This window comes from Oncorhynchus masou, chromosome 21 (assembly GCF_036934945.1).
Source record: "Oncorhynchus masou masou isolate Uvic2021 chromosome 21, UVic_Omas_1.1, whole genome shotgun sequence".
NCBI classification, from domain to species: Eukaryota; Metazoa; Chordata; class Actinopteri; order Salmoniformes; family Salmonidae; genus Oncorhynchus; species Oncorhynchus masou.
In genome coordinates this window covers 6,087,024-6,231,202 of record NC_088232.1, presented here as the reverse complement: position 1 = coordinate 6,231,202, position 144,179 = coordinate 6,087,024, and the positions used below count along the sequence as shown (strand labels likewise).

The 144,179-nt window shown below is 43.0% G+C and overlaps 4 protein-coding genes, 1 long non-coding RNA gene and 1 pseudogene across 16 annotated transcripts in view; 1 reads left to right on the top strand and 5 right to left on the bottom strand.

The window, feature by feature from the left end:
- The window catches only part of LOC135507629 (gastrula zinc finger protein XlCGF48.2-like), a 24,104-nt gene extending 14,971 nt beyond the window's left edge, over window positions 1-9,133 (bottom strand). The window contains exons 1-3 of one of the 2 annotated variants that reach the window (XM_064927196.1): window positions 8,659-9,133; window positions 8,186-8,310; window positions 3,975-7,978 (exon numbers count right to left, since the gene is read on the bottom strand). In XM_064927196.1, the coding sequence (XP_064783268.1) occupies window positions 6,860-7,978; window positions 8,186-8,310; window positions 8,659-8,941 (1,527 nt within the window). In that variant the 5' untranslated portion in view covers window positions 8,942-9,133 and the 3' untranslated portion in view covers window positions 3,975-6,859. Of the gene's footprint in view, window positions 1-3,974; window positions 7,979-8,185; window positions 8,311-8,658 lie in introns of those variants that run through there. The other variant, XM_064927197.1, reaches the window with a different exon arrangement.
- Window positions 9,134-27,274: 18,141 nt separating this feature from the next.
- Window positions 27,275-39,214, bottom strand: LOC135507628 (uncharacterized). Of its 3 annotated transcripts, none has more exons than XM_064927194.1 (7): window positions 39,141-39,214; window positions 38,110-38,240; window positions 37,773-37,934; window positions 33,611-33,763; window positions 30,655-30,766; window positions 30,339-30,460; window positions 27,275-28,816 (listed from the first exon to the last, which is right to left on the bottom strand). In XM_064927194.1, exons 2-7 carry the CDS (start codon window positions 38,116-38,118, stop codon window positions 27,806-27,808), a joined length of 1,569 nt encoding a protein of 522 aa, XP_064783266.1. In that variant the 5' UTR covers window positions 38,119-38,240; window positions 39,141-39,214; the 3' UTR covers window positions 27,275-27,805. The 3 variants fall into 3 exon arrangements, with proteins under 3 accessions (XP_064783266.1, XP_064783264.1, XP_064783265.1); XM_064927192.1 differs by having other exon boundaries at window positions 27,276-28,816; window positions 38,765-39,214; XM_064927193.1 differs by lacking the exon at window positions 27,275-28,816 and having other exon boundaries at window positions 29,138-30,460; window positions 38,765-39,214.
- Window positions 39,215-44,936: 5,722 nt separating this feature from the next.
- On the bottom strand, window positions 44,937-64,032 carry LOC135507625 (transcriptional repressor RHIT-like). Of its 3 annotated transcripts, none has more exons than XM_064927188.1 (6): window positions 63,554-64,032; window positions 61,316-61,446; window positions 60,956-61,120; window positions 52,274-52,385; window positions 50,860-50,957; window positions 44,937-50,141 (listed from the first exon to the last, which is right to left on the bottom strand). In XM_064927188.1, exons 1-6 carry the CDS (start codon window positions 63,840-63,842, stop codon window positions 49,203-49,205), a joined length of 1,734 nt encoding a protein of 577 aa, XP_064783260.1. In that variant the 5' UTR covers window positions 63,843-64,032; the 3' UTR covers window positions 44,937-49,202. The 3 variants fall into 3 exon arrangements, with proteins under 3 accessions (XP_064783260.1, XP_064783261.1, XP_064783262.1); XM_064927189.1 differs by lacking the exon at window positions 63,554-64,032 and adding an exon at window positions 61,788-61,939; XM_064927190.1 differs by lacking the exon at window positions 44,937-50,141 and adding an exon at window positions 50,155-50,301.
- A 3,351-nt stretch (window positions 64,033-67,383) lies between these two features.
- LOC135507624 (myoneurin-like) lies at window positions 67,384-86,432 on the bottom strand. Of its 6 annotated transcripts, none has more exons than XM_064927187.1 (7): window positions 85,975-86,432; window positions 85,430-85,560; window positions 85,025-85,210; window positions 78,448-78,559; window positions 78,091-78,219; window positions 68,184-71,073; window positions 67,384-68,046 (listed from the first exon to the last, which is right to left on the bottom strand). In XM_064927187.1, exons 1-5 carry the CDS (start codon window positions 86,240-86,242, stop codon window positions 78,167-78,169), a joined length of 750 nt encoding a protein of 249 aa, XP_064783259.1. In that variant the 5' UTR covers window positions 86,243-86,432; the 3' UTR covers window positions 67,384-68,046; window positions 68,184-71,073; window positions 78,091-78,166. The 6 variants fall into 6 exon arrangements, with proteins under 6 accessions (XP_064783259.1, XP_064783258.1, XP_064783257.1 ...); XM_064927186.1 differs by having other exon boundaries at window positions 67,384-68,495; window positions 70,649-71,073; XM_064927185.1 differs by having other exon boundaries at window positions 67,384-71,073.
- A 10,799-nt stretch (window positions 86,433-97,231) lies between these two features.
- Window positions 97,232-127,631, bottom strand: LOC135507627 (uncharacterized; annotated as a pseudogene).
- Window positions 127,632-128,576: 945 nt separating this feature from the next.
- On the top strand, window positions 128,577-133,010 carry LOC135507623 (uncharacterized). Of its 2 annotated transcripts, XR_010450678.1 has the most exons (5): window positions 128,587-128,757; window positions 129,378-129,512; window positions 129,603-129,737; window positions 131,895-132,022; window positions 132,143-133,007. It is a non-coding gene; the product is annotated as an uncharacterized LOC135507623 (long non-coding RNA). The 2 variants fall into 2 exon arrangements; XR_010450677.1 differs by having other exon boundaries at window positions 128,577-128,757; window positions 129,603-132,022; window positions 132,143-133,010.
- Window positions 133,011-144,179: the final 11,169 nt, after the last annotated feature.

Sequence of the window (144,179 nt, the reverse complement as noted above, 5' to 3'; positions counted from 1 at the left end):
TTTTTCAGTTCTGCCCACACATTTTCTATAGGCTGGAGGCCAGGGTTTTGTGATGGCCACTCCAATACTTTGACTTTGTTGTCCTTAAGCAATTTTGCCAGAACTTTGGAAGTATGCTTGGGGTCATTGTCCATTTGGAAAACCCATTTGTGACCAAGCTTTAACTTCCTGACTGATGTCTTGAGATGTTGCTTCAATATATCCACATGATTTTCCTTTCTCATGAAGCTATCTATTTTGTGAAGTGCACCAGTCCCTCCTGCAGCAAAGCATCCCCACAATATGATGCTGCCACCCCGTGCTTTACGGTTGGGATGGTGTTCTTCGGCTTGCAAGCATCCCCCTTTTCCCTCCAAACATAACAATGGTCATTATGGCCATACAATTCTATTTTTGTTTCATCAGACCAGAGGACATTTCTCCAAAATGTACGGTCTTTGTCCCCGTGTGCAGTTGCAAACCGTAGTCTGGCTTTTTAATGGCGGTTTTGGAGCAGTGGCTTCTTCCTTGCTGAGCGGCCTTCAGGTTATGTCGATATAGGACTTGTTTTACTGTGGATATAGATACTCTTTTACCTGTTTCCTTCAGCATCTTCACAAGGTCCTTTTGCTGCTGTTCTGGGATTGATTTGCACTTTTTGCACCAAAGTACGTTCATCTCTAGGAGACAGAACGCATCTCCTTCCTGAGCGGTATGACGGCTGCATGGTCCCATGGTGTTTATACTTGCATACTATTGTCTGTACAGATGAACATGGTACTTTCAGATGTATTGAAATTGCTCCCAAGGATGAGCCAGACCTGTGGAGGTCTAAAAAAAAAATTCTGAGGTCTAGGCTGATTTTCTTTTGATTTTTCCCGTTGACGTCAAGCAAAGAGGCACTGAGTTTGAAGGTAGGCCTTGAAATACGTCCACAGGTACACTTCCAACTGACTCAAATTATGTCAATTAGCCTATCAGAAGCTTCTAAAGCCACTCATTTTCCAAGCTGTTTGAAGGCACAGTCAACTTAGTGTATGTAAACTTCTGACCCACTGGAATTGTGATACAGTGAATTATAAGTGAAATAATCTGTCTGTAAACAATTGTTGGAAAAATTACTTCTGTCATGCACAAAGTAGATGTCCTAACTGACTTGCCAAAACTATGGTTTGTTAACAAGAAATTTGTGGAGTGGTTGAAAAACTGGTTTTAATGACTCCAACCTAAGTGTATGTAAACTTCCGACTAACTGTATCTTTATGACAACAAGCACAACTCCAATTTAATGTCGTTTTTGGGTAAATTGCCGAAATGCCACGTGCGTCCACCTATCAGTGCATTCGTAACAACCTAACAATTACGAAACTGATATTCACTCAAATAAGCCTCATGTAGCAAATTAGCTGTTAATTTTTTTGTTGTTGACCGAATTCAACACTCATCAGTTTTATTTGTGGCATTCGCCAAAACAACTGGTGTATACTTCACTGTGAAATGCTTGCTTACGAGTCCTTCCCAACGATGCAGAGTTTAAAAATAAAATGGTAACACAAGGAATAAAAGAAGAATTGACCCCCATACAAAAATGTCTCACTTTGTGGGTTTATTTTCGGCAACCGATTTAGCCTCTTACTCTCTGGTATCTGTTAAGCTCAGAGCAGAGTTGTTTAGAAAAATTACCATAAATGACTGAAAAATAATTGCTGGCTAGATCCCATCAGTGGCAAGGACAGAAACCTATATGTTTGAAGGAAGCCAAGGACAATTTTAATTCTAAATAATATACAAGCAAATTAAAGGTCAACCCATCAAAAGGACAACATTAATTCTCATTCATTAACAGCTTTGATCACCTATTTATAGTACATAAAGGAACAGGTACCACCTGATTATGCCAAATAATGTCAGTGGGAGGGATGTTATAATATAAAGGTGTTATAAAAAAGAGAGACATTTATAATTGTTATGAATAGAACATAGGCAAAACCAAATTTAGAGGGGAAATATGGTGTTCAATGAGTGTTTTGGCTATACCAGCACACCAAACAACAAGTCTGTATCATGTGAGAAAGACAGCATACCCAGATGCTCAACTTAGGGATTTAGTAATCAGCAAAGCGCTTCCCACACGTGGGGCAGGCGTACGGCTTGTCTGCATCTGTCCTAATGCTCCTCCTCCAACGTTGTGACCCAATGACACCAGGGTTAATCTTTGAGCTCCCTCCTTGACCTCTTGCCATTGTTTGGGTGTTTGGATTGTGTGTTGTGTTATAGGCTAGGTACCTCGTGGTGAACGCCCATCCTGACATTCTGTATCGGTGCAGTAAACATGAGGTAGCTGAGGAAAGCTAGACCCAGGTCCAAGCCCAGGCTTTCTATGAACTGAGCCACTTAGCACTTCCTGAAAGACTACCACCAGGGGGTTCCACTCACCATTCTCTGTGAAGGTTGAATCCCAGGGTGACCTGCTCTGTTCATCATGGATACTGTGGTGTTTGTATCATAGACCCTCCTGTTCCTATCAGCCCCAGGCCCTGCTCCATCCCTGCACTGATATTGTGAAGAGAAGGGTCTGGGCTGCAGACTGGATCCCTGACTGGAGCCTCTGTCTCTCTGATGACCACCAGGACTGAGGTTGTTCAGTCCACCTGTCCACTGGCTGTGTTCTGTGTGGTGGAGTCTCTGTAACTCATGGTTTGTATTTGTATTTATTATGGATCCTCATGCAGCTACTCTTCCTGAGTTCTAGTGAAATTAAGGCAGTTTTTACAATTTTAAAATCATTACAATACATTTACAGTTTTTATAACACACTGTGACCTCAGGCCCCTACTCCACAACTACCACATATCTACAGTACAAAATATTTGTGTGTATAGTGCATATGTTATTGTGTGTATGTATGTGTCTATGCCTATGTTTGTGTTGCTTCATAGTCCCTGCTGTTGCATTAGGTGTTTTTAATCTATTTTAAATTTTTTATTTGAATCTATTTATAGAATTTTATTTTACTACTTGCATGAGTTACTTGATGTGGAACAGAGTTCCATGTCGTCATGTCTCTATGTAGTATTGTGCTCCTTCCAGTCTGTTCTGGACATGGGGATTGAGACCTCTTGTGACATGTCTTGTGGGGTATGCATGGGTGTCCAAGCTGTGCACCAGTAGTTGAAATAGACAGCTCGGTGTATTCAACATGTCAATTACTCTCACAAATACAAGTAGTGATGAAGTCAATCTCTCCTCCACTTTGAGCCAGTTGAAATTGACATGCATATTATTAATATTAGCTCTCTGTGTACATCCAAGGGCCAGCCGTGCGGCCCTGGTCTGAACCAATCGCAATTTTCCTAAGTCCTTTTTTGTGGCACCTGGCCACACGACTGAACAGTTGTCCAGGTGTGACAAAACTAGAGCCTGTAGGACCTGCCTTGTTGATGGTGCTGTTAAGGTAGAGCAGTGCTTTATTATGGACATACTTCTCCCCATCTTAGCCATTTTTACAGACACCATCACAATATGTTTTGACCATGAGTGCTGTTTGTAACTACCCTGGTAGGTTAACTGATAACCTGAACCAGGTTGCAGGCACTAGTTAGTCTGACACTTTTTCTTGAGTGGGCAGCTTGATGAAAGCCAGTCAATATTTAAATCACCCAGAAAATACCTCTCTGTTGATATCACATGCATTATCAAGCATTTCACACGTTATCCAGATATTGACTGTTAGCACTTGGTGGTCTATAGCAGCTTCCCACCAGAATGGGCTTTAGATAAGGTAGATAAACCTGTAGCTATATTACTTCAACAGTATTTAACATGAGATCTTGGTTCCGACTTGGGACGGAAGCGCAGAGGCTCCTGATCCAGGGTCCTGGCTCTCCCGCCAGCAAAACTGGACAAATCCATATGTGTTGATTCACGAATTAAGTATGTTTTGGTTCAACTGATATACAAAACTCAGTCATTGCAATGGCACAAAAAATACCAAGTCAGTAAATGTTGTATTTAATTTCAACAACATGGTCATATTGTACACTCAATGTACCTTTATTGCACAAAACTATACCTGTGACAAGTAGAATAGCTTTTCTCACTATGGTAACACATTACAGTTTCTGTAAATCTGGTTCCCTCGCTTTGATAAAATGAATTGTTGAATACTTTGGAAAAGGTTTAACATTACACATGTCAAGTAAACATGAATTAAGGCACTATAATTTCCTCATTATAAAACACCAGTATCAACCTACATGACAGGTTGTCACTCTTCATCAGTGAAGCATTTTTACAGACACCATCACACCAACCATCACCATATCATCTACTCTGTCTCATTGTACTCCTTCTTTCCTCAGTTCACCTCATCCAGTTCCATATAGAGTGCCATAGTATGAGTCATAATACCCATATAACCTAGCAGTCAAACAAGGAACTTTATCCAATTGTTTTTCCAGCATTCATTTTTTCCCATGGGGGATTTAAGAAACACTTCAAATAAGGACTGTGTTTCGTGTAGGCTTACCTTGGCGTGACATTTTGATAACGGTGTAAATCTCAAGGACAAGGTGACTTATCAATATATTCGCCTGTATAATATAAATTGCCTACATTTCTTTAAATTGACAATTCTGTGAACGGTCTTCTGCAAGTTTTAAAATGACACAAACGAGTTAGCAAAGGTGTCAGCTAGAGATGGCTTTGCAGGGATTTGTAGTCTTGCATGATGTCTACTTTGATGCTGAATATATTGATCAAATTCACCATGTCCGGGAGATTTACATGGTTACCAAAACGTCACCCCAGGGTAAACCTACACGAAACATCTGTACTTTACTATTTATATTTTTGACAACTTTTACTTAACTACATTCGTAAAGAAAATAATGTACTTTTTACTCCATACATTTTCCCTGACGCCCAAAAGTACATTGACAGGAAAATAGTCCAATTCACACACTTATCAAGAGAACATCCCTGGTCATCCCTACTGCCTCTGATCTGGCAGATGCACTAAACACAAATGCTTTGTTTGTAGTGTGCACCTCTCCATAAATAAAATTTAAAAAACAACAACCTTGTGCTGTCTGGTTTGCATAATTTAAGGAATTAAATATTATTAATACTTAAGTATATTTTAAACCAAATATTTTTAGACTTACTCAAGTAGTATTTTACTGGGTGACTTTCACTTTTACTTGAGTCATTTTCTATTAAGGTATCTTTACTTATACTCACGTATGACTTGTGCTTTTTCCAACACTGGTCAGGATCAAAAAAAATATGAAAGGAGCTACAGTGCATTTGGAAAATATTCAGACCCCTTGACTTTACAGCCTTATTCTAAAACGCATTAAATTTTAAAAAAAATCCTCAATCTACACACAATAATCCATAATGACAAAGCAAAAACCATCTTAGCAAATGTATTAAACATTTTAAAAAGCATACCTTATTTACATAATTATTCAGACCCTTTGCTGTGAGACTTCAGCTCAGTTGCATCCATTGATTCCATTGATCATCCTTGATGTTTCTACAACTTGATTGGAGTCCACCTGTGGTAAATTCAATTGATTGGACATGATTTGGAAAAGGACACACCTGTCTATATAAGGTCCCACAGTTGACAGTGCATGTCAGAGCAAAAACCAAGCAATTGGGTCGAAGGAATTGTCCGTAGCGCTCCGAGACAGGATTGTTACGAGGCACAGATCTGGGGAAGGGTACCAAAAAATGTCTGCAGCATTGACGGTCCCCAAGAACACAGTGGCCTCCATAATTTTTAAATGGAAGGAGTTTGGAACCACCAAGACTTCCTAGAGCTGGCCATCCGGCCAAACTGAGCAATCAGGGGAGAAGGGCCTTGGTCAAGGAGGTGACCAAGAACCCGATGATCACTCTGACAGAGCTCCAAAGATCCTCTGTGGAGATGGGAGAACCTTCCAGAAGGACAACCATCTCTGCAGCACTCCATCAATCGGACCTTTATGGTAGAGTGACCAGACGCAAGCCACTCTTCAGTAAAAGGCACATGAAAGCCCGCTTGGAGTTTCCAAAAGGCACCTAATGGACTCTGGAAACAAGATTCTCTGGTCAGATTGAAACCAAGATTGAACCTTTTGTCCTGAATGCTGAGCATTACGTCTGGAGAAAACCCGGCACCATTTTTCAGCAGCAGGGACTGGGAGTCTTGTCAGGGTCGATGGAAAAATGAAAAGAGCAAAGTACAGAGAGAGATCCTGCTCCACAGCGCTCAGGACCTGACTGGGGGCGAAGGTTCCCCTTCCAACAGAACAATGCAGGAGTTGCTTCGGGACAAGTCTCTGAATGTCCTTGAGTGGCCCAGCCAGAGCCTGGACTTGAACCCTTTCGAACATCTCTGGAGAGACCTGAAAATACCTGTGCAGCGATGCTCCCCATCCAACCTGACAGCGCTTGAGTGGATCTGCAGAGAAGTATCGGAGAAACTCCACAAATACAGGTGTGCCAAGCTTGTATCGTCATACCCAAGAAGACTTGAAGTTGTAATTGCTGCCAAAGGTGTTCAACAAAGTACTAAGTAGAGGGTCTGAATACTTATGTAAATGTGATTTCAGTTGATTTTTAATAAATTTGCAAAAATGTCTAAAAACACGTTTTGTGTGTAGATTGAGGGGGAAAAATTATTTCATCAATTTTAGAATAAGGCTGTAATGTAACAATATGTGGAAAAAGTCAAGGGGTCCGAATGCACTTTCCAAATGCACCGTAGGGACTGTATATACAGTATTCCTTAACACAATGTCTGCATGTAATATTCTACCCAGGAATATCCAAATGCATCTGTGGATATTTACAACTAAAATGAATCTTTCTCTTTTGATATAAGTGTTTGTTATAGAGTGGAGTGTTTTTTCTGCTGGTGTAACCTGAGGTAGCTCTTCTCTGAGAACCTCTTCCCGCAGTGTGCACAGGCAAAAGGCCTCTCTCCCGTGTGGACCCTCTGGTGCCTCTTTAGGTCACCAGCCTGAGCGAAGCACATGTGACACTGGGTACAGCTGAAGGGTTTCTCCCCTGTGTGGACCCTCTGGTGCCTCTTCAGGGTGCATGCCTGAGCGAAGCACATGTGACACTGGGTACAGCTGAAGGGTTTCACCCCTGTGTGAACCCTCTGGTGGATGTCCACCTTCTGGGGGCAGCGGAAGCCTTTGTTACAGAACATGCAGAGGAACCGTTTCTCTTTACTATTGCCTGATGTGGCTCCCCCTCCTCGCACCTTGGCCTTTTGTTTCCTATGTGAATCTGAAGGCCCCATCGACATGGATAATGGGTCGCGATCCTTGAACGCGTGTAAAGGGGAGTGGGTCTCGACATTTCGATTCGTCTCTAAGCTTTCTCTGTAGTCAAAGAAGTCACTGGTGTTGCCCTGCGAGTGTCCTTCTCCTAAATGAGTTTCGTCTGCACTCCATATCAGAGGAGCATCGTCCTCCACTTTCACAGTCACCTCATCTACGACCAGACCCTCTCCTTTCTTATCTCGGCACCCTTCCGAGTATCCACTACTACTGTACTGGTTCCAGTCCACTTTCATTGGATTAGTCTGTGTATCTAATACCACAGGCATGTCACCAGGTATCATCTCTGTCTCTGTAGTGTATGAACACGATGGATCATTGAGAGTCTGTAAAGTGTCACCTGAGTCCTGATGGGACAGAACAGTCCTTGGGCTCAGGTTGCCGTAAAGTAAATACTCTGAGCGTGGAGCAGGTTGACAGCCCAGTCGGTTTATCCCCGTTAAAGTCTCGGTGTCTGTCTCTGACTTGAGGATGGCGTTCAGCGTTCCATTGACCTCCATGATGCTGCATTGGGTCCTGGACTGCTCTTGGGCGGCGGAGGGGTTCTCCGTTGCTACAGGGGGCACACCAGTCTGGATGTCTCTGCTGTGCCGTGGGTCCTCCTCTCCTTCAGTCATCTCCTGCTTGACCCCAGGACCTGCATCCTCTGCATCTGCAGACTGACATAAGAAGAGAGGGGGTTATTACAGGTACATGGGTTGAATTGGATAACAATGCCGTAGGGAAGTCTCAAAAGCTCCATTATGGCAGATAAATAAGGATGCACATGGAAGCTAGTGAATAGCTGAGGAGGGCCTTTCTGAAATAAACTGTCCACATTTGATTTACAAAGTAACTCATGTTTTATATAACACTATTACACTAACCTCTATAACATGATGGGTTGAGTTTCCTATCCCCTCATCAACAGTGATTGGGTGGTCATCTCGCCATGTATTTTGTCCTGCTGGCTTCACAAAACTCATGTGGCCTCCAGTGAGATGTCTTTCACCTGAGAGTGATTGGAGGAAAAGAGGTGGTTAGGTATATTGTATTCTATTGACACTGTCTTGAATTGTCAAGAATGTAAGGTAACACTTCTCATAACTTCTTGATATACTATTTATTGATTGATGTATCATGTTCCAGGCATCACATTGTTTTCATTTAGTAAATCATTGGAAGTGCAATAAATCAAGAATCTAGTTAGAATATGATAGTGTCCATGCGGAATTATTGCATGCTGTCCAAAAACGGACCAAGACACAATTCTAGGTAACACATGCAGAGGGGAACGGGGCGACAATCACTGAGCTCTATATGAAAGGAGACACGCCGTGCAGCCTCCGCCAAAATGTACCTTTTGCCTTTCCTCTGTATCGGTCAAGGATCTTGACATTACAGGGATGACTGGCGAGGACGCGCTCTCTCGTTGTCCTCTCTGCGCGCTCCCGTGCCACCTTAATTTCCAGTAGCTGTAGTTTCCTCCGTAATGCACTGTTTTCTTTCTGGCTTTGAGTTATTTCCAAACGAAACACTGCATAGTCGTCATCTACGAGTTTACATATCTCAGCCACAGCAGCATTTGCTAGAACTTCCATAATGGAGGCCATTTGAGAGTGAAAAACCATACAGTTAGCCATTGTTAGCAGCTAGCTAGCGTTACCTAGTTCACATCTATCAACCAAGTCGTCTCCAATGACATTTAAAGAATACCGGGATTAAGTATGTGATACTGTGCGGTTAAATTAATCTTATGTTGAGTTCCAGGGTGTTAAACGTCTAACAACAATTAAGTTGCTATTGGTCACTGTACACTTTCGTTTACTACGGTTTCTTCGTTTATGGTGTTATGGCGGTCCGTAAACAACCGTTAGAGGTGCTGCCGCCACCTACTGTACTGGAGTGTAGTCAATCACAGTTTACAAACTAAAATAATAAATAAACAAATATTAAGAAAATCTAAACCTTCCTGCCTTATCCTGTACTACTAAGAAATTTTTAAAAAGCCCTACATGATCTTTGAGTTTTTTCCACCCACATTTTAGAGGGCTAGCTGTCCCACCTGTTCTGCCACACATATATCATAATAGCTCTAATCTTACATTTGGCCAGTGGAGGCTGGTGGGGGGAGCTATAGGATGACAGGCTCATTGTAATGGCTGGAATGTAATGAATTGAATTGTATCAAACATATGGAAACCATATGTTTGACTACGTTCCATTCCAGCCATTACAATGAGCATGTCCTCCTATAGCTCCTCCCACCAGCCTGCACTGCATTTGGCCTCGCCTACATTACTGCCCATTCCCAAGTATGCTGGAACCCAGCATAAACACACGACTACACCCAGTCTCACGATTTTCCATAGCAATATTAATGCCTCCATAGAAGGTCACCTCTATTAGATTTGCCAGATGATAAAACTATTCAATAGAGAGAGGGAATTCCATTTAATTTAGTTTTTATTGGCAGACTACACCAAAAAGGTGTATTGCAGCCACCTATTGGGTGAGGTGAAAACTGGGAGACTTTAAAAGGATAGTTCATGCTAAATCTATATATGGCTACAGCCATATTAGCATTGTCAGTTTTCATGAGTGGAAACAGCCGAACTGATGTTAGCAAAGTTGCATGGCAAGCTGCACCTTCCTCCCGAGTGACGCAGCTGTCTAAGCTGAGGCGCCACTTCATCCTGGGGTTCGATCCATTACCGGGAGCCCCATCCGGCAACCCACAATTGGCCCAGTGCCGTCCAGGTTAGGAGAGGGTTTGGCCGGCAGTGTTTTCCTTGGCTCATCGCACTCTAGCGACTCCTCGAGTCGGGCCGGGCACCTACAAGGTTGTCAGTTGAACAATGTTTCCTCCGACACATTGATACTCCTGACTTCAGGTTTAAACAGCGTGGCTTGGCGGATCATGTTTCGGAGGATGCATTTCTCAACCTTCGTTTCTCCCGAGCCAGTTGGGGAGATGCAGCAATGAGACCGGAAGAGTGGCAGTAGCTAATGGGGATCCTTAATAAAATACAAATAAAAACTATTATTTGGGATAACCAGTTGGAGAAAAAAATTAGAATAACTAAGTTCGGTAGTTCCCAGGGATTTACAACAAAATAAATGTACTCCTTCAGTCGGATTCAAATGTCTTCTCAGATCCCTACACTCCCCTCCAGACTCAGGAGCCTGGGAGGGGAGTACGTCTTCAGTCAATATTCCCTGCAATGATCCAGCCGTGAATTCCTGGAGCGCATCCGTTTACTTCTTCTTTGAGGTTTTATGGCATACCACAACTAATGTTGTATTGCCACCACCAACTGAATGGGGGTCGGGAAGGAAAATACAAAGTACATTCCCATTACGGATAAGGGAAAAACGTAATGAATCCATACACACTATGAATAAAAAATGTAAAAACATTACAAAAATAATCCCACATCCCAGTATCATTCATCCTTTGTGCATAGTTCTCCAGGAACATTCTAGAGTAGAGCAAAGGTTCCCATAGCACACACATCTCTGGGTCACTTGTCTTTTCAGTTCGCTGCAGCTAGCGACTGGAATGAGCTGTAAAAAAACACTCAAACTGGACAGTTTTATCTCCATCTCTTCATAAGACTCAACCATGGACACTCTTACTGACAGTTGTCGCTGCTTCCTGTGATTTATTGTTGTCTCTAGCTTCTTGCCTTTGTGCTGTTGTCTATGCCCAATAATGTTTGTACCATGTTTTGTGATTGTCATGTGTTGCTGCCATGCTATTTTGTTGTCTTAGGTTTCTTTTAATGTAGCGTTGGGGTGTCTCTCTTGTCATGATGTGTGTTTTGTCCTATATTTTATTTTTAATCCCAGCCCCCGTCCCCGCAGGTGGCCTTTTGGTAGGCCGTTATTGTCAGTGGTGGAAAAGGTACCCAATTGTCATTTTTTAGTAAAAGTAAAGATATCTTCATCGAAAATGACTCAATTAAAAGTCACCCAGTAAACTTCTACATGAGTAAAAGTATTTGGTTTAAAATATACTTAGGTATCAAAAGTAAATGTAATTGCTAAAATATACCTAAGTATCAAAAGTAAAAGTATAAACCATTTCAAATTTCTTATATTAAGCAAACCAGACAGCACCATTTCTTGTTTTTTAAATTTAAGAATAGCCAGGGGCACACTCCAACATTCAAACATAATTTACAAACAAAGAATGTGTGTTTAGTGAGTCCACTAGATCAGAGGCAGTAGGGATGACCAGGGATGTTCTGTTGATAAGTGTGTGAATTTGACCATTTTCCTGTTCTGCTAAGCATTCAAAATGCAATGAGTACTTTTGGGTGTCAAGGAATATGTATGGAGTAATGTAGTCAAAAATATAAATAGTAAAGTACAGATTCTACTTAAGTAGTACTTTTAAGTATTTTTTACTTAAGTACTTTACACTGACTTGCCTAGTTAAATAAAGGTTAAATAAAAAAATATTCTGACTCCAGAAATGACTCCTTTGACAGGAGCCCTGCTCCGCAGATCAATGCAAGACACATTCAATTCATCAATTTGGGGGAGACGCAACACGCCCTTTCTGATCGACAGAAATACACAAAAGGAAAACAAGCCCATTTCTCGTGAACTTCACCGATTTCACTTTACCCAAAGCTTTCTCCACCATTTTAGATGCTTCAAACGGATTCACCAAGACTGGCATACATTGTTTTCAGCGTTGGGGAAGCTACTCTGAAAATATACTTTACCAAGATGCCAATTACTTTACACTGGAAGAAGTTAAGCTCGACTAAAGCTACCCCCTTAAGAAAAAATATTGTGTAGATCCAGGAATCTACACGGCTACATAGCAAAAAAGTAATTAACTACTTAAAACACTACATAGATTTGAATTTAGTTAAACTACCACCAAGCTACTGCAAACTGTAGTTCCATTGCTAGTTGAACTACATGTAGTTCACTAGTCCCCAACTACAGATTGTTTCTCCAAAAACTGTACTTGTAGCGGGTATGATCAGAGCAATACATTTTCCGCAGCAATTTTGCTCCTTTTCCCATTATTTTGGACAAAAGTCCACGCATATTTTTTTCACCGTCATCTGATTCAAGTTCCACATCCGCTTCTGCCATCTCACCTAGCCACCGCCATCTCCGTTTACACTGACGAGAAAGGATGTTATTGGTTTTTGTGGTGGAAATTCAACACCAGGGACACCTGAAGCCAATCTTAAAATGAATCACTCTTTATTATCAGCAAGCTGGAGAGGTTACAACAAACTCTGCACACCGTACAGGTCTATAAGAAGCTCCTTTGGGGCGGTCCCAACAGTTGTCTTATATACGGCTATACACAGACAAGTTATATTTGCATGATTTAGCATAATTAAATTCTTCACTAGCGGTGGCTCGCACAGGTGACTGATCAATACCTCATGAGGCTTTCTCTCTCCAAGTTGAGACCTTGAAACTGAGAGACCTTGTGTTCCCATAGCAATATTCTGGACATACTGTCAAGTTCTCACACCCTGATCTGTTTCACCTATCTTTGTGCTTGTCTCCACCCCCTCCAGGTGTCGCCCATCTTCCCATTTTTCCCTGTGTATTTATACCTGTGTTCTCTGTTTGTCTGTTGCCAGTTGCAGTCTGCATCTGGGTCATATCCTGAGTCGTGATACAAGTTGGGTAAAAGTGATAATGAGGGTTCTGCCATACACGATCAGTCAGTCACCTGCATGAATCTTTCCAATTAGTTATTAGAAAGTAGCATGGATTTGTACATAAACATAACATTTCCCTCACATTGCCTCCTTTTATCACTCTCTGATAATTATCATTACATTAATGTAAGCATTAGATTATAGCTTCAATCAAAGGAGGTCCTATCAATATATTTATATTTACTCCATCCTTACAAGCCCTTCACTCTGGGTTTTACAATCTAAAATACACACACATACACAAGGGATCTATAAACCCAGGGTTGATTAAATCTCTCAATGTTTAAACATTGTTCATGCAGTTTTTGCCACCATACCACCAGATGTTGCAGCGACATCTGTTCTGCACAAACTGTTCCTTAAACTAGTCAAAACATAAAAGAAATCCGCTTGGGCCTTCTAAACTTGTCAAACAAAAACAATCCCCTATTCTCACACATCGTCCTTATCTACAGGGGGGAAAGGAGCTTCCAGTGTCGGCAGCTCATCAGTCTCACCATCCTCTTGAGGGGCATTAAACATAATGGCTGCCGAAACCTTCTCAGCTAGGGAGGTACAAAAGCCTTACAACATGTTAGTAATACAATTAGATAGACTAAGCAAAAAAACACATGCTCCAGCCCATTGGGCAATCTGGGATCCCCAACTCCCAAACACAGATTTCAACCAAGTTGCAAGCTTCCACTCGGGCTGTGGGGAATTGTTCTTAGCCACAGTGGCAATGTATTCGGTGAGATCGGTAACATTAGAGTACCGATCTGGGGCAAAAGTGCAACATTCATCTCCAGTTATTGCACAAGTGCCCCCATGACCTGCCAAAATATAGTCAAGAAACTCTGTTTTGCAGAGCCAATATACACAATTATTTCAGTACGTCATTCAATTGTTCCAGGGCATTTCTGTTACTTACACTCCCTCCCCAGCACTCAAGGTCACCAGGCTGCTCATTATTACACACACTTGTCACCATTGTTAAGTGCACCAGTGCCTCATCAGACTCATCTGGACTACATCACCTGTCTGATTACCTTCCCTATATAGGTCACTCCCTTTGGTTCTTTCCCTAGGCATTAATGTTTCTGTTTCATATGTGTACGCTACTTGTGTTTCTTGTTTTGTTCCTTGTGTTATTTATTATTAAAGTCACTCCCTGTACTTACTTCCCGGCTCCCAGCATACACGTTACAGAATAACGCCTTACCAAAGGAAAGCATCAGGGAGTGTTTTTTAAATGTATAAAACATTTTTTAGTGTAGGTGACGTCGGTCCGGGTGTCGCTACCAGAGCAACCGGGGATGCCTCAGCCGGCTCGTCAGGCTCGCATGCTTCAGCCGGCTCGTCAGGCTCCCGCACCTAAGCTGGCTTGCCAGGTTTCCGTGCCTCAGCTGGCTAGACAGGGTCCCGCGTCTTGACGTTTGGCCCGGCAAGCGTCCGTTGCCGAGTCTACCGAGGATTCCTCAGCTAGCTTGACAGGCTTCCATGCCTCAGCCAGCTCGTCACGCTCCCGCACCTCAGCCGGCTCCTGCGCTTCAGCCGGCTCGTCAGGTTCCCGACCTCTCCGGTGCTCGAGGTCACCAGGCTGTTCATTATTACGCACACCTGTCACCATTGTCACATGCACTAGCGCCTCATGAGACTCACCTGGACTCCATCACCTGCCTGATTACCTTTCCTATATATGTCACTCCCTTAGGTTCTTTCCCTAGGTGTTATTGTTTCTGTTTCAGTGTTTCATGTCTGTACGCTACTCGTGTGTCTTGTTTAGTTCCTTGTGTTATTTATTATTAAAGTCACTCCCTGTACTTGCTTCCCAACTCCCAGCGTACACATTGACAATTTTGAGTAGCATTGCCGATTTCCTCCACGTGTTCCTCCACATACCTCAGGAAGAAAACACACCAAAGAACCTGGGGGCAGGTGCCTGAGTGTGAATGATGTCAGCCAGAGAGCTCTTATCTCTCCTCATTCCATGAGGTTTGTAGTCACTAAACAGAGCCTTCAGACTGTTTTATCATTGTTTGGAACAGTTCTCATAGCTGTCACCACAAACCCAACAGTACAACTACCTCCCCAGTTCAGGGGCAGGTAATTTTAATTTTTTTATTTCACCTTTATTTAACCAGGTAGGCAAGTTGAGAACAAGTTCTCATTTACAATTGCGACCTGGCCAAGATAAAGCAAAGCAGTTTGACACATACAACTACACAGAGTTACACATGGAGCAAAACAAACATACAGTCAATAATACAGTATAAACAAGTCTATATACGATGTGAGCAAATGAGGTGAGATAAGGGAGGTAAAAGCAAAAAAAGGCCATGGTGGCAAAGTAAATACAATATAACAAGTAAAACACTGGAATGGTAGATTTGCAATGAAAGAATGTAAAAAGTAGGTATAATAGGGCTTTTCCCACACAACCAATAGGTGCCATTTGGCGCTCCTCTCAAAGGGATAAGAACATTATACACTGCTCAAAAAAATAAAGGGAACACTAAAATAACACATCCTAGATCTGAATGAATGAAATATTCTTATTAAATACTTTTTTCTTTACATAGTTGTATGTGCTGACAACAAAATCACACAAAAATTATCAATGGAAATCAAATTTATCAACCCATGGAGGTCTGGATTTGGAGTCACACTCAACATTAAAGTGGAAAACCACACTACAGGCTGATCCAACTTTGTAATGTCCTTAAAACAAGTCAAAATGAGGCTCAGTAGTGTGTGTGGCCTCCACGTGCCTGTATGACCTCCCAAAAACGCCTGGGCATGCTCCTGATGAGGTGGCGGATGGTCTCCTAAGGGATCTCCTCCCAGACCTGGACAAAAGCATCCGCCAACTCCTGGACAGTCTGTTGGTGGATGGAGCGAGACATGATGTCCCAGATATGCTCAATTGGATTTAGGTCTGGGGAACGGCGCGGGCCAGTCCATAGCATCAATGCCTTCCTCTTGCAGGAACTGCTGACACACTCCAGCCACATGAGGTCTAGCATTGTCTTGCATTAGGAGGAACCCAGGGCCAACTGCACCAGCATATGGTCTCACAAGGGGTCTGAGGATCTCATTACATTTACATTACATTTAAGTCATTTGGCAGACGCTCTTATCCAGAGCGACTTATGTCACCTTATGACATCCAGTGGAACAGCCACTTTACAATAGTGCATCTAAATCATTTAAGGGGGGGGGTGAGAAGGATTACTTTATCCTATCCTAGGTATTCCTTAAAGAGGTGGGGTTTAAGGTGTCTCCGGAGGGTGGTGATTGACTCCGCTGTCCTGGCGTCGTGAGGGAGTTTGTTCCACCATTGGGGGGCCAGAGCAGCAAACAGTTTTGACTGGGCTGAGCGGGAACTCATCTTGGTACCTAATGGCAGTCAGGCTACCATCTGTGAAGAGCACAGGGCGCCAGTAGCGAATTTGCCAATCTTGGTGTTCTCTGGCAAATGCCAAATGTCCTGTACGGTGTTGGGCTGTAAGCATAACCCCCACCTGTGGGCGTCGAGCCCTCATACCACCCTCATGGAGTCTGTTTCTGACCGTTTGAGCAGACACATGCACATTTGTGGCCTGCTGGAGGTCATTTTGCAGGGCTCTGGCAGTGCTCCTCCTGCTCCTCCTTGCACAAAGGTGGAGGTAGCGGTCCTGCTGCTGGGTTGTTGCCCTCCTACGGCCTCCTCCACGTCTCCTGATGTACTGGCCTGTCTCCTGGTAGCGCCTCCATGCTCTGGACACTACGCTGACAGACACAGCAAACCTTCTTGCCACAGCTCGCATTGATGTGCCATCCTGGATGAGCTGCACTACCTGAGCCACTTGTGTGGGTTGTAGACACCGTCTCATGCTGCCACTAGAGTGAAAGCACCACCAGCATTCAAAAGTGACCAAAACATCAGCCAGGAAGCATAGGAACTGAGTAGTGGTCTGTGGTCACCACCTGCAGAACCACTCCTTTATTGGGGGTGTCTTGCTAATTGCCTATAATTTCCACCTGTTGTCTATTCCATTTGCACAACAGCATGTGCAATTTATTGTCAATCAGTGTTGCTTCCTAAGTGGACAGTTTGATTTCACAGAAGTGTGATTGACTTGGAGTTACATTGTGTTGTTTAAGTGTTCCCTTTATTTTTTTGAGCAGTGTATATATATTTATACATGCATACATACATACATACATACATACATACATACAGTGCCTTGCGAAAGTATTCGGCCCCCTTGAACTTTGCGACCTTTTGCCACATTTCAGGCTTCAAACATAAAGATATAAAACTGTATTTTTTTGTGAAGAATCAACAACAAGTGGGACACAATCATGAAGTGGAACGACATTTATTGGATATTTCAAACTTTTTTAACAAATCAAAAACTGAAAAATTGGGCGTGCAAAATTATTCAGCCCCCTTAAGTTAATACTTTGTAGCACCACCTTTTGCTGCGATTATAGCTGTAAGTCGCGTGGGGTATGTCTCTATCAGTTTTGCACATCAAGAGACTGAATTTTTTTCCCATTCCTCCTTGCAAAACAGCTCGAGCTCAGTGAGGGTGGATGGAGAGCATTTGTGAACAGCAGTTTTCAGTTCTTTCCACAGATTCTCGATTGGATTCAGGTCTGGACTTTGACTTGGCCATTCTAACACCTGGATATGTTTATTTTTGAACCATTCCATTGTAGATTTTGCTTTATGTTTTGGATCATTGTATTGTTGGAAGACAAATCTCTGTCCCAGTCTCAGGTCTTTTGCAGACTCCATCAGGTTTTCTTCCAGAATGGTCCTGTATTTGGCTCCATCCATCTTCCCATCAATTTTAACCATCTTCCCTGTCCCTGCTGAAGAAAAGCAGGCCCAAACCATGATGCTGCCACCACCATGTTTGACAGTGGGTATGGTGTGTTCAGGGTGATGAGCTGTGTTGCTTTTACGCCAAACATAACGTTTTGCATTGTTGCCAAAAAGTTCAATTTTGGTTTAATCTGACCAGAGCACCTTCTTCCACATGTTTGGTGTGTCTCCCAGGTGGCTTGTGGCAAACTCTAAACAACACTTTTTATGGATATCTTTAAGAAATGACTTTCTTCTTGCCACTCTTCCATAAAGGCCAGATTTGTGCAATATACGACTGATTGTTGTCCTATGGACAGAGTCTCCCACCTCAGCTGTAGATCTCTGCAGTTCATCCAGAGTGATCATGGGCCACTTGGCTGCATATCTGATCAGTCTTCTCCTTGTATGAGCTGAAAGTTTAGAAGGACGGCCAGGTCTTGGTACATTTGCAGTGGTCTGATACTCCTTCCATTTCAATATTATCGCTTGCACAGTGCTCCTTGGGATGTTTAAAGCTTGGGAAATCTTTTTGCATCCAAATCCGGCTTTAAACTTCTTCACAACAGTATCTCGGACCTGCCTGGTGTGTTCCTTGGGTCCTGTGTGGCTCAGTCGGTAGAGCATGGCGCTTGCAACGCCAAGCGTCGTGGGTTCGCTTCCCACTGGGGCCACCCATATGCAAAAAGTAGTGGCCCCAGCCGACTTGTAAGTCGCTTTGGACAAAAGCGTCTGCTAAATGGGATATATATTCCTTGTTCTTCATGATGCTCTCTGCGCTTTTAACGGACCTCTGAGACTATCACAGTGCAGGTGCATTTATACGGAGACTTGATTACACATAGGTGGATTGTATTTATCATCATTAGTCATTTAGGTCAACATTGGATCATTCAGAGATCCTCACTGAACTTCTGGAGAGAGTTTGCTGCACTAAAAGTAAAGGGGCTGAATAATTTTGCACGCCCAATTTTTCAGTTTTTGATTTGTTAAAAAAGTTTGAAATATCCAATAAATGTTGTTCCACTTCATGATTGTGTCCCACTTGTTGTTGATTCTTCACAAAAAATACAGTTTTATATCTTTATGTTTGAAGCCTGAAATGTGGCAAAAGGTCGCAAAGTTCAAGGGGGCCGAACACTTTCGCAAGGCACTGTACATACATACATACATACATACATACATACATACATACATACATACATACATACATACATACATACATACATACATACATACATACATACATAAATACACTGAGTGCACAAAATATTAGGAACACAGCTTGAGGCATGGATTGTATGTGTGCCATTCAGATGGGCAAGACAGAAGATTTAATTGCCTTTGAATAGGGTATGGTAGTAGGTGCCAGGGGCACCGGTTTGAGCGTGCCAAGAACTGCAAAGCTGCTGGGTTTTCACACTCAACAGTTTCCCCATGTGTATCAAGAATGATCCACCACCCAAAGGACATCCAGCCAACTTAACACAGTTCACTTTCTCACCCATAGCCTAAAAACGCATATCAAGTGCAAGTTGTCTGTTTAGCTCTCGTCTGAAGGCTGGGGTGCATTTAGTACGTATTCTACTGCAGATCGCTGAAATATCCAAATGATTATGATCACACTTCCTCAATTCAAACATTATTGCGACACTTTCACCAAAGATGGTTTAGAAACGTCGTTTTCACAGGTTTCCTTTTCCTAACAACCTTTCAAATTGATGTCATTTGGAGATTTTGCAAGGAAATGTTTCCCGTTTTTTTTCTTTATTGTTTTTTTTTCCGCAGTAGGCCTACCTAAACGTCTTGACTCCGTGAAAATGACAAAGAGAACTTGACCGATGTCAACTAGATCGAAGCATTATATAAATTATAAGTAGAAACACATCTATATAAGGCAACAAAAAATAAAATCCTGCACCCCCTGTCAAATAATCGTTCTGCGGTCTTTGACTGTAGCCTATAGCGCATTTTTTTTATACTTGCGGGTAGTGTAGGGAGTGGGACTCAGGTTTTCACTTTATCACATACAAGAGCATTCATCAAGTATTCAGACCCATTCAATGTTTCCACATGTTGGTACATTACAACCTTATTCTGACATTGATTAAATTATTTCCCCCCTTCATCAATCTACACACAATACCCTATAATGACAAAGCAAAAACAGATTTGTGATTTTTTTGCAAATGTAAATATACCATTTACTCAGTACTTTGTTGAAGCACCTTTGGCAGCGATTGCAGACTAATCTTCTTGGGTATTACCTTACAAGCTTGGCACACCTGTATTTGGGGAGTTTCTCCCATTCTTCTCTGCAATTCCTCTCAAGCTCTGTCAGGTTGGATGGGGAGCATCGCTGCACAGCTATTTTCAGGTGTCTCCAGAGATGTTTGATCAGGTTTAAGTCCACGCTCTGGCTGAGTCACTCAAGGACATTCAGAGACTTTTCACGAAGCCACTTTTAAGTCTTAACTGTGTGCTTAGGGTCGTTGTCCTGTTGGAAGGTGAACCTTCGCCCCACTCTGAGGTCCTGAGCACTCTGGAACAGGTTTTCATCAAAGATCTCTGTGTTCTTTGCTCTCTTCATCCTTCCTTCGATCCTGACTAGTCTCCCAGTCCCTGCCGCCGAAAAACATTCCCACAGTATGATGCTGCAACCACCATGCTTTACCGTAAGGATGATGCCAGGTTTCCTCCAAACGTGACGCTTAGCATTTAGGCCAAAGAGTTCAATCTTGGTGTCATCAGACCAGAAAATCTTGTTTCTCATGGTCTGAGCGTCCTTTAGGTGCCTTTTGGCAAACTCCAAGCGGGCTGTCATATGCACTCCACTGAGGAGTGGCTTCCGTCTGGCCACTCTACCATTCAGGCCTGATTGGTGGACTACTGCAGCCATGGTTGTCCTTCTGGACAGTTCTCCCATCTCCACAGACAAACTCTGAAGCTCTGTCAGAGTGACCATCGGGTTCGTGGTCACCTCCATAACCAAGGCCTTTTTTGCTCAGTTTGGCCGGGCGGCCAGCTTTAGGAAGGGTCTCGGTGGTTCCAAACTTCTTCCATTTAAGAATGATGGAGGCCACTGTGATCTTGGTCATCTTCAATGCTGCAGATATTGTTTGGTACCCTTCCCCAGATCTGTGCCTCAACGCAATCCTGTCTCAGAGCTCTATGGACAATTCCTTCGACCTCATGGCTTGGTTTTTGCTCTGACATGCACTGTCAACTGTAGGACCTTATATAGACAGGTGTGTGCCTTTCCAAATCAAATCCAATCACTTGAATTTACCACAGGTGGACTCCAGTCAAGTTGTAGAAACATCTCAAGGATGATCAATGGAAACAGGATGCACCTGAGATCAATTTCGAGTCTAATAGCAAAGGGTCTGAATATTTAGGTAAATAAGGTATTTCAGTTGTATATTTTTTTTTAAGCAAAATATTCTAAAAAACTGTTTTAGCTTCATCGTTATGGGGTATGATGTGTAGATTGATGAGGAAAAACAATGCTGTAACAAAATGTGGAAAAAGTGAACGGGTCTGAACTTTCCAAATGCATTGTCAGGGGGTTGCAGATGGGTTATTAGGGGGTGCAGGTGACCCACGCACCACTAGTTGTCACCAAATTAGCTAACGTCATAGCAGTGGCGGTCGGTGCCGTTTATGATGAGAAGGAACGTTTTTGTTTTTCATGAGCATGGCCTTATTTCTATTACAGCATATTGGATAACTGTCATTCAAATTCCATTCACCCAGTTCAATGCAACATTGATAGGTTTAGGCTACTACATGATACTCACATTTTCCCTATAACCATAATGAGGTTGCTACAACTTAGCCTACGAATGAAAGTTTACAAAGTAGCACACAGGTCAACAGAACATTTTCAGGTGACAGACAGTGACACATTCAATACTGCCTTGCACACTCTTGCCTACATCTAGCTGATTTATTGTGTAATCATTCGTCCAACAGTTGCAAACGAGAGTTCACATTGGACAAATTCAGGTAAGTTTATCCACGTTTCGTTCCGTTTGAGAAACGTTTTTCAACAGAATTGGTGAAATGAATACACCCCTTATCACATGTAAAAACAGTTATATTCCTTCTCGCATCTATGTGCTCTCCTCCCCTCACCTTTTCCCTTCATTTGTGGACTTCAATGCACAACACATCAGCTGTATTTGAACAGGTGAAAAAAAAACTTTCCTAGCCAAACCATATCAAAACCGCTACACACCATATTAGCTAAAGTAACGTCAGAGTCAGCATAGCTAATAGAACTAACGTGTTAGTTATCTCGCTAATCATGCAGCAATACTCCCTGTTCACCCACGACTACGTGGCCATGCACGCTTCCAACTAAAATCATCAAGTTTGCGGACGACACAACAGTGGTAGGCTTGATTACCAACAACGACGAGACGGCCTACAGGGAGGAGGTGAGGGCCCTCGGAGTGTGGTGCCAGGAAAATAACCTCACACTCAACGTCATCAAGGGAGATGATTGTGGACTTCAGGAAACCGCAGAGGAGCAGGCCCCTATCCACATCGACAGGACAGTAGTGGAGAGGGTAGTAAGTTTTAAGTTCCTCGGCATACACATCACGGACAAACTGAATTGGTCCACCCACACAGACAGCGTCAGAAGAAGGCGCAGCAGCGCCTCTTCAACCTCAGGAGGCTGAAGAAATTTGTCTTGTCACCAAAAGCACTCACAAACTTCTACAGATGCACAATCGAGAGCATCCTGTCAGGCTGTATCACCGCCTGGTACGGCAACTGCTCCGCCCACAACCGTAAGGCTCTCCAGAGGGTAGTGAGGTCTGCACAACGTATCACCGGGGGCAAACTACCTGCCCTCCAGGACATCTACACCACCCAATGTCACAGGAAGGCCATAAAGATCATCAAGGACAACAACCACCCGAGCCACTGCCTGTTCCCCCCGCTATCATCCAGAAGGCGAGGTCAGTACAGGTGCATTAAAGCAGAGACTGAGGGACTGAAAAACAGCTTCTATCTCAAGGCCATCAGACTGTTAAACAGCCACCACTAACATTGAGTGGCTGCTGCCAACACACTGACTCAACTCCAGCCACTTTAATCATGGAAATTGATGTAAAAATATATCACTAGCCACTTTAAACAATGCTACTTAATATACTGTTTGCATACCCTACATTACACACCTCATATGTATATGTATGTACTGTACACTATATCATCTACTGCATTTGCCATCTTTATGTAATACATGTATCACTAGCCACTTTAAACTATGCCACTTTGTTTACATACCCTACATTACTCATCTCATATGTACAGTGCCTTGCGAAAGTATTCGGCCCCCTTGAACTTTGCGACCTTTTGCCACATTTCAGGCTTCAAACATAAAGATATAAAACTGCATTTTTTTGTGAAGAATCATCAACAAGTGGGACACAATCATGAAGTGGAACGACATTTTTTGGATATTTCAAACTTTTTTAACAAATCAAAAACTGAAAAATTGGGCGTGCAAAATTATTCAGCCCCCCTTAAGTTAATACTTTGTAGCGCCACCTTTTGCTGCGATTACAGCTGTAAGTCGCTTGGGGTATGTCTCTATCAGTTTTGCACATCGAGAGACTGAATTTCTTTCCCATTCCTCCTTGCAAAACAGCTCGAGCTCAGTGAGTTTGGATGGGGAGCATTTGTGAACAGGAATTTTCAGTTCTTTCCACAGATTCTCGATTGGATTCAGGTCTGGACTTTGACTTGGCCATTCTAACACCTGGATATGTTTATTTTTGAACCATTCCATTGTAGATTTTGCTTTATGTTTTGGATCATTGTATTGTTGGAAGACAAATCTCCGTCCCAGTCTCAGGTCTTTTGCAGACTCCATCAGGTTTTCTTCCAGAATGGTCCTGTATTTGGCTCCATCCATCTTCCCATCAATTTTAACCATCTTCCCTGTCCCTGCTGAAGAAAAGCAGGCCCAAACCATGATGCTGCCACCACCATGTTTGACAGTGGGGATGGTGTGTTCAGGGTGATGAGCTGTGTTGCTTTTACGCCAAACATAACGTTTTGCATTGTTGCCAAAAAGTTCAATTTTGGTTTCATCTGACCAGAGCACCTTCTTCCACATGTTTGGTGTGTCTCCCAGGTGGCTTGTGGCAAACTTTAAACAACACTTTTTATGGATATCTTTAAGAAATGGCTTTCTTCTTGCCACTTCCATAAAGGCCAGATTTGTGCAATATACGACTGATTGTTGTCCTATGGACAGAGTCTCCCACCTCAGCTGTAGATCTCTGCAGTTCATCCAGAGTGATCATGGGCCTCTTGGCTGCATCTCTGATCAGTCTTCTCCTTGTATGAGCCGAAAGTTTAGAGGGACGACCAGGTCTTGGTAGATTTGCAGTGGTCTGATACTCCTTCCATTTCAATATTATCGCTTGCACAGTGCTCCTTGGGATGTTTAAAGCTTGGGAAGTCTTTTTTGTATCCAAATCTGGCTTTAAACTTCTTCACAACAGTATCTCGGACCTGCCTGGTGTGTTCCTTGTTCTTCATGATGCTCTCTGCGCTTTTAACGGACCTCTGAGACTATCACAGTGCAGGTGCATTTATACGGAGACTTGATTACACACAGGTGGATTGTATTTATCATCATTAGTCATTTAGGTCAAAATTGGATCATTCAGAGATCCTCACTGAACTTCTGGAGAGAGTTTGCTGCACTGAAAGTAAAGGGGCTGAATAATTTTGCACGCCCAATTTTTCAGTTTTTGATTTGTTAAAAAAGTTTAAATTATCCAATAAATGTCGTTCCACTTCATGATTGTGTCCCACTTGTTGTTGATTCTTCACAAAAAATACAGTTTTATGTTTGAAGCCTGAAATGTGGCAAAAGGTCGCAAAGTTCAAGGGGGCCAAATACTTTCGCAAGGCACTGTATATACTGTACTCGATACCATCTACTGCATCTTGCCTATGCCGTTCTGTACCATCACTCATTCATATATCTTTATGTACATATTCTTTATCCCTTTACACTTGTGTGTGTTTAAGGTGGTAGTGTTGGAATTGTTAGGTTAGATTACTCATTGGTTCTTACTGCATTGTCGGAACTAGAAGCACAAGCATTTCGCTACCCTCGCATTAACATCTGCTAACCATGTGTATATGACAAATAAAATTTGATTTGAATACATTTGTAAAACCAAAAGATTACCTTTATTTGGAAGTACCAGTGTTGTGTTAGACATAGCCAGCTAGCTAACATAGCATCCCTCTGTTTGAGCAGGGCTTGAGTGAGCTAAACTAGCTAGCTGCATTTGCTAACTACAGTTAAAGTCGGAAGTTTACATACAATTAGGTTGGAGTCATTAAAACTTGTTTTTCAACCACTATAGCTTTGGCAAGTCAGTTAGGAAATATACTTTGTGCATGACACAAGTATTTTTACAACAATTGTTTACAGACAGATTATTTCACTTATAATTCACTGTATCACAATTCCAGTGGGTCAGAAGTTTACATACACTAAGTTGACGTGCCTGTAAACAGCTTGGAAAATTCCAGAAAATGATGTCATGGCTTTAGAAGCTTCTTATATGCTAATTGACAACATTCGAGTCAATTGGAGGTGTACCTGTGGATGTATTTCATGGGCTACCTTCAAACTCAGTGCCTCTTTGCTTGACATCATGGGAAAATCAAAAGAAATCAGCCAAGACCTCCACAAGTCTGGTTCATCCTTGGGAGCAATTTCCAAACGCCTGAAGGTACCACGTTCATCTGTACAAACAATAGTATGCAAGTATAAACACCACGGGACCACACACCTGTTCTGTCTCCTAGAGATGAACGGATTTTGGTGCGAAAAGTACAAATCAATCCTTGAGCAATAGCAAAGGACCTTGTTCAGATGCTGGAGGTAACAGGTACAAAAGTATCTATATCCACAGTAAAAACGAGTCCTATATCGACATAACCTGAAAGGCCGCTCAGCAACTGCGCATGGGGACAAAGATCATACTTTTTGGGGAAATGTCCTCCGGTCTGATGAAACAAAAATAGAACTGTTTGGCCATAATGACCATCGTTATGATTGGAGGAAAAACGTTGCAAGACTAAGAACACCATCCCAACCGTGAAGCACGGGGGTGGCAGCATCATGTTGTGGGGGTGCTTTGCTGCAGGAGGGAATGGTGCACTTCACAAAATTAATGACATCATGAGAAAGGAAAATTATATGGATATAATGAAGCAACATCTCAAGACATCAGTCAAGAAGTTAAAGCTTGGTCGCAAATGGGTCTTCCAAATGGACAATGACCCCAAGCACACATCCAAAGTTGTGGCAAAATGGCTTAAGGACCACAAAGTCAAGCTATTGGAGTGGCCATCACAAAGCCAAGACCTCAATCCTATAGGACATTTGTGGGCAGAACTGAAAAAGGGTGTGCGAGCAAGGAGGCCAACAAACCTAACTCAGTTACACCAGCTCTGTCAGGAAGAATGGGCCAAAATTCACCCAACTTATTTTAGGAAGCTGGTGGAAGGCTACCTGTAACGTTTGACCCAAGTTAAACAATTTAATGGCAATGCTACCAAATACTAAATTGAGTGTATGTAAACTTCTGACCCATTGGGCATGTGATGAAAGAAATAAAAGCTGAAATAAACAATTCTCTCTACTGTTTCACATTCTTAAAATAAAGTGGTGATCCTAACTGACTTAAGACAGGGAATTTTTACTGGGATTAAATGTCAGGAATTGTGAAAAACTGAGTTCAAATGTATTTGGCTAATGTATTTGGCTAAGGTGTATGTAAACTTCAAACTTCAACTGTAAGTAAGTGAAATGGAAAGAAATGACTCCTCCTTCTTCATTTTTGAAAAAACAAATTTGTTCAAAACTGTTAAAACTATTATCTTTCTCGCTCTTTGAGTGAACTACTCACCACATTTTATGCACTGCCGTGCTAGCTAGCTGTACCTTATGCTTTCTGTACTAGATTCATTCTCTGATCCTTTGATTGGGTGGAAACATGTCAGTTCATGCTGCAAGAGTTCTGATAGGTTGGAGGACGTCATCCGTAAGTTGTCATAATTACTGTGTAAGTCTATGGAAGGAGGTGAGAACCACGTGCCTCCTAGGTTTTGCATTGAAGTCAAGTACCCAGAGGAGGGCGGAAACTAGCTGTCCTCCGGCTATACCATAGTGCTACCCTACTGAGTGCTGTTGAGGCTACTGTTGACCTTCATTGCAAAACAATGTATTTTAATCAATGATTTGGTGGTGTGAATATATTTAGTAAAGTCTTATCTAAAAAGGTAAACTTTTTAAAATGTTTCACTTTTTATTTCTATGAAATTCACTGAGGATGTTTCTCCCCTTCCGCCGCTGAGGAGCCTCCACTGGTGTGATGAGATCAGATGTGATGTATACTAGTCAATGAAAGTGTTAGAATGAAGTGTCACATTTCGTGTTTATTAAACTTAAACAAGTGTTAAATACACCTGTCTCATCTACACATCTGTATGATAAACTACATTAATTTTCTCAATAAAAGTGTTTTGGGACAGAAATTAAGTAGTTGAATGGCATTTGTGAACCTCATATAGCCTACACAGTGCAAACACAATATGAACAGACATTTTAGGCTTATATATCACAATGTCTGGATACAATATTTGCACCAGGAATATTCAACATGGTTACTCTTGTTATTCCAAATGCATCTGCTGACAAAAATGACAATTCATGTTTGTCTTTAATGCAGGGTTTGAGTGGTATGGCTACTTTCTATATTATAGAGTGGAATGGTTTTCTATTGGTGTATCCTGAGGTAGCTCCTTTCTGAGAACCTCTTCCTGCAGTGCGTACAGGCGAAAGGCCTCTCTCCCGTGTGGACCGTCAGGTGCATCTTCAGCTGTTGCTGGCTGTAGAATCTCTTCTCACAATGGGGTCAGCTGGAGGATTTCTCCCCTGTGTGGACCCTCTGGTGCCTCTTCAGGTTGCCAGCATGGGCGAAGTGCATGTGACACTGGGTACAGCTGAAGGGCTCCTCCCCATTGTGGACACCCCTATGCCTGATAAGGTTACTCAGGAAGGAGAAGCTCTTGTAACACAGCTTACACTTGAAGGGCCTCTCCTTGGTGTGAACAGTCTGGTGTTGCTTCACATAGTTCGCCTCAGAGAAGCGCTTCCCACAAGTGGGGCAGGCATATGGCTTGTCGGCGTCTGTCCTAATGCATCGCTTCCCACGTTGTGACCCCGAGGAGGTAGAAGCAGGAGCCACCACACTCAGGTCGTTAGTATTTGAGCTCCCTCCTTGACCTATAGCCATTGTTTGGGTGTTGTTAGGATTGTGTGCTGTGTTATAGGCTAGGTACCTCTTGTGGTGAACACCCATCCTGACCCTGTCTGTATTTGTGTGATAAACCTGAGGTAACTGAGGAAGGGTAGACCCAGACGTCCTATGAACCCAGTCACCAGGCATTAGACGAGACTCTGAAGGAGAAGACAGACTTGCTGATAGACTACTACCAGGGGGGTCTCCCACTACACTCTGTGAAGGCTGAAGCCCAGGGTGACCTGCTCTGTTCATCATGGATACTGTGGTGTTTGTATCATAGGAACAGGAGGGTCTATCTCTATCAGCCCCAGGCCCTGCTTCATCCCTGCACTGAGACTGTGAAGAGAAGGGCCTGGGCTGCAGACTGGATCCCTGACTGGAGCCTCTGTCTCTCTGATGACCACCAGGACTGAGGTTGTTCAGTCCACCTGTCCACTGGTTGTGTTCTGTGTGGTGGTGGAGTCTCTGTCCCTCACGGTTCGGTCCTGGTTCCGACTCCGGAAGGAAGAGTGATGGCTCCTGATCCAGGGTCCGGGGCCAGGATTTGTGACCAGCCACTTCAGAGGTCCAGTCTCTCCCGCCAGCAACACCTGAAATCAGCAGGTCCTCATGGACTGCAGACTGTAAACAGAAATTGTACAGAAGAGCATATAAAAGTTGTTTTAAGAAACTCTGCTGTACACAGAAACATGACATTATAAAATGTTAACCAGAGTCAAGCCCATCTCTAACACTGTGATTGAAGTACCTAACAATATGGCGCCATTGGAGTTTATTGTAAAACAATTCCATATGTGTTGATTCAAGAATTAAGTATAATGTTTTGGTTCGACTGAAATAAGGGAAACGCAGTCCCTGCAATGATACAAAATTAACAAAGTCAGTCAGCACAGTGTCAATTTTGGATTTCATTTCACAAAATGGTCATACACTCACATAACATGAAGTACAGTACTTTTATTGCACAAAACGATATGTGACAAATATAATAACTTTTCTCACTATGGTAACACTTGACCTTTTCTGTAAATCTGGTACCCTTGCTTTAAAAATATATTTTTTGAATACATTGGAAAAGGTTCAACATTACATAAGACACAGCTTCCCTACTTCATGTGACGTAAACATGAATTAAGGCACCATCATGATCTCACTATAAAACACCAGTATAATCTAAAGGGAGAAAATGTGTCACTCTTCATCAGTGAAGCATTTTTACAAACACCAACCATCACCATATAATCTACTCTGCCTCATCATACTCATTATTTCTTCAGTTAACCTCATCCGGTTTCCCTACTTAATTGAAAACCAACAGAATTAACTAAACAAACAAACTAGCTGGTACTACATTACATGTCACAATACTCTATACATGGCCCGTGTGCATTTTCTGCTGGTGTATCCTGAGGTAGCTCCTCTCTGAGAAACTCTTCCCGCAATGCATACAGGCGAACGGCCTTTCTCCCGTGTGGACCTTCAGGTGCATCTTCAGCTGGTGCTGGTGGGAGAACCTCTTCTCACACAGTTGGCAGCTGAAAGGTTTCTCCCCTGTGTGGACCCTCTGGTGCCTCTTCAGGTGGTGCTGATGGGAGAACCTCTTCTCACACAGTTGGCAGCCGAATGGTTTCTCCCCCGTGTGCATCCTCTGGTGGATTTCCACTTGTTTGGGAAAACTGAAGGCTTTCCCACAGAATGAACAGGGGAAGCGCTTCTCTTTGCCACCGGATCTACTGATAGCGTCATTTGTCAATGGACTTGTGTAGCCATTTAGTGTTGAGGCACTGGCATTGTCTGAGGTTTGGTTTAACATAAGGAGGGTGTGATGTGGACGAAGGCCAGGGAGTGTCTGTGTTGTCACAGGGTCCATGTTCCAGTTCATAGATCCTATAGAAGGCAGGCTGAAGGCAGCATCTGTTAGGGGGTTAACCTGAGGCGCCATCAGTCTCTCTGAATCACAACTATAGGAGCAGGACGGAGCATCGCGAGCCGAATCTGTATCTGTTCTCTCCCGCCGCATACAGACAACTCTGTCTAAGAGTCTAAGATCGGTTGTTGTTTTGTGTTCCACTGTCTGTTTCTGGTTGTGGTTAACAGTGTTGTTCCCCAGCCCAGAGTTGAAGACACTGTCCCATCCACTGACCTCCACTATGTTGCCTCTGGTCCTGGCCTGCTTAGTGATATTGTCCCCTGAGCGCTTGACTGCACCGGTCTGGGAATCCAAGATGGCCTCCCAGTCTCCTCTGTTAGCCTCCAGCCAACCACCTGCAGGAAGAGGTTACAAAATAGACTTTACAAACACAGCAGAGAACTCCACGTATGTCGATTTTTTTACCTGGTCAAGTTCATTCATTATAATGTGTGGTTTTGTATGTAAACATAAATTGCAGTTATGAATTAAGAAAAAAAAATAGACAGGTGCATCACTATTCCGATTACTGTATGTACTTCTCCCTTACCTTGCTCCCCCATCTTTAGTCCACTCAGCAGGTCAATGCTCTCTGGTTCGTCTTCTATTGTCTCCTCTTTGACTAGCAGCAGATCAGGCTTCCCATCCTTCATGTCTACTGACTGTAAGAGGTACAAAGTGAGAGGATGTTGGATCAAGAAATCTGATGAGCACCCCGCTATGGAGCATCTAATGATTGGGCAATGAGGGATTGCGATGAGTACTATGCAAACATGTTAGTTGATTTACTTGACACTTATGATGACAAATTGTATATTTGTGCTTTAATCAATTTATGTGTTCATGCAAGTGACTGATTGAACCAATCCTCACTATCAGTATCTGCAATTTGGCAGTATGCCCAGAACTTTGTTTTGAGAAAGAAAGGGCAAGGTGACCGGAAACATGACCGAATGCAAACAGTGTAGCTATTCCCTCCGCAAGGCAATCAAACAAGCTAAGTGTCAGTGTTAGTATAGAGACAAAGTAGAGTTGCAATTCAACGGCTCAGAAACGAAAGGTATGTGGCAGGGTCTACAGTCAATCACAGACTACAAAAGGAAAACCAGCCCCGTTGCAGACCACGATGTCTTGCTCCAGACAAACTAAACAACTTATTTGCTCGCTTTCAGGACAATACAGTGCCACTGACACGGCCCGCTATCAAAAGCTGCGGGCTCTCCTTCACTGCATCCAACGTGAGTAAAACATTTAAACGTGTTAACTCTCGCAAGGCTGCCGGCCCAGACGGCATCCCCAGTCGCGTCCTCAGAGCATGCACAGACCAGCTGGCTGGTGTGTTTACGGCCATATTCAATCAATCCTTATCCCAGTCTGCTGTTCCCACGTGCTTCAAGAGGGCCACCATTGTTCCTGTTCCCAAGAAAGCTAAGGTAACTGAGCTAAATGACTATCGCCCCGTAGCACTCACTTCCGTCATCATGAAGTGCTTTGAGAGACTAGTCAAGGACCATATCACCACCCTACCTGACACCCTAGACCCACTCCAATTTGCTTACCGCCCCAATAGGTCCACAGACGACGCAATCGCAATCACACTGCCCTAACCCATCTGGACAAGAGGAATACCTATGTAAGAATGTAGTTAATCGACTACAGCTCAGCATTTAAGACCATAATACACTCCATACTCGTCATTAAGCTCGAGACCCTGGGTCTCGACCCCGCCCTGTGCAACTGGGTCCTGGACTTCCTGACGGGCCGCCCCCAGGTGGTGAGGGTAGGTAACAACATCTCCACCCACGCTGATCCTCAACACTGGGGCCCCACAAGGGTGCAGCCCTCTCCTGTACTCCCTGTTCACCATTGACTGCGTGGCCATGCACACCTCCAACTCAATCATCAAGTTTGCAGACGACACTACAGTGGTAGGCTTGATTACCAACAACGACGAGACGGCCTACAGGGAGGAGGTGAGGGCCCTCAGAGTGTGGTGTCAGGAAAATAACCCCACACTCAATGTCAACAAAACAAAGAGATGATCGTGGACTTCAGGAAACAGCAGAGGGAGCAGCCCTCTATCCACATCGACGGGACAGTAGTGGAGAAGGTGGAAAGTTTTAAGTTCCTCGTCGTACACATCACGGACGAACTAAAATGGTCCCCCCACACAGACAGACAGCGAGGTGAAGAAGGTGCAGCAGCGCCTCTTTAACCTCAGGAGGCTGAAGAAATTTGGCTTGACACCAAAAACACTCAAACTTCTACAGGTGCACAATCGAGAGCATCTTGTCGGGCTGTATCACCGCCTGGTACGGCAACTGCTCCGCCCACAACCGTAAGGCTCTGCAGAGGGTAGTGAGGTCTGCACAACGCATCACCGGGGGCAAACTACCTGCCTACACCACCCGATGTCACAGGAAGGCCAAAAAAATCATCAAGGACAACAACCACCCGAGCCACTGCCTGTTCATCCAGAAGGCGTGGTCAGTACAGGTGCGTCAAAGCGGGGACCGAGAGACTGAAAAACAGCTTCTATCTCAAGGCCATCAGACTGTTAAACAGCCATCACTAACATTGAGTGGCTGCTGCCAACATACTGACTCATCTGTAACCACTAATAATTAAACATTTATGTAATAAATATATCACTAGCCACTTTAAACAATGCCACTTTATATAATGTTTACATACCCTACATTACTTATCTCATATCTCATACTGTACTCTATACCATTTACTGCATCTTGCCTATGCCGTTCGGCCATCGCTCATCCATATATTTATATGTACATATTCTTATTCATTCCTTTACACTTGTGTGTATAAGATAGTTGTTGTGAAATTGTTAGGTTAGATTACTTGTTAGATATTAATGCATGGTCGGAACTAGAAGCACAAGCCTTTCGCTACACTCGCATTAACATCTACTAACCATATGTATGTGACCAATAAAATTGGATTTGATTTGAAAGGCTCTCTCAGTTTCAATGTCTCAGCTTGTAGAGAAGATGCCTCGTGAGGTATTGGTCGGTCACAAGCATGAACCAAACATTAATGATGAATTAATTATGAATGATGAATGAGCTAAATCATCAAATATAACTTTCCTGTGTAAATATATAAGAGAGCTTACGGGACTGCCCCAGTAGGGCTCACTTCAGACTGATACCTTATGCATCTAAGTTTGACTGTGACCTCTTCAGCATGCTGGTAATATACAATGATTAATTTAAGATTGACTTTGAGTATCCTATGTGTAGAATTCTCACCACAAACTGTTTAATAGTTTGACAGTTCAAAGGCATGGTCCCACACTTAAGACAAAATTATTAAAACCTGGGCCCGTATCCACAAAGAGTTTCAGAGTAGGATTGCTGATCCAGGATCCTTCTATATAAATCTTATTCATTATGCTCTAAAAGGCTAAACTGATCCTAGATCAGCACTCTGAGTGGCTTTGTGGATACGCCACTGACTTAACACCATACAGACAGTGGGGTCACCTCAGTGAGACTGTGTGTGGCTCTGTGCTGCTCAGCTGGTTCCTCTGCGGGTTCAGGAGGAGGTGTAGTCTGGTTATCCTCCATGACCATGGTCCCCTCAGGGTTCCCCAGACTCTCCTCCTTCACCAGCAGCACCTCTGGACCCTCCACCTCCTGGAGGAGACAGGTGATAAAGATTACACAGACAAACACTCCCTCAGGTACACACACACAGATAACAAACACACTTTCAACATGGAATGTTTACCCATCCCCACTCCATTTGAGTCCAAAAATTGTAGTTAGAGACTGACTTCATTGTTGTTAAACCCATCATGGTGGACATAAATATGACGTTGTGGGTTAAAACAAGTCAGCTATGATAATTCAAAAGTCAACAGACAAACCTGACAAAACTATTCTGATGTGTACAGGAGGTGTTTGTTAGCGTGTGGGTATCACAGGAGGTTGGTAGAACCTTAATTAGGGAGGATGGGCTTATGTTAATGACTGGAGCGGAATAGGTGGAATGGTATCAAACACATGGTTTCCAGGTGTTTGACGTCATTCCATTTGCCATGCTCCTCTCAGCAGCCTCCTGTGGTGGGTATGTGTAGGTATATTTAGTAAGTGTATAGAGTATATTGGTTATAACGTCGTGTTTATGCAGAACAGGGTGAGATCAGATGGGATGTATACTAAAGAGTCTCAATGAAAGTCTTAGAATGAAAAGTCCCATTTTGTGTTTATTAAATTAAAAAAACTTTAAATAGGCCATATGAAAACCACACATACACGTCTTAGATACACATCTGTATTTACTGGATAAACTGCATTTCCTTTTTTCATGAAAAGTGTCTTGGGGAATTTTTGTTGGTAGTTGAATGGAAGTAATGCATTTTTAACATCAAATGTACAGTACAAACACTCTGAAACAGACTCGTTAGGCTTATATATGCCTTATATATCACACAATGTCTGGATGCAATATTCTACCCAGGAATATTCAACACTGAAATCTGTTACTCACATTGTTCCTTGTTTAGCCTCGTGCTTCAACACTCTTCGTTGTTGCGGAAATTGACCCACTACTGCTGTTCACTTTGTGCATCTAAGTCAGGGATCATCAACTAGATTCAGCCATGGGCCAATTTATTTTTTGCAGATGGTCAAGGAGCCGGAACATAATTATAATTTGTGGACTGCAAATTGACCGCAAGAAGCTCAAACAGATATAATATTTGACGAAGATATACAGTGGGGCAAAAGAGTATTTAGTCAGCCACCAATTGTGCAAGTTCTCCCACTTAAAAAGATGAGGCCTGTAATTTTCATCATAGGTACACTTCAACTATGACAGACAAAATGAGAAAAAAAAATCCAGAAAATTACATTGTAGGATTTTTTAGGAATTTATTTGCAAATTATGGTGGAAAATAAGTATTTGGTCACCTACAAACAAGCAAGATTTCTGGCTCTCACAGACCTGTAACTTCTTCTTTAAGAGGCTCCTCTGTCCTCCCCTCGTTACCTTAATGGCACCTGTTTGAACTTGTTATCAGTATAAAAGACATCTGTCCACAACCTCAAACAGTCACACTCCAAACTCCACTATGGCCAAGACCAAAGAGCTGTCAAAGGACACCAGAAACAAAATTGTAGACCTGCACCAGGCTGGGAAGACTGAATCTGTAATAGGTAAGCAGCTTGGTTTGAAGAAATCAACTGCGGGAGCAATTATTAGGAAATGGAAGACATACAAGACCACTGATAATCTCCCTCGATCTGGGGCTCCACGCAAGATCTCACCCCGTGGGGTCAAAATGATCACAAGAACGGTGAGCAAAAATCCCAGAACCACACGGGGGGACCTAGTGAATGACCTGCAGAGATCTGGGACGAAAGTAACAAAGGCTACCACCAGTAACACACTACGCCGCCAGGGACTCAAATCCTGCAGTGTCAGACGTGTCCCCCTGCTTAAGCCAGTACATGTCCAGGCCCGTCTGAAGTTTGTTAGAGAGCATTTGGATAATCCAGAAGAAGATTGGGAGAATGTCATATGGTCAGATGAAACCAAAATATAACTTTTTGGTAAAAACTCAACTCGTCGTGTTTGGAGGACAAAGAATGCTGAGTTGCATCCAAAGAACACCATACCTACTGTGAAGCATGGGGGTGGAAACATCATGCTTTGGGGCTGTTTTTCTGCAAAGGGACCAGGACGACTGATCCGTGTAAAGGAAAGAATGAATGGGGCGATGTATCGTGTGAGATTTTGAGTGAAAACCTCCTTCCATCAGCAAGGACATTGAAGATGAAACGTGGCTGGGTCTTTCAGCATAACAATGATCCCAAACACACCGCCCGGGCAACGAAGGAGTGGCTTCGTAAGAAGCATTTCAAGGTCCTGGAGTGGCATAGCCAGTCTCCAGATCTCAACCCCATAGAAAATCTTTGGAGGGAGTTGAAAGTCCATGTTGCCCAGGAACAGCCCCAAAACATCACTGCTCTAGAGGAGATCTGCATGGAGGAATGGGTCAAAATACCAGCAACAGTGTGTGAAAACCTTGTGAAGACTTACAGAAAACGTTTGACCTCTGTCATTGCCAACAAAGGGTATATAACAAAGTATTGAGATAAACTTTTGTTATTGACCAAATACTTATTTTCCACCATATTTTGCAAATAAATTCATTAAAAATCCTACAATGGGATTTTCTGGATTTTTTTTCTTCTCATTTTGTCTGTCATAGTTGAAGTGCACCTATGATGAAAATTACAGGCCTCTCTCATCTTTTTAAGTGGGAGAACTTGCACAATTGGTGGCTGACTAAATGCTTTTTTGCCCCACTGTAAGAATTTCAAATCTTGCTTAAATTTGTATATGATCGCATATATCTTTCCATTAGGCGTGGGAATACTTTGGAAAAGATTTCCAAAATTAAGATCAATTGGACTTAATTTGCTGGTGTTTTATGTCCAACAATAAAAAACATATACGAATGTATTAGTTTTAATTGCTCAGAAAACTCACCCGGCAGTTGGGGAACCCGGATCTACATAATCTCGCTTAGTCTACCTTTACGTAGTGTTGAATATTCAACACTGAAATCTGTTACTCTTGTTATTCCAAATGCATCTGTGGATCTTTTCTCTTGACAACAATGGCAATCAATGTTTTTAATGCAGGTGATCAACAAGTCAGAAGCTATAGAGTGGAATGGTTTTTCTTCTGGTGAATCTTGAGGTAGCTCCTCTCTGAAAACCTCTTCCCACAGTGTGTACAGGCGAACGGCCTCTCTCCTGTGTGGACTTTCAGATGCGTCTTCAGCAGGTGCTGGCGGGAGAACCTCTTATCACACTGGGGGCAGCTGAAGGGTTTCTCGCCTGTGTGGACCTTCTGGTGCCTCTTCAGGCTGCCAGATTGGGCGAAGCGCATGTGACACTGGGGGCAGCTGTATGGTTTCTCTCCTGTGTGGACCCTCTGGTGGATCTCCACCTTCTGGGCGCAGCTGAAGCCTTTGTTGCAGAACATGCAGAGGAACCGTTTCTCTTTAACATTGCCTGATGTTGCTCCCCCTCCCCGAGCCTGGGCTCTAGTCCTGTCATTTGAGTTCAATAACTGATCAAAAAGCATTAACCCGTGTGAATCGGAAGGCCCCATCGACGTGGACACTAACCTTTCCCTGTAATCTAAGAAATCTATGCCCTGTGAGTGTCCGTCGCCTAGGTGACTATCCGCATTCCATGTGGGAGGAACATCGCCCTCCACTTTCACAGTCACTTCATCTCCGACCAGACCCTCCCCTTTCTTATCAAGGCATCCTTCAGAGTACACACTACTATTGTACAGCTTCCAGTCCCCTCTAGACAGATCAGTCTGTCTCTCTAAACCCAAGGGCATGTTGCCAGGGTCCATCTCTGTAGTGTAAGAACAACACGGATCATCGCCAGCATTTAACACATCACCTGAATCGGGATTGGAATGAACCGTCCTCTGGCTCGGGTTACCGTAAAGTAAATATTCTGAGCTTGGAGCAGGACGACACCCCAGCCCCCCCAGCCCCAGTCGCTCCGGGTCTGACCTATGGTCAGATCCTGTGTGTAAAATCCTTTGTGTTACAGTTACAGTCTCTGTGTCGGTCTCTGACTTGAGGACGGTGTTCAGCGTTCCACTGACCTCCGTGATGCTGTGTCGGGTCCTGGGCTGCGGTGGGGTGGGGTTCTCTGTGGCTACAGGGGGCGCTCCAGCCCCTCCAGTCTGAATGTCTCTGCTGTGCCGTGGGTCTTCCTCTTCTTCAGACTTATCCAGCTTGACCCCAGGACCTGCAGCCTCTGCAGACTGACACAAGATGACAGGAGGCTATTGGATAACAATGTCATAGAGAAGTCTCACAAACTCCTCTATGGCAGATAAATGAGGCTGTACATAGCTGAGGGGACCCTTTCTGAAATAAAAGGGCCATATTTGATTTACAAAGTCACTCAAATGTTTAACGCAACACTATTACACTAACCTCTATCATGATATCATGCTGGGTTGAGGTTCCACTCCCCTCATCAACTGTGATTGGTTGGTCATCTCTCCATGTATTGTGTCCCGCTGGCTTCACAAAGCTCCTGTAGCCTCCAGTGAGATTTCCTTCACCTTAGAGTGATTGGGGGACAGGTGATTAGGTTACTTACTGTCAATGCTTACCACTATGTTGTACACTATTGACAGTTTTGATCTAGAATTGGCAAGGATGAAAGATAACAGTTCGCATAACTTCTGGGTATACTATTTATTGATCGATGTATTGTGTTCCATGCATCACATTGTTTTCATTGAGGAAATAATAGGAAATGCAGTAATCAATAATCTGGTTAGAATATGATATATTGTCTTTGCAAGATAGTTAAGTAATCAGGGGAATTATTGCATACTATCCAAAAAGTGACCAAGACCAAATTATGGGTAACACATCTGAACACGTGCAGAGGGAAACGGTGCTACTGTGCTAAGCTATATATGGACACCACGGGAGGTTGGAGGCTCCTTAATTGGGGAGGACGGGCTCATGGTAATGGATGGAACATAATTAGTAGAATGATGTGAATCAATGTGTTTGATGTCATTCCATTTGCTCCATTCCAGCCAGTATTATGAGTCAGCAGCCTCCACTGATGTACCTCTTGCGATTCCTTTGTATCGGTCGAGGATCTTGACACTACTGGGGCGACTGACGAGGACGCGCTCTCGTGCAGTCTTCAGTTCCAGTAGCTGCAGTTTCCTCCGCAATGCCCTATTTTCTTTCTGGCTTTGAGTTATTTCCAAACGAAACACTGCATAGTCGTCGTCTACGAGTTTACAGATATCGGCCACGGCTGCATTCGCTAGAGCCTCCATGATGGAGGCTATTTGAGTGTGAAAAACCATACAGTTAGCCATTGTTAGCAGCTAGCTAGTGTTACCTAGATAATGTATATCGAACAAGTCTTTTCTCTAAAGCGAATTAAAGACTACATGTGTTGAATATGTAATGCTGGGAAGTTAAAGTAGTTATACTTTGAATTCCATGGTGATAATAAACGACAATAAACCGCTAACGTGGACATTTTCCTGGTCACTGTTCACTTCCGTTTACACTGACGAGAACGGATATTAATGCCGGCGTCATAGCGCAAAAGGTGTGGCTAAATGTAGGGTATGCGCACTGTTTTTGAAAAACGGTACTGATTATTACGTTACAAGTCAAGTCTCCAATTCAAGTATCTTTCAAGCTCAGATCAGATTTGTTTATAAAGAACAGTGTGTTAGCAAGAACATAGTAGAATAGAATACAATATAATTATTTTATTCCATCTACATCACCTCATTAAGGTCTATATTCAACTGTCCTTTATTTTTTTTTATTGAAACTTTATTGAACTAGGCATGTCAGTTAAGCACAAATTATTATTTGCAATAATGGCCTACCAAAAGATCTCCTGCGGGGATGGGGGCTGGGATTAGAAATAAAAATATAGGCCAAAACACATCATGACAAGCGACACCACAACACTACATAAAGAGAGACCAAAGACAACAACATAGCATGGCAGCAACACATGACAACACAGCATGGCAGCAGCACAACATGGCAGCAGCACAAAACATGGTACAAACATTATTGGGCACAACAGCACATAGGGCAAGAAGTTAGAGACAACAATACATCACACAAAGCAGCCACAAGAAGCAGCCACAACTGTCAGTAAGAGTGTCCATGGTTTAGTCATTGAATGAAGAGATGGAGATAAAACTGTCCAGTTTGAGTGTTTTTTGCAGCTCATTGCAGTTGCTAGCTGCAGTGAACTGAAAAGACGAGCGACCCAGAGATGTGTGTGCTTTGGAGACCTTTAACAGAATGTGACTTGAAGAACGGGAATTGTTTGTGGAGGATGATGGCTGCAGTAGGTATCTCAGATAGGGGGGAGTGAGGCCTAAGATGGTTTTATAAATAAGCATCAACAAGTGGGTCTTATGACGAGTATATAGAGATGGTCAGTTTACAGAGGAGTGCAGTGATGTGTCCTATACGGAACATTGGTGGCAAATCTGATGGTCGAATGGTAGAGAACATCTAGCTGCTCAAGAGCACCCATACCTGCCAATCTATAAATTACGTCTCCGTAATCTAGCATAGGTAGGATGGTCATCTGAATCAGTGGTAGTTTGGCACCTGGGGTGAAAGAGGAGCAATTGCGATAGAGTAAACCAATTAGAGATGTAACCTTAGCCTGCAGCTTTGATATGTGCTGAGAGAAGGACAGTGTACCATCTAGCCATACTCCCAAGTACTTGTATGAGGTGACTACCTCAAGCTCTAAACCCTGAGAGGTAGTAATCACACCAGTGGGGAGACGGCATTCTTCTTACCAAACCACATTACCTTTGTTTTGGAGGTGTTCAGAACAAGGTTAAGGGCAGCGAAAGATTGTATGACATTAAGAAATCTTTGTTGTAGAGTGTTTAACACAAAATCCGGGGAAGGGCCAGCTGAGTATAAGACTGAATCATCTGCATATAAATAAATGAGAGCTTCCTACTGCCTGAGCTACGTTGTTGATGTAAATTGGGAAGAGTGTGGGGCCTAGGATCAAGCCTTGGGGTACTCCCTTGGAGACAGGCAGTGGCTGAGTCAGCAGATGTTCTGACTTTATACACTGCACTCTTTGAGAGAGATAAGTTAGCAAACCAGGCCAAAGACCCCCTCAGAGACACCTATACTCGTTAGCCGGCCCACAAGAATTGAATAGTCTACCGTATCAAAAGCTTTGGCCAAGTCAATACAAATAGCGGCACAATATTGCTTAGAATCAAAGGCAATGGTGACATCCTTGTCACGTTGGTATGAAGAGATTCGGGAGACAGACGCAGGAATGCGTAATAGCCAAGCCTTTTGCCAAATGGAATTCTTGAGGTAGAGTTACTCTGCCAGATCACTATCAAACCAGGGGCTTAACCTGGTTTTAATTCTCGTGTTCTTTATGGGGGGCATGTTTGTTCACAATACCACTGAAAATATCAAAACATAAGGTCCAAGTGTCTTTGACAGAGGGGATCAAGCTGATTCTAAACCAATTTACAGAGGCAAGGTCATGAAGGAAGGCTTGCTCATTAAAGTTTTTTAGCAAGTGTCTATGACAAATCAGGACAGGTTGTTTCATTGAGCAGCCATTACAAACACAGGCTGTAAAACAGTGATCACTAAGGTCATTACAGAAAACACCAGACTGATACCTAAGAGGATTATTTGTGAGGATAACATCAAGGAGAGTAGCATTTTCTGGGTGTTTGGAGATACCTTGTGGGATTGGTAATAATCTGAGAAAGATTTAGGTAGCCCCATTGCTTTAGGACTTGGTAAGGTTGTTTAAGCATGTCCCAGTTTAGGTCACCTAGTAGGACAAATTCAGACTTAGTGTAAGGGGCCAGGAAAGAGTTTAGGGCAGGTAGAGTACAGGCCGGTGCTGATGGTGAACGATAACACCCAGCGACAGTCAACAAAGAGCTATTTGAAAGTTGAATGCTTAAAACCAGCAAATCAAATTGTTTGGGGACAGACTTGGTGGAGACAACCGAGCACTGAAGGTGTTCCTTGGTAAAGATTGCCACTCCACCACCTTTGAAAGATCTGTCTTACTGAAAAAGGTTATAACCAGAAAGGTTAACATTTGTGTTCAAAACACTCTTTCTTAACCACGTCTCAGTAATGACCAACACATCTGGATTGGAGCTGTGAACCCACACTTTCAATTTATCAATTTTAGGTAATACGCTTCTCGTGTTAACGTGCAGAAAACCCAGGCTTTTGCAAGAGTAGAAATCAGTGAAGCAGATATCAGAGCATAAGTCAGAATTGGGGATAGCAACAGTAGATGGGCCAGGGTGTACATGCACATTTCCAAATATCATCAGTAGTAATACAATCAGGGCACAGCAGAGGACAGGGAGAGCTCTGCAATTATGATTTTTTTATGACATTTGAATGTGCATCAGATGACCATTTTACAGCATTGTCAGGAGCTAGTAATATAAGCATTTCACTGCACCTGCTATAACATTTGCTAAACTGTGTACATGACCAATAAACTTTGATTTGTTGTTTACCACCCTCCTAAACAGAAGTAAACAGGTCACACACTCTGACCCAGTTTGTAAAGACCAGTCAGTCTGGAATATCAAGTACAGGTTGACTTTAGTTCATGTTTAATATTTCATCTCAATCATCACTGGACCTGAAGGTAGATTATAGGCCATTTACTGCAAACAGCTTGAGGCCAAGGACTGTAGACGAAACACAGTGACATGGTTATGTACACTGCCTTACTTATTTATTTGGACAGTGAAGCTTTTAATTTGGCTCTATAGCCTATTCCAGCATTTTGGATTTGAGATCAAATGTTTCCTATGAAGCGATATAAACGAATGGCAAATAATGAATACTGTGTCATTTTGAAGTAACTTTTATTGTAATTAAGAATAGAATATGTTTCTGAACACTGCTACATTAATATAAATGCTACCATGATTTGGATAATATGGATAATTATGAATATGAATTGTGAATAATGATGTGGGAGAAAGCTACAGAGGCACAAAGAGAAGTTGCTGTAGACCACCGAGTGCTAACAGTAAGTATCTAGATAATGTGTGAAATGCTCAATGGTGTATGTGATATTAACAGAGAGGTATATTTTCTGAGTGACCTAAATATTGACTGGTTTTCATCAAGCTGTCTACTCAACAAAAATCTTCCAAATGTAACCCGTGCTTGCAATCTGGTTCAGGTAATCATTCTACCTACATACAAACAGCACAGGAAATAAATCATCCACGTGTGTTGATCACATCTTCACTAATGCTGCAAAAATCTGCTCTAAAGAAGTATCCACACCCATCGGATAAAGTGATCAGAAACCAAAGTTCCAAAGGCTGGGCCTAAAATAGCGTATGAGAGATCATACATGAGGTTCAAACAGCCGACCAATCAGCCTACTACCGACCGTTAGTGAACTTCTGGAAGAAATTGTGTTTCACCAGATACAATGCTATGTTACAGTAAACAATTTGACATCTGACTTTCAGCACGCTTATAGGGAAGGGCACGTAACATGTACGGCACTAACACAAATGACTGATGATTGGCTGAAAGGAATTGAAAAAAATACTGTGAAAAAGATTGTGGGAGCTTTTTTGATAGAATTCAGTGCAGCTTTGGACTTTATCGATCATAGTGTGCTGGTGAAAAAATGTGTTATGGCTTTACATCCTATGCAATATTGTTGATTGAGTTACCTATCTAACAGAACGCAGACAATGGAAGCCTCTCTAAACTTAAACCAGGTAGAGCTTGGCATACCTCAAGGTAGCCGTCTTGCCCCATACTTTTTTATATTTTTACAAATTATCTACCACTAGCATTGAGTAAAGCCAGTGAAAAAGCCAGTGAAAAAGTGATAAAGCAAGTGAAATCCCTACTACACTTAACAAAGAGCTGCAGTCAGTTTTAGAATGGATGGCAAGCAATAAGCTAGTACTAAATACTAAGTGGCCAGTTTATTTGGTACAATACTCCGTTCGCAAGAATGGTTTGCTTCTACAGACAGTGAGTCACGTGGCCATGGCTTGCTATATAAAGCAGGCAGACAGGCATTGAGGTATTCAGTTACTATTCGATTGAACGTTAGTATGGGCAAAATTAGTGACCTAAGCGACTTTGAGCGTGGTATGATCGTTGGTGCCAGGCGTGCCGCTTCCAGTATCTCAGAAACGGCCGGCCTCTTGGGCTTACAATGCATGACAGTGTCTAGGGTTTACCGAGAATAGTGCGACAGACAAAAAAACATCCAGTCAGCGGCAGTCCTGTGGCCAAAAATAGTTTGTTGATGAGAGAGGTCGAAGGAGAATGGCAAGAATTGTGCAAGCTAACAGGTGGGCCACAAACAGGAAAATACCGGCGCAGAACGGCATCTCGGAACGCACAACTATTTGGTCCTTGTCACGGATGGGCCATTGCAGCAGAATCCCGGTTCTTGTTGCGTCATGCTGATGGCAGATTCAGGATTTGGCGTAAGCAGCATGGGTCCATGGCCCCATGCATTGCATGGGCTTGCTCCTACCTATCTCTCTGATTTGGTCCTGCCGTACATACCTACACGTACGCTACGGTCACAAGACGCAGGCCTCCTAATTGTCCCTAGAATTTCTAAGCAAACAGCTGGAGGCAGGGCTTTCTCCTATAGAGCTCCATTTTTATGGAACGGTCTGCCTACCCATGTCAGAGACGCAAACTCGGTCTCAACCTTTAAGTCTTTACTGAAGACTCATCTCTTCAGTGGGTCATATGATTGAGTGTAGTCTGGCCCAGGAGTGGGAAGGTGAACGGAAAGGCTCTGGAGCAACGAACCACCCTTGCTGTCTCTGCCTGGCCGGTTCCCCTCTTTCCACTGGGATTCTCTGCCTCTAACCCTATTACAGGGGCTGAGTCACTGGCTTGCTGGGGCTCTCTCATGCCGTCCCTGGAGGGGGTGCGTCACCTGAGTGGGTTGATTCACTGATGTGGTCATCCTGTCTGGGTTGGCGCCCCCCCTTGGGTTGTGCTGTGGCGGAGATCTTTGCGGGCTATACTCAGCTTTGTCTCAGGATGGTAAGTTGGTGGTTGAAGATATCCCTCCAGTGGTGTGGGGGCTGTGCTTTGGCATAGTGGGTGGGGTTATATCCTTCCTGTTTGGCCCTGTCCGGGGGTGTCCTCGGGTGGGGCCACAGTGTCTCCTGACCCCTCCTGTCTCAGCCTCCAGTATTTATGCTGCAGTAGTTTATGTGTCGGGGGCTGGGGTCAGTTTGTTATATCTGGAGTACTTCTCCTGTCCAATTCGGTGTCCTGTGTGAATCTAAGTGTGCGTTCTCTAATTCTCTCCTTCTCTCTCTCGGAGGACCTGAGCCCTAGGACCATGCCCCAGGACTACCTGACATGATGACTCCTTGCTGTCCCCAGTCCACCTGGCCGTGCTGCTGCTCCAGTTTCAACTGAACCGCGGCCCTAGGACCATGCCCCAGGACTACTTGACATGATGACTCCTTGCTGTCCCCAGTCCACCTGGCCGTGCTGCTGCTCCAGTTTCAACTGTTCTGCCTTATTATTATTCGACCATGCTGGTCATTTATGAACATTTGAACATCTTGGCCATGTTCTGTTATAATCTCTACCCGGCACAGCCAGAAGAGGACTGGCCACCCCACATAGCCTGGTTCCTCTCTAGGTTTCTTCCTAGGTTTTGGCTTTTCTAGGGAGTTTTTCCTAGCCACCGTGCTTCTACACCTGCATTGCTTGCTGTTTGGGGTTTTAGGCTGGGTTTCTGTACAGCACTTTGAGATATCAGCTGATGTACGAAGGGCTATATAAATAAATTTGATTTGATTTTGATTTGATCCTGTCCGGTGTCAACAGTACAGGCTGGTGTTATGGTGTGGGGAATGTTTTCCTGGTACATGTTAGGTCCCTTGATATGAATTGAGCAACGTTTGAATGCATCACCTTGTAGAATTCATACCAGAAGGGCAGTAAAATCTGATTTTAAAAAAGATGACAAAACACCTCCCGGAAACACGAAGAGACACGCTCATACATACACACTGTAATGTTGTGGCATTGTGGATTTTACATTGTACATTTTTTCATAATGTAATAATGTTTTGTATGATGTATTGTTTCATTTATGATGTAGGCTGTTGTTGTGTTTTGATGTACTGTAACTGTTTTAACTCTGTTTTGACCCCAGGTAGAGTCATGAGGATCCTAATAAATACCCCCAAAACATGGTATCTTCTCAACATTACCAATAACAGGGGAGGTTAGCATTTTTTTGGGGGGTGGGGGTATGATATTTATGCCTCTGTAACTTTCTCACTCATCATTAATCACGACTCATTCATGACTATCCATAATTATGGTATTACCAACATTGATTCCAAAGATATTAATGTCACCCACAAACATTGATTCCAAAGATATTAATGTCACCCACAATATTCAGAATGGGTCGATTCGTCCCCCTCAATAATTTATTGATAAACAATCAGCATTCGGACGCACTGTGCCCCTTCCACACTAATTTCACTGTGCTGCTCAGCAGCCTCAGCCAGCACTTGCCTCAGCCAGCACTTGCCTCGCAGTCAGGTCGGCCTCATTCCATTTCAGGCTCACATGTACACTACATGACAAAAAGTATGTGGACACCTGCTCATCAAAAATCTCATTCCAAAATCATGGGCATTAACATGGAGTTGGTACACCCTTTGCTGCTATAACAGCCTCCACTCCTCTGGGAAGGCTTTCCACTAGATGTTGGAACATTGCTGCAAGAACATTTGCTTCCATTGAGCCACAAGAGCATTAGTGAGGTAGGGCACTGATGTTGGGCGATTAGGCCTGGCTCCCAGTCAGCGTTCCAATTCATCCCAAAGGTGTACGATGGGGTTGAGGTCGGGCTCTGTGCAGGACAGTCAAGTTCTTCCACACCGATCTTGACAAACCATTTCTGTATGGACCTCGCTTTGTGCACGGGGGCATTGTCATGATGAAACAGGAAAGGGCCTTCACCAAACTGTTGCCACAAAGTTGGAAGCATAGAATCTTCTAGAATGGGCTCCTGAGTGGCGCAGTGGTCTAAGGCACTGCATTTCAGTGCAAGAGGTGTCACTATAGTCCCTAGTTCGAGTCCAGGCTGTGTCACATCTGGCCATGATTGGGAGTCCCATAGGGCGGCGCACAATTGGCCCGGGGTAGTCCGTCATTGTAAATAAGAATTTGTTATAAACTGACTTGCCTAGTTAAATAAAGGTGAAATAAAAATACAATTTGAATATCATTGTTTGCTGGGCCTAGCCAGAACCATGAAAAACAGCCCCAGACCATTATTCCTCCTCCACCAAACTTTACATTTGGCACTATGTAATCGGGCAGGCAACATTCTCCTGGCATTCGCCAAACCCAGATTAGTCCGTCGGACTGCCAGATGGTGAAGCATGATTCATCACTCCAGAGAACGCAATTCCACTGCTCCAGAGTCCAAAGGCAGCGAGCTTTACACCACTCCAGCCAATGCCTGGCATTGTGCATGGTGATCTTAGGCTTGCGTGCGGCTGCTCGGCCATGAAAACACATTTCATGAAGCTCCCAAAGAACAGTTCTTGTGCTGACGTTGATTCCAGAGGCAGTTTGGAACTCGGTAGCGAGTGTTACAACCAAGGACAGATGATTTTTACTCACTTCAGCACTCGGCGGGCCCCGTTCTGTGAGCCTGTGTGGCCTACCACTTCGCATCTGAGCCGTTCTTGCTCCTAGAGGTTTCCACTTCACAATAACAACACTTACAGTTGACCGGGGCAGCTCTAGCAGGGCAGAAATGTGATAAAAGGTGGCATCCTATGACGGTGCCACGTTGAAAGTCATTGAGCTCTTCAGTAAGGCCATCCTATTGCCAATGTTTGCCTATAGAGATTGCATGGCTGTGTGCTTGATTTTATACACCTCTCCACAACGGGTGTGGCTGAAATACCGAATTGTCCGTAGAGCTCCTAGACAGGATTGTGTCGAGGCACAGATCTGGGAAAGGTACCATAACATTTATGCAGCATTTAAGGTCCCCAGGAACACAGTGGTTTCCATCATTCTTAAATGGAAGAAGTATGGATCACCAAGACTCTCCCTAGAACTGGCTGTCTCGGCCAAACTGAGCAATCGGGGGAGAAGGACCTTGGTAAGGGAGGTAACAAAGAACCCGATGGTTTCTCTGATAGAACTCCAGCGTTCCTCTGTGGAGATGGGAGAACCTTCCAGAAGGACAACCATCTCTGCAGCACTCCACCAATCAGGCCTTTATGGTAGAGTGACCAGACAGAAGCGACTCCTCAGTAAAACACACATGACAGCCCGCTTGGAGTTTGCCAACAGGCACCTAAAGGACTCTGACCATTTCATCCTTGATGAAAACCTGTTCCAGAGCGCTCAGGACCTCAGACTGGGGCCAAGGTTCACCTTCCAACCATACAAGGACCCAAGCACACAGCCAAGACAACGCAGGAGTGGCTTCGGGACAAGTCACTGAATGTGCTTGAGTGGACCAGCCAGAGCCCGGACATGAACCCGATCAAACATCTCTGGAAAGACCAGAAAATAGCTGTGCAACGACTCTCCCCATCTAACCTGACAGAGATTGAGAGGATCTGCAGAGAAAAATGGGAGAAACTCCCCAAATACAGGTGTGCCAAGCTTGTAGCGTCATCCCCAATAAGACTTGATGTTGTAAATGAGCAAACATTTCTAAAAACCTTTTTTTGGTTTTGTCATTATGGGGTATTGTGTTTTGGCAAAGGGTAAAGTCTGCCAAACTTAGTCCACTCTGTTCCTAACAGATTATAGTTTTGAAAGCAGAAAACTGTATTGAGAACAAATGTTTAATTGATGAGAAAATTAACAGAATGTCGGCCAAAATCAATCTCGCTCCATTTTCTCTCACTGCCGACCACTGGGCTTCCTCTCATCACCATATTTGGTCGTGAGTGGCAACACCAAATGGATGCTTCACATTTATACATCCGGTGAAATATCTGGCTCATTGTTGTGACAATATGTTCGAAGGAAGCCAAGGAATTCAAGGAAACTAAGTCAAATTTTTAAGCAAATAAAAAGATAACATAATTTCTCATTCACCGATTTAATCATCTATTTTTAGTACATAAAGAAACAGATGCCTCCTGATTATGCCAAATACTTTTTGGGGGTAGGGGTGTGTTATGAAGGTGTTATATAAAAGAGGGACATTATTTTTGTTATGAATAGAATATAGGCAAAACCAAATTCAAAGGGTGAATATAGTGTTAGACTTAAATGACAGTGCTATAGCTATGCCAGCACACCAAACAAAAAGTCTGTATCCTGTGAGAAAGACAGCATGCCCAGATACTGAGGGACTTAGTAATCCAAAAAACTCTCTTACCCCAAGACACTTCACATGATAACAATAATATTTAAGCTAAAGAATAGTTCCCAGATATCCCCTGCGTAAAACTCAAGCCACACTGCTACGATTTCTCCCCATTATGGACACTCTTATGTCTGATAAGGATACTCAGGAAGGAGAAGCTCTTGTAACATAGTTTGCACTTGAAGGGCCTCTCATTGGTGTGAATGGTCTGGTGCTGCTTCACATATTTTGCCTTAGCAAAATTCTTCCCACATGTGGGGCAGGCATACGGCTTGTCTGCATCCGTCCTAATGCTCGGCCTCCCATGTTGTGACCCAATGACACCAGAGGAGGTAGAAGCAGGTAGAACCACCCTCAGATTGTTAGTCTTTGAGCTCCCTCCCTGACCTCTAGCCATTGTTTGGGTGTTGTTGGGATTATGTGATGTGTTATAGGCTAGGTACCTCTCGTGTTGTACACCCATCCTGACCCTGTCTGTATTGGTGGGGTAACCAGGAGGAAACTGAGGAAGGTTAGACCCAGGCCCAGGCTTTCCATGAACCCAGTCACCAGGCATTAGATGAGAACCTGAAGGAGAAGACAGACTTGCTGAAAAACTACCACCAGGGGGGTCTCCCACCACTCTCTGTGAAGGCTGAAGCCCAGGTTGACCTGCTCTGTTCATCATGGATAGTGTGGTGTTTGTATCATAGGAACAGGAGGGTCTATCTCTATTAGCTCCAGGCCCTGCTTCATCCCTGCACTGAGACTGTGAAGAGAAGGGTCTGGGCTGCAGACTGGATCCCTGACTGGAGCCTCTGTCTCTCTGATGACCATCAGGACTGAGGTTGTTCAGTCCACCTGTCCACTGGTTGTGTTCTGTGTGGTGGAGTCTCTGTACTTCGCGATTGTGTCCTGGTTCCGACTCGGGAATGAAGAGCGAAGGCTCCTGATCCAGGGTCCTGATCCGGGTCCAGGGTTTATGGCCAGCCACCTCAGAGGTCCACTCTCTCCCACCAGTAACACTGGATATCAGCAGGTCTTCATGGGCTGCAGACTGAAAACAAATATTGTACCGAAAAGCATGAAGGTTTTTACAAGACACATTTAACCACAGTCAAACCTATGTCTAAAACACTGATTCAAGTACCTAACAATATGGAGCCATTGGATTTTTTAAATTTTAATTTTAATGTCCATGTGTTGAAACTCAGTCCCTGCAATGATACAAAAATAACCAAGTCAGTCAGCACAGTATTTAATTTCAACAAAATGGTCATACACTACTTTTATTGCACAAATTGATACACCTGAAAAGTAGAATAATTTTTCTCACTGTGGTAACACTTTCCCTTTTCTGTACATCTGCTACCCTCGCTTTGATTAAATACATTTTTGGAATACTTTACTACTTTATATCAAGTAATTAGGGCACTATTTCCTCATTATAAGACACCAGTATCCTATAGAAGGCAGGCTGAAGGCGGAACCTGTTAGGGGGTTAACCTGAGATGCCATCAGTCTCTCTGAATCACAACTATAGAAGCAGGCCGGAACATCACTAGCCAAGGCTGTGTCTGTTCTCTCCCGCCGCATACGGACACCTCCCCGTCCCCGCCCCGCACACCAAATCCACTCCTTGCCCTGGTCTCAGCCAGTCTGTTGTCATGGAGACTAAGTGTGGATGTTGTTTTTTGTTCGCCTGTATGTTTCTGGTTGTGTTTAACAGTGTTGTTCCCCAGCCCAGAGTTGAGGATGCTGTCCCATCCACTGACCTCCACTATATCACCTCTGGTCCTGCCCTGATCAATGATGTTGTCCCCTGGGCTCTTGGCTGCACTGGTCTGGGTATCCAAGATGGCCACCCAGTCTCCTGCAGGAAGAGGTTAGAGAATAGAAACTCTACATATGGTGTTTTTTTTGTCAATTACCTGGTCAAGTTCATACATTATAATGTGTTTTTGTAGGTGAACATAAGTTGCATTGATTTAATTTTATGAATGAAGAAAAAAAAGAATAGCCAGGTGCATCACTATTCCCATTGAAGATCTATTACTGTATGTCGGCTATATGTACACTCCTGTTCAAAAGTTGGGGGTCACTTAGAAATGTCCTTGTTTTTGAAAGAAAAACACATTTTCTTGTCCATTTAAATAACATCAAATTGATCAGATATACAGTGTAGACATTGGTAATGTTGTAAATGACTATTGTAGTTGGAAACTGCAGATTATTATTATTTTTTTGAATATCTACATAGGCGTGCAGTGGCCCATTATCAGCAACCATCACTCCTGTGTTCCAATGGCACGTTGTTTTAGAGTTCCTCTGTCCAGTGTCTGCGTTCTTTTGCCCATCTTAATATTTTATTTTTATTGGCTAGTCTGAGATATGGCTTTCTCTTTGCAACTCTGCCTAGAAGGCCAGCATCACAGAGTCGCCTCTTCACTGTTGACGTTGAGATCGGATTTTTGCGGGTACTATTTAATGAAGCTGCCAGTTGAGAACTTGGTGAGGCGTCTGTTTCTCAAACTAGACACTCTAATGTATTTGTCCCCTTGCTCAGTTGTGCACTGGGGCCTCCCACTCCTCTTTATATTCTGGTTAGAACCAAATAGCACTGTTCTATGAAGGGAGTAGTACAAAGCGTTGTAGGAGATCTTCAGTTTCTTGGCAATTTCTCGCATGGAATAGCCTTCATTTCTCCGAACAAGAATAGACTGACAGGTTTCAGGAGAAAGTTCTTTGTTTCTAGCCATTTTGAGCCTGTAATCGAACCCACAAATGCTGATGTTCCAGATACTCAATTAGTCTAAAGAAGGCCAGTTTTATTGCTTTTTTAATCAGAACAACAGTTTTCAGCTGTGTTAACATAATTGCAAAAGGGTTTTCTAATGATCAATTAGCCTTTTAAAATGATCAACTTGGATTAGCTAACACAATGTGCCATTGGAACACAGGAGTGATGGTTGCTGACAATGGGCCTCTGTTCGCTTATGTAGATATTCCATAAAAAATCTGCCGTTTCCAGCTACAATAGTCATTTACAACATTAACAATATCTACACTGTATTTCTGATCAATTGTATGTTATTTTAATGGAGAAGAAAAAAAGTACTTTTCTTTCAAAAAACAAGGACATTTCTAAGTGACCCCAAACTTTTGAACAGTAGTGTATTTCTCCCATACCTTGCGCCCCCATCTTTAGTCCACTCAGCAGATCAATGCTCTCTGGTTCGTCTTCTATTGTCTCCTCTTTGACCAGCAGCAGATCAGGCTTCCCATCCTCCATGTCTACTGACTAAGAGATACAGAGTAAGAGGATGTTGGATCAAGAAATCTGATATGAGCGACCTGCTATCTTCTGATTGGGCAATGGGGGATTTCTATGCATACTGTGCAAACATGTCAATTTATTTTATACTATGCAAACATGTTAGTTGATTTGACTACTTGACCCTCTTTAATGGTTTGATCATTTAAAAGCCATGGTCCCACAAAATTAATCAAGACCTCGGCCGATATCTACAAAGAGAATCAGAGTAGGAGTGCTGATCTAGGATCTTTCCGTATAATCCTATTTCTTATGATCTACAAGGAAACACTGATCCTAGATCAGCACTCCTACTCAGAGGCTTTGTGGATACGGGCCCTGAACTAATACCATTTAGACTGTAGTTCATAGTGTGCTCACCTCAGTAAGCCCAGTCTCATATTTTTGCATATATGACAAAATCAGACGTTTTTGTTTGCCTGTTTCACACACATCCATGTGCTTTTATGAAAAAAATAAAAATGAGGTCCTTAGTTTACATGTTAGAACTCACAAACTCTCAGTACAAGGTAATTGCCACGCATGCGCATACCGATAGGATGCATGGGGTGTGTCGCAATGTTTGCTGTCATTAAATGTGAAGACTGTTATATTATCAAATCAATTATCTGTGTAATTATTGCCCCAACTTTCTAATTAATTACTATTCAGTGATTTGTTTAATCACGGAATAGTAACTAACTAAGAAGTTGGGGCACCACAGGAAAATGTTGTTTATAGAGTTGCAATTTCCCAAATATAACTCTTCAGATATTTTATTATCTTATTGATTACAGACTTATATTAATGTATTATTACCTCATCAATCTTATTCCTGAATGTCACAAACCCTTGGATATCTGCACGAACCCTATCATCATAAATCATGAATAGTGATATACAAATTGGCTTATTTATTTACTAACTAACTAACTAATCAATCACAGAATTACATAAACACACACACAGTAGATAATACATTGGTTACTAACATGACACAAAGAAAAGTCCCTCGTGGGCTAAGCCAAAATGATGGCTTGGTAGACAAAGGAAAGGGGTGGGGAAAGCTGGAAAATTCAGAGTTGATAACTACACTGATGGAAATGCTAATACTTTGAACATGAATAACCGCTCATTCGAAAAGAAATTGCAATTTACATATTTATAAGTGTATGCCTTTGTTGTCCCTCTCTGCGATCGCCAGTCCGTCCGTCAGCTGGATAGATTGTCGACACAAAGTCTCTGGTTGTAGCTTGTTATAACGGATACGTCAGAGTACCATTCGGTCATTCGACCGGTTGCATTTACCAGACTAAAGTACTTAAACAGCTGCAGCCTGAATAATTGTTCTTTAGTGTGTAGATTTCTTAGCCATTTCAACGTGGGAATGATCTCCATGTTCTCTGGTCTTGTCCTTTGGTAGAGTTGCCAACCATTTCAACATATAGCGACAGCTTCCATGTTTTCTGGTCTAATATACATTTTGTCACGGGTGGTTTTATACAGGAGCAGAAAAGATCCTCGCTTCCATGACACCGTGTACTGTCTGTGCTCATGGGGGCGTGGCCACTGACTAATCATAAGTTACTATGAAAAACAATTCTCATTTCGAAGACTAAGATCACATTGTTATCTTTCCAAAATTATTCTTATGCTTAATCATTAATTTAATACAACATTCAGATGCAAACCCCATAATTGAGAAGTGTATGCAAACAAAGAAACAGTAATGTGTGTCTCCTGTCCTTCATGAGTTCACCAAGTGAAACAAACTCGACATGACTGTTCCTTAAGTGTCCACGGACCACTCCAACTGCTTGGAATACCGAAATACTGTTAAATTATTCAACCTTTTGATGTCCAAGTGTCTCTGTGTTCCATAGTCACATTCCAATCTCGATACTACAGAGTCCAGTAGCAGAGAATTTTACGACCCCCATAAAGCGTCCTCCTCCACCTCTGCGAGAGAGAGAGGGCGCAGTAGAGCGGACCCACTGTACCCTGATCCTTCGGCTCTTCACAGGAAAGTTATGACAGGTGTGACTAGTTCTGTCTTGTACTGACAAAACTGTGGTTATATGTAGAAGGCAAACTATAAGTTTAAAGTTTAAATTAAGTATCTAAAATCAAATAGATCAATATATCCCCAAGCGACTGGGAAAGCGTGAGCGGTCAGTTATATACAAACGCAAGCCAATCACTTTGTAAAGCGGCGCGGCGACACAAATCTAACAAGGCATTACTTCCCCCAGAGCAAAAGACAAGGAGCAATTAGGAGATGCAAACGAGAGTAATGAACAGCTAAAGAATATCAAGCAAAGCTAAAATGCTCTCAATGCACACCAAAACAACCTGCTACAATCTGTTGTTAAAAAAGTAGATTCGCTCAAAAAGAAAGTAGCCTATCGTGTCAGACATGCACATGAAAGAACAACACACAAAAAATGAACCTGCTAGAAACAAAGTTGCAAACTTTAGAAGATGAATTGGACCAGCAAGAAAACAGAATGTGACGAAACATGAGAATACTGTCTGTACCAGAAGACGAGGAAAAAGGACACCTTTCCAGCTACGTGGTCAAACTGATAGCAGAGGAACTTGCCGTGGATATAGCACCAGCGGATCTGGAACAATGCCAAAAGGATTGGGCATGAAACAGAAGAACGCTAAATATCCCTGCATGGTAATCTTCAAACTGTGGAACTATCAGACCAAAGTCAACATTCTGAAAGCACAGGGGGGAAAGGAGATCAAAATCCACAGCCAGTCCATTCGATTCGTCTCAGACCTGTCTGCTAGGCTGAGGAGAAAACGCAAGGAATACATTCAGATCAGACAGTCAGAATCAAATCTCAACTCTGCTTCCCAGGAGTGCTGTGGGTATGGAAGGGAACGCAAAGGATAGGATTCACAAGCGCCGATGAAGCCCTAATCAAGCTACAAGAAAACTTTCCAATGAAGAAGGAGAGCCCCTGTTCTGAGAAGAGGACGAAGTAGGAAAAAACTATGAGCGCACTAGGCTACATACGGTGATGCCTATGATCAGCTAGGTCAGTCAGGCTAGTCAGGCTAGGAAATGCCACCCCACACCATGACTGACCCACCGCCAAACCGGTTATGCTGGAGGATGTTGCAGGCAGCAGAACGTTTTCCACGGCATCTCCAGATTCTGTCACGTCTGTCACATGTGCTCAGTGTGAACCTGCTTTCATCTGTGAAGAGCACAGGGCGTCAGTGGTGAATTTGCCAATCTTGGTGTTCTCTGGCAAATGCCAACGTCCTGCACGGTGTTGGGCTGTAAGCACAACCCCCACCTGTAGACGTCGGGCCCTCATACCACCCTCATGGAGTCTGTTTCTGACCGTTTGAGCAGACACATGCACATTTGTGACCTGCTGGAGGTCATTTTGCAGGGCTCTGGCAGTCCTGCTGCTGGGTTGTTGCCCTCCTACGGCCTCCTCCACGTCTCCTGAGGTACTGGCCTGTCTCCTGGTAGCGCCTCCATGCTCTGGACACTACGCTGACAGACACAGCAAACCTTCTTGCCACAGTTCGCATTGATGTGCCATCCTGGATGAGCTGTACTACCTGAGCCACTTGTGTGGGTTGTAGACTCCGTCTCATGCTACCACAAGAGTGAAAGCACCGCCAGCATTCAAAAGTGACCAAAACATCAGCCAGGAAGCATAGGAACTGAGAAGTGGTCTGTGGTCACCACCTGCAGAACCACTCCTTTATTGGGGGTGACTTGATAATTGTCTATAATTTCCACCTGTTGTGGAATTTGTTGCTTCCTAAGTGGACAGTTTGATATCACAGAAGTGTGATTGACTTGGAGCTACATTGTGCTGTTTAAGTGTTCCCTTTATTTTTTTGAGCAGTGTATTTGTATTTATTATGGATCCCCATTAGTTCTTGCCAAGGCAGCAGCTAATCTTCCTGGGGTTTTATTATGGATCCCCATTAGTTCTTGCCAAGGCAGCAGCTAATCTTCCTGGGGTTTTATTATGGATCCCCATTAGTTCTTGCCAAGGCAGCAGCTAATCTTCCTGGGGTTTATTATGGATCCCCATTAGTTCTTGCCAAGGCAGCAGCTAATCTTCCTGGGGTTTATTATGGATCCCCATTAGTTCCTGCCAAGGCAGCAGCTAATCTTCCTGGGGTTTTATTATGGATCCCCATTAGTTCTTGCCAAGGCAGCAGCTAATCTTCCTGGGGTTTATTATGGATCCCCATTAGTTCCTGCCAAGGCAGCAGCTAATCTTCCTGGGGTTTATTATGGATCCCCATTAGTTCCTGCCGATGCAGCAGCTACTCTTCCTGGAGTCCAGCAACATTAAGGCAGTTATATACAATTTAAATATTACATGACATTACATTTCATAACACTTTATCCAATACATTAAGTGTGTTCCCTCAGGCCACTATGCCACAATCACATATTTACAATATAACATCCATGTATGTGTGTCTGTGTCTCTTCATAGTCCCGCTGTTCCATAAGGTGTATTTTTATCTGTTTTCCAAATCGGATTCTACTGCTTGCATCAGTTACCTGATGTGGAATAGAGTTCCATGTAGACATGGCTCTATGTAGTACTGTGCACCTCCTATAGTCTGTTCTAGACTTGGGGATTGTGAAGAGACCTTTGGTGGCATGTCTTGTGGGGTATGCATGGGTCTCCGAGCTGTGTGCTAGTAGTTTAAACATACAGCTCCGTGCATTCAGCATGTCAACACTTCTTACAAAAACAAGTAGTGATGAAGTCAATCTCTCCTCCACTTTGAGCCATGAGAGATTGGCATGCATATTATTAATGTTAGCTCTCCATGTACATTCAAGGGCCAGCCGTGCTGCCCTGTTCTGAGCCAATTGTAATTTTCTGAGGACTCCCTTTGTGGCAGCTGACCACACGACTGAGGTTAAAGTGAAGACTGTTAGATTTTATTTAAGGTTATTGTAATCCATATCGGGTGAACCGTTTAGAAATTAGAGCAACTTTTGTACATAGTCCCCTCACTTATGTGTATTAAAGTTTTTTAAAGTTTAGTATTTGGTTCCATATTCCTAGCGCGCAATGATTACATCAAGCGTGTGACTCCACAAACTTGTTGGATGCATTGCTGTTAATTTTGGTTGTGTTTCAGAGAATTTTGTGCCCAATAGAAATTAATGGTAAATAATGTATTGTGTCATTTTAGTCACTTCTATTGTAAATAAGAATAGAATATGTTTCTAAACTCGCCTACATTAATGTGGATGCTACCATCATTACGGATAATCCTGAATGAATCATGGTGAGTGAGAAAGCCCCCCCCCCCCCCCCGTTATTGTAATGGTGAGAGGATAGCATGTCTTGGGGGTATGATATTTCTACATCTGTAACTTTCTTACTCATCATCATTCACAATTAATTCAGGACTAAGGGTGCGTTCATAAATTCGCTCTGGCTATCTACTCCGATTTCAGAGCGCTCTCCTCCGAGTGTGTAAAAGCGCAGAATAACTGACGCTCAACACCCCTTGAATATGGCCGGTGTCAGTAAACCTCAGCGAAAAAGCGTAATTAAATTGTTACCAGGAGCACAGTTTAGTCACCAATGCTCTGGATAAAAGGAAAACAGCCTAACCAACTCTGCTATGGAGAGTAAAATGGACAGAGTGAGGTGTTCTCTCACTTTCGGGCTCCCAACTGACGCAACGGTCTAAGGCACTGCATCTCAGTGCCAGAGGAATCACTACAGACCCTGGTTTGATCCCGGGCTATATCACAACCGGCCGTGATTGGGAATCCCATAGGGCAGCACACAATTGGCCCAGCGTCGTCTGGGTTAGGGGAAGGTTTGGCCGGGGTAGGCCGTTATTGTAAAATAAGAATTTGCCTAGTTAAATGAAGGTTAGCTTGGGTGCTTGCCTGCCGTTGTGAGGTCAGAAACCTGGATCAACCCTACTCCTCTGCCAGAGCGTCCAGTTTGCGCACTGAACGCTCCGCGAGCACAACGCTCTTGAATTTCCAACAAACGAAAAATCGGACAATTTACAAATGTCCAGAGGGCACTCTGGCACTCCAGATTGGATTTACAAACACACCGTAGGAAAGTTAGATGCACAAATAGCTGTGTGTTTGTGTGAAACTCTAAAGAGGCAGCTCTGCATTTTCAAACTGTTGGCTACGTCCCTTTTCAACACACTAACACAATACACGTAAATCTACATTTAAAAAGGGGGGGGGGGGACTCATTTGAGATTCAAAGCTTTGTCACAATCTGCGTCAATTACGCAGACTATGCAATTTACACAGAGAGACATTTGATCAGTCAGTCAAATACACGTGATAGTTGCTTTGATGATCAGAACGTGCAGATGGACTGCGGTATGTTTAGGACACTTTCATGAACAAGTGTTGGAACACATCCAACTACGTCGACCATTTTAATTGGCTGATGCAGAACTTGTTCCAGGATATAATCTGATGAGACCAGCTACAATTTAGTGTTTTGTCAACTGCAAGTAAATCAAACATTTTCACTGGCTGATACTCATTTTGAGCCGCAGAAAATATTTACATTGAAATTGTTACTTATGTTCCCCACCATGTCAGAGTTCTAGACTGTAGTTACAGAATGACTTATTGAAAAAAAAAAAAACATAATGGGACATAAATATTATGTGGTTAAAAATAAGTCAGCTATGATAAGTTAAAAGTCATCAGACAAACCTGACTAAACTATGTTGACGTGTACAGTAGTTGTTTGGGTATATTTAGTAAGTGTATATTGGTTATAATATCGTGTGTATGCAGAATAGGGTGAGATCAGATGTGATGTATACTAAGAGTCTAAATGAAAGGCTTAGAATGAAAAGTTCAATTTTGTGTTTATTGAACATAAACAAGATTTAAATACACCATATGAAAACCCCACATACACATCTCAACTAATAATCTGAATGAATTTGATACTTTTCATGAGAATTTATGCAATTTGTCTTGGGAAAAAAAATTAAGTAGTTGAATGAAAGTAATTAAATAGGCATTTGTGAACATCACATAGCCCACACAGTACAACCACAACATGTATCAGACTTTGTTGGTGTAACGGATGTGAAACTGCAAGCTACTTAGCGGTGGTGCGCGCTAAATAGCTTTGCAATCAGTGACGTCACTTGCTCTGAGACCTTGAGGTAGTGGTTCCCCTTGCTCTGCAAGGGCCGCTGCTTTTGTGGAGCGATGGGTAACGATGCTTCGTGGGTGACTGTTGTTGATGTGTGCAGAGGGTCCCTGGTTCGCGCCCGGGTATGGGCGAGGGGATGGTCTAAAGTTATACTGTTACATTGGCTTATATATCTACCATGTCTGGATGCAGTATTCTACCAAGGAATATTCAACACTGATATCTGTTCCTCTCGATATTCCAAACACATCTATGGATCTATTCTGCTGACAACAATGAAAATTAATCTTTGTCTTTAATGCAGGTTTTGACCTAAACATCAGAAGCTATCGAGTGAAATAGTTACTTTCTATGTTATAGAGTGAAATGTTTTTTCTGCTGGTGTATCCTGAGGTAGCTCCTCTCTGAGAACCTCTTCCCGCAGTGTGTACAGGCAAATGGCCTCTCTCCGGTGTGGACCTTCAGGTGCATCTTCACATGGTCCTGGCGGGAGAACCTCTTCTCACACTGGGGGCAGCTGTAGGGTTTCTCACCGGTGTGGACCCTCTGGTGCCTCTTCAGGTCACGAGCCTGGGCAAAACGCATTTGACACTGGGTACAGCTGAAGGGTTTCACCCCTGTGTGGACCCTCTGGTGGATCTCCACCTTCTGGGGGCTGCTGAAGCCTTTGTTACAGAACATGCAGAGGAACCGTTTCTCTTTAAAATTGCCTGATGTGGCTCCCCCTCCCTGAGCCTGGGCTCTAGTCTTGTCGTTTGAGTTCAATACCTGATCGAAAAGGACATGGCTGGGTGAATCGGAAGGCCCCATCGACGTGGACACTGGGTCGCGATCCCTGAACTCGTGTATAGGAGAGTGGGTCACAGCGGTTGGATTTGTCTCTAAGCTTTCCCTATAATCTAAGAAATCTCTGCCCTGTGAGTGTCCATCTCCAAGGTGACTTTCTGCATTCCGTGTGGGAGAAGCGTCACCCTCCACTTTCACAGTCACCTCATCTATGATTATAACCTTGCTTTCCTTATCTAGGTACCCTTCAGAGTATACACTACTACTGTACTGGTTCCAGTCCCCTCTAGACAGATCAGTCTGTGTCTCTAAACCCAAGGATATGTTGCCAGGGTCCATTTCTGTAGTGTAACAACAAGACGGATCATCACCACTAGTGTCTAACGCATCACCATCTCCACGGGAATTAACCGTTCTTTGGCTCTGGTGAAATACGGGTAAGTACTCTGAACCGGGAGCAGGAGGACAGCCCAGTGTCCCCAACCCCAGTCTCTCTGGGTCTGATCTGTGGTCAGATCCTGTGTGTAAGAGCCTTTTTGTTACAGTTAAAGTATTGGAGTCTGTCTCTGACTTGAGGACGGCGTTCGGCGTTCCACTGACCTCAGTGATGCTGCTTCGGGTCCTGGGCTGCGCTGGGGCGGTGGTGGGGTCCTCCATGGCTACAGAGGGCGTTCCAGTTTGGATGTCTCTGGTGTGTCGTGGGTCTTCCTCTCCTTCAGACCTCTCCATCTTGACCCCAGGACCTGCAGTCTCTGCATCTGCAGACTGACACAAAAAGAGAGGAGGTTATTACCGGTAAATTTGTAGAATTGGATAACAATGTCGTAGGGAAGTCTCAAAAGCTCCCCTATGGCAGATGTACATGTAAGCAAGTGAATAGCTGAGGTGAGCCTTTCTGAAATAAACGGGCCACATTAGATTACAAAGTAACTAATTTTTATGTAATACTATTACACTAACCTCTATCATGATAACATGCTGGGTTGAGGTTCCACTCCCCTCATCAACAGTAATTGGTTGGTCATCTCTCCATGAATTGTGCTTCATTGGCTTAACAAAGCTCCTGTGGCCTCCAGTGAGACTTCCTTCACCTGAGAAAGTGATTGGGAGAAAAAAAAAGGAGGTTGTGTTGGCTACTGTCTGCTCAACGGTATAGACCCTTTTCTGTGTTTGCAAATACTTCTGCATGAGGGCGAAGAGTGCAATTTGGTTGCAGAACATGGGGGAGTTCTCATTTTAAGGCTTGTATGAAAGTCCTACTTAATATAACAGTGTAAGCATATGACAACCCAAATCAATGGCTCTGGTTATAATAGCCTCTTTTAGAATCTGAGGGTGAAATACTTCCACACACTCTCTAACATATTGGCTCAGCATTCCTGACCAGTCTCGTTACAAGTCAGAATGTTGAACAAACTTCATTTCAACTTACTTTACTTGTTGTCTGCTGATTTTGTCCCTATGTCGGTGGTAATCTGGTACAAAATATCCACAGGGAAGTGTTATCAAACCCCGGCCTACTGATGCAATTCGCACCTGACCAATACTTGCACAATATGGCCGAGCATAACCCGAACGGCAAACACTTCCAGCTGATTCCGAGGAAATGTGCTTTGGTCAACGTACGTGTCAAGAGAAGGAAAATACAAGTGACAGAACCTACTGGCGCCGCAAAAAGTAGGGTAAACAACCCTTTCCTGTTGATACCTTATCTCCTACTGCCAAAAGGACCAACAGCATGAACAACCGGGAAAGTGTAAATATAATTTTAATAAACATTCTGGCTTGTAGAGACTACTGCATCTTTTCATGGTTACATTAAGACACCATGGAGCCGGCACGAGATATGAGTCCGTACAACAGTGCAGTACTCGAGATCTGACGTTTATCCACACTGCTTCATCGAGAAGATTGAAATAGTGTTCATTTTCCCAGAAAACTGCCATTTTCGTCCTCATGCTAGCTAGCATTAGCCATAATGGAATTGCATGTCACGTTGGCTGTTATACACTACATAGCCAAAACTGCTCGTCGAACATCTCATTCCAAAATCATTGCCATTAATATGGAGTTGGTCCCCCCTTTGCTCCTCCACTCTTCTGGGAAGGCTTTCCACTAGATGTTCGAACATTGCTGCGGGGACTTTCTTCCATTCAATTTCAGCCACAAGAGCATTAGTGAGGTCGGGCACTGATGTTGGGTGATTAGGCCTGACTCACAGTCGGCGTTCCAATTCATCCCAAAGGTGTTCGATGGGGTTGAGGTCAGGGCTCTGTGCAGGTCAGTCAAGTTATTCCATACTGATCTTGACAAACCATTTCTGTATGGACCTCACTTTGTGCACGGGGGCATTGCCCTGTTGAAACAGGAAAGGGCCTTCCCCAAACTGTTGCCACGAAGTCAGAAGAACAGAATTGTCTAAAATGTCATTGTATGCTGTAGCATTAAGATTTCCCTTCACTGAAACTAAGAGGCCTAGCCCAAACCATGAAAAACAGTCCCATTATTCCTCATCCACCAAACTTTATAGTTGGCACCCTGCACTCGGGCAGGTAACATTCTCCTGGCATCCGCTAAACCCAGATTTGTCTGTCTGACTGCCAGATGGTGAGACTTGATTCATCACTCCAGAGAACGTGCTTCCACTGTTCCAGAGTTCAATGTTGGCGAGCTTTACACCACACCAGCCAACGCATGGCATTGCGCATGGTGATCTTAGGCTTGTATGCGGCTGGAAACCCATTAAAGGTCAAATTTGGAGTACAGTGGCATATCCTATCCCTGCATTGAGGTACGTTTTCCGACCATATCTCGTGCTAGTGTCTTAATGTAAACATGATTGGAGCCCCCCAAAAAAGACACAATAGTCTCTACATTCCAGCATGTTGAATAAAATGTTATTTACACTTACTAACCATGACTAGAGCCCCAGTGTAGTTCATTGTAAACAATAGTAATAGTAGGGTCGGTATCGTCTGGCAAGATGACCTGCTTTTATTCTGCATCCAAGTAGTGTGCATTTGTTTAGAATATGATATTGAATCTTTGCGCTAGATGGCTCGTAATCAGGGAATTAGAAATATTGCATACCATCTAAAAACTAACCAAGACCCAATTATGTGTAAGATCTGAACACGTGTGCAGGGAGGGAAGGGGCAATTAACTTTATGAACGGCGACAGCCTTCTGCAAAATATACCTCTTGCCATTCCTCTGTGTCGGTCGAGGAACTTGACACTACTGGGACGACCTGCAAGGGCGCGCTCTCGCATTGTCCCCTCTGCGCGCTCCCGTGCCATCTTCAGTTCCAGTAGCTGTAGTTTCCTCCGCAATGTCCTGTTATCTTTCTGGCTTTGAGTTATTTCCAAACGAAACAGTGCATAGTCGTCGTCTACGAGTTTACAGATCTCTGCCACGGCTGCATTCGCTAGTACCTCCATGATGGAGGCTATTTGAGTGTGAAAAACCATATCGTTACAGTTAGCCATTGTTAGCTAACGTGATACCTAAGTAGCGTTACCTAAATAATCTCTATTAACCAAGTCCTGGCACCAAGGCGAATTTTAAACTACATTGGGTAAGTATGTGACGCTATGCCGTTAAATGACTGATATTGAGTTCCATGGTGATAATAAACGTCTAAATAACAATGCTAACGTGGAAATAGTTTTTGATCACTTCCGTTTACACTAAATTGAAAGGATCTTATTGGTAGGCGTCATAGCTCAAATGGGTGTGGTTAAATTAAAAAGGTGTGCGCGCTGTTCTTTGAAATACGGTACTGTTTATAGAGTGTGATTGCGATCTGTGGATTTGCTGTTTTCAGGTGTCCATTAACTCGTGACATTCCTGGATTACTCATTATGAATACAGTCGGATTAAATCAACAAATACAATAGTCTGTTGAAAAAACGTTAAGGTTACATGTAGTGGTGTTGTGCAATTGTTTTTAGATGAGGGAGCGCCCCCCAAAAATATTCCAATGACGTAATAATTTCCCCAATCAACATTTGTTCGGAAAGTTTATAGAATATGCATAAAATACATCCTCCAATTAGAACGTCTGCCCATGCCCACACTATAGGTGCGTTTGTAAATTCACTCTGGCTATCTACTCCGATTTTAGAGCACTCTCGTCTAAGTGTGCCAGAGCGCTGGCACTGGATAAAAGGAAAACAGCATAACCATCTCTGCTAGGGCGAGTAAAATGGTCAGTGAGGTGTTCTCTCATTTGTGTCTGGAAGTAGCTAGCAAGGTAGCCAACGTTAGCTGGTTAGCTTGGGTTTATGACTGCCGTTGTGAGGTCAGAACGCTCGGATCAACTGTACTCCTCGGCAAGAGCATCCAGTGTGAACGCTCCAGAGCGAAACCCTCTGAATTTATGAACGCCCAGATCACACTTTGGCATTCCAGATTTAATTTACGAACAAACCCTATTGTCTCAAAAGTTTTTATATTTTTACATCCCCTCAAACACCAAGTTAGGAATAGGCTACCTCATTTCAAAATAGACCATCGCTGTCAATCATGTATGATAATTTGTCACCTTATACTGGTGAAACTTTCAAACTGCATCTCCATGACAACCATTTAATTGATCTCAATCAGTTTCATGGGAATATGCATTTATACTGAACAAAAATATAAACGCAACATGTAAAGTGTTGGTCCCATTTTTTCATGGGCTGAAATTAAATATCCCCGAAATGTTCCATAAGCACAAAAAGCATTTTTTCTCTCAAATGTTGTTCACAAATATGTTTACATCCCTGTCAGTGAGCGTTTCTCCTTTCCCAAGATAATTCCTCCACCTGAGAGGTGTGGCATATCAAGAAGCTGATTAAACAGCATGATCACTACACAGGTGCACCTTGTGCTAGGGACAATAAAAGGCCATAATAAAATGTGCAGTTTTGTCACACAACACAATGCCACAGATGTCTCAAGTTTTGACGGAGTGTGCAATTGGCATGCTGACTGCAGGAATGTCCACCAGAGTTGTTGCCAGATAATTTAATGTTAATTTCTCTACCATAAGCCGCCTCCAACGTCGTTTTAGAGAATATGGCAGTACGTCTAACCGGCCTCACAACCGCAGACCACGTGTAACCACGCCAGCCCAGAACCTCCACATCCGGCTTCTTCACCTGCGGGATCTTCTGAGACCAGCCACCGGACAGCTGATGAAACTGAGAATTATTTCTGTCTGTAATAAAGCCCTTTTTTGGGGGAAAACTCCTTTGGATTGGTTGGGTCTGGCTCCCCAGTGGATGGGCCTGGCTTCTAGTGATGGGCATTCCAGCTCTTTCCAGTGAGCCGGCTCATTCGGCTCAGCTCACCAAAAAGAGACCGCTCTTTTGGCTCCCAAACGGCTCTTTAAAAAAAAAAATATATATATATATATATATATATATACAGTGGGGAGAACAAGTATTTGATACACTGCCGATTTTGCAGGTTTTCCTACTTACAAAGCATGTAGAGGTCTGTAATTTTTATCATAGGTACACTTCAACTGTGAGAGACGGAATCTAAAACAAAAGTTCAGAAAATCACATTGTATGATTTTGAAGTAATTAATTTGCATTTTATTGCATGACATAAGTATTTGATCACCTACCAACCAGTAAGAATTCCGGCTCTCACAGACCTGTTAGTTTTTCTTTAAGAATCCCTCCTGTTCTCCACTCATTACCTGTGTTAACTGCACCTGTTTGAACTCGTTATCTGTATAAAAGACACCTGTCCACACACTCAGTCAAACAGACTCCAACCTCTCCACAATGGCCAAGACCAGAGAGCTGTGTAAGGACATCAGTGTTTAATTGTAGTCCTGCACAAGGCTGGGATGGGCTACAGGACAATAGGCAAGCAGCTTGGTGAGAAGGCAACAACTGTTGGCGCAATTATTAGAAAATGGAAGAAGTTCAAGATGACAGTCAATCACCCTCGGTCTGGGGCTCCATGCAAGATCTCACCTCATGGGGCATCAATGATCATGAGGAAGGTGAGGGATCAGCCCAGAACTACACGGCATGACCTGGTCAATGACCTGAAGAGAGCTGGGACCACAGTCTCAAAGAAAACCGTTAGTAACACACTACGCCGTCATGGATTAAAATCCTGCAGCGCACGCAAGTTCCCCCTGCTCAAGCCAGCGCATGTCCAGGCCCGTCTGAAGTTTGCCAATGACCATCTGGATGATGAGTGGCTCCGTAAGAAGCTCTCAAGGTCCTGGAGTGGCCTAGCCAGTCTCCAGACCTGAGCCCAATAGAAAATCTTTGGAGGGAGCTGATAGTCCGTATTGCCCAGCGACAGCCCCGAAACCTGAAGGATCTGGAGAAGGTCTGTATGGAGGAGTGGGCCAAAATCCCTGCTGCAGTGGGTGCAAACCTGGTCAAGAACTACAGGAAACATATGATCTCTGTAACTGCAAACAAAGGTTTCTGTACCAAATATTAAGTTATTATTTTCTGATGTATCAAATACTTATGTCATGCTATAAAATGCAAATTAATTACTTAAAAATCATACAATGTGATTTTCAGAATTTTTGTTTTAGATTCCGTCTCTCACAGTTGAAGTGTACCTATGATAAAAAATTACAGACCTCTGCATGCTTTGTAAGTAGGAAACACTGCCGATTTTGCAGGTTATCAAATACTTGTTCTCCCCACTGTATATAGGTTTTGTATTTTTTCAAGTCAAACAGTTTGTGATAGTTTGACAATGATTGGTGTAAAACAACTCTAATTAAACTATTAAATGAAATCATACTCTACCTTTACCAAAATGTATTTAAAAATGCATTGGTTTATTATGAAAAAGAATGCTATTAAACATTTGCATTTAAAGTATAACTTTTTATGTATATTAATAAAGTGCATATAAATCTAACCATTCAAAATTATACAATCTGAACAGCACAATAGAATACTGCACCATATCAAAGAAAAATAAATTACAATATGCAAAACTGCAGCATCCCACAAATTGAAATTAATGTAAAAAAGGATGCTATTACCCATGTGCATTTAAAGTACAACTATTTTAATGTATATAAACAAAGTGCATATAAATGTAACAATTCAAAATGAATACAGTCTGAACAACATAATAGAATATTGCACCATATCAAAGAAAAATAAATAATGTGCAAAACTGCAGCATTCCATTTAAAACATTAAACTGGTCCCTATTTTCTCTCTTTATTGCCATGTTATAACCAGCAGCACACAGCAATGCTGACCATATTTTGATTTTGAGAGAGGGGCTCCTCTGAAATAGGATTGGATCTCCATTATGGCATCTGCTAAGGGATTCCTTCATGCTGCATCCCCAGTTGCTCTCTCGTCAAACAGCAGACGTTTGTGGCACTACTGCTGGTGCTTCTGCTCCCTTTTCTTCCTGGTGCCGGAGCCAGCTGATTGCTGGGGCTGTCCCTCCCTGCTGCTGAGGCTATTTTTTGAAGAGCCTCATCAATTGCTCTTGTATCACTGAAGGCTAACTTCTTAAACCTGGGGTCAAGTGCAGCGGTTTCTGATAGCACGTGATTATATTCCATTCTGTGGAACTTTCGGTCCATTGATGAACACAGGGTATCCAACTCATGTCCTGTGGTTACATTTGCTTCTCTCTGGTGGCTGGCTGTGATTCGCTGCAGACTCTTATACAGGAGTATCATTTTTGAGGCTGTCACATAGTTGAAAAGAGAGAACAGTAACTTATTAGTTTAGGTTCATGTTTTGTGTACTGACACTACATTCTTATCTACTGCTCATATACATATATAATACTGGATTAAATAATGTAATAACTGCTTACTGTACCTCTCCACAGTGACCTGCTCAAAGGGTTCCAGTACTCTGCACACCACCTCCACCACCTCCCATTTCTCTTAGGTCAGAGCATCAACAGGTGCATTGACAATGGCCAGGGTAGTGATGATGGCATCCTTTGACTCAAGAAACCGCTTCAACATCTAAAATGTTAAATTACACCTTGTAGTGCAGTCTTGTTTAGGCCTCAGCTCATCTGGTGTTGTGTAGACTTTAGTTTTTCAGCACCTGCTGTGCTCCTGTGGAAGTATTCCACAGCTGCTTTCACTTTGTCCACAGTGGGCTTTGTCACCTTCAGAGCATCTGTTACAATCATGTTGATTGTGTGGGCAAGACATGGATGATAGGTACATTTAAACATTTTCATGGCTTTGGTTATGTTAGCTGCATTGTCGCTAACACAACAGACCACTTTTCCATCTACTTGCCATTCTCTGGCCACTATCAACAGTTCCTCTGCCAAGTTCTCTGAGGTGTGTCTGTCACTGAACTCAAAGCAGTCCAGAAGACAGCTAGACATCGAGAAATCTTCAATGAAGTGACATGTAACCGACATTTAATAAGGGGTTACCCCTGGTGTTCAACAGTCAGTGTTAAGGCAAACTGCAGTAGCTTTTGGACTCTTTCCCGCACTGATGCATTTGTGCTCTAGTACAGTTGTAGAATAAGTGATTTTGAAAGGGTTATTTCTGCTTGGAATTGTGTACATTTGATTTAGACTATTGCTATAATTTCTATAACCTCTGTCCTCCACGATCAAAAATGGCTGGAAATTGGTGGCAATCATTTTAGCCAATGCAATATAAATTTGGCCTTGTTTTGCTACAGACATAGACTTTGGTATAAACTGGTTTATAGAAGAGTCCATTGCTGTGGGTCGTGGAGTTGGCCTACTTGACTGAGTGGATACATCTCCACGAGTGAATACATCTCCACGTGTGGAGGTGCTGGCTCCACCACTATCACTAGTTTCCGTTAGTTTCTCGAAGCTCCACTACAGCTATCTTCACAGTTGGGTACACAGTTCGCATATGCCGGTGTAGGTTGTGCGTAGAACCGGCTTTATATGAGATTTTGTTTTGGCAAATTCAACATTGTGCTCTAACATGGTCTACATTATTAAAATGCATCCAAATGCTACTGTACTTCCGACTCATTTTCCAGCTGTTGTTTTCACAGCTGTCCTTCCTCTCTCTCCTCGGCTGCTAAGTGTGTGACTGTGAGTGAGTTGTCTTGGCCCTCCCTCACGCATCTTTGGTTCATTGGTTCATTGATTGACAGGAACAACAAGTGAGGCTGTTAGTCTGAGCAGACAGTCAGAACGAACCTGTGTGCGCTTAAGCATTTAGGCCTAAATTATTTTATTTATTTTTTCGTTCTTTGAATTAGTTAATTCTATTAATTTAATTATTTTGATTATTCATATCTTTATTTTTTTTTATTTTTTTAGAAATACATTAGGCTCTTCTGATATGCGAGACGGCTCCCAACGTTCACCTACAAGATCCGGCTCTTAGAGCTGACTCGTTCGTGAACGACCCATCACTACTGGCTTCCAAATGGGTGGGCCTATAATGTCCCAGGCCCATCGATGGCTGCGCCCCTGTCCAGTCATGTGAAATCCATAGATGAGGGCGTCATTTATTTATTTACATTTCCTTATGAACTGTAACTCAGTAAAATTGTTGAAATTCTTGGATTTTCTATTTTTGTTCAGTAAATACACTACATAAGGCTCCTTAACAGCTTCTACCCCCAAGCCATAAGACTGCTGAACAATTAATTAAATGGCCACCTGGACTATTTACATTTGTTATCTATGCATAGTCACTTTACCCCTACAGACATGTACAAATTACCTCTACTAACCTGTACCCCTGCACATTGACTCGGTAATGGTCTAGGGCTGTTTTTCAGGGTTCGGGCTAGGCCCCTTAGTTCCAGTGAAGGGAATTCTTAACGCTACAGCATACAATGACATTCTAGATGATTCTCTGTTTCAAACTTTGTGGCAACAGTTTGGGGAAGGCCTTTTCTTGTTTCAGCATGACAATGCCCCCGTGCACAAAGCAAGGTCCATACAGAAATGGTTTGTCAAGATCGGTGTGGAAGAACTTGACTGGCCTGCACAGAGCCCTGACCTCAATCCCATCTAACACCTTTGGGATGAATTGGAACGCCGACTGCGAGCCAGGCCTAATTGCCCAACATCAGTGCCCGACTTCACTAATGGCCTTGTGGCTGAATGGAAACAAGTCCCCGCAGCAATGTTCCAACATCTAGTGGAAAGCCTTCCCAGAAGAGTAGAGACTGTTGTAGTAGCAAAGGGGGGACCAACTCCATATTAAATTATCTTGGAATGAGATGTTCGACTGGCAGGTGTCCACATACTTTTGGTCATGTAGTGTAGTTCACCTAAGCGAAGCCCTTGCTACACGTTGGGCAGGTGTACTTACTGCTTTTTGGCGCCCGTCCTAATGCTCGGCCTCCCACGTTGTGACTCAATGACACCAGACGAGGCAGAAGCAGGAGTCACCGCCCTGAGGTGGTTAGTCTTTAAGCTCCCTCCTTGACCTCGAGCCATTGTTTGGGTGTTGTTGGGATTGTGTGCTGTGTTATAGGCTAGGTACCTCTCGTGGTGAACACCCATCCTGATCATGGATACTGTGATGTTTGTATCATGGAAACAGGATGGTCTATCTCTATTATCCCCAGGCCCTGCTCCGTCCCTGCACTGTCCCTCGTGGTTCGGTCCTGGTTCTGGTTCGGGAAGGAAGTGACTGGTTCTGACCAAGGGCCAGGGTTTGTGACCAGCTGCTTCAGAGGTCCACTCTCTCCCACCAGCAACACCGGATATCAGCAGGTCCTCATGGACTGCAGACTGTAAACACAAATTGAACAGAAAAGTATGAAGGGGTTATATAAGAACCTCTTTGCTGTACACACAGAAACGTGATATATTATAAAATGTTAACCACAGTCAAGCCCATCTCTAACCCTTTAATTCAAATACCTAACAATATGGAGTGTATACAACAGGTGTTGACCTTACAGTGAAATGCTTACTTACAAACCCTTAACCAACAACACAGTTAAGAAAAATACTTTAAAAATAAATAAAAGTAATAAATAATTAAAGAGCAGCAGTAAACTAACAATAGCGAGGCCACAGTTGAAGTCGGAAGTTTACATACACCTAAGCCAAATACATTTAAACTCAGTTTTTCACAATTCCTGACATTTAATCCTAGTAAAAATAATCCTGTTTTAGGTCAGTCAGGATCACCTCTTTATTTTAAGAATGTGAATGTGAAATGTCAAAATAATAGTACCATTCTTTATTCATGGCTGTGTTCTTAGACAAAATTGTGAGTGAGCCCATTCCCTTGGCTGAGAAGCAACCCCACACATGAATGGTCTCAGGATGCTTTACTGTTGGCGTGACACAGGACTGATGGTAGCGCTCACCTTGTCTTCTCCAGACAAGCTTTTTTCCAGATGCCCCAAACAATCGGAAAGGGGATTCATCAGAGAAAATGACTTTACCCCAGTCCTCAGCATTCCAATCCCTGTACCTTTTGCAGAATATCAGTCTGTCCCTGATGTTTTTCCTGGAGAGAAATGGCTTCTTTGCTGCCATTCTTGACACCAGGCCACCTTCCAAAAGTCTTCGTCTCACTGTGCGTGCAGATGCACTCACACCTGCCTGCTGCCATTCCTGAGCAAGCTCTGTACTGGTGGTGCCCCGATCCTGCAGCTGAATCAAAATTAGGAGACGGTCCTGGCGCTTGGTGGACTTTCTTGGGCGCCCTGAAGCCGCCTTCACAACAATTGAACCACTCTCCTTGAAGTTCTTGATGATCCGATAAATGGTTGATTCAGGTGCAATCTTACTGGCAGCAATATCCTTGCCTGTGACGCCCTTTTTGTGCAAAGCAATGATGACGGCACGTGTTTCCTTGCCGGTAACCATGGTTGACAGAGGAAGAACAATGATTCCAAGCACTACCCTCCTTTCGAAGCTTCCAGTCTGTTATTCGAACTCAATCAGCATGACAGAGTGATCTTCAGCCTTGTCCTCGTCAACACTCACACCTGTGTTAACGATAGAAACCCTGACATGATGTCAGCTGGTCCTTTTGTGGCAGGGCTGAAATGCAGTGGAAATGGTTTTTGGGGATTCAGTTCATTTGCATGGAAAAGAGGGACTGCGCAATTTATCTGATCACTCTTCATAACATTCTGGAGTACATGCAAATTGCCATCATACAAACTGAGGCAGCAGACTTTGTGAAAATTCATATTTCCTCCTTCATCACACATTTTGTCAGGTCTGCCCACACATTTTCTATAGGATTGAGGTCAGGGCTTTGTGATGGCCACTCCAATACCTTGACTTTGTTGTCCTTAAGCCATTTTTCCACAAATTTGGAAGTGTGCTTGGGGTCAATGTCCATTTGAAAGACCCATTTGCGACCAAGCTTTAACTTCCTGACTGGTGTCTTGAGATGTTGCCTCAATATATCCACGTACTTTTCCTTTCTCATGATGCTTTCTATTTTGTGAAGTGCACCAGCCCCTCCTGCAGCAAAGCACCCCCACAACATGCTGCTGCCACCCCCGTGCTTCACAGTTGGGATGGTGTTCTTCGGCCTGCAAGCCTCTCCCTTTTTCCTCCAAACATAACGATGGTCATTATGGCCAAACAGTTCTATTTTTGTTTCATCAGACCAGAGGACATTTCTCCAAAAAGTACCATGTGCAGTTGCAATCCGTAGTCTGGCTTTTTTATGGTGGTTTTAGAGCAGTGGCTTCTTCCTTGCTGAGCGGCCTTTCAGGTATGTCGATATAGGACTTGTTTTACTGTGGATATAGATATTTTTGCACCTGTTTCCTCCAGGATTTTCACAAGATCCTTTGCTGTTGTTCTGGGATTGATTTGCACTTTTCACACGAAAGTACGTTCATCTCTAGGAGGCGGAATGTGTCTCCTTCCTGAGTGATATGGCGGCTGCGTGGTCCTATGGTGTTTATACTAGTGTACTATTGTTTGTACAGATGAACGTGGTACCTTCAGGCATTTAAAAATGGCATCCCAATGATAAACCAGACTTGTGGAGGTCTACAATTTTTTTCTGAGGTCTTGTTTGATTTCTTTTGATTTTCCCATGATGTCAAGCAAAGAGGCACTGTGTTTGAAGGTAGGCCCTGAAATACATCCACAGGTACACCTCAAATTGACATCAATTAGCCTAACAAAAGCTTCTAAAGCCATGAAATCATTTTTCGGGAATTTCCCAAGCTGTTTAAAGGCACAGTCAACTTAGTGTATGTAAACTTCTGACCCACTGGAATTGTGATACAGTGAATTATAAGTGAAATAATCTGTCTGTAAACAATTGTTGGAAAAATGACTTGTGTCATGCACCAAGTAAATGTCCTAACCGACTTGCCAAAACTATAGTTTGTGGAGTGGTTGAAAAACTAGTTTTAATGACTCCAACCTAAGTACAGTGCCTTGCGAAAGTATTTGGCCCCCTTGAACTTTGCGACCTTTTGCCGCATTTCAGGCTTCAAACATAAAGATATAAAACTGTATTTTTTTGTGAAGAATCAACAAGTGGGACACAATCATGAAGTGGAACGACATTTATTGGATATTTCAAACTTTTTTAACAAATTAAAAACTGAAAAATTGGGCGTGCAAAATTATTCAGCCCCCTTAAGTTAATACTTTGTAGTGCCACCTTTTGCTGCGATTACAGCTGTAAGTCGCTTGGGGTATGTCTCTATCAGTTTTGCACATCGAGAGACTGACATTTTTTCCCATTCCTCCTTGCAAAACAGCTCGAGCTCAGTGAGGTTGGATGGAGAGCATTTGTGAACAGCAGTTTTCAGTTCTTTCCACAGATTCTCGATTGGATTCAGGTCTGGACTTTGACTTGGCCATTCTAACACCTGGATATGTTTATTTTTGAACCATTCCATTGTAGATTTTGCTTTATGTTTTGGATCATTGTCTTGTTGGAAGACAAATCTCCGTCCCAGTCTCAGGTCTTTTGCAGACTCCATCAGGTTTTCTTCCAGAATGGTCCTGTATTTGGCTCCATCCATCTTCCCATCAATTTTAACCATCTTCCCTGTCCCTGCTGAAGAAAAGCAGGCCCAAACCATGATGCTGCCACCACCATGTTTGACAGTGGGGATGGTGTGGTCAGGGTGATGAGCTGTGTTGCTTTTACGCCAAACATAACAGTTTGCATTGTTGCCAAAAAGTTCAATTTTGGTTTCATCTGACCAGAGCACCTTCTTCCACATGTTTGGTGTGTCTCCCAGGTGGCTTGTGGCAAACTTTAACCTACACTTTTTATGGATATCTTTAAGAAATGGCTTTCTTCTTGCCACTCTTCCATAAAGGCCAGATTTGTGCAATATACGACTGATTGTTGTCCTATGGACAGAGTCTCCCACCTCAGCTGTATATCTCTGCAGTTCATCCAGAGTGATCATGGGCCTCTTGGCTGCATCTCTGATCAGTCTTCTCCTTGTATGAGCTGAAAGTTTAGAGGGGCGGCCAGGTCTTGGTAGATTTGCAGTGGTCTGATACTCCTTCCATTTCAATATTATCGCTTGCACAGTGCTCCTTGGGATGTTTAAAGCTTGGGAAATCTTTTTGTATCCAAATCCGGCTTTAAACTTCTTCACAACTGTATCTCGGACCTGCCTTGTGTATTCCTTGTTCTTCATGATGCTCTCTGCGCTTTTAACGGACCTCTGAGACTATTATAGTGCAGGTGCATTTATACGGAGACTTGATTACACACAGGTGGATTGTATTTATCATCATTAGTCATTTAGGTCAACATTGGATCATTCAGAGATCCTCACTGAACTTCTGGAGAGAGTTTGCTGCACTGAAAGTAAAGGGGCTGAATAATTTAGCACGCCCAATTTTTCAGTTTTTGATTTGTTAAAAAAGTTTTCAATATCCAATAAATGTCGTTCCACTTCATGATTGTGTCCCACTTGTTGTTGATTCTTCACAAAAAATACAGTTTTATATCTTTGTTTGTGTGCAGCTGTAGAACCTTTTGAGGACCTGAGGACCCATACCAAATATTTTCAGTCTCCTGAGGGGGAATAGGTTTTGTTGTGCCCTCTTCACGACTGTCTTGGTGTGCTTGGACCATGTTAGTTTGTTGGTGATGTGGACACCAAGGAACTTGAAATTCTCAACCTGCTCCACTACAGCCCAGTCGATGAGAACGGGGGTGTGCTCAGTCCTCCTTTTCCTGTAGTCAACAATCATCTTCTTTGTCTTGATCACATTAAGGGAGAGGTTGTTATCCAGGCAACACACGGCCAGGTCTCTGACCTCGTCCCTATATGCTGTTTTGTTGTTGTTGGTGATCAGACCACTGTTGAATCCTCGGCAGACTGTGATCACACAGTCGTCTGGAACAGCTGATGCTCTCATGCATGTTTCAGTGTTACTTGCCTCTTATCGAGCATAGAAGTAATTTAGCTTGTCTGGTAGGCTTGTGCACTGGGCAGCTCTCGACTGTGCTTCTATTTGTAGTCTGTAGTATTTTGCAAGTCCTGCCACATCCGTAGTATGATTCAATCTTAGTCCTGTATAGACGCTTTGCCTGTTTGATGGTTTGTCAGAGGGCATACCAGGATTTCTTATAAGCTTCCGGATTAGATTCCCACTCCTTTAGCTCAGTGCAGATGTTGCCTGTAATCCATGGTTTCTGGTTGGGGTATGTACAGTCACTGTGGGGACGACATCATCGATGCACTTATTGATGAAGCCAGTGACTGATGTGGCGTAGTCGTCAAGTCTATCGGAAGAATCCTTGAACATATTCCAATCTGTGCTAGCAAAACAGTCCAGTAGCTTAGCATCTGCTTTATCTGACAACTTTTTTTATTGATCGAGTCACTGGTGCTTCCTGCTTTAATTTTTACTTGTAAGCAGGAATCAGGAGGAAATAATTATGTTTAGATTTGTCAAATGGAGGGTGAGGGAGAGCTTTGTATGAATCTCTGTGTGTGGGGTAAAGGTGGTCTAGAGTTGTTTTCCCTCTAGTTGTACATTTAATATGCTGATAGAAATGAGGTAAAATGGATTTAAGATTCCCTGCATTAAAGTCTCTGGACACTAGGAGCTGACTGAGAAAAGGGTAACAAATTATACAGCCCCCCAAAAAGTCAATTTTGTATTTAATTTCAACAAAAGGGCCATACACTCATATAAGGGACTTTGAAGTACAGTACTTTTATTTCACAAAACTATACGTGACAAAAATAATAACTTTTCTGTAAATCAGGTACCCTAGCTTTGATACAATGAATTTTAGAATAGTTTGGAAAAGGGTCAACATTACACACATCTTCACTACTTCATGTCAAGTAAACATGAATTAAGGCACTATCCTTATCTCACTATAAAACACCAGTCAGTGGTCTAAAGTACTTAAGTAAAAATACTTTAAAGTATTTGAAGTCGTTTTTTGGGGCATCTATACTTTACTATTCATATTTTGGACAACTTTTACTTCACTACGTTCCTCAAGAAAATAATGTACTTTTTACTCCATACATTTTCCCTGACACCCAAAAGTACTCATTACATTTTGAATGATTAGAAGGACAGGAAAATGTTCCTCACGCACTTATCAAGAGAACATCCCTGGTCATCCCTACTACCTCTGATCTTGTGGACACACTAAGCATAAATGCACAATTTGGATCTTATCTCATTGCTGCAACTCCCCAACAGGCTTGGGAGACGAAGGTCCAGTCATGCGTCCTCTGAAACATGACCCGCTGGGCCAATTATGCGCTGCCCTATGGGACTCCCGATCACGGCCGGTTGTGATACAGCCTGGGTTCGAACCCGGGTTTGTAGTGACGCCTCTCGCACGGCGATGCAGTGCCTTAGATCGTTGCACCACTCAGGAGGCCCTGTACATTTACTTTTGATACTTAAGTGTATTTAAAACCAAATACCTTTATACTTTTACTCAAGTAGTATTTTACTGGGTGACTTTTACTTGAGTCATTTTCTATTAAGGTATCTTTACTTTTACTAAAGTATGACCTATGGGTACTTTTTCCAGCACTGACAGCATTTTTACAGGCACCACCAAACCAACCATCACCATATCTACTCTGCCTCATACTAATTATTTCCTCAGTTCACTTCATCCAGTTGAAGTTCCCTGTACAGCCAAAATCAACAGAATTAACTACAAACTAACTAGTACTACATTACATGTCACTATACTCTATACATGGGCTGTGTGCATTTTCTGCTGGTGTATCCTGAGGTAGCTCCTTTCTCAGAACCTCTTTTCACATTGGGGGCAGCTGTAGGGTTTCTCCTGTGTGGACCCTCTGGTGCCTCTTCAGGTTGGACGGGTGGGAGAAACTGGCCCGTCACAGGTGGCAGCTGAAGAGTTTCTCCGCCGTGTGCATCCTCTGGTAGATCTCCATCTGTTTGGGAAAACTGAAGCGCTTCCAACGTTACTGATTTCCATCTCTACTACTCTCATTTGTCAATGAGCTTGTGCAGCCATTTAGTAATGAGACACCAACATTTTCTGAGGTCTGGTTTAACATAAGGAGGTTGTGATGAGGACGAAGGCCAGGGAGTGTCTGTGTTGTCGCAGGGTCCATGTTCCAGTTGATATATCCTATAGAAGGCAGGCTGAAGGCAGCACCTGTTGGGGGGTTAACCTGAGGCGCCATCAGTCACTCTGAATCACAACTATAAGAGCAGGACGGAGCATCGCTAGTCGAGTCAGTGTCCGTTCTCTCCCCCTGCATACGGACACCTCCCCGTCAACCAAATCTACGCCTCGTCCCCCAGGACTTTGTCCCATCCACTGACCTCCACTATGTCACCTCTGGTGCATTGCCTGCTCAGTGATGTTGTCCCCTGGGCACTTGACTGCATCAGTCTGGGTCTAGGAATCAAAGATGGCTGCCCAGTTTCCTCTGTTAGCCTCCAGCCAACCACCTGCATGAAGAAGTTACAAAATAGACATTACAAACATGGCAGAGAAAACTCTACAGTTGTTTTTTTGTCAATTACCTGGTCAAGTTCATACATTATAATGTGTGTTTTTGTGGCAACATAAGTTGTATTGATTTAATTTTATGAATTAAGACAAACTATAGCCAGGTGCATCACTATTCCCATTGAAGATCTATTACTGTATGTAGGCTATATGTATTTCTCCCTTACCTTGCACTCCCATCTTTAATCCACTCCGCAGGTCAGTGCTCTCTGGTCCATCTTCTATTTTCTCCACTTTGACTCGCAGCAGATCAGGCTTCCCATTTTCTATGTCTACTGACTGTAAGAGATAAAGAGTGAGAGAATCTTGGATTAAGATATCTAAATGAGCACTCTGCTGTAGGGTTATGCTATGGAGCATTTTCTGATTGGGTAATGAGAGATTGCAAACATGTTAGTTGATTTGTTTACTTTACACTATGTACATTTATTTATAATTAAGTGATTGGTAATAAAGTGCTGTTAGGTGTATGCAGAATGGGTTGAGAATAGAGACATCCCACTGGGCACACTGGTTGAATCAACGTTGTTTCCACGTTTGAACCAACATGGAATAGACTTCTGTGCCCAGTGGGAGTTTACTCCTACTCTAATGGGTAAAAATAAAAGCTATGCATGAAGCCTCTTTAGTCATAAGAGTCACACCTCGTTGACAGATATTTAGGAGTCCTCTTGAGCTGTCCTAACCAGTTAAGAGTTACCAGCAGGTATCTTGGAAATAGAACAATGCAGCGAGTCAGTGGTTCCTACGCCACATGCAATTACTTTGGAGTTGTTGAAATAATGTTTTGATACTGCCATGTGATCAGTCCATAAATAATCTAGACCTACATGCAACAGTATACCTTGCACCTTTGACAATGAATTCAAATTAGGCATATTTCACATAATAAATAATAAGTATTAACTTAAGGGGGCTGAATAATTTTGCACGCCCAATTTTTGAGTTTTTGATTTGTTAAAAAGGTTTGAAATAACCAATAAATGTCATTCCACTTCATGATTGTGTCCCACTTGTTGTTGATTCTTCACAAATAAATACAGTTTTATATCTTTATGTTTGAAGCCTGAAATGTGGGAAAAGGTCGCGAATCTCAAGGGGGCCGAATACTTTCGCAAGGCACTGTAGATGTTGTAGGCAACATTGTATACAACATTATCGGCAAGTGACTTGATTCCAAATGTGCCAAAGCAATTTACAATTGTCAAACAGGAGTGATGAGTGTGTTGATATAATGGTAATGTTGACAACAACAAGAATATAATAAAAATGAAAAGGTTATGCATGCCAACATATTAGGCGATAATTAAGAGAAGGCAAAGTGATCGTGTCAGGTGAAAATTCAATCAAACGTTTTACCATCGCAACATAATTAACTAATCATTTGCAACAATTTCAATGAGCGTCGTCGTCACTGTCTTCCCTTTGCGGTATCTCAAACTGTCTTGATTATCAGCTAATATAAACTTTTATGAGTTGATTTTACTCCTGGCTCAGAGTTTGTCTGAGCAGTGTCTTAACATCATCCTAAAACCTACTCTGAGCTGGGAGGGTTTTTTTTCTCAGGATTCCTAGGACCTTTTCTGATATGCTTTGTGGACACGAGCCTTGATGTGACGTATACTAAAGAGTCTCAATTAGTCTTAGAATGAAAAGTCTAATTTTGTGTTTATTAAACATAAACAAATGTTAAATACACCATATGAAAACCACACATACCTCAACAAAAAAATCATCATGAACTTGATAAACTGCATACATTTTCTCATTATAAGTGTCTTGGGATAAAAATATGTAATGAAATAGGCATTTGTGAACATCATATAGCCTATAGTCAAACTCATTTTGCCCCACAGGCCACATTCAATCTTCACAGAGGTCGGGGGCTACTCTTAAAGGGGAATAACAGCACATTTAGAAAATGTGTCTTAACCTTAAACCTTTCTGACTCATTGTTGGACTGTCAAAGTGTACACCTTTCTCATTCAGGGAGCGAGAGGCAGAGGTAGAGCAAGAGTTATGTTACCAGGTTAAGGTAACTTAAGATAGAGCTTTGTAGAATAAAAGCAAATCTACGATAATAATAAACGTTATCAGCAAGCATACTAAATTCAGAAAGCCCAAACGATTGAGAAATGCCATAACTTTTATGTGATAAATTTGGGCTGTGGGTTGCAATTTTACCTTTTCTGAGAGGGGACAACTCAAACACACCGGTAGTGTTCAAAATAGCCGACATCAGACGTTTACTATATTGTTAGAAGCATCATCAGACCTCGGTAGTAGCCTATTCAATGTCTTTCAATGCATTTTTCGGGAAACCAAGCAGAAAATGCTGTGCTCTAAAGATTACATCGTAGCCACACAAATACAGTGCATTCGGAACTTATTCAGACCCCTTGACTTTTTCCACATTTTGTTAGTTACAGCCTTATTCTAAAATGGATTAAATATTTTTGAACATTTATAAAAAATGTCAAACTTATCACATTTACATAAATATGCAGACCCTTTACTCAGTACATTGTTTAAGCACCTTTGGCAGCAATTACAGCCTCGAGTGTTCTTGGGTATGACGCTACAAGCTTGGCACACCTTTATTTGGGGAGTTTCTCCCATTCTTCTCTGCAGATCCTCTCAAGCACTGTCAGGTTGGATGGGGAGCTTTGCTGCACAGCTATTTTCAGGTCTGTCCAGAGATGTTCGATTGGGTTCAAGTCCGGGCTCTGGCCGGGCCGCTCAAGGACATTCAGAGACTTGACCTGAAGCCACTCATGCGTTGTCTTGGCTGTGTGCTTAGGGTTGTTGTCCTGTTGGGAGGTGAACCTTCACCCCAGTCTGAAGTCCTGAGAACTCTGGAGCAGGTTTTCATCAAGGATCTCTCTGTACTTTGCTCCGTTCATCTTTGCCTCGATACTGACTAGTCTCCCAGTCTCCGCTGCTAAAAAAACCATCCGCACAGCATGATTCTGCCACCACCATGCTTCACCGTAGGGATGGTGCCAAGTTTCCTCCAGGTGTGACGCTTGGTATTCAGGCCAAAGAGTTCAATCTTGGTTTCATCAGACCAGAGAATCTTTTTCCTCATGGTCCGAGAGTCTTCAGGTGTCTTTTGGCAAACTCAAAGTAGGCTTTTACTGAGGAGTGGCTTCTGTCTGTCCACTCTACCAGAAAGGCTTGATTGGTGGAGTGCTGGTTTTCCTTCGGGAAGGTTCTCCCATCTCCACAGAGGAACTCCAGAGCTCTGTCAGAGTGACCATCGGGTTCTTGGTCACCTTCCTGACCAAGGCCCTTCTCCCTCGATTGCTCAGTTTGGCCGGGCGGCCAGCTCTAGGAAGAGTCTTGGTGGTTCCAAACTCCTTCCATTTAAGAATTATGGAGGCCGCTGTGTTCTTGGGACCTTCAATGCTGCAGAAATGTTTTGGTACCCTTCCCCAGATCTGTGCCTCGACACAATGTCTCTGGGCTCTACGGACAATTCCTTCGACCTCGTGGCTTGGTTTTTGCTCTGACATGCACTGTCAACTGTGAGACCTGATATAGGCAGTTGTGTGCCTATCCTAATCATGTCCAATCAATTGAATTTACCACAGGTGGACTCCAATCCTGTTGTAGAAACATCTCAAGGATGATCAATGGAAACAGGATGCACCTGAGCTCAATTTTGAGTCTCATAGCTAAGGGTCTGAATACTTATGTATATATATATTTTTTAATACATTTTCAAAATATAATTAGCTGTGTTTGCTTTGTCATTATGGGGGTTTGTGTGTACATTGTAGAAGAGTGTTTTTTACTTACTTCAGCCTTATTCTAAAATGGATTAACAAAATGTGGAAAAAGTCAAGGGGTCTGAATACTTTCCGAAGGCACTGTACATTAGAATATAATTGTTGATCTAATCAGAAACACTGTGCTCACAACCTTTATCTCCTAACTGATGTTGTTGGTGTATTTTGTTGGAATATATTGTACATTATAAACTGGGTGGTTCGAGCCCTGAATGCTGATTTGGCTGACAGCTGTGGTATATTAGACCGTATACCATGGGTATGACAAAACATTTATTTTTACTGCTCTAATTACATTGGTAACCAGTTTATAATAGCAATAAGGCACCTTGGGATTTGTGGTATATGGCCAATATACTACGGCTAAGGGCTGTGTCCAGGCACTCAGCGTTGCGTCGTGCAGAGAACAGCCCTTAGCCGTGGTATATTGGCCATATACCACACCTCAGGTCTTATTGCGTAAATAGTCTAAGGTTTTTACCAAGCACAAGCCCATTCAGACGAGGGTCCTGTGCGCGAAACAACACATAACGAGCTTGACAAATGTATACAGAAGAAAAGTTTCACCCACATTTTAGATAAGAAAATATCTGCTTACCTTTGTAATGCCAACCATCCATCCAAATAAAAATAATTCCATGTGTACTTTCAAATAGCCTATTTCATGATATGGGGTAATCCAATGAGCAACACTGCAGCTGTTGATTGCAGTGATCATCATTCATCAAGTATGCTATATACTGTATACTGAGTGGACAACACATTAAGAAAACCTTCCTAACATTGAGTTGCACCCCCACCTTTTGCCCTCAGAACAGCCTCAATTCGTCAGAGCATGGACTCTACAAGGTGTCGAAAGCGTTCCACAGGGATGCTGGCCCATGTTGACTCCAATGTTTCCCACAGTTGTGTGGCGGACCATTCTTGATGCACACGAGAAACTGTTGAGTGTGAAAATCCTAGCAGTGTTGCAGTTCTTGACCCAAACTGCTGCTAATGGCACCTACTACCAAACCCCATTCAAAGGCATCTACATTGTTTGTATTGCCCATTCACCCTCTGAATGGCACACACACAATCCATGTCTCAATTGTCTCAAGGCTTAAAAATCCTTCTCCTCCCCTTCATCGACACTGATTGAAGTGTATTTAACAAGTAACATCAATAAGGGATCATAGCTTTCATCTGGTCAGTCTATGTCATGGAAAGAGCAGGTGTCTCCAATGTTTTGTAAACTCAGTGTATAATCAATACATGACTTTCAAGGAGTAGGTTATTTGATGCACGGCTATTAGAATGCTTTTCCATTGCATAAAATTAGCCTGCATTACCACATTATCTTTCTCGCTTGAGGAAGGCAATTTGGCCCTGGCTTACAAACAAAATCCCCTGCATCATTTTGTAAATGTAGGCTTATAATACATGTAATAATAACACATTTGATCTACCCCAATGAAAAATTGGACAGTGAGCATTAATCACATTTCAATAACATGCATGCATCAGTAGCTATAGTGATGTAGCTCTGGCTCTAGCTCTCTCTCCCTTTGACAGACAGTCAAACAGTGGATCAGGACATTTTTGAATTTGCCATTTTTTCCCTTTTAAAATTAAATAAATTGATGCTCAAAAACTGTCTAGATTTCATTTCGATGCCTTTTTTGCAAGCTGGACATGAGTGAGGAGACCATAAATTTAGCTCCATTATCATTCCTACACAGTTCCCATTTGGTTTTAGTGATCTCAATGCCCCCTCCAAATGTTTGATATTTTTTTATTCAAACCACCAACGCATTGAATGGGCTCTCTGAGAACCTCTTCCTGCAGTGCGTACAGGCGAATGGCCTCTCTCCCGTGTGGACCTTCAGGTGCATCTTCAGCTGGTGCTGGTGGGAGAACCTCTTCTCGACCTGGGGGCAGCTGTATGCTTCTCCCCTGTGTGGACCCTCTGGTGCCTCTTCAGGCTGGATGAGTGGGAGAAACTAGCACGGCACAGGTGACAGCCGAACGGTTTCTCCCCTGTGTGGACCCTCTGGTGCCTCTTCAGGTCACCAGCCTGGGCAAAACGCATGTGACACTGGGTACAGCTGAAAGGTTTTACCCCTGTGTGGACCCTATGGTGCCTCTTCAGGTCACCAGCCTGGGCGAAGCGCATGTGACACTGGGTACAGCTGAAGGGTTTCACCCCTGTGTGGACCCTCTGATGGATCTCCACCTTCTGGGGGCAGCTGAAGCCTTTGTTACAGAACATGCAGAAGAATCGTTTCTCTTTACTACTGCCAGATGTGGCTCCCCATTCTTGAACCTGGCCTCGAGCCCTGTCGTTTGAGTTCAATACCTGATCGAAAAGGACATGGCCATGTGAATCAGAAGGCCCCAATGACTTGGACGCTGGGTCGCGATCTCTGAGCGTGTGTAAAGGGGAGTTGGTTGTGAAATTTGGATTTGTCTCTAAGTTTTCGCTGTAATCTAAAAAATCTCTGCCCTGTGATTGTCTGTCTCCTAGGTGACTATCTGCATTCCATGTGGGAGGAGCGTCGGCCTCCACTTTCACAGTCCCATCATCTACCACTTTAACCTCCCCTTTCTTATCTAGGCACCCTTCAGAGTATACACTACTACTGTACCGGTTCCAGTCCCCTCTAGTCAGAGCAGTCTGTGCCTCTAAACCCAAGGGCATGTTGCCAGGGTCCATCTCTGTAGTGTAAGAACAAGACGGATCATTGCCAGTCTCTAACGCGTCACCGGAGTCCCGATGGGAATGAACCATCCTTGGGCTTCGATTACCGTAAAGTAAATACTCTGAGCCGGTAGCAGCAGTACAGCCCAGTCTCCCCGGCCCCAGTCCCTCTGTGTCTGACCTGTGGTCAGATGATCCGTCTTGTAAAAGCATTTGTGTTACAGTTGAAGTATCGGTGTCTGACTTGAGTACGGCGTTCAGCGTTCCACTGACCTCCGTGATGCTGCATCGTGTCCTGGGCTGGGTCGTAGCAGCGGTGGATAGGTCTTCCGTGGCTACAGGGGACGCCACTCCAGACGTTACACCAGTAGGGGTGCTTCTGCTGTGTCGTGGGTCCTCTTCTTCAGTCCTCTCTTGTTTCACCAGAGACAATCCTCCTGGACCTGCAGCTTCTGCAGACTGGCACAAGAAGAGAGGTTATTACTGGAGTAGAATGAATAGAAATGAGTAGAATTGGATAACAATGTCGTAGTGAAGTCGCGACAAGCTCCAATATGGCAAACAAATTAGGATTTACATGTAAGCAAGTGAATAGCTGAGGGGAGCCTTTCTGAAAAAAACAGGCCAGATTTTATTTACAAAGTGACTAGTTTTTTTATGCAACACTATTACGCAAACCTCTATCACGATAACGCGCTGGGTTGAGGTTCCACTTCCCTCATCAATAGTTATTGGTTGGTCATCTCTCCATGTATTGTGTCCCACTGGTTTCACGAAGCTTCTGTGGCCTCCAGTGAAATGTCCTTCACCTGAGAGAGTGATTGGGAGAAAAGAGGTGGTTAGGTTAGCTACTGTCAATGCTCAACGCTATATTGTTCACCAATACAATTTTGCCACTGTCTAGAATTGGCAAGGATCTAAGCTAACCCTTCCCGTAAGTTCTTGATATAATATTTATAGATTGCTTGATTATGTTCCATGTGTCACATTGTTTTAATTGAGGAAATAATAGGAAATCCAGTAAATAAAAAATATGGTTATAAATTATGATATTGTGTCTTTGTGCAAGCTAAGTAATCAGAGGAATAAGTTTAGCAAGGTATCAATAACCGACCAAGACCCAATTCAGGTTAACCATAATGTGGTTAAACATCTAAAGTCACACATGCGCAGAGGCGAACAGGACCACATGTCACGCACCCTCGGCCTTCTGCAAAATGTACCTCTTGCGATTCCTTTGTATCGGTCGAGGATCTTGACACTACTGGGACGACTGGCAAGGACGCGCTCTGCGCGCTCCCGTGCCACCTTCAGTTCGAATAGCTGTAACTTCCTCCGTAATCCCCTGTTTTCTTTCTGGGTTTGAGACATTTCCAAACGAAACACTGCATAGTCGTCGTCTACGAGTTTACAGATCTCTGCCACGGCTGCATTCGCTAGTACCTCCATGATGGAGGCTATTTGAGCGTGAAAAACCATACAGTTAGCCATTGTTAGCTAGCTTTACCTAGATAACATCGATTAACAAAGTCCAGTCTCCAACGCAAATTAAACGCTACCTGGGGTAAGTATGTGATGCTGTTATGAGTAATTGTTTTGGTTCAGTATGTCAATAAACGTCTAAATAACAACAATTAAAAACGCTAAAGTGGTTCTTGGTCAATGTTCACTTCCGTTTACACTGAAGAGAACGGATCTTATTGGTGTGCGTCATAGCTCAAAGGATGTGGCTAAATGAAAACTGGTATTATATTTAAAGATATGCGTAATTTGTAATTTGTATTACGTTATTGCTTATTACATTACACATTCAGGGCTCTAATTTGCATTATAAACTGGGTAGTTCGAGCCCTGAATGCTGATTAACTGAAAGCCGTGATATACCACGGATATCATTTATTTTGACTGCTCTAATGACGTTGGTAACCCGTTTATAATAGCAATAAGGCACCTCGGGGTGTGTGGCATATGGCCAATACACCACAGCTCAGGGCTGTATCCAGGCACTCCGCGTTGCGTTGTGCGTAAGAACAGCCGTTAGCCGTGGTTTTTTGGCCATATACCACACCTCCTCGCACTGTATTGCTAAAATATGGTATGAATGCGGCAAGGGTACGTTCCCTTGCAAAGCCCCTTCTTTCTTCACATTGACACCTCTTCGTCTTTGCCCATATTTTCTTCTCATTCTCATTGGCGCTACAGCAGACAAATTCCGCATTCACAAAGATAGACACAGCGAGGCAGGGCTTAAGGTGACCACGCCCCTGATTCGAGGACAGCTGTAGGGTACTCCATTACTCCTATGATAAATTGCTTACTTTACTCATATCCTGTATTATTTTTACAATCATTTCATTAACAATAAACATTTTGGATATGCTTGGTTGGTAATTTTTAACATACTTATGTCCTCTTAATCAACAAACTATACTGAACAAATATATAAACGCAACATGTGACAATTTCAATGATTTTGATGTAACAGTTCACCAGTTCGAATGACATTGTAGAAAAATTAATATTGGATTCTCTGGCAACAGCTCTGGTGGACATTCCTGCAGCCATCATGAATTGCACACTCACTCAACTTGAGACATCTGTGGCATTGTGTTGTGACAAAGCTGCACATTTTAGTGGCCTTTTATTTCCCCTGCACAAGGTGCACTTGTAATGATCATGTTGTTTAATCAGCTTGTTGATATGTCACATCTGTCAGGTGGATGGATCATCTTGACAAAGGCTAAAATGCTCACTATCAGGGATGTAAACACATTTCTGCACAAAATGTGAGAGAAATAAGCTTTGTGTGCATATGGAACATTTCTGGGATCACTTATTTCAGCTCATGAAACATGGGACCGACACTTTACATGTTGTGTTTATATTTTTGTTCAGTGTACATCATACGTAAAAACACTTTCATTCTAAATGTAAAAATGTTAGCTTAATTAGGTCACTCCGTGAGGCAGCCCGGTTCCTAATCGAATGCAATCAACTTTCAGCCGATTCAAAACATGCATGCACGTGCACCCGGGTGAGATTAATCATGTAATTTTTTGCTCTTGTTGGGGAAAGTTATTATAATATAACCTGTAATTGAATGGTCTACTGTGATGTCTGTGTATTGTTGAAAATAAAAAATCACGTTTTCTGAAACACCCAAAGTTTTTTTCTGATGTCCTTATTTTTGGGGTTTGTAAACAGACGAGAGTATGAGAATTGCCAGCTACTGGATGCATTTTATATATAGTTGATTTTCCGTGAACAAATGTTACATTATATTATTTGTTACCATCAGCTCCTGTAATCTTTACTCCAACCATAATAACACTGGTTAAAGGGGGGAAGAGAGATTGAATATGACCCTGTGTTATACTTAATCAAGTTTTATTAGTCATATGCAGTGGCAACCAGTCATTCAGGACAGAGCCGCACCTGTTTTGAGCACCACACGTTTAGGTAAAAAAAAAAATATATATGTATGTTATTTTGGCATTAATATGTGTCATATCAGTTTGCAAACTAAAAAAATCTAATTGAGTTAATAAAAGCCTCATACTAACATGGTCTCCTTTTGCTTTCTTGAGTAAGGCAGCTCCAACATGAAGGTGTTTCAGCCTAGCTCAGCTTTCTGTGGTGGAGCAAGCCAGCAGAAAATACAGAGCGCTGCACCTGATTGGCTCAGTTTTCTGTCACTCATGAGACAGAATTGGGGATGACGTACTAAGGTTAGAGCTCTAAAAATGTTGCCCCTTGAGTTCTGCCATAGAGTTATATTAGAAGTGCCCATCCAAGAATGCTCAAGGTCATTGACCACAGCTATAACATGATTTGATGTCATTCTATCTACAGTAGATTTGATTGGACTGATCATCTTACTTTCAAAGTCTTAGCCAGCAGTCATCATTAGTTGTCATCAAGTCGACAATCTACTGGCAAATCCTTTTTATTCCTTGTCATAAGAGAAATTGTACATAAAGATTACATTGTACATAGAGTACATAAGTTGGAAATCGTAAATTCAACAATGAGTCGTTTGGAAGGAATCAGTGGCTAACAGCAAGCATTGCAAAGAAACCACTAGTGGCTGTTCCCCCCCCCCCCTTGAGTTCCCACCATAAATCCAGAGAATGCCAGACTTTGATGACAAAGTTTGTTGTAGGTCCTAACAGTTTGAGGGCACAGTTTGTCACCGTTCTAGTGCAATTAATGTGTTGTGTAGTGTCTTTGCTGGCATGCATTCCACTTTTTTTTTGACCCAGCAAGATTTACATGCTAAAATCGCCACTGGTCATATGTACGGGATACACATGGTAGGCCTACTGTATACACTCAGCCAGGTCACCCATGATACAAGTCAGTACTCAACGTCCATCCATGTTTGAGAACATTGGGAGATGACATGGAAACCGGCCACAAGGGGCTACAGGTGAGTTCTGTTACCTTCAAGTAGATTTTGATTTTGCTAGGGCGTTGTGGACGGAGATGGCGGGTGGGTGTAAGCATCTGTCTCTGAACCTTAAGAATTTGGAGTTAATGCCTGAACTTACCACTAACTTTAAAAATGCGGAGTTAAGGCATTAAAAAATGTGACGTTTCATAAACATGGATGAGCGTCTTCTGATGTGAGACTGTGAGAGCTGGTAGATACATCATCCAACGAAATGCTTACTTAACTCAAAAACAATTGACAATTGCTGCTAGCTACTGGATGCATTTATATATCATTAATTTTCAGTGAACATGCCGTACATTACATTGTTACCCATCAGGTCCTGTAATATTTACTCCAACCAGAATAGCACTGGTTGAAGGGGTGAAGAGAGATTGAATATGACCCTGTGTTATTATTATTATTATTACAGTTTTATTAATCGGATATTCGGGATACACATGGTGTACATCGTCCAACGAAATGCTTACTTAATCATCACAATACAAATGCTTACTTAATCATCACAATACTTAAAATAAAATAAAATCTTTCCAGTGTGTTACTGTCAGGAGAATTTTCAATCATAATGATAATAACTAACAATCAATAGCTTGACCAATCCCCGAGGTTTGTAAGACCATGCGTTTAATAATAATTAGGCAAAGACTCAGCTTATGCAAAAGGTTCGTACAGTTTATTCACGAGAACGCTCTAAAATCAAAAATGCAAACAGTCTTTATAACACACACAAACAAGTTCAAATCTTAAGCTACGCCTTGCTCAGACAGTCAGTGTTTTTCCACTAAACAGATACATTGTTTCTTTAATCTGCAACGTTTCATAATCTTCTGCAAGCCTAACAGTTTCTCCTCTCCACGGGTGGAGACAGAATGTCCTGTAAGGAACAAAGTAGTAGAACTTGTCTGTCGATAGCTCCTCTTATCATTTGTTTCCCACTTGCACACTGCTTACATACTAAAAAGGAGCAAACGGTCTTTGTTCTAATTCTGACTAAAACTACACACACCATCAGATTATAGACTTATGATTCTTATAAATTTCATACAATTGTATGGTTTCAGGGTGGAATATTTTAATCATTACCTTTAAGCATATAATTCCCTTATCTGTTACCCAATTACCACACCTGTAATAATAATCCATACAGATAGTCAATCAACATGATATGACGTATGTCATTTAGATATTGCTTCCGGGTCATTCCATGTCATTTCTGCAAGCTATGACACCCACCATCTGATTGTTCTGAAATAGTTTCTGTATTTAGAAACAGATAAGATAGGCATTCTGGAATCATTATTTTGTTGAAATATAATGTGATCTCTGAGAAATTCAGCTAATTGATTGCACCCAACTCATTGTTAGAATTTTTTTTGTCCAAATCGGATGTTAGGTACTGTATTTGTTGAATATTAAATGAATCCTGTACATTAAAATGGCCAATTTGGTTGAAATCAATTATCTTAATTTCTCAGATGAAATTATATTTAAACAAAATAATCTTGCAGGAATGCTAGTTTTAGTATTTCTAAGAACAGAAGCGAGATCCTGCAAGATGAGTATCGTATCGGCTCAGTCTGCCCATCCTGGACCTGCTGCAGTGAGGCGTGTTATTGGAAGAGCAGGAAAAAAATGTCACCATTTGTCAACAGATGGGACAGTTAATAGCACCATGCCAAGTCCCACGCCTCCAATAAGCAATTATACAGGAACCATAGAGGAGGTGGCAGAAGCTGCTACCGAACAGCACGCACATGCTCCTGGTTCTCTGGGTGAATGTTTTGTTGAGCGTCTCTGCAGAGCAGTGTTAGAAGTCCAATCAAAAAAGCGACTCAGAACTACCACGACGAGGACTGGGTTGCTGACCCCTTCTATGAGTAAATCTTCATCCTGTAGTAGTAGTCCACATCCCCACACTGGTTTTCATCCATTACATCCCCTCATATCCCGCACTACTTATTTTATTGGAATTATGATAGTGTGAGAAAGAGATTGTCAAAGAACCCTTCCACAGTCATGCAAAATGGGCTGCAGAATCCCGGATGGGGGTTGTACAGCATTACATGGGCTTGCTCCTACCTATCTCTCTGATTTGGTCCTGCCATACATGCCTACACGTACGCTACGGCCGCAAGACGCAGGCCTCCTAATTGTCCCTAGAATTTCTAAGCAAACAGCTGGAGGCAGGGCTTTCTCCTATAGAGCTCCATTTTTATTGAATGGTCTGCCTACCCATGTGAGAGACGCAAACTCGGTCTCAACCTTTAAGTCTTTACTGAAGACTCATCTCTTCAGTGGGTCATATGATTGAGTGTAGTCTGGCCCAGGAGTGTGAAGGTTAACGGAAAGGCTCTGGAGCAACGAACCGCCCTTGTTGTCTCTGCCTGGCCGGTTCCCCTCTTTCCACTGGGATTCTCTGCCTCTAACCCTATGACAGGGGCTGAGTCACTGGCTTACTGGTGCTCTTTCATGTCGTCCCTAGGAGGGGTGCGTCACTTGAGTGGGTTGAGTCACTGATGTGAAATCCTGGCTGTGGAATCCTGACCTGTTCACCGGACGTTTTACCTGTCCCAGACCTATTTGGCCATGCGGGCCATTTATGAACATCTTGGCCATGTTCTGCTATAATCTCCACCCGGCACAGCCAGAAGAGGACTGGCCACCCCTCATAGCCTGGTTCCTCTCTCGGTTTCTTCCTAGGTTTTGGCCTTTCTAGGGAGTTTTTCCTAGCCAACGTGCTTCAACACCTGCATTGCTTCCTGTTTGGGGTTTTAGGCTGGGATTCTGTACAGCACTTTGAGATATCAGCTGTTGTACAAAGGGCTATATAAATACATTTGATTTGATTGTTCCGAGTAGAGTTCCCTTAGGTTCCCCCTTCTCCCAGTCCCTGTGTAACCTGCAGGAGACAAAAGAAGCACCAGTTGAATGAATGTGTAACGGTTTTCTGTAGGCAAAGGAGAGTCAGACCAAAATGCGGCGTGGCTATTGCGATCCATGTTTAATGAAACAAAGTAAACACGAAACAAATACAAAAACAATAAACGTAACACGAAAAGCGAAACAGCCTAATACTGGTGTAAAGTAACACAGAGACAGAACAAGGACAATCACCCACAAAACCCAACAGGCTACCTAAATATGGTTCCCAATCAGAGACAATGACTAACACCTGCCTCTGAGAACCATATCAGGCCAAACATAGAACTAGACAAACTAGACATGTAATATAGAATGCCCACTCAGCTCACACCCTGACCAACCAGAACATAGAAAAAATACAAAGCAAACTATGGTCAGAGTGTGACAGTACCCCCCCCCCCCCCAAGGTGCGGACTCCGGCCGCAAAACCTGAACCTATTGGCGAGGGTCTGGGTGGGCATCTGTCCGCGGTGGCGGCTCTGGTGCTGGACGTGGTCCCCACTTCACCATAGTTTTAGTCCCCCACCTTGTCCGCTTCCGTGGCCTCCGAACCACGGTGACCCTACTTAACGACCCCACTGGACAGAGGGGCAGCTCGGGACAGAGGGGGTCTGGCGCCTCTGGGCAGAGGGGGTCTTCAGACTCCGGCAGCAGCGCCGGACAGGCGGGAGACTCCGGCAGCAGCGCCGGACAGGCGGGAGACTCCGGCAGCAGCGCCGGACAGGCGGGAGACTCCGGCAGCAGCGCCGGACAGGCGGGAGACTCCGGCAGCAGCGCCGGACAGGCGGGAGACTCCGGCAGCAGCGCCGGACAGGCGGGAGACTCCGGCAGCAGCGCCGGACAGGCGGGAGACTCCGGCAGCAGCGCCGGACAGGCGGGAGACTCCGGCAGCAGCGCCGGACAGGCGGGAGACTCCGGCAGCAGCGCCGGACAGGCGGGAGACTCCGGCAGCAGCGCCGGACAGGCGGGAGACTCCGGCAGCAGCGCCGGACAGGCGGGAGACTCCGGCAGCACTGGAGAGGAGGAAGGCTCTGGCAGCGCCGGACTGACGGGAGCATCTGTACGGATGAGCCTGAGAGACAGCCTGGTGCGGGGGGCTGCCACCGGAGGGCTGGTGCGTGGAGGTGGTGATGGATAGACCGGACCGTGCAGGCGCACTGGAGCTCTTGAGCACCGAGCCTGCCCAACCCTACCTGGTTGCATGCTCCCGGTCGCCCTGCCAGTGCGGCGAGGTGGAATAGCCCGCACTGGGCTATGCAGGCGAACCGGGGACACCATGCGCAAGGCTGGTGCCTTGTAACCTGGCCCAAGGAGACCAGATGCGTAGAGCCGGCTTCATGGCACTTGGCTCGATGCCCACTCTAGCCCGGCCGATACGCAGAGCTGGAATGTATCGCACCGGGCTATGCACCTGCACTGGGGACACCGTGCACTTCACAGCATAACACGGTGCCAAAATGTGGCGTGGCTATTGCGACCCATGTTTAATGAAACAAAGTAAACACGAATCAAAAACAATAAACGTAACACGAACACAGCCAAATACTGGTGTAAAGTAACACAGAGACAGAACAAGGACAATCCCCCCCCCCCCCCACAAAAACCCAACACCAAACAGGCTACCTAAATATGGTTCCCAATCAGAGACAATGACTAACACCTGCCTCTGATTGAGAACCATATCAGGCCAATCATAGAACTAGACAAACTAGACATGTAACATAGAATGCCCACTCAGCTCACACCCTGACCAACCAAAACATAGAAACATTCAAAGCAAACTATGGTCAGGGTGTGACAGAATGTCAGTTGAATTTATGTCAGTCTTTCCGCTTTAGCTTAATAACATTGAACCAAATAGATTCATTTAATATAAATTGAATGAAATTATTTTAGTTAGAAGAGCACAGCGTCCCCCAGTTAAATGTTTCTGGGAAGATTGTCAGCCAAATATAAAGATGTTAATGTCAGTATTACTGCTCCCAAATTACATACTCTGATACAGTTGAAAAGGAGGTGAGGGGATAGAATGCAAGGAATCGAGGAAAGATTCATTGAGATTGCATGTCCTCTCTCTCCCTCTGTTCCAATTACCTCTCCCTTCCCCTTCCTTACCTGTTGTTGAGGTTAATGCAAGGTTCTGCATTCTCCCAGGCTCGTTGTGAATAAAATGAGAATGCAAATGTGGGAAACATGGATTATTCTGCACATCGGCCTGGATATTGATCATGTTTTATGTCATGACCAGGCAAAGGTTGAACAATTATTTTAACACATTTTTTACTACTATAGCCTCATCACTAGTTAAGAATTACCGACCTGCTCTGGACACTATGGCCAGTCATTCATTAACAACTTGTACCTTAGCAAAGTCATCACAAATTATTTGCTTAAGCTGTACATGGTAACAAGAGGACAAAGATTCCAATCTACTATGCTTAATGCGCACAAACAAATCAACTGGGCTGGATAACCTTCCTGCAAGATTCATAAAGGAAAGTGCTTGTGTCACTGCTAAAATGATAACACATATTGTAAACCTTTCTATTAGCAGTGATACATTTCCCAATGATCTCAAAACAGCCCGGGTGTTTCCACTCCACAAGAAGAGCAGTAAAACAAATGTAGGAAACTACAGGCCTGTGTCGATCCTTAGCACCTTATCCGAAGTTGTTCAGAGATTCGTTTTTAATCAACTTGAGGGATACCTTCTCGAGCACAAACTTCTTTATGAACCCCAATCTGGCTTTAGAACCGCTCATTACATTGATACTTGCCTCATCCACCTTTTTGACCACATCAAGCAGGAACGTGAGAAGGGGAACTATACAGGTATGGTCATGTTAGACGTACAGAAAGCTTTTGACACTGTTGACCATGATGTTCTTCTGATGAAACTGTAATCAATGGGTCTAAATTGTGTAGCAGTGAATTGGTTTAGGTCTTATCTGACCAACAGAACACAAGTATGTAATGTTGGTGATGTTCTGTCAAAAGTCCAAATAAATATCCTGTGGAGTACCGCAGGGATAAATTTTAGGGCCTCTCTTATTTCTAATATACGTTAATGATATGCCAGATAGAGTAAAGTGCAAACTCTTGCTTTATGCTGATGACTCAGCCATACTGGTATCAGTGAAGGATAAAGTTTATATAGAGGAGACCCTGAGTAAGGAATTGCATTTTGTTAGAGATTGGTTGACTGACAAATTGTGGCTACATTTGGTAAAAACATAGATTTCTTAGGGCTGACAAGATAAAGGGAAACTGTGCAGGCATGGAGATTGAATCTAAAACAAGTAACTTATCTTGGTGTGTCCATAGATCAATCCCTTTCTGGGGACCTGATTGCTGCTAAAATTCTTTCTAAAAAGGCAAACAAATTGAAATGTTTAACGTAACAATAGATATTTTTACATCAAAGTTAAGAAATTGATTCAACCTTGATTCAGTGTCATTTTGATTACGCCTGCTCTGCTTGGTATAGTGGGCTATCAAAAAAGCTGAAAAAGAGAATGCAGGTCATGCAAAATAATGTTATCAGGTATATGCTTAATGTCTCCACTTGGAACCATATAGGGTACAGGAGTTCCAGGAGGCGGGCAGGTTGCCATTGGAGTCCAGAGTGGACCAATTTAAACTTAATCATATGAACAATCGATTCATATAGGACCAATGAATAGATTGTTTTTTAAGGTCAAAATGTGCAATTAATATGGTTGATTTTTAAAGTTAGGAAAAATTCCCTATTGCCACTTTTTAGGATGTCAATATAAATTAATGTATTTATAATTTTGTCTTGCCTTTAAATCATGATATGTGTTCTTCTCCCCAATTTCGTGGTATCCAATTGTTGCTGCAACTCGGGAGAGGCGAAGGTCGTGCGTGCCATGCGTCCTCCGAAACACAACCAAGCTGCACTGCTTAAACCAGCCACACCAATGTGTCGGAGGAAACACCGTACACCTGGTGACCGAGTCAGCATGCATGCACCCTGGCCCACCACAGGAGTCGCTAGAGCGCGATGGGACAAGGACATCCCTGCCGGCCTCCCCTAACGGAGAGTTAGGGGTTAGGGGAGAGTTAGGCCGGCAGGGATGTCCTTGTCCCATCGCGCTCTAGCGACTCCTGTGGTGGGCCAATTGTCCGCCGCCCCATGGGTCTCCCGGTCACAATTCTCTTTCCTTGATTTTTACAACAGGGTGAGTTGAGGTTCAATTACAAATGCAAGCAACTGCTTTTTGGGTGATGCACAGCTTGTTTCATTAGGCCTGTGTAACAGGCCCCACTGTGAAACAGGAAAAACATGACTGCTTAACATTCATTTCAATGAAAAACATTCACAAATACATGAACCTCTTTCTCAGAGACAGACAGTACTTTATATAGCTTTCGATGATATTCATGTGATTCGTGATGACATTAAAATATGGTCTGGTGGTGTACAAAACCACTACAATAACACCCTTGTATTGCATAGGCTACAACATATACATACAATTATCTCTTTATACAGGCTAGTAGTGAAATAAATTATAGAAGAGGCATATAGATTCAATGTAACAAAAACCCATATGCTAGCTAACACATAAAATATATCCCATTTAGCAGACGCTTTTGTCCAAAGCGACTTACAAGTCGGCTGGGGCCACTACTTTTACATATGGGTGGCCCCAGCGGGAATCGAACCCACGACGCTTGGCGTTGCAAGCGCCATGCTCTACCGACTGAGCCACACAGGACCTACATGAGCTAAAAATAGTTAGGGCGAATTGGCAGACTAGTGCAAATGGACAGATCGAAATGCACAGAATGGTTACCTGGAGGAAAATGGGGGAGGGTCATGCTTTTTCAATTTTGGGTTTAGTATTATTTAAAAAAAAATCTAGTCCAGGAGAGGGTCATGTAATTTGTAATTGACAAAATGTCTATTTCTCAGTGTTTTAGAATTTGTTGCTTATTGGGCTATATATATATATATATATATATATATATATATATATATATATATATATATATATATATATATATATTTGTAATTGACAAAATGTCTATTTCTCAGTGTTTTAGAATTTGTTGCTTATTGGGCTATATATATATATATATATATCGGTATGCCCAATGCCACTTCTGATTCAACGCTGGGGGTGTAATTTCAATTGAGGAGAGGGTGAGGAGGACTGGAGCTCAACTTTTATAGCTTGCTACTACTATAATTGATTTTATTAAAACAATTTTTCTTGCCAATTATGTATTTATCAAAGTTACTGACCTCACAATAAGCCCAATTCAAGTGACTTACATTGTGGTGCTGAAACGTGAAGCAGTAGCAAAGGCACAATCAATTGGAAATTAACAGCACATGGTGCTGAAAGTAGACACATTTGAGTAGGCATAATTCATTTAAACAGTCTTCATTTTAATACCCTCTCATACCCCGTCAATTAGAGACTTAGTCCTAAAGAGTGCATGGTGGGTGGGGGAATTGATCGACAAATCGATGGACAAAGCAGCCTATGGCCTAATTGTCTGTCAAACCGACTTATGTTTTATTGAAGAAAATTACAAAAAGCACAGGCCTACCCCTTTTACAGCTTATGATTTGAAAGTAAATAAAACTGATCTGATTATATAAGGTGATCTACAGTATAACAGCGCTTTGGCTGCAATGCCTTATGCTAGAAACAAGCTGTGAAATAACCTGGAAAGACGGGACTCCGATGCGTATGGGAATATATGGGGAATGGTTCCCAGATAACCCATGTGTACATCTCAAGCCACACTGCTACGATTTCTTCCCTATGTCTGTTAAGGCTACTCAGGAAGGAGAAGCTCATGTAACAGTTTGCACTTGATGGGCGTCCATGGTGTTAACAGTCTGGTGCTTCTTCCCAGTTCGCCTCAGTAAAGCGCTTCCCACACGTCATATGGCTTGTCGGTGTCTGTCCTACTGCTCGGCCTCTCATGTTGTGACCCAATGACACCAGAGGAGGTAGAAGCAGGAACCACCACCCTCAGTTGGTTCATCTTTGAGCTCCCTCCTTAACCTCTAGCCATTGTTTGGGTGTTGTTGGGATTGTGTGCTGTGTTAAAGGCTAGGTACCATGCGGTGAACGCCCACAAGAGCTACCTATACAGACCCTATGATCCAATTTGCTAGGCATTGGATGAGATCCTGAAGAAGAAGAAGGCACTTCCTGAGAGACTACCACCAGGAGGGTCACCCCCCACTCTCTGTGAAGGCTGAAGCGCAGGGTGACCTGCTCTGTTCATCATGGATACTGTGGTGTTTGCATCATATGAATAGGAAGGTCTATCTCTATCAGCCCCAGGCCCTGCTTCATCCCTGCACTGAGACTGTGAAGAGAAGGGTCTGGGCTGCAGTCTGGATCCCTGACTGGAGCCTCTGTCTCTCTGATGACCACCAGGACTGAGGTTGTTCAGTCCATCTGTCCACTGGTTTTGTTCTGTGTGGTGAAGTCTGTCCCTTGCGCTTCGGTCCGATTTGGTGCCAGGGTTTGTGACCAGCCGCTTCAGAGGTCCAGTCTCTCCCACCAGCAACATCAGATATCAGTATGTCCTCATGGGCTGCAGACTGTAAAACACATATTGAACAGAAAAGCATAATGGTTTATATAAAACTCTGCTGTACACACAGAAACATGACATTATAAAATGTTCACCACAAGCAAGCCCATTTCTAACAATGTGATTCAAGTACCTAACAATATGTACCATTGGAGTTTTTTTTTTTTAAATCCATGTGTTGATTCAAGAATTAAGAATGTTTTGGATTGACTGAAAAAAGGGAAACACAGTCCCTGCAATGATAAAAATAACCAAGTCAGTCAGCACAGATTCAATTTCCTATTTAATTTCAACAAACTGGTCAGTACTTTTATTGCACAAAAATATACATGTGACAAGTATTGTAGAATAACTTTTCTCTCTATGGTAACACTTTTCTGTGAATCTGGTATCCTCGCTTTGATAAATTAATTTTAGAACGCTTTGAAAAAGGTTTGCTTTGATAAAATTATTTTTTAGAATTCTTTGAAAAAGGTTCAACATCGTCACTACTTAAAGTCAAGAAAACATTCATTAAGGCACTATCATTTCCTTATAAAACACCAGCATCAAACAGGACAAGGTTGTCACTTTCCATCGGAGAATCATTTTTACACCATCATACCAACCATCATCTCTCATCTGCCTCATCATACTCCTTCTTTCCTCAGTTCACCTCATCCAGTTCCCGACTACATCCAAACCAGCAAAATTAACTACAAACAAACTAGTACATACACTATTCATGGGGCGTGTGCATTTTCTGCTGGTGTATTGTCAGGTAGCTCCTCTCTAAGAACCTCTTCCCGCATTGCGAATGGGTGAATGGCCTCTCCCATGTGGACCTTCAGGTGCATCTTGAGATGGTGCTGGTGGGAGAACCTCTTTTCACACTGAGAGCAGGTGTAAGGCTTCTCCCCTGTGTGGACCCTCTGGTGCCTCTTCAGGCTGGAGGAGTGTGAAAAACTGGCCCTGCACAGGAGGCAGCTGAAAAGTTTCTCCCCTGTGTGAACTCTCTGGTGCCTCTTCAGGCTGGACAAGTGTGAAAAACTGGCCCGGCACAGGTGGCAGCCGAACGGTTTCTCTCCCGTGTGCATCCTCTGGTGGATCTCCACCTGTTTAGAGAAACGAAAGGCTTTCCCACAGAACGAACACAGGAAGCGCTTCTCTTTGCTACCAGATCTACTGATAGTGTTACTACTACTGTCATTTGTCAATGGGCTTGTGTAGCCATTTGCTGTTGAGGCATTGGCATTTTCTGAGGTCTGGTTTAACATAAGGAGAGTGTGAGGAGGACGAAGGCCAGGGAGTGTCTGTGTTTTCTCAGGGTCCATGTTCCAGTTGATAGATCCTATAGAAGGCAGGCTGAAGGCAGCACCTGTTAGGGGGTTAACCTGAGGCGCCATCAGTTTCTCTGAATCACAACTATAGGAGCAGGACGGAGCATCGCTAGCCGAGTCTGTTCTCATACAGACACCTCCCCGTCCCCGCAGACCAAATCTACGCCTCGCCCTGGTCTCAGCCAGTCTGTTGCCTTGGAGACTAAATTCAGATGTTGTTTTGTGTTCCACTGTCTGTTTCTGGTTGTGGTTAACAGTGTTGTTCCCCAGCCCAGAGTTAAGTACATTGTCCCATCCACTAACATCCACTATGTCGCCTCTGGTCCTGGCCTGCTCGGTGATGGCGTCCCCTGGGCTCTTGGCTATACCAGTCTGGGAATCCAAGATGGTTGCCCAGTCTCCTCTGTTAGCCTCCTGCCAACCACCTGCAGGAAGAGGTTACAAAATCTAATTCATAAAAATGGCAGAGAAAACTCTATATATGGAGTTTTTCAATTACCTGGTCAAGTTTATACATTATAATATGTGTTTTTGTGAATAAACATAATGTGTATTCATTTCATTTCAAGAATGGAGAAAAAAACAATAGCCAGATGCATCACTATTCCCATTGAGATCTATTACTGTATGGAGGCTATATGTATTTCTCCCTTACCTTGCTCCCCCATCTTTAGTCCACTCAGCAGATTAATGCTCTCTGGTCCATCTTCTATTGTCTCCTCTTTGACAACCAGCAGATCAATCTTCCCATCCTCCATGTCTACTGACTGTAAGAGATACAGAGTGAGAGGATGTTGGATCAAGAAATCTGATATGAGCAACCTGCTATGGAACATCTGATTGGGCAATGAGGGATTGCTATGAATACTATGCAAACATGTTAGTTCAATTGATTACTTGACACTTTTTAATTCATGGTTTGATAATTGAAAGGCATGGTCCAAATCTTAAGACCAAATTAATCAAGACCTGGGCTTGTATCCACAAACTATCTCAGCGTAGAAGTGCTGATTGAGGATCAGGTCCCGCACCTGTCTATATAGTCTCATTCATTTTGATGACCAAACTGATCTTAGATCAGCACTCCTACTTTGTGGACAGGGCCTGACCTAGTACCAATAAAACGTTAATTCATAGTGGGCTCACCTCAGGGAGACTGTGTGTGGTCCTGTGCTGCTCAGCTGGTTCCTCTGTGGGTTCAGGAGGAGGTGTAGTCTGGTTGTCCTCCATGACCATGGTCTCCTCAGTGTTCCCCAGACCCTCCTCCTTCACCAGCAGCACCTCTGGACCCTCCTCCTCCTGGAAGAGAGGTGATACAGATTACACAGACATACACTCCCTCAGGTACATACACACAGATAATAAACACACTTTCAACATGGAGGGTCAATACTTGCAAACATAAGCAACCACTTAAATTTAAACTGATCCCCTGATACAAAATATGTATCAGCCAATTAAAATCGTGACGAAACGCTAAATTGTAGCTGGTCCCATCAGACAACATGGCACACAGTGAGGTTAGCCTTATGCTAACCTCACTGATTTTATCCAGGCACAACTTCTTCCAACCACACGTTCTGATCATCAAAACAACTATCACGTGTATTTGACTGACTGGTCAAATTGTTCTCTGTGTAAATTGCCTAGTCCACATAATTGTTGCAAATTGTGGCGGCAAGTGTTCGAATCGCACATGTTTTTCACACTCTTTGAAATGTAGATTTGCATGTATTGTCTTAGTGTGTTGAAAAGGGACGTAGCCTACAGCCAACAACTTGAAAATGAAGATTAAGAATGAATCATTAAGCCTTGCACAAACACACTGCTATTGGCTAATAATCGTATTGTATAGGTTATTTCAAATGGTCATACGCATACACTTAAATGTAGGCCTAAATGTTTATATGCAATTTTATAATTATATCCTTGTCAGGACATCACCACCACTCACTGTGAGAAACGTTTGCACAAGGAATCGTCTCCTTGTTCCCATAACCTGAAAGATCCCTACACTGCAAATGGATATGTAAGTATACATTACGACTGATAAAGGGCATCTGCGTTTAATTCGTCTGGTATGGTATCGGAGCAAATGGGACTTGGTTATTTGGTTTTTCTTTCAAGATTAGTAACCATGTTCATTTTCGTAAGGAACAATATTACAACCCTAATAGTGGAGAAGGGTATCTCTGGTATAGAATTTGGTTTCAACTTCAAGAAACTGCCCACTCATTTATACTCTGGAGGCCCAACTGCTGAGTGAGTTGTAGGCTGGTGATTTACTCAAACTGTGTTTAAAGTGGAATGTTTTGTGGGAAAGAAATTGACTTGCACAAAACTAAAGTTATCTTTGTCTTATTTGTTTCAGATTGAACAGGATGTTGTGCTGCTGTTTGGAAAGGGAACATCAGCCAAGTTTTTGCAGAGGTGGGCAACTACATTCAAGCAAAAGATCCTCATGCTAAGCAAGACCCTAAGCAAGGCCACTCAGGGAGCTGAACTTCAGGAGCTGATCCAGATGGCAGAATCTGCAGTTGTTGAGCTGACACGAATGCTGACGGTTAGATGATCATCATTTATCATTTATATTTCAAATGACTCGGAAATGTTAATGTCACTGATGATGGAATTTACCATTTTAATCAGGATCTCTTTGTTTAGGATGGGACGGTGACCTTTCCTCCATCCTTCTCCTGCTCCATTTGATTCCTCCTTCATCACAAAGCCGCAAAAGACCAGCCAAGATGTCTGAATCCCAAGCTGAACCGCATCTTGTGATATTCTAAAAGGTTTGTATTGGCATTCTTATTCTTGGACAGTGCTGTAGCCGTTAAAAACTAACACCATCATTAGTTCATATCGTCTTCAGGCAGGAACCAGTATCCAGGAGCACCTTGATACGATTGACCAGAGCCGCCAACCATATATTCTTGCAGTCGGGACCAGGAAGAGCAGCATCCATTCTTACTTCATCATCCTGGACAAGCGAGCGTTTTACGTCAACGACGACTCTTGGTGCCTTCGATGAGCTTTTCAAGAATCACTTTGTTTTTGATACTGCTTACAATACAATGCTGCGCAACATGTACACCTTTATAAACAGACAACTGTGTACAACAGACATTGGGAAGGTTAAGGAGACTCCAAGGGTTGCTGAGCTCAGAGCTAGACTCCTGCACTATTGCTGATTAAGTTATGTTTTGTTTGCCATGCTAGTTATGGAAGTACCAACTTCCTCATGAGGCATCTCAAGTTGATGCATGGAATGTGCCCTGGTAGAACTCTTAAACTAAAATGTGGTCAAGCAGATTGTTGTCGTGTATTTGGTAAATTTTCAGGCTTTGGGAAGCATTTGAACAGGGCACAATTCCGGAGACTGACAAATTTTGGATGCTAATATAGCCGTTGATAATCAGCCAAGTAATGGGGATTTTCCTTCAAATTCTAGTTGTAACCAGGTTGTACCAATATCTAACAAGAACACACTTGATATGTGTGCGTCTCCAATTGCACAACTGCAGTCTGCAGGTCAGACAACTGTAAATAGTTTTGTATCTTCCGTGGAAGGACTAGTTCAGGAGATACAGGGTCAAGCTAAAGCGACCGCTTATGTATATCTTCAAAAGAGACAAACTGTCAGAAACAAACAACATTCTTTTCAGGATATTGAAAATCCTTTCACATCCTTTCTACTGTTAGATTTGACAGTAGAAGAAAGAACACTACTGGAACTTATGATCAAACAGTCATAACTGATACATTTTCTTACGTTCCAATTCTCGAGACATTGCAGTCAATTTTGTAGAAATTAACTCGGGGCACAATTTTAAATATGGAGTTTACTTTGATTTGGAAGATGGCCTAAAATATATATAAGAGATATCCTCTCTTTTCTAACGAGAAAAATGCATTGCAAATTCAACTATTTTGATGACTTTGAGACTACTAATCCATTGCGATCAAAAAAGGGTATAAGGGTATTCACAATTTGGTGCACAAAAATGTGCACTATTCCATACCCAGGACCTTAACTTATGGATTTGAATCCATTCATGAGCCAATAGTAAGCGATTTGAAAGTGCTTGAGACTGAGGGTATTGAAGTTCCCTTCTTCAGTGGTCGTATACATGGCAGTAATGTCCAAGTAACTGGAGATAATCTTGGTATACATTGCCTGTTTGGTTGTGTGGAATCATTTAGTGCTCGTTATTGTTGCCGTTTTTGCCTCAATGAGAAAGTGGATTTTCAAACAGTGTTCTGAGGATTACCAAAGACTGACTTTACGAACAAAACACATAAACTCAGACCATTGTCAAACTACTCAGTCAAACCCAACACTACCTCATATGTATGGTGTGAAGCATGCTTGCTTATTGAACTCTGCAGTACTTCAATACTACAGGCAATTTTTGTTGATATAATGCAATGATTTGGATCTAAATGCTATTCAGTCTTGATGTCTTCGTAATTTGACATTGATATTTGGTGATCTGGTGCAGAAAGATGATAAATACTGGCAGCTGCTTCTGTTACTACTACAAATTGTAAATATTGTGTTTTCTCCTATACTAACAGAGGGCATTACTATCTGGGGCGACAGGTAGCCTAGTGGTTAGAGCGTTGGACTAGTAACCCACTGGGACCACTGGGACCACCCATATGTAAAAGTAGTGGCCCCAGCCGACTTGTAAGTCGCTTTGGACAAAAGCGTCTGCTAAATGGGATATTATTATATTATTAGTAACCGAAAGGAAGATTGAATCCCCGAGCTGACAAGGTAAAACTCTGTCGTTCTGACCCTGAACAAGGCAGCTAACCCACTGTTCCTAGGCCGTCATTGAAAATAAGAATTTGTTCTTAACTGACTTGCCTAGTTAAAGCTAAATAAAATGTTTAAAAAAAATCTATCTGAAGCACTTAATTGCTGAACATCATCAGGCTTTTCAAGTATTTATTTCCTGATAGAAATCTGTTACCGAAACACCACTTCATGACACATTATCCCCGTTGTATAAGGAATATTGGGCCCATTCTTCACTTGTGGTGTATGCGCTTCAAGGCAAAACATAATTTATTTAAAAAGAAACTGAAGGGTTTTAAGAATGTAGCCAAGTAACACCAAAATTACATGGCATATAATTGGGAAGCGTTCAGCCAGGATAGACTAGCTATAGGTCCAGAAAGATGTCAAGGCTCAATGACCTGAAAGAAAGCAATGAGATTGCTGCCAAGTTGAATGTCTCAGTGCACACAAATGTTTTGTCAGGTATGGATAAAGCCCCATGCTACAGAATATCGTCTTGATTTGGTCATATGTGGTGAAATAGTCATTGAAATGGCAGTATTTTACAAAATTAAGGCTATATTCCGAAAGAGAAATGTTTTTTTTTTGGTTGGGTCAGCTCGTTCTTATGATAATTAGCATGCATTTAAAGTTGTTTTGAAGCAAAGTCCACCATGCAAGGTATTTAACATGACCACAAACTTTTTGATTTGCTCATGTCATATGGAGCAAGGGATTTTTTGACTATATTGTCCCATACTGTCACTTGATAAGTTTAAGCCAAGGCTGTTACTTATGGTTAGGTTGTGAGAAACATTTGTTTTTAATGTAAATGTCAGCATTTTCCAACAAACGTATTGATTTGCTCATGTCATATGGAGCAAGGGATTTGTTTGACTACATTCCAGTGTCACTTGATAATAGTTTAAGCTAGGGCTGAGACGTATGTTTTGGTCATAAAACATATTTGAATGTTGAAACAGCTTTGCTTGAGTTTGGGAAATTCCAAGCACTTTAACAAAATATGATTTACAAGAGAGTAAATAAATTAAACACTGAATAGAGTCAACACATTTGTACTCTAATAGGAGTCACCCAAGATCAACACTAGTGAGTCTCACTATAACACAGTGTTGATTACCTTAGCGTTCAATTTGATCAACACTGGCCAGTGTAGTGCAGGGTTAACTGTTTGCACTCGTGTTAAATCAACACTAGAAAATGTAACACTTTGTACTTGTGGGACCATATGTACTCGCTGACAGTGTTAAATGTAACACTTTCAAATGTATTGCGTAGGCTAGTCTACATAATTAGATTATGGATAAGAGCGATAATATTTGTAGTTGCCAAATGGCGGTCAAGCATCAATCATCAAGTCACCAGAAGACCCTCAATATTTATTGGAAAGGAGCATCAAACTCAATACTGTGCACCTTCACTCCCCTGTGATGCTCATCGTAACTTATTTCATCTGTAGCCTTGTAAACTGCATGGTTTCCCGAGTCGTAGTGGGAGGACCACACAACATATTGTTGCGTGACTCCAAGTTTACTTCGATATGATAGTTAAAAACAAATGAAATCAAATTGTATTTGTCACATACACATGGTTAGCAGATGTTAATGTGAGCGTAGCGAAATGCTTGTGCTTCTAGTTCCGACAATGCAGTAATAACCAACGAGTAATCTAACCTAACAATTCCAAAACTACTACTTTATACACACAAGTGTAAAGGGATAAAGAATATGTACATAAATATTTATGAATGAGTGATGGTCCAGAACGGCATAGGCAAGATGCAGTAGATGGTATCGAGTTCAGTATAATACATATGAGATGAGTAATGTAGGGTACGTAAACATAAAAGTGGCATAGTTTAAAGTGGCTAGTGATACATGTATTACATAAAGATGGCAAGATGCAGTACATGATATCGAGTACAGTATATACATATACATATGAGATGAGTAATGTAGGGTATGTAAACATTATATTAAGTGGCATAGTTTAAAGTGGCTAGATGGCAAGATGCAGTAGATGATATCGAGTACAGTATATACATATACATATGAGATGAGTAATGTAGGGTATGTAAACATTATATTAAGTGGCATTGTTTAAAGTGGCTAGTGATACATTTTTTACATCAATTTCCATCATTAAAGTGAGCTGGAGTTGGGTCAATATGTTGGCAGGAGCCACTCAATGTTAGTGGTGGCTGTTTAACAGTCTGATGGCCTTGAGATAGAAGCTGTTTTTCAGTCTCTCGGTCCCTGCTTTGATGCACCTGTACTGACCTCGCCTTCTGGATGATAGCGGGGTGAACAGGCAGTGGCTCGGGTGGTTGTTGTCCTTGATGATCTTTATGGCCTTCCTGTGACATCGGGTGGTGTAGGTGTCCTGGAGTGCAGGAAGTTTGCCCCCGGTGATGCGTTGTGCAGACCTTACTACCCTCTGGAGAGCCTAACGGTTGTGGCGGAGCAGTTGCAGTACCAGGCAGTGATACAGCCCAACAGGATGCTCTCGATTGTACATCTATAGAAGTTTATGAGTGCTTTTGGTGACAAGACAAATTTCTTCAGTCTCCTGAGGTTGAAGAGGCGCTGCTGCGCCTTCTTCACAACACTGTCTGTATGGGTGGACCAATTCAGTTTGTCTGTGATATGTACGCCGAGGAATTTAAAACGTATTAACCTCTCCACTACTGTCCCGTCGATGTGGATAGGGGGTGCTCCCTCTGCTGTTTCCTGAAGTCCACAATCATCTCCTTTGTTTTGTTGATGTTGAGTGTGAGGTTATTTTCCTGACACCACACTCCGAGGGCCCTCACCTCCTCCCTGTAGGCCGTCTGGTCGTTGTTGGTAATCAAGCCTAGCACTGTAGTGTCGTCCGCAAACTTGATGGTTGAGTTGGAGGCGTGCATGGCCACGCAGTCGTGGGTGATGTCACGTCCTGGCCATAGAGAGGCTTTTATTCTCTATTTTGGTTAGGCCAGTGTGTGACTAGTGGGGGCATTCTATGTTCATTTTCTATGTTTTGGATTTCTTACTTGTTTGGCTGGGTGTGGTTCTCAATCAGAGGCAACTGTCTATCGTTGTCTCTGATTGAGAACCATACTTAGATAGCCTGTTTTCCCACTGTTAGTTGTGGGTGGTTTTTTTTCTGTTTAGTGTTGGTTGCACCTTGCAGAACAGTTTCGGCTATTCTTTTTGTTATTTTGTATTCAGTGTTCAGTCAGTTAAGCTAATAAAGATGAACACGTACCCCGCTGCATTTTGGTCCAATGACTCCTCTTCTTCTTCCGACGAAAGTCGTGACAGGTGAACAGGGAGTACAGGAGTGGGCTCAGAACGCACCCTTGTGGGGCCCCAGTGTTGAGGATCAGCGGGGTGGAGATGTTGTTACCTATCCTCACCACCTGGGGGCGGCCCGTCAGGAAGTCCAGTACCCAGTTGCACAGGGCGGGGTCGAGACCCGGGGTCTCGAGCTTGATGATATCTAAATATCAATATTTAGATATAAAAAGGCGTTTCCACCACCATTTCTCACACAATACACTTTAGCAACCCAAAAACATCCCACCATGACGAAAGAACAAATTATGTCTGCAATTATACAATTTTACCAAAACTTCCTGTTTCCATCATCACAGCTGTCCTTTTTTTATATACAGTATGACTTTACTTAAACTGTGGATGGAAACGTGGTTACAGATGCATCATTTGACTGGAGGAAGATGAGCGTTAGTGTACAGTAGGATTATAGGTTGCATTCTCGTTCTCATCCTACACAAGGCAGTATTGCAGTTCCTTTAAAGATGTTTAAATCGACAGTCTTAATGTAGGATGACACTTGGCCGGTTCCGGGTTGGAGCGAGCGGTCGCATCTACACTTCGGTCCGCAGGTAGTATAACTTTTCATTACATTTCATTATAGTACAGCGGTTTGATTTGTCTAATCTTAGCAATTTCTTCTTAGCTAGCTACATAGCCGTCTTTGTATCAAAGATAATTGCGTAATTATCGTATTTCGTCGTCCTAACGTAGTCTACACTGCTATCTGCCCAGCAGCTAGCTAACGTCCACCGTCTACTAGCGCTGAAGAAACTATTACACTCAACTGAACGACTCGATTAGTGTAGTGTTAGCTAGCTACATAGTTGTCTTTGCTGTCTTCGTATCCAAGATAATTGTGTAGTTTAGAGTGTGTCGACTTAGAGTGATTATCTTAATTTACCGAGGTTAGCTAGCCAGCTATTTGTCGTCCTTAACGTAGGAGATACTGCTAGCTAGCTAGCCAACAGCTAGCCAACGTCTACCGAATTGAACTTCAACTACCCGGTCAACATTCCGCTTCGCTCCACAGGTAGTATCACATTTTCATTTCACTTCATTACAGTACAACGGTTTGATTTGTTTGATCGTAGCTAGCTAGCTACATAGCCGTCTTTGTATCTAAGACAATTGTGTAGTCTAGAGCGATTTTCTAGGTTAGCTAGCCAGCTATTGTCGTTCTTTTAACGTAACGTAACGTAATCAACACTGCTAGCTAGCCAGCTAGCCCCCGATTAGCAGCACTGTAGAAACTATTACACTCGACGGAACGACTTGATTAGTGTAGTGTCAACAACGCAGCCACTGCCAGCTAGCCTACTCCAGCAGTACTGTATCATTTCAATCATTTTAGTCAATAAGATTCTTGCTACGTAAGCTTAACTTTCTGAACATTCGAGACGTGTAGTCCACTTGTCATTCCAATCTCCTTTGCATTAGCGTAGCCTCTTCTGTAGCCTGTAAACTATGTGTCTATCTATCCCTGTTCTCTCCTCTCTGCACAGACCATACAAACGCTCCACACCGCGTGGCCGCGGCCACCCTAATCTGGTGGTCCCAGCGCGCACGACCCACTTGGAGTTCCAGGTCTCCGGTAGCCTCTGGAACTGCCGATCTGCGGCCAACAAGGCAGAGTTCATCTCAGCCTATGCCTCCCTCCAGTCCCTCGACTTCTTGGCACTGACGGAAACATGGATCACCACAGATAACACTGCTACTCCTACTGCTCTCTCTTCGTCCGCCCACGTGTTCTCGCACACCCCGAGAGCTTCTGGTCAGCGGGGTGGTGGCACCGGGATCCTCATCTCTCCCAAGTGGTCATTCTCTCTTTCTCCCCTTACCCATCTGTCTATCGCCTCCTTTGAATTCCATGCTGTCACAGTTACCAGCCCTTTCAAGCTTAACATCCTTATCATTTATCGCCCTCCAGGTTCCCTCGGAGAGTTCATCAATGAGCTTGATGCCTTGATAAGCTCCTTTCCTGAGGACGGCTCACCTCTCACAGTCCTGGGCGACTTTAACCTCCCCACGTCTACCTTTGACTCATTCCTCTCTGCCTCCTTCTTTCCACTCCTCTCCTCTTTTGACCTCACCCTCTCACCTTCCCCCCCTACTCACAAGGCAGGCAATACGCTCGACCTCATCTTTACTAGATGCTGTTCTTCCACTAACCTCATTGCAACTCCCCTCCAAGTCTCCGACCACTACCTTGTATCCTTTTCCCTCTCGTTCTCATCCAACACTTCCCACACTGCCCCTACTCGGATGGTATCGCGCCGTCCCAACCTTCGCTCTCTCTCCCCCGCTACTCTCTCCTCTTCCATCCTATCATCTCTTCCCTCTGCTCATACCTTCTCCAACCTATCTCCTGATTCTGCCTTCTCAACCCTCCTCTCTTCCCTTTCTGCATCCTTTGACTCTCTATGTCCCCTATCCTCCAGGCCGGCTCGGTCCTCCCCTCCCGCTCCGTGGCTCGACGACTCATTGCGAGCTCACAGAACAGTGCTCCGGGCAGCCGAGCGGAAATGGAGGAAAACTCGCCTCCCTGCGGACCTGGCATCCTTTCACTCCCTCCTCTCTACATTTTCCTCCTCTGTCTCTGCTGCTAAAGCCACTTTCTTCCACTCTAAATTCCAAGCATCTGCCTCTAACCCTAGGAAGCTCTTTGCCACCTTCTCCTCCCTCCTGAATCCTCCTCCCCGTCCCCCCCCCTCCGACCTCTCTGCAGATGACTTCGTCAACCATTTTGAAAAGAAGGTCGACGACATCCGATCCTCGTTTGCTAAGTCAAACGACACCGCTGGTTCTGCTCACACTGCCCTACCCTGTGCTCTGACCTCTTTCTCCCCTCTCTCTCCAGATGAAATCTCGCTTCTTGTGACGGCGGGCCGCCCAACAACCTGCCCGCTTGACCCTATCCCCTCCTCTCTTCTCCAGACCATTTCCGGAGACCTTCTCCCTTACCTCACCTCGCTCATCAACTCATCCCTGACCGCTGGCTACGTCCCTTCCGTCTTCAAGAGAGCGAGAGTTGCACCCCTTCTGAAAAAACCTACACTCGATCCCTCCGATGTCAACAACTACAGACCAGTATCCCTTCTTTCTTTTCTCTCCAAAACTCTTGAACGTGCCGTCCTTGGCCAGCTCTCCCGCTATCTCTCTCAGAATGACCTTCTTGATCCAAATCAGTCAGGTTTCAAGACTAGTCATTCAACTGAGACTGCTCTTCTCTGTATCACGGAGGCGCTCCGCACTGCTAAAGCTAACTCTCTCTCCTCTGCTCTCATCCTTCTAGACCTATCGGCTGCCTTCGATACTGTGAACCATCAGATCCTCCTCTCCACCCTCTCCGAGTTGGGCATCTCCGGCGCGGCCCACGCTTGGATTGCGTCCTACCTGACAGGTCGCTCCTACCAGGTGGCGTGGCGAGAATCTGTCTCCTCGCCACGCGCTCTCACCACTGGTGTCCCCCAGGGCTCTGTTCTAGGCCCTCTCCTATTCTCGCTATATACCAAGTCACTTGGCTCTGTCATAACCTCACATGGTCTCTCCTATCATTGCTATGCAGACGACACACAATTAATCTTCTCCTTTCCCCCTTCTGATGACCAGGTGGCGAATCGCATCTCTGCATGTCTGGCAGACATATCAGTGTGGATGACGGATCACCACCTCAAGCTGAACCTCGGCAAGACGGAGCTGCTCTTCCTCCCGGGGAAGGACTGCCCGTTCCATGATCTCGCCATCACGGTTGACAACTCCATTGTGTCCTCCTCCCAGAGCGCTAAGAACCTTGGCGTGATCCTGGACAACACCCTGTCGTTCTCAACTAACATCAAGGCGGTGGCCCGTTCCTGTAGGTTCATGCTCTACAACATCCGCAGAGTACGACCCTGCCTCACACAGGAAGCGGCGCAGGTCCTAATCCAGGCACTTGTCATCTCCCGTCTGGATTACTGCAACTCGCTGTTGGCTGGGCTCCCTGCCTGTGCCATTAAACCCCTACAACTCATCCAGAACGCCGCAGCCCGTCTGGTGTTCAACCTTCCCAAGTTCTCTCACGTCACCCCGCTCCTCCGCTCTCTCCACTGGCTTCCAGTTGAAGCTCGCATCCGCTACAAGACCATGGTGCTTGCCTACGGAGCTGTGAGGGGAACGGCACCGCAGTACCTCCAGGCTCTGATCAGGCCCTACACCCAAACAAGGGCACTGCGTTCATCCACCTCTGGCCTGCTCGCCTCCCTACCACTGAGGAAGTACAGTTCCCGCTAGCCCAGTCAAAACTGTTCGCTGCTCTGGCCCCCAATGGTGGAACAAACTCCCTCACGACGCCAGGACAGCGGAGTCAATCACCACCTTCCGGAGACACCTGAAACCCCACCTCTTCAAGGAATACCTAGGATAGGATAAAGTAATCCTTCTCAAACCCCCCCCCTTAAATGATTTAGATGCACTATTGTAAAGTGGCTGTTCCACTGGATGTCAGAAGGTGAATTCACCAATTTGTAAGTCGCTCTGGATAAGAGCGTCTGCTAAATGACTTAAATGTAAATGTAAAATTAATATATTCTTATGTAGGCTACACTTACATGCAGGCCGTTAACGTTTTATAGGCTATGCATTATTATAAATCATCCATTTCGTCACATGCGTTTTGAATCGAACATCAAGGTCCGGCAGTGAACAGTTTTTTCCTAAACTAAAAAGCTTGATGCGGAGGGGCTCATGGTGAAAGTGCATGTTAAGGGAATTTTTATCTATAATGACTAATTATGTATACATTTCAATCAGGATGTACTAATCAGAATACTATTATGCTACTGTACATGTATGAATTTTCTCTCTTGATCCCAGTATTGAATATAATGTAGTGAATGTAGTCGAGTTTAGAACAATGACGGTCTGTTCCTTGGTACAAATGAATGAACTATATCTCCAGACTGTCTAGAATGCTTATCTACACTGACTGACCTTGGCTCTAGGCGAGGAGGGAAGGCTTGAGAGCTATAGAGCCTTTCTACCAGTGTCAAGAAGAGATGGAACATTTAGAAAACGCTGACGTCATTTTCAGTTTATAAACTGTGGTAAAATGTGTATGTACTCAGTACTCTCTTGATTAAAGGCGGTTACTTGACTTTTAAGACCAGGCTCTGTCCATTCCTATAAAATAAGGGTCTTACAAATTCTTATGAATTGACAGAGTGTTTAATTGTAATTGGGAATTAAAACAGAGGAATTAAATTCCTTCAACAGTACACTATTGATTTAGAGTCAACCTCTTTAGTAGAGTGTGCCGCCTAGAAGTAATGGTGACAATGGTAGCCTACATGGCTGAAAACGTGTTTACGATGTATGATAAACTTGTGTCGTAAGGACCTCTTGTGGATAGGTGTGTGTGAAACAGAAACATGAATTTTGTCATATATGCCAAAACTGTGAAAATGTAGTCTAACATTAGTATTAGCTAGTAACCTAGGATGCATCAGTGCAATATTGGCACCCAACATTTTGTTACAGACCAACGGAACAAAAGTCACCTTGAATTTGAAGGTTTAAAATATCAATCTAGTTGCTTGGGTTGACCTATTTTATGAAATGCTATTGGTTGGTGGATATAAAGTCTAAGGTCTTTGATAGGCTGATTAAGAATTTGTGCCAGGATATAAATCAGTGCTACCTGTTGAAGTTAGCATAGGCCAATGCGTGCCATGTTATGGGACCAGCTACTACAATTTAGCATTCTGTCACGTGCAAGTATGATGATTTTAATTGGTTGATACGCATTTTGTGCCAGATAAGCAACCATTTAAATGGTTTATGTTTGCACAGTGGTGGAAAAAATACCTGACACTCATCCTTGAGTAAATGTAAAAATACCTTAATAGAAAAATACCAAGTAAAAGTGAGTCACTCAGTAAGATTCTACTTGAGTAAAAGTCTAAAAGTATTTGGTTTTAAATATACTTAAGTATCAAAAGTAAATGCAACTGCAAATATATACTTAAGTATCCAAAGTAAAAGTATAAATAATGTCAAATTCCTTATATTAAGCAAACCAAAAGACAATGCTATTTTTTTTTAATCGACAGATAGCCAGGGACACACTCAGACATCATTTATAATGAAAACTCCTTGAGTTTTCCAAGATGGCAGAGCAGTCATATGTCTTTGTCTTGTCTTGTCCCATGTATACAGTGGGGCAAAAAAGTATTTAGTCAGCCACCAATTGTGCAAGCTCTCCTACTTAAAAAGATGAGAGGCCTGTAATTTTCACCTAAACCTCAACTTCCTGCAACCATCTTCACCCAATGGGATGTGGATCCGTTTTTTTTCCTAAAGAATTTCTATATAGCTAGCTAACTAGCTATCAGCTATCAGTCAGCTAACCACTGCTAGCGGTCATCAGCTAACCAGCTAAACTCTCGCCAGTTCGTACAATGCGTTTCAAACCAGAGCATACCGGACCTACCGCAAACTCTGAACCTTTTTATCTGGATCATGGCAGCTAGCTAACTGCACGGAACCCCGCCGATCCTTCACGACTGGAATACCGACATAATCTGCCCGAGGATCCCAACAGGCCCCTCAGGTGCGACGTCCCCTGAAGGCCCATTCTGCTAACCGCGGCCTGCTAGCTATCTATAGCATATTGAACTGTTAGCTGATCCATCGGCCAGTTTCTTGAACCACTATAGCCATTTTGCCAAGTGGACTTGGACCCCTACTAATTCCACGACTTGTCTGGCAACGTCACCGCACGAGGAGGCAAAAACAGACTTCCCCCCCATTGCGACGTCTCTCTAAGGCCCTTATGCTAACTTGCTAGCCCCGGCCTGCTAACTGCTAGCCCCGGCCTGCTAACTGTCTGAATCGCAGTGTCCCCATCCAGTCCAACCACTCACTGGACCCATACTATCACTTGGCTACGCATGCCTCTCCCTGATATCAATATGCCTTGTCCATTACTGTCCTGGTTAGCGATTGACTTATTTCACTGTAGAGCCTCCAGCCCTGCTCAATATGCTTTAACCAACCATGTTATTCCACCTCCCACATATGTGATGACATCACCTGGTTTAAACGTCTCCAGAGACTACATCTCTCTCATCATTACACAATGCCTAGGTTTACCTCCAATGTACTCTCTTCCTACCATACCTTTGTCTGTACATTATGCCTAGAATCTATGCTATCATGCCCAGAAACCTGCTCCCTTTACTCTTTGTTCCAAACATGCTCGATGGCCAGTTCATATAGCCTTTAGCTGTACCCTTATCCTACTTCTCCTCTGTTCCTCTGGCGATGTAGATGTTAATCCAGGGCCTCCAGTGCCTAGCTCCACTCCTATCCCCAGGTGCTCTCATTTGTTGACTTCTGCAACTGTAAGTGCCTTGGTTTCATGCATGTTAACATTAGAAGCATGGTCCCTAAGTTTGTTTTATTCACTGCTTTATGTCTTAGCCATGTCTGAATCCTGGCTTAGGAAAACCACCAAAACCCCTGAAATTCCCATCCCTAACGATAACATTTTCCGCCAAGATAGAACTGCCAAAAGGGGGGCGGTGTTGTAATCTAGTGCAGAGATAGCCTGCAGAGTTCTGTCTTGCTATCCAGGTCTATACCAAACCAATTTGAGCTTCTACTTCTAAAAATTAACCTTTCCAGAAAAAGGTTTCTCACCGTTGCCGCTTGCTATAGACCACCCTCTGCCCCCAGCTGTGCCCTGGACACCATATGTGAATTGATTGCCCCCCATCTATCTTCTGAGCTTGTGCTGCTAGGTGCCCTAAACTGGGCCATGCTTCACACCCCGGCCATCCTACAATCTAAGTTTGATGCTCTCAAGCTCACACAAATTATCTATGAACCTACCATGTACAACCCCAAATCCGTAAACACGGGCACCCTCATAGATATCATCCTAACCAACTTGCCCTCTAAATACACCTCTGCTGTCTTCAACCCAGATCTCAGCGATCACTGCCTCATTTCCTGCATCCGTAATGGGTCTGCGGTCAAACGACCACCCCTCATCACTGTCAAACGCTCCCTAAAACACTTCAGCGAGCAGGCCTTTCTAATCAACCTGGCCGGAGTATCATGACCTCATCCCATCAGTAGAAGATGCCTGGTAATTCTTTAAAAGTGCCTTCCTCACCATCTTAAATAAGCATGCTCCATTCAAAAAATGTTCATCCCTTTACATTTGTGTGTATAAGGTAGTCGTTGTGAATTTGTTAGATTACTTGTTAGGTAGTACTGCACTGTCGGAAATAGAAGCACAAGCATTTCGCTACACTCGCATTAACATCTGCTAACCATGTGTATGTGACCAATAACATTTTATTTGGATGTTCTCTTGCTAAGTGTGTGAATTGGACCATTTTCTTGTCCTGCTAAGCATTCAAAATATAACAAGTACTGTTGCGTGTCAGGGGAAATTGTGACGGCCCTGAATTTTTCTGAACCGTCTCAGTGCAGCTCCTTCCAATAGGGCGCTTTCCCTTTAATTCCCAATTAAATAGCCAGCATCAGCTGCGCAAAAGTGGGGTTGTGATGGAAACGTGAAGGAGGATGTGTTCAACCCTCAGTTCCTGACGCTTCTCTATTCCGTTGTTTTGCTGCCGTTAAACGTGTGTTTTGTAGCCTAATAGAGTTTACCCAGGATCGGATCCAGTCTTTGCGTCCGTGGACTACACTTCTCCGTTCTTCGTGGCCTTTCTCCGCTGGAGATCTATTGGCGGATTGGATTGTCTGACTGACTACCACCTTTTTGTATACGGTATTTCATTTGTTTTGATGTCATGTATACGGTGATGATTTATGTAGTTAGTTGTAGTTGAGGACTTAGTAAGAGTTGATACGCTTTAAAGTTCTGTAGTAAAATAATTGTTATATGGATTGTATGATTAATACTGGGTTTACGCTACACTGAATGAACGGACAAACATTGCGTGACTAAAGGTCACGGGAGTTCCCTGAACTCCTTTACCGGGCTGGACTCTTTTTAAGCCCGAGGTACAGGACATTTCTAGAAGAACCAGAACTCATTGTCATATAATAATATGTGCGTGTGTAAATCATTGATGTTGCTAATACAACCCACGCAAAATAATATAGTTGTTTTAAGGGTTTATGAAAAGTTTATTTCCATCCTGACTTTTGCACAAGTCCTTTGTATTGGTGTAGACTTGACGGACCAGATGGGACTCATTCCCTCTCAAACTAAAAGGAGAAACCAATGTTTTCTCTGGTAGGCACAACCTACCTCGCACCCCTATCAATAATAACCTCAAGTCAAAACCGTTACATAAAAAAATGACACCCCAGATGGGACAGCTTAACATTGAGAACTAACCAAAGCAAATCTTTTGTGTGGAATTAAAACAATGGATTCACCCCAAGATAATGTGCTCATTCATGTCATACCTGTCAATGGGAATACACAGGGCCATTCTGACCATCAAGCTGACAATACAAATCATAATGTGAATGGAGATAATGGAGTTGATTTGGCCCAGAGCCCTGGGAATCTGAATGCTTGGTCTGAACCACAGGCCACAGGAAGTCTAACCAGTTACTCACTTATTGACATGGATCTGTGTGGAAGTACTGAGCTATCCCTCCCTCTGACACCCAACCTTCCTCCATTGTCTGGTTTATCTCCAGAGGTTGTAGTCTTACAACTTCAAGGTGACATCCTTGATATTCGTCGGACTCAACAACATCTCCAAACTCTTATCCACCATAAATTCAAATGTCTGAGGGAAGAGCAACAACAGAGTGCCATGGAATTCAGAAACTCACTGAGCACTCTAACCCACACGCTGACAGAGCTCAGTGAGAGTGGAAGACGGGAAATTACTGGTGCCCTGGACAGGCAGTTTGACTACCAACGAAACCAACTCACTGCCACTCTCCAATGGCGCCTGCAACATCATCACACTGAGGTCCTCAAGGACGTTAATTCTGTTTTTTTCTCCCATGGTTAACACTGTAGACCACTTGCAGACAGAGCTCTCTAATTGTGTTAAAATGTTGGATGACGTGTCTGTGGACATGGCCTCCATTAGGCACAACTCCTTACACAGAGTTTCTCTGGTATCCACTTCTGTTCAGACCACTGAGGGCCAAGCTGGCACCTCTGAACAGCCAAGACCAGGCCATACTGCAGCTACCCCTTGCAGGATGCAATCCACCATGCATCCTGGTGTTCATTTTCATTGTCCGATAACGCTCTCCCCCTCTACTTCCTCAATCCCTCCTAGCTCGTTTGTTCATGGTGATTTGAGTAGACGTCATGTAGGGGCGATGCCCATTAAATTGCAATTTCCCACCTTTGGGAAAAAAGATGACAGTCCTGATCCACTAATGTATCTAGAAAGATGTCGTGACTTTCTTGCCCTCAATCCCCTGGCTGACGAAGAACTCTTTGCCACATTGAGGAATGTGTTGCATGGGACATGTCGAGACTGGTGGGATGTGGCACGTCTCACCACAACCTCCTGGGCTGACTTTGAGGCCAAGTTTTCCTCTGCATTTCTGTCTGAGGACTACACAGATGAATTGGCAGACAGAGTCAGAAATCGAGTACAAAGAGAGAAAGAGTATCCGTGACTTTGCATACGGTTACCACTCCCTGTGCAGAAGGTGGAAACCTGGCATTGAGGAGGAAGAGGTCATTAAATTGATCTTGAAGAACATCAACCCACTACTAGCCAGTCAACTCCGAGAACGAGTCACCACTGTCGATGGACTGGTTCGCTTGGGACAGCAGTTTGAGAAGGACAGAGAATGCCAACAGCAATATGACCAGAGAAAGAAACAGACACCCAAACAGTTACCCCAGACAGACCATCAACAACAGCCAGAGTCTCCAGCCAAGACCCCTCTCATGTTCTGTTGGAGATGTAGCCAAAAGGGACATTCTTCAGCTGCATGTCCAAGACCGTATCAAGTACACCCTTCCAGAAACCACAAATCACAACAGGCCAACACACCTAACTCTTTTCACAGGAATGACCATCCTACTCTGGGTGCTTTAACCAGAGCTGATATCCCAAGAGTCACTGCATACGCCCCCCCTTCAACATCCCCTTCCTTTCAGTTAATACCGAACCAACTGGTGTTACCCCTGTCCATAGGCCCATGGACAGGAAGAGCCATCTTGGATACCGGGTCATCCTACACACTGCTCAATGAGAAACTGTGGAAGGAGGTTAAAGGTCCACAATACAACTTGAAGCCGTGGACAGAAGGTCCACTCTATCTGGCTGATGGTGAGGCTAGACAACCACTTGGATGGAGTGAGGTAGAGTTCCGCCTGTGTAACCGCTCCTATATGATTCCTTCTGTTATCCTACAAACCAGGAACCTTGCTTTTCCTGTCGTGTTGGGAATTGATTTCATGTACTTCAGTGGTGTCCAGATTGATATCGCACACAATTGCTACTGGTTTCCATACAATCCGAGCAAGAAGCATTTCTTCCCATCAGAAGCTACAAAGTTACATGATTGGGGTTCAAATGTGGCAGTCTTCTCTGCCGTTGCTCCGTTACCACTAACCCTTGATAATCCTTCTGACAATCTCCTTTTACAGGCTGTGAGAAGAGCTCAGCAGGAACAGCCAGGGGAGTTAAGGCTGTTGGAACAGCTGCAGAATAATGCTGATGTATGTACTTCAAAGCTGGGACGCACCGGGCTCCTGAAGCACAAAATATTCCTTACACAGGAAATGCCAATCAAGCAAAAGCCATATCGTTTGTCCCCAGCGAAGTTAATCATCAAAAAGGGACTCATTAATGATATGTTAACACAAGATATAATAGAACGTTCCTCCTCTCCCTGGGCTGCTCCGGTTGTCCTCATCCCAAAAAAGACTGGTGGTCTTAGATTTTGTGTGGACTATAGGAAGATCAACAATGTTTCCCAGACTGATGCCTATCCTCTTCCCACCATCCATGAGATCCTGGAGTAATTGTCTGGCACTGTTGTGTTCACTACCCTTGACCTCAATTGTGGTTATTGGCAGGTTGAGATGGACCAGGAAAGCAAGGACAAGACTGCTTTTGTCTGTGCTGAGGGCTTGTTTTCCTTTAAGGTGATGCCCTTTGGATTAAAGAATGCCCCTGCCACTTTCCAAAGACTCATGGAGATTGCGTTAGGTGAGCTCAAAGGGAAGATCTGTTTGGTCTACCTGGATGATATAATTATCTACTCCCAGAACAGAGAACAACACGTTCAAGATCTTCAAGCAGTGTTGGACAAGCTAAGAGAAGCTGGTCTGACCTTGAATATGAAGAAGAGCAACTTCTGCCAAACCTCCCTGAAGTTCTTTGGGCATATTGTGTCTTTTGATGGCATTCATGTGGATCCTGAAAAGACAAAGGCTGTACAAGACTTCCCTGTGCCAACCACACTCAAGGCCCTTCAACGGTTCCTTGGTATGGCTGGATGGTACCATCGGTTTGTGTCGAACTTCTCCCAGGTGGCAGAACCCCTCAACGCGTTGAAGCGAAAAGGAGTGAAATTCCAATGGATGGCAGAGTGCCAGACCTCCTTTGAAACCCTGAAACGACACCTCGTCACACCTCCCATTTTAGGTCATCCCAACTTTGATAGCCCTTTTGTTGTTTACACTGATGCAAGTGGTGTTGGACTTGGTGCTGTCCTAGTCCAGCAGACTGGACTTGGCACTGAAGAAGTGCTAGCGTTCGCCAGTCGGACATTGAATGGAGCAGAACGGAACTACTCCACAACCGAGCAAGAGTGCCTTGCAGTTGTCTGGGCTTTGGAAAAGTGGAGGTACTACCTGGAGGGAAGACACTTCACTGTGGTCACTGACCATTCCTCCCTTGTGTGGGTGTTCAAGACCAACAAACCAAGTACCAGACTCATAAGATGGGCTCTACGGTTGCAAGAGTTCACCTTTGCAGTAGAATACAGGAAAGGAAAATACAACACTGTTCCAGATGCCTTGTCCAGAGCTCCTGCTTGTGATAACGGTGGCCCTCATCTTACATGTGCTACTGTTCTGTCAAGCAGTCGAGACTCACCAAAAGCTGACTTTCCCATCTCTGATGAGGCCATACGGAAAGCCCAACAGGATGATCCAGAAGTACAGGCGTTGTACCAGACTATCCTGGAAGATGGAGAAAAGATGATCAATCCTACCACAAAGCTGACCATCATGGAAGACAAAGTCTACCGTGTTGTACAACTACCTCACAGAACCCTCTACCAATTGTGCATACCTGAAACTCTACGCCTACAACTGCTTCAACATTTCCATGAAGACCCATTAGCTGGTCATTTGGGCAGGTTCAAAACCTACAAGCGGTTGCAAGCGTTACTGTACTGGCCACATCTGAGTATGGATGTGAAGTCACACATCCGAAACTGTCAGGTTTGTCAAATGTACAGAAGGTAGAAAGCCTGCTGGCAAGTTGCAGCAAACGGTGGTTACCCGACCTTGGGAAATGTTAGGAGTGGATTTGATGGGTCCATTTCCTAGAAGCTCCAATCAGAATGTGTACATGCTTGTTTTTGTTGATTATTATTCAAAGTGGGTGGAACTCTTTTCCCTGCGTCAGGCCACAGCAAGGACCGTCTCTAACATCCTTACGAAAGAGATCCTGACTCGCTGGGGAGTGCCTGATTACATCCTGTCTGATCGAGGTTCCCAATTTGTCTCTGATCTCTTTGAGGAGACCTGCCAAAGATGGAACCTGAGACAGAAGTTGACCACGGCCTATCACCCACAGACCAATCTCACTGAGAGAGTAAATCGAACCTTGAAGACAATGATTGCTTCCTATGTAGGGACCCAGCAAACACTGGGACAAGCACCTTCACGAGTTTCGATTTGCCCTGAATTCTGCTGTGCAAGAGTCCACTGGAGTCACACCTGCAGAGCTGAACCTAAGTCGTCCCCTCCCGAGGACCCTTGGATATGGTGCTACAGCCCCAGCAGCTTACTCCAGACGCTGCTTGCTATGACCAGGTACTCCATCTCCATGACTTGAGAGCTCGTCTCAAAGAACATGATCCAGGCTCGACTCAAGCAGAAGAGAAATTATGATAAGAACAGACGAGACATGCAGTTCCAGCTTCGTGATCAGGTGTCGCTCTCATCCTTACTCGAAAGCTGAACAATTCTTCTCGGCCAAGCTCGCTCCTAAATGGCAAGGACCATATAGGATTGTGGAGCAGATGGGCAAATGAACTACCGAGTGGTGAAAGAGGACACGGGTGATGATATGCGCGTTGTCCATGTCTCACGCCTTAAGGCCCGTTACCCCTCGGCTGAGGAATTGGAGGCGATTGAGCGCCGCAAGGTCCTGGATATCTTTGAAGAGGAACGTGAGGAGACTTTTCTCGGATTCCCAGACCCAGAAGTCTCACACCTTAAGGCCTGTGACCCCTCAGCTGAGGAGCGCGAGCTCCAAAAAGTCATGAATATTTTTGTAGAGGAAAGTGATGAGGAGACCTTTCTCGGTTTCCCCGACCAAGATGTGCCTTCCAGTGCAATGGTCGGCTTTTTCCAGGGGAGGGGGTGTGTGACGGCCCTGAATTTTTCTGAACCGTCTCAGTGCAGCTCCTTCCAATAGGGCGCTTTCCCTTTAATTCCCAATTAAATAGCCAGCATCAGCTGCGCAAAAGTGGGGTTGTGATGGAGACGTGAAGGAGGATGTGTTCAACCCTCAGTTCCCGACGCTTCTCTATTCCGTTGTTTTGTTGCCGTTAAACGTGTGTTTTGTAGCCTAATAGAGTTTACCCAGGATCGGATCCACTCTTTGCGTCCGTGGACTACACCTCTCTGTTCTTCGTGGCCTTTCTCCGCTGGAGATCTATTGGCGGATTGGATTGTCTGACTGACTACAACCTTTTTGTATACGGTATTTCATTTGTTTTGATGTCATGTATACGGTGATGATTTATGTAGTTAGTTGTAGTTGAGGACTTAGTAAGAGTTGATACGCTTTAAAGTTCTGTGGTAAAATAATTGTTATATGGATTGTATGATTAATACTGGGTTTACGCTACACTGAATGAACGGACAAACATTGCTTGACTAAGGTCACGGGAGTTCCCTGAACTCCTTTACCGGGCTGGACTCTTTTTAAGCCCGAGGTACAGGACATTTTTCTAGAAGAACCAGAACTCATTGTGATATAATTATGTGTGTGTAATCATTGATGTTGCTAATACAACCCACGCAAAAGAATATAGTTCTTTTTGAAGTTCTTTCCAATGTTTTAAGAGTTTATGAAAAGTTTATTTCCATCCTGACTTTTGCACAAGTCCTTCGTATTGGTGTAGACTTGACGGACCAGATGGGACTCATTCCCTCCCAAACTAAAAGGAGAAACCAATGTTTTCTCTGGTAGGCACAACCTACCTGGCACCCCTATAAATAATAACCTCAAGTCAAAACCGTTACAAAATGTATGGAGTAAAAAAATACAGCATTTTCTTTAGGAATGTAGTGAAGTAAAAGTAGTCCAATATAAATAGTAAAGTACAGATACCCCAACATAAAATAAAAAGTATTACTTTAAAGTATTTTTATACCCCTGTGTTTGCAAGTATTGATCCAAAGTGTTTACCCATCCCCACTACATTTTAGTCCTATACTGTAGTTACAGATGAACTTCATTGTTGTTAAAACTTTGTCAGCTATGATAATTCAAAAGTCAGAAAATCCTGACAAAGCTATTTTGACGTGTACAGTAGGTGTGTGGGTATATTTTGTAAGTGTATACTGGTTATCAAGCGCTGTCGGGTATATGTAGAATAGGGTGGGATCAGATGTGATGTATACTAAAGATAGTCTCAATGAAAGTCTTAAAACAAAAAGGTCCAACTGTGTTTATTAAACATGTACAAGTTTTAAATAAACCACATGAAAACCACACATGCCCATCTCAACTAAAGACTTGCATAAACTTAATATTTTTTTCTTTCTGAATGCAGTAAGTAGTTGGATTGAAGTAATGAAACAGGCACTTTGTGAACATCATATAGCCAACACAGTACAAACACAACATGTAACAGACTTTAGGCTTATGCACTGAGTGTACACACATTAGGAACACGTCCTTTTAGTGACAAAGCTAGTGTTTTCATTAACTTGTCCAGTCATTTTTTTGTTGTCGACATTTAGAACGTTAGCATAGAAAATAGACGCGACAATTGCCTGCTAGTGTGCGTCTTCATCGACACAAGATAGATAAATGGAAACACCTGGACGTAATGAAGTCACACCTGTTTTGTTTTTTTTTCATTTTCAAAAAAAATTTAACATCGCAAGAACCTATAGTGTCAAATAAAAATGTAGTGGTTGAAGTGTTTCCATTACCCATTTAGTTTGCACATTCATAAATTGGCGAGCCTGTATGCCCTCCCACCTATCTCTTTCATGTCTCAGGTAGTCTACGAAAGCCCCCATGGATAGAATGCAAGAATTTACTCATATACTAATAACTCTCAAGTGCCAATGTATCGCCATGGTCTGTGCCATAGTGAAACGTGCACTCCTGTCGATCTGAAATAATTGGATCGTGAAACTTAAAGCCAACCAGAAAAGCAAGGTGAAACAATTCAGGCGCTCTTGAAATTTAGGACAATCCTTGTTCTGCAAAGAAACATTTTTACAGTTGAAAATGTATTTTGCAAGCAGTTGGCATTTAGAATTAAAATGTGGAGTGGAGCTTTATTGTTACACGGTGACATCACGTGCCCTGCGTACCTTAAATGATTCTGCAATTTATTTTGAAAAACAGTTTACGTCCTAATTTGTCACAAAGAAAATTAGACAGAAGAAAAATCCACCGGTCGAACGGATATAAATGTTGTCAATCTCTAGAAAATGTCTGCTATTTCTGCCGTTTCCATTATACATGACGCAATTATTTTAAATCCATTTCAGATCTGGGTAGATTTTTAAGCGTTGACACAATTGAGACATGGATTGTGTATGTGTGTCATTCAGAGGGAGACCAGACAAGACAAAATATTTAAGTGCCTTTGAATGGGATATGGTAGTAGGTGCCAGGCGCATCGGTTTGAATGTCAAGAACTGCAACGCTGCAGGGTTTTTCTCACTCAAGTTTACATGTCTATCAAGAATGTTCCACCACCCAAAGGACATCCAGCCAACCCGACAACTGTGAGAAGCACTGGAGTCAACATGGGCCAGCATCCCTGTGGACCGCTTCTGACACATTGTAGAGTCCATGGCCTGAAGAATTGTGGCTGTTCTGAGGGCAAAAGGGGTCTTTATGCAGGTGTATCCTGAGGTTGCTCCTCTCTGAGAACCTCTTCCCACAGTGCGTAAAGGTGAACGGCCTCTATCCCATGTGGACCTTCAAGGTGCATCTTCAGCTGGTGGGAGAACCTCTTCTCACACTAGGGGCCGCTGTAGGGTTCTCCCCTGTGTGGACTTTCTGGTGCCTCTTCAGGTTGAACGAGTGGGAAAAACTGGCCCGGCACAGGTGGCAGCCAAATGGTTTCTCCCCTGTGTGGACCTTCTGGTGTCTCTTCAGGTCACTAGCCTGGGCAAAGCACATGTGACACTTGGTACAGCTGAAGGGTTTCACCCCTGTGTGGACCCTCTGGTGGATTTCCACCTTCTGGGGGCTGCTGAAGCCTTTGTTACAGAACATGCAGAGGAACCGTTTTTCTTTACAATTGCCTGATGTGGCTCCCCCTCCCTGAGCCTGGGCTCTAGCCCTGTCGTTTGAGTTCAATACCTGATTGAAAAGGACACGTCTGTCTGAGTCAGAATGCCTAATCAACGTACACACTGGGTTGCAATCCCCGAACACGTGTAAAGGGGAGTGGGTTGCAACATTTGGATTTGTCTCTAAGCTTTCGTTGCAATCTAAGAAATCTCTGCCCTGTAAGTGTCCATCTCCTAGGTGATTATCTGCATTCCATGTTGGAGGAACGTCGCCCTCCACTTTCATGGTCACTTCATCCACGACCAGACCTGCCTCTTTCTTATCTAGGCACCCTTCAGAGTATACACTACTACTGTACCGGTTCCAGTCCCCTCTAGACAGATCAGTGTGTGTTTCTAAACCCAAGGGCATGTTGCCAGGCTCCATCTCAGTAGCGTAAGAACAAGACGGATCACTGCCAGTCTCTAACGCGTCACCTGAGTCCCGATGGGAATGAACAGTCCTTGGGCTCGGGTTACCATAAAGTAAATACTCTGAGCCAGGAGCAGGAGGACAGCCCAGTCTCCCTGGGTCTGACCTGTGGTCAGGTACTGCGTGTAAAAGCCTTTGTGTTACAGTTAAAGTCTCTGTCTCTGACTTGAGGATGGCGTTTGGCATTCCACTGACCTCCGTAATGCTGTGTCGGGTTCTGGGCTGAGGCGCAGCGACGGTGGATAGGTCCTCCGTGGCTACAGGGAGCACCACTCCAGACGTTGCTCCAGTCTGAATGTCTCTGCTGTGTTGTGGGTCCTCTGCTTCAGTCCTCTCCTGCTTGACCAGAGACGATCCTCCATAACCTGCAGCCTCTGCATCTGCAGACTGACACAAGAAAGAGGTTATTGTCAGCACATGAGTTTAATTGGATAATGTCTTAAGGAAGTCTCACATGCTCCCCTATGGCAGATAAATGAGGATGTTGCATGTCAGGAAGTGAATAGCTGAGGGGAGTCTTTCTGAAATAAAACTGGACACATTTCATGTACTGTAATTTTGATGTAATACTATTACACTAACCTCTATCACAATAACGTGCTGGGTTGAGGTTCCACTCCCCTCATCAACAGTGATTTGTTGGTCATCGCTCCATGTATTGTGTCCCGCTGGCTTCACAAAGCTCCTGTGGCCTCCAGAGAGATGTCCCTCACCTGAGAGTGATTGGGGGAAAAGAGGTGGTTAGGTACTGTCAATGCTCAATTGTACACTATTGACACTGTCTGTTAGGTAACACTTCTCATAACTTATTGACAGATAGCTAAGTTGTAATCAGGGGAATTACTGCATACTATCCAACATGCGCAGAGGGGAATGGGGCAAAATGTACCTCTTGCCATTCCTCTGTATCGGTCAAGGATCTTGTCACTACTGACGAGGACGCGTTCTCTGATTGTCCTCTCTGCGCGCTCCCGTGCCACCTTCAATTCTAGTAGCTGTAGTTTCCTCCGCAATGCCCTGTTTTCATTTTGGCTTTGAGAAATTTCCAAACGAAACACTGCATAGTCGTCGTCTACGAGTTTACAGATCTCTGCCACGGCTGCATTCGCTAGCACCTCCATAATGGAGGCCATTTGAGTGTGAAAACCCATAGCCATTGTTGTTGTTAGCTAGCTAAAGTTAGAAGCTATCTAGCGTTACCTAAATAACGTACTATCGATAAACCAAGTCCTGTGTTAATAAATGTCTAAATAACAATAATAAAAACACTATCGTGAAAATTGTTCTTGGTCACTGTTTACTTCCCATCCACACCGACGAAAAATGATTTCATTGGTGGACGTCTTGGGGAGTGATTAAATGAAAAAAAAGTGTGCGTGCTGCTCTTTGAACTACGGTAATGCTAATTCCATTACAAATTAGACAAATTGCACAGACATTGTGTCTCCACAACAGAAATATTCATAAATAGAAATCAACAACAAATCACGACCTTTTATGTGCAGTATCTTTGAATCTGAGAAGACTTGCTTAGAAAGAACAGTGTGTTAGCCAGAATATAACAATTATATAATGACTTTATTCCATCTAGGTTTACATCACCACAGTAACGTAAATATTCAACTGCCTAGGTTTACTGTCTCTCTAAAAACATGGTTAATGAGGGGTATGTGGTTAATTACCCTCTTAAACAGACATTAAAATGCTGAACACTGACACTATTTGTGGAGACCAGTCATTCTGGAATATCAAGTACAGGTGCACTTTAGTTCATGTTTAATATTTCAACCCAATCATCACAAGACCTGAAGCCTTCAGGCCATTTACTGTAAACAGCTTGAGGTCAAGGACTGTTTGTAAAGGTCCCAAACCACAGATGATAGATAAGCCTTTGAGCAGAAACAGTTACGATGTCCTCCAGCGATTAAACAAAAAAAATCCTGTTGAAAAACGATGTTCGAAGTATAAATACAGTACACACACACTAAAGGGTAAAACTTTTTTTTTTTAGCAAAATAGTGTTTTTTAGACAACTGCTCAATAGTTGGCCTGATGGTCAAATGTGATGTCATTAGCCTCCCCTTTGCTTGAGGAGCAAGACTTGTAAGCATAATTTATTTTTCAGAATGATTACAAATCATTTTACGAGTATGAATATTCTGCTGTGAATCAAAAATACACTTGCAGTTTTTTAATCGCGCGTTCTGTTACTGTTGACACGCTAAAGAGATTTGTAAATTTGAAGAAAGAGATTTCGCAAGTAAAAATTCGATTTCTGCAGCTCTGGGGACAGGACCTTTTACTCCTGACCAATCAGTTCCCTTTGCCAAAACCACAGCCGCCTAACCATTGGCTGGGTTGTTCCATCAATCAAATCTCAGGAAATAGCTACCCACTTGAACAAGAGAGAATGAAGTAAATAAAACCAAAATGATCTATTTGAAGGTAATAGTTTATATGTGTACATCGATTTTTTGTTGTTGTTGTTGCTGTGAAAAGGCATGACAGTTTGCTTATCATGTGAAATAAAATGATACATTTCAGACGAACTCCAGACTAGCCATTGCATTGACAGCCGCTAGGGTTAGTTATCTGGCTTCTGACATTCATCATAGCTTTACTATGGCAAACTTTATCATGCAGCTTTAAATGCGAGGGGAACCCGAATATATTTGCTAGTTAACCAGCTGATTGGTAAAGTTGATATACATGCCATTACTTAACAAGCTATCGAGTTAAATTGAAAGTACTGGGGAAAAGCTAGCGAACTCCTACCATCATCAATGAAGTGTAGCTAATGTTAGCTAGGTTTCTAGAAAATAAAAACGATATTTGCTAGCTATATTTTAAAGACGTTACTTTTGAACACAAACTACTTCATTCCACTGCCTGTTTATTGATTAATTGGTGACTGAAAAAATGCCACTCCCAATTTCACTGCAAATAGACTAGTCGGCTGTATTGGTTGGGTATCATTTGGCTGGTGTGAACATTACATGAGTGTTTAATTAGCCAATTTACTGACTGAGCGTATTGTTTTTCATGTTTTTGTTATTGCATTTCAGGTGGAGCGGGAGTAAGACCACTAGAAAGCAGCATGCTGCCAGACCACCACAGGACCCTAGAGATATTAAGTCAATGCTTATGAACCAGATATTGAATTTGAATTGCCCATCTATATCAATGACTCTAAGCAAATGGTTGGTTTGTTCAGAAACATGTGCACTAAATGCTAACACGGCTTTGGTGATGCAAGGTAAATAATGTATTTATTGTCATCTCCCTGTCAGGCCTCAGCCTGCTGTGACAAGGGCCCGGATGGTGACATGCTTCAAGCTGCCTGACTGAATACGGGGGCCTTCAGCAGAACCTTCCCTTTGATTACAGCAAGAGTCTCCTTATTAAGTCTCATAGCCATTTAACATGTACTTTATGTAACCACTCAAATTCTCACTTATACGAATACATGAACAGACTTATATTCACTTGCCTCTGGCTGTGTTTACAGGCAGCCCAATTCTGATATTTTTTCCACTAATTGGTCTTTTGACCAATCCCAGATCTTTTCACATTGGTTCATTTTTCAGAGCTGATTGATCAAAAGACTAATTGGTGGGAGAAAAAAGTGTCAGACTTGGGCTGCCTGTCTAAACACAGCCTATTTGTCCTATTCTTCAGGCTTGTCTGGGATATATATCTTTTAGTTGGCACACCTGTGTGATATCTTTTATATATGAATAATACTTTTTTCACCCTGGATATGAGACTTGCATTGATTTTTAGACCTCTTTGAATCAGAAGTGCAGTCTTGATGGATAAAGTCTGCATGTTGTCAGATGTTTAAGTAGTAGTTAGTAGTATAGTAGTTCGTCAAAATGAGAAGACCAGGCTGAAACAGTCGTGGTTTTGTAAAAATTAACATGAGTAGTTTATACAAAACTTGATTGCATTTGGTGGTCATCCCTCCCCCAAATTTGACCATTTTAAAGCCTTGATATTTCCCTGAGGAAGGATGCAACTTTCTGCTGATACCTACCACCATGTTGTCAGCTTTTTTGATGTGCTGCTCTAGTGTATTCTGCACCAGGAATCTGTTCCATGGCCCAGCAGACTCCCCTGGGGATGGGAGATGGACATGTTTAGTTTTTATAAAAGTCTGGGAGACTTTTTTTAAAGGAAGGCGAGTGCATTAGTTTGAGTGAGTACAGTAAGAGAGTTGACATTGACGATTGAGGGTTATAAGGGTGCCTTCCAATCACACAAATTATGCGTAAAAGACGGGGGGGCTAGACTTGTGTTGTGCTGTCCGTCAGAAAAGTTCCAAAGACTATCCATCAACCAATTACATACGTAAAACAGCATTTTACCTCACCAAACAGATACGTGTTTCATGTGTTTAGGTTTGAAGGTAGCCTTACTCTGTGGTTCAAGTTGCATCTTCATGTCTAACTTCACTCTCACTCCGTCTGACCCCTAAGCCCTCATGCCTGACCTCCCATTGGCCCAGGGCCTCTGGCAAAACCCTCTAATCAGTCTCTCTGACAGGGAGTTACTCCAGGAGTTGACAGGTTTATGGTGCATAAGGTATCTATGTGTATGCATGCATGACTTACATGGGGTGCTCCATGTTCCTGCTGGTTGTAGGGAAATAGCATGCCTTGGAGTATGGTTGTATCCATCTTCACCAGGCTCCTGGAAATCATATGACAAACATGCATAGATTAACAAAATAAAATGGCAACTGTATTTATGCAGTTGAAATCATGACAGCCATAGGTTCTTTACACAGGAGTGTACAGGATTTTGTTCCAACACCTCATTCAACTAATTGTGGTCTAAATTGAACAAACACTTGTACACAGTTCAGTCACCTGGCCCAGAAATCACCCACGTCCGTATTATTGAATGAGCTTCCCAAGTTACAAGTTTAGCTACAATTCTGCATGATAGAAATAGATCCACCCAGGTTATTCTCTATCTAACCATGTGAATAAACCCCCTAAACAAAGATGATTATCCTGGTGGTTAGGAGGTTCCCAAGTTCTTGACATCTGTCTGGGTGTTAGGGATGTGCTTCAACCTGAGGAAAATGGCAGAGAGGGGGAAGACATTAACCCCACTGCTTACATTTCAGTGCTGGTTCAAGTTGCTGAGAACCACATGTACCTTAAGTTTTTCAGTCACCAAATAAACAATGAACAGGCAGTGAGGTAGTTTGACAAGTGTTCAAAGTCAGTAACAAGTCTTTAAAATATAGCTAGCATGTTGGCAAGTACCTGGCCAGCAATCTTCACCTGTCGACGGCAACAGCTTTCACAGGCTCATCATAATGTAAAAATAACCCCATTTTAAAACATTTGATTTAAACTGACATTATTTGTTTCATATAATGTCCAGGACATAACCTAGCCTGGTGGGTCCAGCCTGATCTTTTTTACCATTCTATTTCACTTCACTTTTGATGATATCTGCAGTGAAGTAGAAAGGTGAACGAAGCGATCCGGTTGGTTCCACCAGGACCAGGCTATTTAGAACCACCATTGATAATGTAATCAGTGCTCTGTGTGTGTGTGACCCACCAGTACCTTTGAGGGGCCAGGAGCTGCTCTATGCTGCTATGCCCATCAATGGAGCTGTAGAAAAAAACCTCACCTTCAGCCTCACCTTTTGCCTGCTCACCAACAGTTGTCAATAGGGAGAACAGAATTAGGTAGGTTTAGTCTGACTTTTTCAAACTTCAACATACAGAAATGGGTACTATCAGATATTATCTATCCTTGTAAACAGTCAGTGGTAATAGAACAGTGACTATGTATGTATGTGTTCATAGAAACATGTATGGAGGCAGCACATGGAGACTTGCAAGATGATGTGAAGTCCAGACTGACAGGCGGGCTTGATACTGATGTCTCTGAATGGAGAAAGACCTGGCACTCGGCAGTAACATTTTACAAGACAACTTTTACCATTTAATTCAATAAAAAAAAATAAAGGATCAGACAAGATGTGGAGGGAGAAACCCTGTGTATTCTGCACCAGGATCAGGGAACTGCTGTTGTGAACAGGACACCACACAGGAATTATTATATATTATAATATTATGTGAAGTGTTGTTTATTCTACACGGACCTGTGACTACATCTGAAAGTTAGCAAAACACTTAGTTCAGAATATATACATACATTTAGCAATTACATTCATCTCATGTTACTCTTCAGGCTGCTGATCTATTCAAAGCTTCTCTATATCTGCCTGTAGTTATTGAGCTCAACCTGCAGGAGGTTTGTTTGTTGTAACTGAGTGGGGGAAACAGTTGTGGGCAAGGTTCTGACAGATGGGTGTGTTTTGGTGGTGGCAAGGACAAACAAACACTCATCAAACCACCAACTCAGGTTTGGCTTCTGTCATGGCCACCAGCATTTCTTGAGGAGCAAGCATCACACAATCTCAGTGCATACAGTTGATTTTATTAAAACATTATGTATTAAAAAAATACATGTCTACCAATCGATTGTCAAAAGAACAGACGACTCGGTCGACTAACTTTATTTTATTTTTTTTAGTCGAGGACAGCCCTAAATTTTATAAACTGCAATCATTTTCTCATTACAGTTGTCTTGGGGGGAAAAATGAAGTAGTTGAATGGAAGTAATATACATCATATAGCCTACACAATATGTAACAGACTTTTTAGGTGTAAATATGCCTTATATATATATATATATATATATATATATATCACAATGTCTGGATGCAATATTCTACCCAAGAATATTCAACACTGAAATCTGTCACTCGTCATTCCAAATGCATCTGTGGATCTTTTCTGCTGACAATACTGAAAATGTATCTTTGTCTTTTAATGCAGGGTTTGATCTAAAAAGTCAGAAGTTATTTAGTGGAATGGTTTTTCTGCTGGTGTATCCTGAGGTAGCTCCTCTCTGAGAACCTCTTCCCACTTTGCTTAGGAGGTGAACAGCCTTTCACCCATGTGGACCTGAAGGTGCCTCTTCAGGTAGTTCTGATGGGAAAACCTTTCTTACACTCGGGGCAGCTTTAATATTTCTCCCCTGTGTGGACCCTCCAGTGCCTCTTCATGCTGGACGAGTGAGAGAAGCGCATATGACACTGGGTACAGCTGAAGGATTTCTCCCCTGTGTGGACCCTCTGGTGGATCTCCACCTTCTGGAGGCAGCTGAAGCCTTTGTTACAGAACATGCAGAGGAACCGTTTCTCTTTACCATTGCCTGATGTTGCTCCCCCTCCCCTTGGCCCTTTGAGTTCAATACCTGATCCAAAAGGACGCTGCCCTGTGAATCGGAAGGCCCCATCAACGTGGACACTGGGTCACGATCCCTGAGCGTGTGTAAAGGGGAGTGGGCCACGAAATGTGGATTTGTCTCTAAGCTTTCCCTGTAATCTAAGAAATCTCTGCCTTGTGAGTGTCCTTCCCCTAAGTGAGTCTTGTCTGCTTTCAAGGTCAGAGGAGAGTCACCCTCAACTTTGACTTCATCTATGGCTATAACCTCCCCTTTCTTATCTAGGAACCTTTCAGAGTATACACTACTAGTGTAATGGTTCCAGTCCCCTCTTGACACATCAGCCTGTGTCTGAACCCCATGGACATGTTGTCAGGGTCCATCTCTGTAGCGTAAGAACAAGACGGAACATCAACACCAGTGTCTAATGTGTCACCATAATCACCGCCTCCACAGGAATGAACCGTCCTCTTGCTCTGGTGAAATACTGGCAAGTACTCTGAGCAGGGAGAAGGACAGCCCAATGGCCCTAGCCCAAGTCTCTCTGGGTCTGAGCTGTGGTCAGATCCTGTGTGTAAGAGCCTGTGTGTTGCAGTTAATGTCTCCATGTCTCTTGAGGACGGCGTTCGGCGTTCCACTGACCTCTGTGATGCTGGGTCGGGTCATGGATGGTGCTGGGGCGGAGATGGGGTCCTCCGTGGCTTCAGGGGGCACTCCAGTCTGGATGTCTCCCATGTGCTGTGGTTCCTTCTCTCCTTTAGTCCTCTCCTGCTTGACCCCAGGACCTGCAGCCTCTGCATCTGCAGACTGACAAGAAGAGAAAAGGTTATTATCGGTTCATGAGTTGAATAACAATGTCATAAGGAAGTCTCACAAGCTCCCCCATGGCAGATAAATGACAATGTAATCAAGTGAATAACTGAGGGGGAGCCTTACTGATATAAACCTGACATTTGATTTACAAAGTAACGTTAATATTTTATGCAACACTATTACACTAACCTCTATCATGATAACATGCTGGGTTGAGGTTCCATTCCCCTCATCAAGAGTGATTGGTTGGTTCTCTCTCCATCTATTGTGTCCCATTGACTTCACAAAGCTCCTGTGGCTGCCAGTGAGATGTCCTTCACCTGAGAGCGTTTGGGGGAAAAGAGGTGATTAGGTTAGCTACTGTTAATGCTCAAATGGTATATTATACACCATTGACACTGTCTAGAAGGATGTAAGGTAACACTAACTTTTTGATATTCTATTTATATATTGATTGATATGTCACATGCATATAAAGCCTCGTTATTGTTATATTGTGCTACTATTTACTTTTTAACTACATTGTTGGGAAAGGGCTCATAAGTAAGCAGTTCACTGTAAAGTCTACGCCTGTTGTATTCGGTGCATGTGACGAGGTGATTTTCATCATTGTTTTCAATGAGTTAGTCACAGGACATGCAGTACATCAAGAATATGATGATATATTTGTGCAAGATAGCTAAGTAATCAGGGGAACTATTTCATAAAATCCAAAAACTGACGAAGTGTTTAACCCAATGTGGTTAAAAACTGTACCTCTTGCCATTCCTCTGTATCGGTCGAAGATCTTGACACTACTGGGACGACTGGCGAGGACGCGCTCTCTGGTTGTCCTCTCTGCGCGCTCCCGTGCCACCTTCAGTTCCAGTAGCTGTAGTTTCCTCCGCAATCCCCTGTTGTCTTTTTGTATTTTGTTATTTCCAGACGAAACACTGCATAGCCGTCGTCTACGAGTTTACAAATCTCTGCCACTGCTGCATTCGCTAGCACCTATTCATACAAATGACCCCGCCCCCAAATAATAATACTAATTTTCTGTTAAAAATTAAACAGATCTGATCCCGATACAGGCTCAAGATGATCAGTTGTCCAAACTACTTTTCTGCCACAGCCACAATAATGTCCAGTTTCTTTGACACTTGAACCGTACAGTTTATAACTGTGGCAATGAACGCCACAAAATCTACCTTTTTAACACCAGGGAATATTTTGACTGGCTGCAATATCCATATCGTCGGCGGGCGTCACTTGGTTTCTCACCTATTTAAAATGGCATAGGAAGTTTGATTGACCTTTAACTTGTGACACCTCCATCCCCTTCACCCTTACAGGGCACTCCAGGAACTCGGGATCATGATCCCCACCACAATTGCAACACCGTCGTTCTTCTAAATCGAATCAACATGTTCTTTGTCATATGCGCCGAAATGCTTGCTTGTGAGCCCTTCCCAACAATGCAGTTATTTTTTATAAAAATTGTAACAAGAGGAATAAAATACACAAGAAAGAAGCTATAACAGAGGGAACCAGATCAATGTGCAAGGGTACAATGTTTTATTTTATTTATTTAACTAGGCAAGTCACTGCGATGCAGCACCTTGACAGCGCCTTGGACCGCCCCTCAAGGAACCCATGTATGTATGGGAGATACACTACTGTTCAAAAGTTTGGGGTCACTTAGAAATGTCCTTGTTTTCCATTTATACATACATGAAATTAGTTGCAAAATGAATAGGGAATATAGTCAAGATATTGACATGGTTATAAATAATGATTTTTTATTTAAATAATTGTGTCCTTCAGACTCCTATCAATACACCCAGTCACTAAAAAGATAGACGTCCTTCCTAACTCAGTTGCCGGGTAAGAAGGAAACCACTCACGGATTTCCCCATGAGGCCAATGGGGACTTTAAAACAGTTAGAGTTTAATGGCTGTGATGGGAGAACAACATTGTAGTTACTCCTCAATACTAACCTAATAGACAGAGTGAAAAGAAAGAAGCCTGTACAGACTAAAAATAATCAAAACATGCATCCTGTTTGCAACAAGACACTAAAGTAATACTGCAGAAAATGTGAAAAAGCAATTCACTTTTTGTCTTGAATACAAAGTGTTATTGGATTTCTCCAAGCATACAACACATTACTGAGTACTACTCTCAATATTTTCAAGTAAAGTGATGGGTATGCTTATAATTGTAAGGACTAGGGAGTTAGCACAGGCAAAATCCTAGAGTAAAACCAGGTTCAGTTTGCTTTCCACCAGACACTGGGAGAAGAATTCACCTTACCGCAGAATAATAACTTAAAACAGAAGGCCAAATATACACTGGAGTTGCTTACTAAGAAGACAGTGAATGTTACCGTGTTGCCGGTGTAACAGGGTTAGTTATGTTTCCACTTGGCAAGGCAGAAATATGTATTTGATGTTTAGGTATTCCTATTGGTTGGTTGAATTCACAAATCAATAAAGTGTTATGCCATTGGTCATGCTTCCCAGTCTGATATTGACATGCAAGTGGTAGGTTACGTCTGAAATACTGTATTCTATTTTCATATTTACAATGTGTACATGTCCTGGTGTGTGTGTGTGTCTCAGCAACAAACAAAAAAAATCCCCTTTTCAGAACCCTGTCTTTTAAAGATAATTTTTTTAAATACATAACTTCACAGATCTGCATTGTAAAGGGTCTAAACACTGTTTCCCATGCTTGTTCAATGAACCATAATTAATGAATGTGCACCTGTGGAACGGTCGTTAAGACAAACAGCTTACAGACAGTAGGCAATTGAGGTGACAGTTAGGCCTTTTTAGTGTCCTAAGTTTTCATTTCTACTGACTCAGAAACACCACAAGAAAGATGCCCAGTGTCCCTGCTCATCTGGGTGAACGTGCCTTAGGCATGCTGCAAGGAGACATGAGGACTGCAGATGTGGTCAGGGAAATAAATGTCAATGTCCATACTGTGAGACGCCTAAGACAGCACTACAGGAAGACAGGACGGACAGCTGATTATCCTCCCAGTGGCAGACCACGTGTAAAAACACCTGCACAGGATCGGTACATTCGAACATCACACCTGCGGGACAGGTACAGGATGGCAACAACAACTGCCCGAATTACACCAGGAACGCACACTTTTCACCAGTGCTCAGACTGTCCGCTACATGCTGAGAGAGGCTGGACTGAGGGCTTGTAGGCCTGTTGTAAGGCAGGTCGGATTTTTGTTTGTCGAAGGAATGAGTGTTAGACCGAGGCCTGTACTCTGGAGCGGGATCGAGGTGGAGGGTCCGTCATGGTCTGTGGCGGTGTGTCACAGCATCATCGGACTGAGCCTGTTGTCATTGCAGGAAATCTCAGCGCTGTGCGTTACAGGCAAGACATCCTCCTCCCTCATGTGGTACCCTTCCTTCAGGCTCATCCTGACCCTCCAGCATGACAATGCCACCAGCCATACTGCTCGTTCTGTGCGTGATTTCCTGCAAGACAGGAATGTCAGTGTTCTGCCATGGCCAGCGACAAGCCCGGATCTCAATCCAATTGAGCACGTCTTGGACCTATTGGATCGGAGGGTGAGGGCTTAGTGCCTTTCACCCAGAAATGTCCGGGAACTTGCAGGTGCCTTGGTGGAAGAGTGGGGTAACATCTCACAGCAAGAACTGGCAAATCTGGTGCAGTCCATGAGGAGGAGATGCACTGCAGTACTTAATGCAGCTGGTGGCCACACCAGATACAGACTGTTACTTTTGATTTTGACCCCCCCTTTGTTCATGGACATATTCCATTTGTTACTAAATGTCTGTGGAACTTGTTCAGTTTATGTCTCAGTTGTTGAATCTTGTTATGTTCATACAAATATTTACACATTAATTTGCTGAAAATAAACGCAGTTGACTGTGAGGGCGTTTATTTTTTTGCTGAGAGAGCAATATCGCTCTATATACACACACACATATATATATATATTGAGAGCAAGAGATATATATATATAGCGATATTTATCTTTGTATAATCGAGGTGAAAGCTATGATCCTTTTTGATGTCACCTGTTAAATCCACTTCAATCAGTAAAGATGAAGGGTAGGAGACAGGTTAAAGACTGAGTTTTATGCATTGAGACAGATTGTGTATGTTTGCTATTCAGAGGGTGAATGGGCAAGACAAAAGATTGAAGTGCCTTTTGAATGGCGTATGATAGTAGGTGCCAAGCCTGCAGGTTTGTGTCAAGAAATGCAACGTTGCTGGGTTTGTCACGCTCAGCAGTTTCCCGTGTGTATCAAGAATGGTCCACCACCCAAAGGACATCCAGCCAACTTAACACAGCTGTGAGAAGCACTGGCGTCAACATGGGCCAGCATCCCTGTTGAACGCTTTCAACACCTTGCAGAGTCCCTTGTGCCTATCGTCAGGTACTTAGATTTATTGTGTTTTTTTAATATTATGATATATTTGATTTTCAAAATACCCGTCTAATACTGACATGCAAGCAACTAATCACAAATCTACAGCCATCAACATACTGTTGTCCTGCACATCTAATGTGCTTCCTTGTGTCTTTCGTCAGAATAAACACCAATCAACTGGTTCGTGCAGGTTCAGGTAGCCTGTACACGACGGTTGTATATTCAACTAAAATAAATTGGTAGCTGATTAGTATTCTGTTCTATTTCAAATTAATTTGACAATCTGCTATGTTTGAGTTTCCAACTTTAATTACTGAACAATTAATTACATTATTGCCATTCCTCAGCCAACAATCTAAAAATGGCAGCCTTGCAACGCCGTGTATAGCTTTGCGAAATGTTAGGCTTAACCTGAGAAAATTACGACCAAATAGGCCTACCAATAAACATTTATTCATTAGCTAGCTGCATTGAATGCGCACCACTGCACTGAATACAAGGACTGCGCTTGCCCTTCTTCATCTAGTTGAGGGAGGAAGCACAGGCCCGCAACGTAGAATTCGTACACTACAGAGCTCTAGTAGTTGAGGGTACCCCGGTTTTTAAAGGTTTCCACAGTTTGACTGTTAATGTTTGGTGAAATTACGGTTTAAGTGTATTGATTGACTTGGTGCCATACTGATTGGTTTATGTTTGCCTGCTATTGAATATCATATGTAATTTCTGAATGTCTATTTATTGAGAGCGGTGTTGGTTTATCACTGCCATTTGGCAGTGTGCATTTTGTTAGGTTATACTACGGGCATCTGAATAGGGAATGAGGACACACCTGGGGTTATGTCATATTAGTTCGACTCCAGACCACCCCTATTATTTCACATGATATGCCTAAAAACTTAACCACTAGGCTAATAACTAAACACGTTTTACATTCGAGTATTTAATTACCAACATGTTATTTCAATGTATCCCCTTTGGAGCGCAACAAAGTTGAGTGACGAATGTGTTGATGTAACGGAAATATTGTCAAAATTCCGCTTTTAACAACCATCAGATTTGATTAAAAATAAAATAAAAAGTTGTGTAACGGATGTGAAACGCTAGCTGAGTTAGCGGTGGTGCGCGCTAAATAGTGATTCAATCGGTGACGTCACTTGCTCTGAGACCTTGAAGTAGTAGTTCCCCTTGCTCTGCAAAAGCCACGGCTCTTGCAGAGCAAGGGGAACTATTTAAAAAATATATATTTTATTAATATCAAATCAATACATAAAGCACACGAGGGAACACAAGCATACATAGATTACAAACAATAGACAATCGAGCTAGGGGGTACAATATCACATTACAATTACACAAGGACCTTTAGGGACATGCATATACTTACAATTCTAACAGCTTTTTTGTTAGTAAAGCATTTAACCGTCTTAAAATACAGTTACATTTATTTTTGTAGGGTACGAAAATGTGGTTTTCTGTTTGTAAATATACATTTGTGTATATGAAATTTGGCCAAAAGAATAGTGAAATTAATTTCATAAAAATGATTCTGCTTATTTCTATTGTATGTAAAGAATCCAAACAGTACATCTCTCCACAATAGTGTAAAATCTTCATAAATGTGTTCAATTACAAACCTACTGATGTCTTGCCACAGTTTTCTTACATGCATAGAATGCCAAAAATGATGCACAACTGTTTCTGCATGGTCATTACAAAAGGAGCAATTTGAGTTGATGTTTTCCTTAAACTTCTTCATATAGTGGTTGGCAGGATAATATTTATGAATCATTTTAAAGGAAACTTCCTTAATTTTGTTAACAAGTAGGTATGTGTGTGGCAACATCCAAACTTTTTTCCAACAGATATTATCAATAAATCCATTCCAATAAGGCATGACATAAGGTATAGATACGATCCTTGTTTCAGCAGGATTTTGTATCGCTCTGTTGTTGAATGGACCAAAAGAGAAACAAATCTTTCCTACTGATGAGTCAACAGGGTCAAGAGAAGGTAGGCTCTGAGGGTCAGGTCTTGACATGTTCCTGAATAACATAGCAACACCTGAGGGAATGGCATCTAAAACAATTGCAAAATCTTTAGGTGTTACAGGGACCTTGTAAAGTGATAAGAATTCTTTATAACTGAGTAAAAGACCCTCTGCATTTACCAGTTGGCTCACCAATAGGATATTATTTCGGAACCAATATTCTAAAAACAGAGAGGTATTTTTATACAATATATCCCGATTATTCCATATATAATATCTGTGTGGAGAAAAATTGTGTTTATAAATTAAGGACCATGACCAGAAGACCTGCCGATGAAAAGCAGAAAGTTTCACTGGAACTTTGTCAATTTTTTTAATTGCAAAACAACATAAAGTTAAGGCCACCAAAAGTAGAGAAGACATGAGGAATAAAATTCCAGATAGAAGGGGTCTTCTTAGGAATTTTTTTATCCAATTGATCTTAAAAGTATTATTTAAAGTAGTAAAGTCCAGAAAATTCAGTCCACCATTCTCATAAGTGTTCATTACAACAGTTTTCCTAATGTAATGGGTACGGCTTCTCCAAAGAAAGTTGAAAAGCATCTGGTCTATCTCCTTGCTTATTTTACGGTCAAGATATAAAGATAGAGCACCATATGTTAGTCTAGAGACACCTTCAGCCTTGGTTATTAGGACTCTATCTTTTAAAGATAGTCCATCTGTAGCCATTGATTTAGATTCTTCTGGGGTTTTTTAATAAGAGGGTTAAAATTTAGTAAGCCTCTAGACTTCTGATCCTTTGTAATGGTTATGCCTAAATATGTAAGTTCTTCTTTTACTGGAATACCATAATATGAAGGTGTCACACAATATTTGACAGCTATGAGTTCACATTTATTAATGTTAAGATATAGACCAGATGCTTTGGAAAAGGATTGTATCACATTGATTGATATGGGAATTTGGTTAGCATCTTTCAGAAAAAGTGTAGTATCGTCAGCCAGCTGGCTTATAATAAATTTCTTTACCAGCTATGGAAATACCTTGTACAGGACTATCATTTAAAGAATTTGCAAGAAGTTGGGTGATTAATAAAAACAGGTATGGAGAGAGAGGAATTCGGCAAGATTGTCCTCTCTTTAACTCAAATCTAGGTGAGGTGCCATATTTCAATTTGATAGAGCTGTTACCATTTGCATAGACAGTCTTAATAGCCTTACAGAAAAATATCCCCAAAGCCAAGTCTCTCAAGGGAGTGGAAGAGAAACTGATGCTCTACTGTGTCAAATGCTTTATAAAAATCTAAAAATAATATGAAGCTCTCCTCAGTTATTAGGTCTGAGTAGTCAAGTATGTCTAATACTAGTCTGACATTGTTAGAAATATGTCTGTTCCTCATGAAGCCAGACTGTGTTTCATCAATGATTGCATCCAGGACTTCTTTAATTATTTTTGCAAGTAGTGAGGCTAATATCTTAGTCATTATTAAGAAGACAAATTGGACGCCAGTTATCGATGAGCAGCACTTCTTTTTTAGGTTTAGGTATCAGTGTTATTAACCCCTGACTCATTGTAGGAGGGAGAACATTGTTTTTAATACTCTAAAAAGACTTCAAATAGGAAGGAAGCTACTTGTTCAGAAAATAATTTGTAAAATTCTGATGTAATTCCATCAACACCTGGTGATTTATTGTTCTTTAGATGTTTGATAGACTCTATAATCTCTTCAACTTTAATGGGTTCATCACACTGTTTAGATTCTATATCACTGATAGAGTGAACATTATTCAGTGAGTTAAAAAACATATCTGTGGATTCTTGACAGTACGTAGAGCTATACAATTTTCTGTAAAAATTGCTGCAGTATTTAGCGATTAATTTTTGGTCATCTGTAATAACACCATCAATGTTTAACTTATGGATAGTGTTATTTTTGGAGTGAAATTTCTCAAGTCTAAAGAAATAGGATGAATTCTGTTCTCCCTCCTCAATCCATTTTTTGCTAGATCTAATAAAGGCTCCTTCTGCTTTTAATTTACCAAGGGGAACTACTACTTCAAGGTCTCAGAGGAAGTGACGTCACCGATTGAAACACTATTTAGCGCGCACCACCGCTAACTAAACTAGCGTTTCACATCCGATACATATGCAAGCCAACATTATATAGGCTTTAATTAAAAGTAATCGTGTCAGGTGAAAAAGTTACATCAACACGTTTTATCATTCACCGTGGCTGTCTGAAGCGTGCTATAAAGTTCATAGCTATCATGTGGAACAATGTCAATGAGCGCCATCACTATCTCTCCTTTGCGGTATTGCAAACTGTCATGACGACCAGCTGAGAAGACATTGGGCAAGTTTAATTTTGTTTTTAAGTGTGTGACCTTTTTTGAATTATCAAACCATTTAAGAGTGCCAAGTAATCAAATCAACTAACATGTTTGCTTTGTACTCATAGCAATCCGTCTTTGCCCAATCATAAAACATTTTTACAAACATTTATAATACTACAGACAATACAACCTCAAACTGTGGGTGTTTGTGAAACAGACGTCTATGATTGGTTCAGATTTAGTCCGGTGCTGACCAACCAAAGTTGGTCTTGTTTGGTGGCGAAGCTCCTTAAAATAAGGCTGCGACTAAGAATACAGAGATTTCGCCCCCGCCTCTTCCAGTCCCTATGGTATCGTCTTTCTCAAAAGATAAAGATCCGGATCACATTCTGCACATGTTATTTTTAAGCACACTATTTAGCTACTGCTCATACTCCACCTAATTTAAATGTATCTCATTACTCACCCTCTTCTGAATCATAATGATGTTGCCCAGGGTTGTCAAAGTCATTCCATGGAGGGCCTAGACAAGACCCTGTAGGTTTTCTTTTTCCCGTCAATTAAGCCCTAGACAACCAGGTGTGGGGAGTGAATTAACTAGTGACCTGAATTCGTCAATCAAGTACAAGGGAGGAGCGAAAACCCGTAGAGACACGCCCCTCCGTGGAATGAGATTGACACATGCTGTAGCCTATCTCAGCCTCATATTTCTGAACAGTTGAAATGGGAAAGCCTGCGGCGATTTGAACGAACATTACCAAAAATATTGATTGAAGGCTATACAACTTTCTCTTTCTGTTATAAATGCGATTGCAGTTGCACAAGCAGGACGCAGTCCCTAAACATTGCACTGGACAAAAACAATCAGCGTTTTGTGTGACGTAGACAGGGGGTGTCAAACTAATTTTGCCCTGGGGGCTGCATTCGATCTTCAACGAGGTCTGTCATATCATTGCGAGAGTTGCGGAAAAAATAACTAGCCAATGTTTGCAAATGATAATGAGAAATTAATCGCTATTTTGGCTGCCTGTATGTCTTGCTTGTGTTTTGAAATGCTTGCCTAAATATA

What these genes read in the sequence shown, in the direction of transcription:
- LOC135507628 (XM_064927192.1), bottom strand. Translation starts at nt 39,023, where the DNA reads ATGGCTAACTGTATGGTTTTTCACACTCAAATAGCCTCCATCATGGAG. An exon ending in ACTAAAGATGGGGGAGCAAG is followed by an intron (nt 30,461 to 30,654) that starts GTAAGGGAGAAG and finishes CTCTTCCTGCAG; the next exon opens with GTGGTTGGCTGGAGGCTAAC. An exon ending in CCAGAGGCAACATAGTGGAG is followed by an intron (nt 28,817 to 30,338) that starts GTCAGTGGATGG and finishes TTCTGTTTACAG; the next exon opens with TCTGCAGTCCATGAGGACCT.
- LOC135507625 (XM_064927188.1), bottom strand. Translation starts at nt 63,842, where the DNA reads ATGGCTAACTGTAACGATATGGTTTTTCACACTCAAATAGCCTCCATC. An exon ending in ACACAGAGGAATGGCAAGAG is followed by an intron (nt 61,447 to 63,553) that starts GTATATTTTGCA and finishes TCACTTTCTCAG; the next exon opens with GTGAAGGAAGTCTCACTGGA. An exon ending in ACTAAAGATGGGGGCGCAAG is followed by an intron (nt 50,958 to 52,273) that starts GTATGGGAGAAA and finishes CTCTTCCTGCAG; the next exon opens with GAGACTGGGTGGCCATCTTG.
- LOC135507624 (XM_064927184.1), bottom strand. Translation starts at nt 86,242, where the DNA reads ATGGCTAACTGTATGGTTTTTCACGCTCAAATAGCCTCCATCATGGAG. An exon ending in ATACAAAGGAATCGCAAGAG is followed by an intron (nt 85,561 to 85,974) that starts GTACATTTTGCA and finishes TCACTCTCTCAG; the next exon opens with GTGAAGGACATTTCACTGGA. An exon ending in AGCGCGTTATCGTGATAGAG is followed by an intron (nt 85,211 to 85,429) that starts GTTTGCGTAATA and finishes TTCTTGTGCCAG; the next exon opens with TCTGCAGAAGCTGCAGGTCC.